General features: G+C 37.9%; 3 protein-coding genes across 6 annotated transcripts; all 3 read left to right on the top strand.

Moving 5' to 3' along the window:
• The first annotated feature begins 21,180 nt into the window (after window positions 1–21,180).
• rb1cc1 (RB1-inducible coiled-coil 1) lies at window positions 21,181–35,715 on the top strand. Of its 3 annotated transcripts, none has more exons than XM_053329767.1 (23): window positions 21,181–21,266; window positions 22,524–22,656; window positions 22,748–22,874; window positions 23,264–23,434; window positions 23,674–23,876; window positions 24,119–24,533; window positions 24,634–24,804; window positions 24,891–25,075; window positions 25,253–25,439; window positions 26,622–26,703; window positions 26,837–26,901; window positions 27,011–27,114; window positions 27,756–27,882; window positions 28,338–30,265; window positions 30,456–30,642; window positions 31,242–31,350; window positions 31,619–31,919; window positions 33,112–33,163; window positions 33,267–33,314; window positions 33,767–33,825; window positions 34,045–34,172; window positions 34,490–34,560; window positions 34,826–35,715. In XM_053329767.1, exons 2-23 carry the CDS (start codon window positions 22,586–22,588, stop codon window positions 34,901–34,903), a joined length of 4,869 nt encoding a protein of 1,622 aa, XP_053185742.1. In that variant the 5' UTR covers window positions 21,181–21,266; window positions 22,524–22,585; the 3' UTR covers window positions 34,904–35,715. The 3 variants fall into 3 exon arrangements, with proteins under 3 accessions (XP_053185742.1, XP_053185741.1, XP_053185743.1); XM_053329766.1 differs by having other exon boundaries at window positions 21,187–21,504; XM_053329768.1 differs by lacking the exon at window positions 33,267–33,314 and having other exon boundaries at window positions 21,193–21,504.
• Window positions 35,716–42,684: 6,969 nt separating this feature from the next.
• st18 (ST18 C2H2C-type zinc finger transcription factor) lies at window positions 42,685–81,605 on the top strand. Its single transcript, XM_053329918.1, is given in 23 exon segments — window positions 42,685–42,774; window positions 43,742–43,916; window positions 61,430–61,545; window positions 64,022–64,073; window positions 64,901–64,931; window positions 65,175–65,362; window positions 69,116–69,829; window positions 70,557–70,691; window positions 71,564–71,654; window positions 71,750–71,842; window positions 72,384–72,592; window positions 72,912–73,111; window positions 75,577–75,822; window positions 77,005–77,117; window positions 77,765–77,827; window positions 78,160–78,228; window positions 78,453–78,515; window positions 78,934–79,014; window positions 80,367–80,588; window positions 80,757–80,842; window positions 80,981–81,084; window positions 81,183–81,329; window positions 81,465–81,605. Coding segments are annotated over 23 exon segments (3,429 nt in total).
• Window positions 81,606–88,078: 6,473 nt separating this feature from the next.
• On the top strand, window positions 88,079–103,909 carry pcmtd1 (protein-L-isoaspartate (D-aspartate) O-methyltransferase domain containing 1). Of its 2 annotated transcripts, none has more exons than XM_053329912.1 (6): window positions 88,079–88,301; window positions 95,430–95,894; window positions 96,066–96,168; window positions 97,087–97,258; window positions 100,614–100,737; window positions 101,096–103,909. In XM_053329912.1, the coding sequence occupies exons 2-6, from the start codon at window positions 95,588–95,590 to the stop codon at window positions 101,467–101,469; spliced, it is 1,080 nt and encodes a 359-aa protein (XP_053185887.1). In that variant the 5' UTR covers window positions 88,079–88,301; window positions 95,430–95,587; the 3' UTR covers window positions 101,470–103,909. The 2 variants fall into 2 exon arrangements, with proteins under 2 accessions (XP_053185887.1, XP_053185888.1); XM_053329913.1 differs by lacking the exon at window positions 88,079–88,301 and adding an exon at window positions 88,514–88,594.
• The last annotated feature ends 2,796 nt before the right edge of the window (window positions 103,910–106,705 follow it).

Here is a 106,705-nt window from a genome sequence, read left to right on the forward strand (position 1 = left end):
GCATGCCACTGCCTACCCATCCACCAGCAGATTTGCACTGTACTCAGCCACCGACTGAGATGTATCACCAGAGCTCTCACACTGTAAAAGTATAACAATTCACTTCCCCATCTCCCTGACTGAAAGAGGACAGGTCCTCAGGGCTGCTGACACAAGGGGCTGATGCTAAACGACCTGTGTCTCTCCTGACGGTGAAAAACTGAGATTTCAGTCAAATGGCCCTTTCCCAACGTGACATCTGACAATCCATGAGGGTAAGTGTGGCCAAAGGATTTGTTTTCAAAGTGGACCACTAATCATGCCCAAGCTCTCACTCGCCAGCACACTAAAAAGGTAGGGTCCTATTTACTAAAAGCCCTGTTGGCATGAAGAGACCACAGGAAGATTTGTTTTATAGTGTAAACAGACAAAATGTAGCTTTGAATTAGCTTGGGCCTACATTAGCGGCCAATTTTTATTCAGGCCAAAGACAGATTTCATACCACATTCTGACACAACAAAAGATACCTTTTTTTTAAGCTGAAGGTCTCTTGACGCCGAATATGTGAAAAGTCACTATTTAGTAGTGTGAATATCTTCACAGAGGGCTTACACAACCATTAGTAATGTGAGTTATCTCTCAGTCTAAACATAGTTTTTGTGCAAGAACTTTCAACTGGACTAATAACACAGGGTCCTGCAACTCTACAGCACAGTGCTACTGAGAAACCAATACGCTGAGGAAATGCATGTCTTATAAATGTCATGTGTACAAATACTTTGCCTTAATACAGCAGCAGGGTGCAGCAACTCTAGATACCAATTGGTCCAATTTAACAACAGAGTGGGTCCAGGTGGACAGTGGGCCCTGGGATGTACTATGTGGCAGCACAAGTGTCATAATTTGTGCTTTTTATCTGTACAGTACTTTTTTTGTAGTTTCTTAGTAGCCAGTAGTTCTGTCCAGTGTGCAAACACAAAACCAAGAGAGAGCTCATCTTCTGAGAGCAGTGCCAGGCTGCTGAACAGTGCACTTTTCACGCCAGACTCCTCAATGAGGAAAATCTCATCATCCAAACCAGAGAAGCTGCACTAACATAGCCCTGAGCAAGACTCTCAATGGCTGATATCAAATGGGCACTGCAGAGTGTCCGTTCAAACAGAGGACAACACAGTCACTCCGTTTACAGCACTGCCTCAAATTGGAAACACTGCAGTTTTTAAAAAAAAGGGTCAAATAGTGTTCGTCAAACACTGTAGCATTCTGGTAACCTTTCTCTTCCAAATCTCCATAGTAACATAGCTCTTCAGTGGCAGGCTATTATGAATATGACTCTTGTGAATGACTTTTTCAGATTGTATTCACATTTGGCTTCTGATTTTTGATGTTGCCCTCTTATGTTCTGATGTTTCGCAGCCTACTGTAATTTTGGCTGAACCCTGAGATAATTGTGCCGTCTTTGTGCCAGAGGCTCCACTTTTTTTTAAACCGAGGGCACCTCCTAACACCCTTTTTCATGAGTTATGCATATATATATAAAATACTGCAGCACCAAAGTCATTAAGCTCTCTCTCAGACTCAAAAAACGACAAAGAGATATTAACTATTTTGCCTCTCGAACAGTTAGAAAATGAATGTGTAGCATACAATGACAAACCCTAAAAATCACATGGGTAAAATGCACTAATATTATTATTTTTGATCACTATAAGCCATTATTTGCTTGAAAAGTACAGAAAAATGTTTTCATCCTTTTAATGTTCCACAGTTGTAAAGTGGAATCTCTTTAATCATGCAGTTATCAGTTGTGGGCAGCATCTGGTCTCTGCACCACTAACAATAGGGTCCAATAAATCTTTAATGTTAAAGCCATGGTTGAAAAATCACAGCAAGGAGAAAAAAAAAACAAATTCAGATATAAAGAGTGGAAGTTCAGCCACATAGTGCCACAGGAAGTACATCTTAACATATCTGAGCTGTGCTAATAGGGGCCATTGTGAAAGCTATTCAGTTGTTGCATCCAAAATGGGACTATGATTGTATTCCTGGAGGGGTTGTAGTACATGCAGTTCACATACCCCACCACATGACATGAGTCCTGGGTCATAGCCAGGGGGATTCAGCAGTGCAACAACTTTAGGTTATTCCAGTCAGGGAAAGCAGGAAACGGGGGTATAAACAGTAATGGGGGTCACATTACACTTCCTCTCTAGTGATTCCCAGAGAATAAAACATCTCCACACAACAAATCCTTCTCAGAGTTTTGTTATGATTCACAAAACTAGTGACCAAAATATCACAGTTTGATCCAGACTTAAGCTGAGTAACAGATGCTACAATTCAGATTCAAACTTATACTTATACTCTATTGAAACCAACTGTGCAATCAAGCATTTTAACAAAATAAGACATCTATTTCCCCACAATCAGCTAAAAAATAAACTAAAAAACAAGCACCTGGCATGTTGCCCGAGTTAAATCCTTTGAAGACAGTGAACACAAGGCCAGAGGACATGTCGAAACACCATCAAAACAGTGACATCTACAAAAGGAATGTCGGACCTGGGTGATAACACTCAGCTGACACATGTTAAACAAGCTGTACTGACATGAGGGCTAACCTCAGAAAAGCTATGGTGACACAATTAAACTATTTTTAGTTCAGTGAAGAAAAAAAACTGAGAAGTAACATAATGCATACAGGAAGGATATTGTAATTACAGCCAAGTGTGAATGCAAATACCATACTGCTGCATCTAGCCTTACACATCTAGCCTTAACTACTATAGTACAAATGCACCACATGATTCTACCCTTGGAGGTGGCTAAATCAAGAAGAAAAGCACTGAAGAACTGATTTTCTCCTCACTAAAACAATTTTATTTGACAAGTTAAAGAAGATGAGACCTTTATGAGGGGAATTTACACTCAGTCAGGCTGTGGTGGTGGTAGTAATACTGCCAGCTTAGGAACAACAAAGCTCCTCAACCCTTTGCTCAACAGAATCCATTCAAACAACAGAGCAGTGACTTACATGAATAACGCCACCAGCCATTGTCAAGCTTTTGGAAATAAACAAACTCAAGGCATGTCCTTGAAGATTGACTGACACAGAAACACTGACATGCCCCAGCACTATTAAGGGAATTACAATGAATTTCCACAGCCATGCATCCTTTAAATAGTCTGCGTGTTCTCAATTACAAAGCTCTCCAGAAGAAGGAGTATCTGACTTCTAACCCCAAAGCTATAACTCAAATAGTGTATGATGTGATACTACAGCATTGCAGCCTTACATAGGCCACTGCTTTTATCTGTCATTTTTCACTACAGTAAAGAAAATGTGCTCCCTGAGGGCTAGAAAGTACAATATTTGTCTTAAGAGAAAAGGACAACACACCGTTCTTTCCTAAAGAACAAGATCACTGCTTAACAGATCAGCACTTTTAAAATGGTGCTACATAAAAAATGCTTCTGCGGTCTAGGTAGATTCTTTGCCACAATTCGGTATTAATCCCCAATTAAATGAGATCTGAAACTTCCCAGTTAAAATTTCCAGAGACAAACTGGTCTCAGATAACCATTTCTATTATAAGGACACTTCATTCTTCACCATGATCCTCTGTCCATCCCCAACCTGGATGAGGCCAGAATCTTCCCACAGTTAGTCACGGGACTGCTGGCAGGCTGAGGGGACTTGGAGGCATATGCGCCTTTCCATCTGTTGCTCACTCACTGCTTTCCAAACCCCTTCCTCTGTCAGCAGCCATCTGCTTCCAGCCCTACCCCACTGGCAGGAAACATGAGCACTTCCACCATAGGATATGGTTGATGCACACATTGAAAAAAAGGAAAATTAAATTGAATCTCAGCCTTAAAACAAAACAAGATGTTAAAATGTGAATTAGAAATATCACAAAACAATACAACCTCAGATATACAGATGCAATTAATCATCATTTTCATTATTGATTAATCTACTTATCTAAAATCTAATTATTTTCTGGATTAACCATTTAAAAAAGATCAATAGGATGTTAAAAAATAGAAAAAATGCCCATTACTATTTCCTCAAGCCAAAAGTGACATCTTCAAATAGCTTGTTAAGCATGACAAATGCTACAGAACCCAAAGATATTCAGTTTATAATAATTCAAGACAAAGGAGATAAGCAAATTTTCACAATTGAGATGCTGTGAAAAAGGGAATGTTTTTGCTTAAAAACGTTGATCATCAACATATCTGCCAATTACTTTTCTGTAAGTCAACTACAAGATTAATCAATGAATCATTTTAGCTCTGTTTACATAAAAGGGGTGTGCATTTTTAATGTACATTGTACATTAAAAGAGTACTTGACCAATTTATTGTGAACACAGATTGTTGGACTCGTTGGATGGTTTAAAAAAAAAGTAAGATCAATGTAGCAGAACCAGAGATACTGTGTTGTTTATTCCATGCAGTCTTCTTCCCTTTCAAAGCCTGCCGCCTACATTACCCACAATCCAACTCAACCACCCACAGTTTGATCGGAAATTCTCATGTGTTGTGTTATGCTATTAGCAGATAATGTAGCCTCAAGCAGAAATAGGTAGTGGGCAGAGGTCCGGTAACCTCACTCCTTTCCAATTCTACATCCTCCAGTTCTTTTTTTAAATGTTCAAACATGTCGTCTTCAACCAAAGCTGTCGATCTCTCTTTGCACAGCTCCCTTTGAAACTACAAAAGGCTTCATACAACGTTTTTCACATATGTATCAATGCTACCCAGGCACACTTTCATGTGTAAAATTGGTGGAGTTTCCCTTTAATACAGCATGCCGTCTCATTACCATGTGCTAGTTGATGTCACATAACTTGAAATTTAATTGGAAAAGTCACATCTTTCAAATTCCCTATATATATTTGCAGCACAAAAAATATAAATCATATAATGTCTCCATATGTCCCTGGAAAATCTGATTTTCCAGCTTTTCTTTGATCTAATTCTAATGACGCTGCTTTATGCTGAACAACCAACGAGTGGAACAAACATTTACCACGCTTATTCTCTCATCATTTAATGAAAGCCATTCAAAATGAACTGAGCTTAGAAATTCAATGGCTCTCTCTTTAATAAAACGTTAGACCAGAACTACTCCACGCTGCCCATTAAGAGTGTCAGAATATGAAAGAGGGAAAAAAACAACCCTCCACTTTCTGTTCCTAAGAGAAAAGCATGGGTATACATAGCATAGAATATATATATAGTATTCCTTTAAAAAAAAAAAATTAAAAAGCCCTGACCAGCTCACCCTCACCCCTCCACAAGAAAAAAATTAGCTGTCCATCAATGGGAGAGAGCAAGCCTTTGTTCAATGGTACAATGGAGGACATTCTGCTGTTGAGGATAGCGTCACATTCAATAAGCCAATGCTATGGTGCTGCAGCAGAGAGAGGACAGCAGGGCCGATGTAGAAGTGGCACTCTGACCCTGCAGACCTCCCAGGCTGAGCCTCTGTTTACAGCTCACCAGTTCAGCTCATCTCTGCTGACCTGTGGTCAAGAGTCGGGTGCAGTGTCATAGTGCGTTTCAATGGGAGGGAATGTAATAAGCGTTCTGAGGCTGCAGAGAACAGAAACTGTATAGGCTGATCCCAAAACAGGGAGCCTTTTGAGAGTGAGGCATGCGCAAACCTTGTTATCTGGTGTGCATCTGTCAGAGGGAAGTCTGTTACTACTACACTCCCGAGAATAAACCTGTGACGTAAACCTGATGTGAAGTGTTTTTTCAACATAGCTCTCAAGGATTAAACATGGCCAAAGCTTGATACTTGCCATGCACAATACAGGGGTGCTTGAAATGCTACAGAGGATTTGAAAGTGAATGGGAAATCAAAAGAAGCTTACTCTTGATCAATCTCCGCTTGGGGAGACTGACATGGGAGCTTCATACGCATCTCAGGTGTTCTGATTAATCCATGTTACATCACATCAACAGGCCTAACTGGAAGCTTGACAGTAGTGCTGTGGACCTTTGAGATACATGAGCTGCACAGCAAAGGAGCTCTCTGGACCTACAGTTACTGGATCAATAGTTTCTTAAACACAGATGCAACCAAAGTGAAATGTAGTGTGAAGTGTAGTTCTCTTTATTTTAAGAAATATTCACTGGTACTGCAGCAAAATGCACCCCAGTTAAGGGACAAATTGAGCATTGTAGGTCCAATAGCCTCAGACACATGACAGTGTGGTACACATCATCCCCTCTCCCCCATCCATGTTTATTAAAAAAACTAGAAATGCCAGAATTAAATGTTTTACAATTGATTACAAATTACAAAGTATACACTTATAAAAAATATGCTTATTAACATTCTTGCCAATATTTTAAAAGACAATAATACTAATGTTGCTTTAAGTGTAGAGCAAAAGCCAGGAGGTTATAGCTTAGCTTAACATAAAGACGGGAAGGAGACGGCTAGTCTGGCTTTGTCCAGGGATCAAAAGAAAAAAATCAAAAAAATCAAATTTGATGAATCCATAGATAAATAAATATGTACAGTAAAAAGGACAAATCTTACATTGCATACATTGCATGTTGTAACCACACCTAGGCGAACAAAAGCCGAGAGTAGTGATTTCCTAGAGGGTTTAGCTTTCTATTTGTGAACAGATTAAGCAAACAATATATTGTGCAAATTGCAGATTTAGATGAGTAAACAAATGTTTCAGTTTTGAGAGAGCCAGGCTAGTTGTTAACTCCTGCTTCCAGCCTTTAAATTAAGATAGGCTAATCTGTCTTTAGCTCAAAACTCTCAGATATGATTGTGATATTAATCTTCTGATCAAACTCTCTGCAAGAACGTGCACAAGGACATTTCCTTAAATGTCAAATTATTCCTTAAGGTCAATAATAAACCTAGTTAAATCAAGACATGCTTACAAGTGACTAAGAGCAAGTATATTAAAAGATAAAGATTATTGTAAATGTGTGACATGTTACATTTTTGTGAATTTGAAGTTACATTTTGGCTGTCATACATAATATTTGACCACTTCATTGGTTTGAACAGCACCCCAAAAGATATTAACACTCATTGTAACAAAGCCAGAGGTGCTTTTAGTTGACTTTGTAACATCTGGAAATCCAAGAAATACAGCCTCAAAACTAAGATCAGCAACATTCATGTCAAAGCCCTCCTTCTGTATAGCTCTGAGTGCTGGGGAGTAACAAAAAATAACATGAGAAAGGTCAATGTTTTCCACAATAGCTGCTTATGTAACATTTGCAATATCTACTGGCCTAAGAAGATTTCGCATGAGGAAGTGCATAGGCAGATAGGCACTGGCAGCATGAATATGTCCCTTGACATGAAGAAACGCAGGTTACAAATGCTCAGTCATGTCCTGAGGATGCCCCATGAAAAGATACCTGAAGTCCTAAGATGGATCCCAATTGAAGAGAAGCATATCAAAAATCACCTGGCAAAAGGACAGTAATGATGGGCTGGGAAGAGATGGGTCTCCCATGGGACGAAGTACAGGCCAAAGCACGAGACAGGGCTCAGTGGCAGCATATAACTGCAGCCTTATGTCCCAGCAGAGATGAAGAGAATAAGTAAGTAAGTTATTGGTTTGTAGTGTACATGCTCATATATTGTAGGTCTTGTGGTTGTGGAATTAAATAACTTCCTGCTCGCAAAATGCTAGAAATGTTAGAAATTCAAACATGAATGCGTCTGAATAATAGGAAAATACTGGTAATTACTGTCTATTTTTAAAGATACTAATCTCCAGTTGTCCACTCTTTCCAAATGACTCGTTACATAGGAAAAAAAGGGACAGGGTTGGGCCTATTCCATGCTTCACAGATGTATGTATGGGAGACTTTATTTAGGCTAGACTACAACTAGTAAATACTTACTGAGCTACTCTAAACAACAGCATTCCACATTAACAGCAATTTACATTGACATACTGTGTAAGAGACGCAGCTGGTGGTATTGACCGACATTTCTAACTCTGTAACAGTTTCTAATCCATATTTACAGATACGGTTTTGAAATATAATGAGCACATTGTGAAGATTCCACTTGCCAGAACTAGGAGCAGCATTTTCCTGACACAGATGGCCCGAAGTGACAACTGTAAGCCAAGTTCATCAAATCAAATTCCAACCCCCAAACCACACACTCACACACACCTCAAACTCAGTGCCCTCTGTAGACCCAGTCTGTTGTTTCATGTTTAATGAATAATTCTTAATCATGTCCATATTTGTCACTATGATTATTTCAACAAAAAAAGCAGTACTATACATATTTTTTTGCCACAACATGATACCATATGGTCAATGAAAATAGTCTTAATTAAGATATTTCAGTCTTTCACATCTCAGCAGCCATGAGGAAATTAATCCTGCTTCAGCAGCAATGAAAAAGATGCATTATCATCATGCTTGCTTGTGAGATGAGCACTCGGCAATTGACTACAAGAGAGATGCAACGTGTACCAGGGAGATGCTTAGGTGCCACACAATGCCAACAGAGAGCTCTGGGGATTCAATCTGTGTGCTTTTTGTATCTCTCCGTGTCGTCCCTATTGCTGTTTAAGCACACAACGTCCCATTGTGCAGAATTTATTAGTCTTTTCTTGAAATCCCAAGCACCCCTCTGAGTATCCGTGGATTTGACTGCTGTTGCTCTGACATTGGGCTGTCAGTTGGATGTCAGCATGAGCTTTTGCAGCTTTAAGAAAAATTGTTATTGCTCAAAGTAGAAGATAACATTACAAAAATGTAACATCATAATACCTGGCTCAAGGATATGGCCAAAATACACACACAGGTCAATGTCCTGAAATCATAACCTGCTGTTGACAAAGTACAATGCCACCTTGAGGCTAAAATCACAGAAAAAGAGTCAAACCTTCAGTCCATAACATCACTGAACTTGGGAATTCTTATCCTTTTGTACTTCACATACCTGCTTATATCAACACATCTCTTTTGACTTCCTACAAAACAACTAAAAACTAGGTAGATAGGATAGGAATAAAAATTAGGGTAGCAATCCGAACTCCCTTTGTAAAAAAGAACCAAACTATTCCCACGACATTGTCTTGTTAATGGAACACTCTTCCACATTGAAATTAATAGCTAAAAATACACTGGAAATCACATTACAGATACCGGCTCAGCAGCTGTCTCCATATCTATGTTATGGACTTTACTCTCCTTACAAATCTGCACTCATACATGTATATCCGTACCAATCAACTACCTGAACAAACCATGCACCAAATGTAGTCCAGGTGGTAAATAATAATATCATCACATGAAAACCAACTTCCTGTCATAGCTCCTCATCCAGTTTTGAGTCAGTAAAAGCCACATTTAGAAATAATATTTTCCTCTGAATAAATTAATCTTTCTGCTTTTCCAAACAATAAATTATGTAGCAAGGGCATGGTATCCAATGCCTTGCCAGATGTTTGGTATTCATTAGATTAGCTTAGCAATCTGAACTCAACTCTTGTGTATCAAGTACACTGTAATTTCCTGCTTAGGCAACCTTTAAGGACAAACAATATTTTTAACCATGATGAATGTGATTTCTAATAATTATGCCTACATTTAAAAGGGCAAGAAACCTTTTGGTGCAACCATGCATTGCACATTGTGCCTTAATCACAACACTTGTAATGTAGATGCCTTACTGTTGCTATTTCCCTTATTCTCTCCTTGACAACGTGTGACTCAGACGCATACTGTTTATAAGTTTAACTTGCTATCTGTTCACCACTGCTGTGGTGCAATCCTCCACTGGATTAGACTTTATTGGCTGGCAGCTGAACACTCCACTGCAACAAACTTCACATTTCTGCTGTATCATCAATGTTACATCACAGAGAGGTTTCAAGATGCCCACTAGGCAAGAGGCTAGGCCAGTTTAATTGATGTGATGATGAAGACTGGAATATCAAGAGAATTGTCTTTGATTTGCTTGTATAAGCATCCAGGAAGGTAATGTAAGTTAATGAAAGTCAATCTGTTGGTCAGGGTATCTTACTAGTTTCAATTAACTATGGAATATTATGCATCACTGGTCACAGCTACAAAGCGTCCACATGAAAGATGAAACCTAGTCCTAGACTCATTCCCAGATTAAGGACAAAGGTCTACTGACAAAGGCATTGGAAAAACATTCAGGCCAAATCTTTGATCAGGAAATTGTACCTTTCAGACTAGTTTGATTGATAAAGCACAGGTTCGCCACACCAGCGACCACCACCTAATCCCGAGGAAGTCATTTTCAACATTCTCAATAATCCTGGTCATATGTCACTGACTTTAGGTCACTTATCCAAGACTCTTGGATTAGTGGTAAAAGCTTCAAGACTTTAACAGCGAATCCTCTTGGCCAACCACTTAGTACTTCTCTATATTTTGGCACTGCCGTTTGGCTTGCACATTTCCCGGCCGGGTCATTCTCACAGCTTATCCTGAATTACATGCTCGTTTAATTGAAGAGCTTCAGTAATCCTGTATTCAGCCAAGTTTTGGTTTTTTTAATAAAAAAAGGGAAAGAAAAGAGAAAAACAAGACATCACTTCTTGTAATGTGCTATTTGAAATTGTAATTATGAATTGACCCACAGAAACCAAACAACGTCCAGAATATCAATCGCTGTGAAAGGAATAATGTGAAGCAAAAAACACACACACACACAAACCAGCATGTGTGACTCGATCATATGAAGGCCTTATTAATCAACACAACAACCAGGAAACCTTAGTAACGATGAGAATTCATTTTGTAAAGGCTGTCATTTCTATTCACCCTTTCTTCAGCATTTTCAGCTAAATGCATGAGCCACTGGTTCCTTAGCAACAGACTCTGCAATGATGCAAGATTGAAGAGGAACGGATCTGCAGTTCCACAGTGCAGGTGAAGGCAAGTTGGCCAATGTCTCCTGTTACAGCTCTTCAAAGCCTCTTGAAGTTACAGTTATTAAAGCAACTGCATCTCATTTAACAGCATGAAAAACCACCAAAATGTACATCAAAGCTAATAGTTTCATGAGGGACACCAAAAATATGCCTTTTGACATACAGTGTATGCCTTTACACAGGATCTAAGAAGGATCAATTGAACAAAAGTCTAGACACGTAAAAGCAAAGCACACTTTAAACTCTTGACAATGTGCTTAATAGATACATTTCTGAGCCTGTTTTGCTGTTTAGTAGCATATTCTCCTCTGCGGTTCAATATTTTTCCAGTTTAACATTTAGTATCAGCCTGCAGGTGTGGACACAATGCATCATAGTTTTGTTTCTATTCCCCATGATACTTGACCAAATATATAGACAATGTTATATCATATGTAGCCTCAAACATCAAAAATAAGCACCCATTTAGCATGCAGGGTTTCAAAATAAGAAAGCAATGGTTTCTTTCTTATATTCTTAAGAGAAAGAGTGGTAGCCTAAATAGGGCTTTTTAGGACATCTTTGCAATTGTACCTCTTACTGTGCTCTATCTGACAATGTCCATGCACTAGTTGCCTGGATATGAATCTATTTAGAGGTCACATTTAGTCTCTAAAACACAAAATTTGCACTACAGGGATTGGATTTTCTAAATGAAGTAGGTACAACACCTTGACAGAGTGGATCTTGCCATAAAAGTAGGTTGAACGTCACAAAATGACACCAAGAAGGCAACTAAATCTACAACATCTAACAGTGCAAACATCTTAACGGTGGAGTTCTCCTCTGGGTCAAGTGTTTGCTTATTCTTTAAGAAGAATAAACAAACTATTTGATTCAGAAGTGATTTGAGAATGAGCTGAGCAATAACCTTTATGTTTTTAAAAAGGCACATCTAAGAGATAACTCATAAAAGGTTCCAGTGTTGTCCTATCAAGATACAAAATAAAGACATGCCTTCATTGAGAAAATTATGTAACAATCCTACGACATCAGAGGAAAAAAGAAAAACTGCTGGTTGAACTGAGACACCACAGGCCCACCAGTTGATGGTTTATGTTCCTGCTGATCTGTCCCACCATAACAGTCTGATCCCACCTTAAGTTTTGTTGAAAACCATTAGCACATGTTGTGGGATGTGAATCCAGGTACATATCAAAGCAGGCAAACCAGCAAAAGCAAGAAGTACCAAAGTACCCTGCCTGCGGTGTCTTTGACAGGTAACATCAAACATCTTGATGTATGATCAGTGTTCAAGGCATATACTGATTTTTCCTTGATTGTTCCCAGGATTAATCCCAGAACACTCAGGTCTACTCATAACAATGGGTATTTGTATTACTAATATTTGTATTACGATGTTAAAGCAAACATTACCAGTCATTTGCATGTCCCTATTTTCCTTATGTGGTTATTTTGTCAGCATTCAATAACATATCCCATAAGTCTTTGCTGTTGGCATGCCCTCCAAACTTCTTCTAATGTTCCAATGTAAAATGCATTTTTAAAAAAACTATTGCATCTGTTGGTATACGTTAAATGACTGTTCTGAGAGCTGTTTTTATAATCAACTGCATGTAGATTCCTTCAACTTGACAATAAGAAATGCAAACAATTGTAGATAATGCTACCAAAGTTAGGATTGGAACCAGTGGTGACATTCCTACAATCCTTATGGAGACTAGTGACAGCTGATTTTGATGGACAGTATACTCGCTACCTTGTCACACAGCCACCGATTAGATACATGGATGGAGGAGTAGCAGGAAAAAAACATATAAGAAAGCACTACCATCATTTAAGACGCTCACATCTGACAGTGCATCATATAGTTGAATTTGACAAGCTTGTGTGGATGCCTGGTTTACAGTCTCGGTCATCCTTCCTTGCACGGGTAGTAACACTGGATTTGATTTTCAGTGTGAGAGTGTGCTTCTGCATTGTTCAGGGTAATCATTAGTTTCATGTAACACGTGATTTCACATTTGGCAGCCTTGTATTACTGATAATGGTTGGAATTAAAGAAAAAAAATCTCAGGATGGAGGTCAGACCTAACAGTGGACACGTTGAGAAAACAGTGTCCTCTTTAGCAAATCCCATTAAGCAGCAGAACCAATTTTTTTGGAGAGAGCTATAAGGCTGCCTCTTGTGAGTGCAACTGAACATTTTATTGTTGTAACACTGCAGTACATGGGGGCAATTCAATACTAGAACAGGGACTATGAGATCGGCTACGCCCCCAACCTCAAAGTGTGATTGTTGACACTGTTATGCGCCCACAGTGTGCATAAATGGAGGAGAAGGAGACCCCCCTCTAAAAACACACACATCAACCCCCTTTCCCTCAGCCCTAAATGAATGAGAGGCACGGTGGCACCAAACGATAGTGAAAACACAGTATGACCCCCCACTACTCACCTTCAATGGAGATTACATGCTCTCGGATCTGGTTCTGCAGGGCCAGGTCATCAATGCGCTCGATCAGGTCGTAGATTGCGTAAATGTTCGGATGGACAGACTCGAACCGGTGAATCTCTGCCCTGATGGCCGCTGAGTTGGACAAAACAAACTGCGAGCCCGCTGGGCCGGGTTGGGCAGCCTGCCCCGAAACAGTCCCCGAACCGAACTGACCAGCCCCTGAGCTTGCAGACGATCCGGATCCGAACTGGGACGGGATGGATTGGGGCACTGGGACGGGAACAGGCGCCGGGACCGTTCCTGGGGTGGGCATGGCTGGCTGAGACTGCTGCGAGATACCGGACACTGGGACGCTCGACTGGAAATTCATCTCGGCTTTTCAGGAGCGACTAACTCTTCTTTTTTTTTCTTTTTTTTACAACGGCAACACAAATATGCAGTCTAGAAATTGGGATTCAAGCGATGCGAACAAAGAAGTCCGCGCGAACTGATGGTGTGGAAAACGATCGGCGCAGAAGCATCAATAGTTGGTCGCCAATTGCAACAAAACGCGGCTTTTGTTCATATTATTAAAACTTGACTGTGATTCATTTTCCGTTATTGGCCAGATCTGTCCAGGGCCCTTTTTTCTCTCTGTGGCTTACAAACCCGCAATGCCTACCACTTGGACACTCCTATATGGGCTACACCGCTGTTGTGGTCAAAGCCGTTTCCTTAGTTGCTCTGTTTGAAGGAGACAATGGGCTCGGCTTCAGCAAGGCGCCCTGGTCCACTGCCTTGAATGCGTTGTTTCTGCTGCTGAAATGAAATAGCGTTTAGTCCTCTTTGGTCCAAGTGGTCCCTGCCCAGCGCCCTCCTCCGCATGCTGAAACGTCACCCATCACGTAATTGTACTTGAGATGGGGGAGGGTGTGATTGGATTTGGTGGAGGAGGGTGGGGGGAGAAATGGCAACGTGCACATCATTATAATAACCTACCTGACAGTTATGCAACTGTAAAAAAAAAAAAAAAAAAATGTAATTGCCTGCCGCAAGATACACATGTAGATACTGCAATTATACGGGGAGTAGCATTTTGTTGTGTGGTGTTATTGTCTCGTAGGGTATTGTGGCTCATGTTGTAGGCCCACACATCCACACTTTCACGAGTACACAGTGCAATATCTCATTGTGAATTTAAAATAAAGCATGTTTATTTTCCGATTTAGATATATAAAACATATTTCTAAAACATATTTCTAAACCACATTTGGCAAAAACAAACCAGCAAGATATATTTTTGCTGGAGGTTCTGTGGACCTATCTATTGGACATACACATGCACACATTTCTATTAGTAAAAAAAAAAAGAAAAAGTAGTCGTGAAAATCCCACTAAAGGTAAACCTCAAAAAGGTAGGCTATAGGCCTATAGGGCACCTTGCACGTCAGTCGAAGAAATAGGCTGCACAATTTAGTCATTAGGCCAGCTTTCTCCACATCATTAATGCTTGATCAAACGTCACTGCATATCTAAAAGGTCTTACCTCAAAAGAAGTGATGTGATACTATAGTAAACCTTTCCTCACTGAAGAGGCAGCGACAGAGCCACCTGTTGGTTTGAATGCGCATTACAACAACAGCTGTTCAAGGCCAGATTCGGCTGTTGGTGCAGCAGTTGTGGCACATACTGGTCTGAGACAAGTAAACATGAATGTCATCTGTGTCAGGTGTATCATGTATAAACATATGGCACAGTTTAAAGAATGGGTTTACAGTTTCTCCAGTTTGTCTTTAACAGTCAAAGAGATTTTCCTCACTGTAATCATTCCTACTGTTCATACTGTTCCCCTTCAAATGTGCTTTCATCATAAATTTCCCTCTTTGTGTTTCCTCAGTGTTTCTCTAATCATAGATAGATAGATAGATAGATAGATAGATAGATAGATAGATAGATAGATGGTATACTATAAACATTAGACATTGTACAAAGTTGGTTACGTTTTAAAAGTGCAATGAGGCAGGAGTAGAATAGGAATAAAATATGTAAATGTTCCATGAGCAAAGTTATTAAAAGAGCAAAACAGGGTACAGTTTGGTTGAAACAGAAACTATAAAGCTGAGAGCTCAGAGATGTCTCTATTAGATAGAGGTATGTGTTGTAGAGTGTTATTGCTTTGGGCAGGTGTATCGTACCTTGTGACAGTGAATCTAAACCAGTCACAACACACAATGGGAGCTGCTGCAACAGGCTGCCACCCAGCACGGCACCATCTCGATGTCAAGGATGAATTTAAATGCACATAGATGTATGAAATTAAGACAATTCTTATCTTGGCAATTAAAATAACTATTTGTCACATTTTGCAGAAACATTATATTCTACAAAAGATGGCGTGGGAGTCTGTTTTTTCTTTCCTATGTTTATCTAATTGTGTTTATCCAATTCATTATGTAACTAAACCAGTTGTGAGAGCAGAGATGATAATGCACATCAATGAGCAGCTGCATCATGACACAAAACTGTCTACTCTTTGATACAGCAGCATCCTGCCTGAACAATTACAAATTCAGGAGCAGGAACAAGCTGCTGTTTTGAACACCATGATCATTATTCATGATTGTCATAGTGAAAGATGTTTTGCTAGGTAAACAACTTCCTTCATGATCGTGTCTATATATATTGTGCTTCCTGATGAAAGAGATGTAATTTCTGCATGTTTGAGGTTTGCAAAATATACATTTCTGGACACCTATAAGCTTTCAGAATTTGAAGACGCAGGCACTACTGTTTACGTAACAATGAACCACTTCTCCAACATACTGCACGTCACGTTTTGTGTGTGTTATTTTCAGCCGTCTGCCACCATCTGTTGACCGAATCTGGAACTTTCCCTTCCAAACACATTGTTATGCTCATCATGTTGCACTCCATTTTAGTGTAAACAACATTTATGGACACAGGGATTGTGTAATCTGGCTGTAAGGATTTAATTTCATGACAATGTTACATTTATGATTTATTTGCATATTGGTGCCTGCCCTGCTTGTAGGTGAGTTCTTCAGACAAATAAGAAGCAGTGGGGAGCCAAAAATTAAATTTGGTAGATCTGAAAAACGTTACTATCTGAAACTTGTCAGCTTTTCTCTGGTTTCAAAGTTCTGTCCAATTATAATAATTTATAATTATTTACCATTATAACACTCTGGTTCATTTAGTATGTATTTACACACGATAATATTGGCACTGTTATTATGGGCAGCACAGGAGTTTCCTCTAGGGCTTTCATTCTTGGCACATGGCTGACCTAACACATTTTAATAACAGTAAGTGTTCAACATGGCACATACACTCTGTATCATGTATGAGGCAATATTGATTTCTCATCAAATTATATATCTGAAATGATTGAAAGAGAATTTACTAATATCAATTAAGTCCCTCAATATTATGGTCATTATCTAGTTTTATTTATGCAAATGTACAAATAAACACTAATTGAAAGAAGGAAAGGATATTCTGTTTTTAATTCAACAATTATTTTCCTAAATTGTTTGATAAGTTAAAAAATGAGTTTCTCAGAACTGCATGATAGCCTCACCAAGTTAAGTGTTTCATCTCACAGCTGAGAAATCAAGCCTCTGGCTCCAAATGATCTGCAAGAATGTCAAAAAGCTGCCCCCGGACACTATAAGTTGCCATGAATACTAGAGCAGCTGAGTTTTATTTACACCCAGAGAAAGAAATCTGGGAGAGCAATATTTATGAAACCTGTTTGAATTATTGATTCTCATTTTCACTTGCAGAGATGAGGATCGAAGCCAAATGTTTCAGCTGCATTTCCCTTGTCTTAATGACTTCTTGTGGCCAAAAACCTTCATGAGAATCTTTGCAAAGTCCCCACTGTATAGCCATTTCACATGAAGGATATCTGTTTTGCTGAAGACAAAATGGAGCCAGTCTCAAATCAATGCATATTTATCCATCAACCACAGATGACCTCGTGAAAACACCTTCTGGAGATGCATCACAAACACTGAATGAAATGAGGCTGCATAGTAATTGATTAGATCATATAGCCATAGTTTCACATAATGCACAGCTGAGCGATGAAAGAAAGAGCTTTCATGCTTTCACATTCTGCCAAATTCAGGGAAGAGTTCATATACTTTCAATTTTACATTAATTGGTGAATTGGTCACTTAAAACACATACATATAAGCTCTTTAGCTCAGTGGTAAGCAGTGATGTCGTGCCAGCTGACCAGAAAATATGGGCAAAACATTATGTGATACATTTATGGCAGAGAGTGAAGTCATGAGATATTCCTGGCTCCCTTAGTTCCCTCTTTCTCTATGTGTCATTTGCCAGTAAAATTGTGGAAATGGAAGATTTCAAAATCTCATACTTGGGATTTTTTGAAAACTTTAACATGCCAGCTACTATATATAAATAAAATAAATATTAAAATAATAATAATAATATGGTTTGATTATTTTGCATGTCAATTCTTTCATACAGTTGTTTTTCTTGTACTGGTCAATCTTAATCTCTATGAGACATCCTGTTTATTTGACAAAGAGGAAGAGCAAATTAACTTACCTATGTAATAGGCGGGTAATTGGTCAGCACCAACTCATTGGAGTTTGTACAGAGCTTTATTTGTAGCTTGAAGTCCCCCTCCACTAAAAAATGTGTTTTGTTCATTGTTACTTCACTTGAATATTTGACCTTCACCATGCAGAGTTCAGATGCTGTTTTCACATTCAGCTACATAAGATGGAAATTGTCTCTATGCTTACTGAAAATCTGAGTTTAAGGTATAGCTACGGGTGTGACATCACAACTAGTTTTGATGCCAATTCTAGTCCAGTACGCAGTTTACACAGGACTGATGTGAACACCTGACATGTTTTATCTATTTGTCTCAATGAAATAACTGCCTGACAAACTAAATCAAACTGATGAAATATGTCGGAGTAATGTTAATCTCATCCCTTTAATGAAGTATAATGTACTATAGGGTATGCTCAGTCTTCAAGATGCTGCAGTTTTATGTATTCTTAAGCCTCGGATTAAGCAGAAAAGAAGAGTTAGTTCATTTATAAGAGGAAAAGACACATTATTTAGTTAATCATTTTATGTTAAATAATAAATTCATACATACATTGAAGTGGTTTGTTTTCCAGGGACATCAGGTAAATAAAACCCATTTGTCACTGATGCTGGGTTTGGTGATAATGCTTAAGTGTGCTCAAAGGAAATTTTCATTTAAGTTTAAAATAAAAAAGATATAATAAGGCTACCTGAAAATATTACAAAAATTAAATGAGAGAAAATATGGAATTGGTCGTCAGTAAAGGACAAAAATACATTTCTCAGTGTAAAAACTTGATTAAGTTGCACACTCAAGAGGCGGCATCATTTCATGAGCAAACTGAACTAATTGCATGACTTTGTATTAATTCTTTTCATTCCTCTGTGGCATCCAGACACTGTCAGTTAGTCTAAGGATGTAACCAGTGCAGCACTGGAAGACACTGGCCTTCCTATCTTCTGAGAGGGTTAGTTAGTTAGAAGTGATCTCACTGACTGCTTTCTGTTTCTACTGTTAAGGTTAAAATGATCAAATTATTTCAGACACACAGAATAAAACTCAAAAGAAGAAGGTGCAAAGGAATTGATTTGCTATTATAATAATTATTGTTAACTGTAACAGCGCCACTCAATATTGTCAAATTCTACCTTAAGGATACAAATATTTTATAATAGTGCAGGGATAATACGTATAAAATAGGTATTGTGCCCATTAGTGCGTCCAAGTCTCAGAATTGTCACATATTGATGTTTTTTGAAAACCAGCCCAGTTGTCAGTTGAGCACTAAATCAAATACAGATAACAGTATTCCAATCTGTTTGTTGCAATTTGCATAACAGCTGGTTATATTTGGGAATGTCAGAATCATAATAGGAATTTAAAATTAAGGTCTGTGGGTTCGAAAAATGCTTGGCCACACAAGATATATTTGAACAATGGGCGTACATGTGAAAGTCACTGAAATCATTTTGAATCATTCCCATATGGAAATTCTCTCTTGATTTGCACCAACAAGACTTGATAGGAGGGTCAATGAACAGTCTATACCTACAAATGTGAGGATTTAAGTCTTGAAATTCTGGTCAAATAACTTATTTTTATTTAAAATGTTGCGTTGTGTCGAGATAACATAAGTGCAGACATACATTTTAAGGACTACAGTTAACCTCCTGTACAGAGGCCACTGGTGAGTGTAACTGATCTGTTAGGCACCATAAAATATTTTAGATATTTTAGTCACAACAATTTTGGTTTAAGTGATGTATGATGCTGCAAAGGGTGCAGAAGAGGGGAAAAAAGGAAACAACAATTTGTCTCCATTGCCATCTTTGGGTGAAATAAATTATGGTGATATAGTGACCTCTAGGGGAAGTTTGGCTTCATAAACCGTAACCTTCATTAAAGGATGAGCACAGCTAAATTACATTATATCAATCAATACACAGAACAGAAACAGAAACAGTACCCTTGTTGTTCTGTGTAATCCACAAACATGCCTATCAACAGTTTTTAGTATATCTACCATCAGCTGACAGTTTAATAACCCTATTTTTGTTGCTTTTATAATTTGTATTATACAAATTCATTCACATTTTAGTGAAGGTTAGTCATATTGTATTGCATTAAGCATAACCTCAGTCAGTCAAATTATGTAGAACAGGTTTATCAATATTAATAAATAATGTATATAGATAATATTTAAGGTCCATACCATATCCCAGAAGCATACACTAAGTAAAATGGGATGAATGGCAGCAACTCATGCCCATTGATGAAAGTCAAGACATTCTAAAAAAGAAAAGAAAAAAAAGGATAAAGGAAGGTGTTGATTATTTTGGTTTTATGTCCCTTCCCTTATAGTGTTTTGGATTGCCCGCTGCACAAGAAAATGAAAATCTTTTTTGGCATAGAGCACAGTGCATTTCTTCAGCTTTAACGCCTTAGCTTGTAATTAATGTCCACATTGGAATTTGTGCACATGAAAAGTTGTCTATGTAATAAACTCCAAAACTACCTCCTCTCTGCAGCAAAGGAGCCTCATCTACACACTGCAGCCTGACATTAACCACACCCCTTCTCATGTTGCAGCAAAACACTCAACGGCGTTTTTTTCCTGTTATTTTCCCAGAATACACCTTTAAAAATACAGTGACGAACGCACATACCGATGGGAAATTAGACACTATTATGAGATCCTAAGCTTCTGAACATAGTGAAAGAGGTGCACATTTTTATTTAATTGACTATACTGATCCCATAAGTAGTATAGAACCCCCCCCCCCCATAAATAAAATAAATAAATAAATACATAAATACAATGAAATTATTTAAATATATTGATTAAAGAGAATAACTTTACAGATTAAAAAAAAATGATTTAAATAGAGATTATCTTCTCATTTTTACTTATCAAAGGATATATTTCATGCTGGATGTTATTATGACGTGTCAAGAGAATAACTAAATAAACAAATAATACATAATTTAAATACATTCAAGCATAAACATACAACATAAAAAAATAAGGGCATAAAAGCAGCAACCAGCAAAGTACAAAAATGAGTATATAAATTCAGCATAAAGTGCAAGGCACTGAACTCTCAAAAATGTCAAATGCAGAATTTATGAGCGGCTTGCAAAACAACATGCTAAATTGTCCTTTAGTTGGATCGCTGCTGGTCGGATCGTTTTGAACCTCACACCAGCAGATGACAACAACAAAACAGAGCGAAGGCTGAGAGGCTGTTAGCGGAGTTAGCTAATTTACCTGAGATAAACAACTGGTGGTTCACTCCGTTTCTTACACCATCTCGAGTGAAGGTTGCCGAATTAGAAATACATTTTACAGCTGTGTGGTTAATATGTACAACTAAACATGGCTGTCAGTTATTCTAGTCCAGTTTAGTCCAGCTAACGGTGGCTAAGTGGCTTGCTAGGCTAGCTCTATGTATGCCAAGCTAAAACAGGTTAGCTAGCTAGCTTTGTTGCTAGCTTGTTAGCTAGCCAACTCGCCCAGGCGAGGTGGAGACCAAGAGCAGGGAGATGCGAGCAAAGTGAGGTAAGACCAACGAAATCAGTTATTTAATTAATCCAGCGTGGAACATTGTCCTTATACCAATACAAGTCTAAACAGGTACTCTTAGATAAGTTGGCTAATCTTATTATGTTTGCCAAATTAATCGACGTTAGAAATGGCTATCTAGCGCTAGCCTGACAGCTGTGTTAGCTAATAGCCAGTTAGCACCGTCAGCGGGTTATTATTGACTAGCAGTTGCTGGTAGCCTCTTCTTTGGCACTGAAACCATGACTAACCGGAGGCCTCGAGGTTAATAGGGACAGTTACATGTTTGCAGCCCTAAAAACAACACACTTGTACTCCGGTATCCTTGAATAGTATAAGGCCCCGAGATGTCCAAGCCTTTATTAATGTTAATTCACGTAGCTAACTAACATTCACACAGTCTGTGAAGCAACTTTGCTGGTATGGCGTTTACACTGTAACGTCAACAACAGTCAGCTGTTAGCGGGTTGTTAGCACTAACTCTATTGGGTTATACATTTTAAGTTGTTGTCAAATGAGCTTTCACTCCTTCAAAAAGAAAGTAACGTAAGAGCAAAGTGTCCTCTTTGTGAGGCCGCTTTGAAAGATTGACTTTATCCTACAGTACTCCACTAATAGAAGACAATTGTATTAGGTGGCCTCTTGTTTGTCAAAAACTTGACAGTAGCCAGAAACCAACGACTGGTGACTCAGCTACTTAGATCATTATTCGGCAGACAAGAAAATGCAAAGGCCGTTCAAAGTAAGGTGGAGGGTAAGATACGTTGGCTTCCTGTGAAAACCTATGATATAAATATTTTTATTAAAAAAAAAAATCCTTTCCCATAGTAGGTGCCTGTGTTGTAGCAAGACAACACCTTACACACAATAGGTGTCAGTCAATTAGCCATATTGCTTTGTGCTTTCAGTAAATGGCATCATGTCTCACCAGAACTCATTTAAGGAAGATATAATACTATGTAAAAGCTGACATTATCAGTTATTGTATGTTGACATTTGATTGTGTTTTTTTGCAGGGTGGCCTTGAATGACTAAATGAGCAAGATAGCTAAGTGCGAAGAACTCTGGGAGATTCAACATGAAGTTGTATGTGTTCCAGGTCAACAATGGCAGCACGTTGACATTTGACACTGATCTGGCTGTCCAAACGTAAGAAACTGGCATTGTAGTATTATTAGACAAAAATAGTGCTTAGTACATTTTTCTATTTTTATCTAAATATTTTTGTCCTTTGTTTCAGTGTACTGGAGCTTAAACATGCCATCCAAGCCAAATATAAGATTGCAATTCAACATCAAGTCCTTGTTGTCAATGGAGGGGAATGTATGGCTGCGGAGAGGCGAGTCTGCAGCTACAGTGCTGGCACTGTAAGTATATACAATTTGTTAGGGTGTTTCTAAACCTGTAGTTTGTTTGTTCTCGTCCAAAACAGTGGATTAGTTGGCAAACATGCTACTTTTTCCCCTTGGTTCAGTTGCATTTCGCACTGATAAAACTTAAAGGAAAACAAAATGCAGTTGTAGTTGGATCAGATCAAGGTTGGATCATGTTTCCACCACAAATTGTTTTAGTCCACACCCAAGTATGATTGCTGTGTTCAGCTCTACTCAAACTAGTCATACCAAGGGGGAAACAAACCAGACTCAAGTTTAACCAGACTAAACAACACAGGTTTGAAACCACCTTTTTTGTCTTGAAGGTAAACAGGTTTTATATGTAACGTCCCAATCATTGATGTCTTTTTGTTGACCTTTAGGAAACCAACCCCATATTCCTGTTCAACAAAGAGATGATCTTGTGTGACCGGGATCCAACGATCCCCAAAACCACCTTCTCGATTGAGAGTGAGATCCAGGTTAAAGTGGAGGAGTCACTACTGATGCCAGCTGTCTTTCACACCGTTGCCTCGCGAACACAACTTGCTCTGGTAATTTTTATAGAAAGCCTCCTTTAACTGGGACAGTCAGACTTAAGCAATGTGTTTGGACAGTTTTCCTGTTATTGTGCATTAACCTTTTGAAATTAACACCTTTTTTCAAAATAATGTACATCAATATTAAGTCTAATAGGTGTAATATAAAATCATTCTAAATAACCCATTAACTATGGAATGCCTCAGACTTGTCCTGACTGTTTTTTTTGTTTTGTTTTTTTGTGCGTCTCCAGGAAATGTTTGAAGTTGCCAAGAAACTTTGCTCTTTCTGTGAACGTTTGGTTCATGATGAACACCTCCAACACCAAGGCTGGGCTGCTATCATGGCTAATCTGGATGACTGCACTTTGTCCTATCAGAAGTTGCTCATGAAATTTGACACTGCATACTTAAATTATCAACATGACTTGGAAGAAATTAAGGTGAAACTTACAAAGTAAGTGTCACCACTTAGACAATATTTTGCTAACAATTTTGAACTTAAGTTACAAAGTGCTGTATGTTTATTCATGTCTGCATATAGCATTTGCTGATGTAACATTAATTTAAAGTAACATAATAATCTTAGCTCAGTTACTCTGAAGTAATAGTAAAGAAATGTAAGTAATGATATATTTCTGAAAAAAAAGAAATTGCATCGAACTTGGTGTCTTGATGCATCTTTTCTTGTTACTGCAGGTTGGGGACAGCAGTTTCTGTAATGGCCAGGATACCCTTGCTGGAATGTTTGACCAGACATAGTTACAGAGAGAGCATGGAGAAGTCCAGCTCAACCCCAGAAAAGGATTCAGATGGGACAGAAGAAGAAAAATCCACTGACTCTGTGCGCTGTGCTACTGATGCAAAAAGACCTTCCAAGTTAGCAACATCCTTCTCTGCTTCGGGGACAGCCACTTGTGAGCCGACTGGTGACCAGGAAACAAATGAAATGACTGACAGTGGTGGGCTGAGGGCTGCCCTACTAGATGATGACACTCCAGAGCTAGCCAACCCGTCCTTTTTCAATGTCACACTATTAGACTGGATCAATGTGCAAGATAGACCCAACGATGTGGAATCAGTAGTGAGGAAATGCTTTGATTCCATCACCAGGGTGAGTCGAATAGACCTTTTTTTGAAATATAATTTTGAATGTGTAGTCTGATTGTGGTGGAGAAAATCATGGAAGTCTGAACAGAAGTGTTTTCTTTCAGCTTGACCCACGGATCATTCAACCCTTCCTGGCAGATTGTCGTGACACAATTGCCAAGCTAGATAATCAAAACATGAAAGCCATCAAAGGGCTTGAGGACAGGTTGTATGCTCTAGACCAAATGATTGCGAGCTGTAAGAAGTTGGTGAATGAACAAAAAGAACTTGCTCAAGTACGTAAAGTAAAAAATAAATGCTTTTAAATTACTTTCTATATCTTCTCATTTTCAAGGTTGGTACTTACATGTATCTCTTACAGGGATTTTTGGCCAATCAGAAGCGGGCTGAAAACCTGAAAGATACATCTGTTCTGCCTGATCTGTGTCTGAGTCACACCAACCAGCTGATGATCATGCTGAACAACCACAGGAAGCTGCTAGACATTAAAAAGAAGTGCACCACTGCCAAACAAGAACTTGCAAACAACCTTCAAGTCCGACTCAAGTAAAACTGAAAACCACATCTTTGTGTATATTTAATGCCTGTTATTCTTGAACCATAACTCACTGCTTTCTGTCATGATTTCCATCTGTTTTATGGAACGTTGGCTTACTGGTTTTCAAAATACTAAAGTCAAAAGAAACATGTTAGTAACTTAAACTGTAATGGCTTTTGCTTTAGATGGTGCTGCTATGTGATGCTTCATGCAGACCAGGATGGAGAGAAGCTTCAGGCTCTGCTCAGACTTCTGATGGAGCTAATTGAAAGAGTGAGGGTGGTGGATGCCCTCAGTACAGTGCCCCAGATGTACTGCTTGGCGGTGGTGGAAGTCGTCAGGAGAAAAATGTTTATGCGCCACTACAGAGAGGTTAGTGTTAAATGTTATTATTGGACACAAATTATGCATTCAGGCATCGTGATACAAACAGGCAGGTTCTCTTGCTTCACTGAGTCTGTGGCTTTTGGGCGTGTTTTTTGCGCTGAACACATAATTTACATATTTAGCTGTAATTAAGCTGTTGTTCTCTGGCTTCGCCACTATGATAGAGAGAGAATTATGTTCACTGGTGCTTGACAATCAGGTTCATCACTAAATATTTGTTTTGTTTAGATTTTTTGAGTGAATACTTGCTTGCTCTTTTCACCTTGCGATTTATGTAAAACTCCTGAAACAGTTGAAAATGATAATATTGTAAGAGGCACGCGAGCTGGTAGTTTAACTGGCATTGTTTCCTGTATCCGGACTAGAATTGCAACTTGTCTAGATGGCGTTTGATGTGGCACATCCTATTTTGTAGGCTCATGAAGTACTAGGAGTGTACCACAGTGTAATTTGGGATATATAGTTTCGATATATGCTGCTGCTCATATCACATTGGTATAGCCAAATACATTTTTAGTAATTAATAATTATATATTTACACACACACACACACACGTATATGTTAACAAAGTGGACAAAATATTAGGAACACCTTTCAATATAAAGCACCCCAGCGCACCACCCACTACGACCCCAATAATAAATGTGAAGTAGAATTATGGCCTCTCTGACAATGTCAACAAAAACTGAAAATGTGTAACCTTCATAAAACTAGAATTTATGTCCGAGCTATTATATTGGATTACATTAGATTGTACAGGTGTACTTAATGAAGTGGCTGTTGAGTGTATTATGCTTCAGCTGATAATGACTCTTTTCCCTTTGTATCACTGTGCGTAAATGCACTGTGAGTATGGGAAATAGTTGGAAACTAACAATGCACTAATTTTGCTCATATTTGTCATCTCTTTAATGAAGCTGATTTTGTTCTGTGATCATAGTTGATGCAACAGGAAGCTACTCCTGCTTTATTTATTTCTGTTTTTCTTAAACTCCATCTTAACATATTTCCTCCCTAGAGCCTGACTTATTTCTCATGAATAATGGGAACAACAAGCCATTGATTATACAGTTTTGGACATGGATATAACTAAATTTCCATTTTTTGACATGAGAAAGACATTCATTATTTTGTTGTTGTAAAATCTTCACTTTTAATCTTTTCAGTGGGCTTATGCACTTGTGAAAGATGGCAAACAACTCTACGAGGCGGAGAAGTTCAAAAGGGAAACCTTTGGGAAACTCTTCAGTAGGTGTCTTTTGAAAACCATTAGCTCATGACATTTGAGTTATTACTGTAGAGCGCAGTGCTCGCTTCGAAATCACACATCAATTCCAATTAAGATCAGCGCTTTGACATCTGTTAACTTTTTCTTTTTCAGGGAAGTCATTCCTCAGAAATCGTTTGTTTAGAGGACTTGATTCGTGGCCTCCAACATCATTTTGTGTAAGTTTGAATTTTCGAGAATTTTGAGTTGGTGAAATGATGTCTGGTAACATTTTCACAGTATTTTACAGGGTCTATTCTCTTTTGCTCTCTTCATTATTGTTCATAGACACGGAAGCCCCGAAGGTTTGACGATGAACTTCCAGACATCTCGCTTGATGACCTGCAGTACTTGAAATCTTGTTGTCCTGTAGAGGTGCAGCCTTTCCTTATGTAAGTCAACAGTTGTGGCTACTGAAATAGTTTTAGGTATAAGTGTGGCCGCTATTTAACATTACCAGAAATGTCCTAGGATATGGCCAAAAAAACAGATACAAAGTTACATTTCCTGATTCATAGAGGTAAATGAGACTTCAGGCTAATTTGTGGTTGATCACTCAACACTTTTGGTAAGGGTTGCTCAACAGAAATGAAAGAGTTGCACTATGTTTTCAATTTACTCTTTGGCAAAAGATTTCAGTCATCTCCATGGTAACCAGATACTATCTTCCAGCCAGCTTTTTTAGGTCCATTATATCATCCCAACTGGGACTAATTTAACAAGGATCTAAAGTTAAACACCAAAATATCAAAAAGGAAGTTCAGTGAAAACTACAATCCGCATAGCGATGTCAATAACATTACCCAATTATATTGTTCTACAAAATATGACGGCGTACATATCCTTACAGGGTACTGTATGTGAGATATACAGACTGTTGTTTGTTTGTTTTTTATATGTTATAAACTTATTGTCCGGCTGTTATCTCTTAATATCAGTGAGTTGCATACCTCTGCCCCAGACTGCTTGCACTAAAAGAAAACCACAACATAACTGAGCATTCTATCTTTGTTTTTATTTTGGTATTTTTTAGGGTTCCTACAGTGTGTGACTTCGAGCCCTTGAATCACCATGTAGCGAAGCTTCAGCAGCTTGTCAAGGCTGCACAGAGTGTGGATGAGATGTCTCAAACTATAACCGACCTGCTAAGTGAACAAAGGGTAATGATGCCTTCACACAATGCGTTAAAAACCAAATGCAAATAAAAGTTATCTCAGTCAGCTTTCTCTTCCTCTCTGTCTACAGAACTTATGCTGCACCAAAATTCAGTGATGCCTTTGCTGTTCTGTTTTTTTTGCAGTTTGCTAGTTTATGTTTACAAGTGAAATGTGGAAAATAGAGAAATGTTATCTTTACATTTTTCTGACAATTTTGGGGAAAAAAGTTAGTGGGAAGTATGGCTCATAACTTTTAAACTTACTGTAGTTGCAATGATGGCTTCAAAGTATACATTTCAAGCTATTTTTCAATATTAAATGTATTTGATAATAGGCTTGTTCAAATTACATTCTTAGTATGATTTGCTAATAAATGTTATGATTAAACACAAATCACCTTTTTGAATTACCTATATGCATATTCTCTCAACTAGTCTTCATGTGTTCTGTCTTTCAAGGTATCCTACAGTCAGAGCACCCAGAGATCAACTCCACTGACCCCACAATCCACAGAAAGCCCACCTGGGACCAGCACATCGATGTCCTCCAAAACCCCCTCCTCTCTTAACCTTCAAGGGCCCAGCTGCCAGCCCCTACATGTTCCCGTCCCAGCTCCTTTAGAGGACTTATCTCCAGACAGCATTGATGCACAGACTTTTGACTTTGAAACCATTGGCCATCCAAACATGGATCCAGTCCTGCAGCAGGGCTCCCTTGACCTGGATTCTCTAGCAGAGAGTCCAGAATCTGACTTCATGTCTGCCGTCAATGAGTTTGTGATTGAAGAGAACCTGATCTCTCCAAACCCCATCAGTGACCCTATTAGTCCTGAAATGATGGTGGAGTCACTGTATTCTTCTGTCATCAATGCTATTGACAACAAGCGCATGCATGATACCACAGTGTTGGAGAGGGAGAACTCTCGGATCACTGTTCTCAAACAAGTTATTGAAAAATACCGATTTGCTGCAGAAGAATCCCATTCTAACTTAAGAAGTGTAAAGGATGATCTGCATCACTTACGAGGTCTAGTATTAAAAGAACAACATGACTTTGGCTTTGTCCTGAGGAATTTGACCACAGAAGTTCACAACATTGTGGACAACATCTGCCAGACCCATGAACTGGAGTTAAAGGAGCAGCATCAAAGTGAACTTCTCTCCCTCCGGCAAGAGCTTGAGAAGCAGGTCCACACACTAACAGAGGAAAACCAAGTAAACCAGGATATTGTCAGGAACGTGCAGCGTGCCATGCTGGAGCTGGAGGGACTTATGGAGCGCAAAGAGAAAGAACTTACTCAGCTCGAGAGCGAGAAAGAGCGATGGCTTGAGACGGAGAGCAGCCAGACAGAGAGGATGAAAAACCTGGAGCAGAAGATTAGTGATCAAGCCGAAGAGCTCAAGACTCTCTCAACTTCAAGAGACTCTTTGACCAGCCAGCTTGAGAATCTGCATTTTGAGATTGAACGTGGCCAGCAGAAGATCCGGCAGGAGTTGGAGGTTGTTGAGCAGTCACATTTGAAGGACCTGGAAGATAGACTGAAGCAGGAACACAAGACAGAACTGGAGACTCTTACCAAGAATAACCAGGAGGCTCTGGAACATCTGGATGCTGAAAGTAGGGCCAAGTTAAGCGAGGCAGCTGACGACCATACCACCACTCTTAAAGAAAAGGACAAACAAATCAAGGACATAGAGGCTCGTCTTACTGAGCTTGCAGAACTTCGCTGCAAGCTTGAGGTGGAGTTAGCCCTCAAAGAGTCAGAGACAGAAGAGGTGAGGCTCTTATTTGAGGAGGCCAAGATGCAGCAGACTGAGACTATAAAGTCCCAGGTAGAGGCTGAGACTAAAGTCCTTCGCCAAGAGCTGACAGATATCAAAAAACAGCTTCAGGTGAAAAATGAGGAGTATGAAGTGGACCTAGCAGAGCTGAGGACTCTCATGAGGATCGAGAAGGACAATTGCATCTCAGAGCTGGTGGACAGACACGAGGAGGAGACTATCTCGTTGCGCAGCGAGCTCTCCTCCGTGCAGCAGCAAGCCCAGGACTCTGTCAGGAGCCATGATGAGGAGTTACAGAAACTCCAGCAGGAATTAGAAAAGCAAGTGTCTGCTCAAAGTGAAGAAAAGGAAAAGCATTTGAAGAGTTTCCAAGAATTGGAGCAAGAGTTGAGGACTGTTATCAGTAATTTGCAGGCAGAAAATGACCTGCTCTCCAAAAAACTAGAGCAGGACAGACAAGCACTTGAGAAAGAAGAGGCCTTTAAGGTTGCATCACCAGATGCCTTTAAAGAGTTAGAGCAGGAAAAAGAGGAGATGGAAAAAAGACTGTCAGACAAAATTAGAGAACTTGAGAGTAAGCTTGAAGACAGACAATCCTCAAAAAGGTAAATATTTGCTCACAATAGCAGAAATCTGGTTATTGTGTTGTACTTGAAAGATTGTATTTGATTGTTGGCCTTTATAATAGTCTTTTGTACTGAACTAATCGACTGTTATTCATCTGTTTTGGTATGTTTGTATGTCCAGGTTACATGATTCCTTTGTCAGACTTTAATTGTACTTTGTATTTTTCAGTGATGCGGGGTTGTCACTACACGCTGACAGCCGTGCAGATGCCGGAGCACCTCTGTCTCTAGACTCAGCACTACAAGAGCGCCTGCAGCAGGAGAGGGCCTCCCTGCAGATCCAGATGGATCTCCTGGAGCAGAGGAAGAATGAGGAGATACAGAATATCAAGACATCACTAATCGCAGAGCAGCAGGTTTGTATTTAGGCTGGAAAAACACTGTCACACAAGTTTGATTGGTAATTAAACTTTTATCTCATTTCCTTGTAAGACCTAGTAATGGCAAAGTAACATGTTATTTTTACAGCGTGCCTGGAACTTTATCAGCCCCTCATATCTAACTGCACTGCACTGTCACATACTGCTATTGACTTTGTTCACAATTTGATGTGTGGCTGCATTGGGTGCATTGCGATCCACTTTACTCAGGCAACATTTTGACATTTGTGAGCTCAGTACAGTGATTTCTTTACACCAAGTGGTAGCAAACAGACAGCAGATTTTTTTTCTTTATGGACTTCTCACTTACTGCTGTCCAGGCAAAACTTTGAATTATTTTTGAACTTTTAATGCACCCTTTGCTGTTACTATTCATGAAATACCATTTGAGCTCGCATTATTCTGTTTCATTTTTTGTCACCAGGTAAAATGAATGAATAAAACATCGGTTATAGTCCAAATACAAAAAATAGAACATTTATTAAAACCTTCCAAATTATTTGCACTGTGATTTAGATCAAATAGCTATTAAGCTATTTCCACTCCTAAAAGGTCATTTTTCTTGTGTTCTACAGACTAACTTCAACACTGTTCTAACCCGAGAGAAGCTGAAGAAGGAGCAGATCATCAACGAGCTTACAGAGAAGTTGCGGAAAGTTACCCAACAGCAGGAGAAGGACAAAGGTGAGTGAGAGCGCTCTGAGTGGAGGGTTATGATATCATCAGGTCTAATAGAAGAGGTTGTTGGCACAAATTGCATTTTTAAACTTTTGTTCATGTTAAGATAGCAGTAACCTTAACATGAGCATAGAAATTAAATCATTTACTTGGTCACAGTCATCTTTCTCTCTACTGCTTGCTGCAGTATTTTATGAATAACCATTCTTTGATTTTATATTGTTATAGTTTGCCATGTTGTGCAGTGTTACTTATCTGTATTAACTTGGTGCAGCTTTGATAGAGACCCTCTCTGAGGACCGGGCTAGTGTCATGCAGGAGAAGAAACATTTGGAAGAAGAGCTCAACCGCCTGCGCAGCACTGCTCTGGTTTCCTCTGCCTTCTTCACTCCCAACCCCTCGGCTCAGGAGGTCACAGAAGCTGGAGCAGCAGCAGCAACAGCCAGAGGTCTTGCTGTCGCTGGACCCTCTTCCTCTGAGCCCCTGGCTGAAACTGACAGATTAGCCTCTGTGGCAGCCATTAGAGATGATGAACATGTCGACTCGGCAGTGGAAGCTAGTATGGTGACAGTCCAGTAAGCATCTGCTCTCCAATAAACATGTGTTCATAACAGTTTGAGATGCATTGTAGTAATTATCTCATCTGATATAGTTTGAAGTTCCAACTATAGCTATTTGTCTAGATAAGTTTGAAATTATTTCCTACCTGTTTATCCATAATGATGTTTACATAGCAACCAGAAAACCTTGTTGCTTGGCACCATAGTTACTGGGAGTAGTCAGGATAAGGCAGGAAACTGGTGAAATCCTCTACATGCACTTAACTGTCTTAACTTGATTCCTTCAAAACCTGTGCTAACGTGAATTTGGCCAGTCAGTGTGTTTCTCCCAACTCCACACCTTCCTTTTTAACCAAGGTTGGTTAATTATAAGTGTCCTAAATGTTGCATAAAAAACCTGTTGAGTAATATGACATGGTGCAGTCTGAAAACGTTCTTATAGGTCAGAGTGGTTTGACAGCACACCTGGAGGACAATACACTGTATGCTTTGTGCAGTTAAAGGTGAAAACCACTGAATTACACTTCGTTGTGATAAAAAGGGTATAATGCATCATCTGTCAATCTGTCTGCCAAAAGGGAATAATTTCAAAAGATTGCAACAGACATTTTAATCCATCAGAAGTTAATCATGTATTTTCTTCTGGATTACAGGTATTTTATTATGTTGTAACTGGGATATAATTTTTATATTATTCAGATAGAATCTTTTTTTCTTGTCTTTTTTCATTTCCAAAAATAAGTTGGGCTTTTGGTTTGCCAAAAGACATTGTAGCAAACTATTTTATATGACAAGAAAAGAAATAAATATAAAACTGGGTTTTGTATGGTCATATACATATGGTCACACAGCAAATTTAAAACAAACCTTAAGATGGTTGCATTTATACATGGTGTATAGAACATTTTGTCATGATGATATGAAATTGGTCACCAGTCAGTAACAGAAACTTCTGCGTTATTGAGGGATTTCAAAAGACTGTGACATTGTGTAAAATAGCCAAAAGCAGATGGACAGAGAGGACATTTGGCATTTGGAGGCAGGCTAGGATCAGACAGTGTAAGTCTTCCATTCATTACTATTGACATTAAGAATTGTAAAGTATTTTCAGGATTCAGAATTACAGATTTATCTGCCTATTTTTTCACCCTTTATATAATACATATAGTTCTGGTGGACATTTCTGAATTCTGCTCTTTTTTTGCAGTGATAACGTCTTGATGTCAGAAGAGAAACAGCGGATACTATTACTTGAGAGGGTAAATACAAATAATATATCTGTCACACTGTATCCGATAGCAATCACAGAAACTATGATTTTTTTTGTTTGTGTCTATTTAATCAATCTAATGTATGTTTCAGACTTTACACATGAAGGAAGAAGAAAACAAGCGCCTCAGTCAAAGACTGGTCAGTTAATGATCATCACTATAGGCTATGTAGCATATGTGCCAGTAGGTGGCACTAGCATCAAAGACTAGAATCCTGACACAGGAGGCCAAAGAGTTCAGTGAAGAAAATAATTTTTTAGGGAGATTGCTATTTGAATATGCAAACTAAATTTTTGTGAAATTTCATGCTTGAAACATAAACATATGTACTGTTTAAGTGTAAAAATATATTTTTGTTGTTGAAAAGTTCTTAATCATCCTTTACATTGCATCATCTGCAAGCAAACAACTGAAATTAGATTGTAGTATAATGCTGTCAGTAGAGTAAAAGTACTCATTCTAATTACAAGCTTGTTTCTAGCAAATTTTTAATCAGACATATGTTAAGTCCTTTAGGAAGTCATCCTTTGCCAGTATTGTTAACCCCTCTCTGTAACATGTGTAACATTGCCCTAATCCTTTTCTTTGTAGATGTCTCAAAGCATGTCGTCCGTGTCGTCACGGCATTCAGACAAAATCGCCATCAGAGAGTAAGTGAATAAATAATAACGCTGGGCCTTCACATGTCCCTGCTGATTTGATTTTTAGCAGTTTTTGTTTTTAGCTAAAACCCTGACCGTCATGAAATGCAGTATAATTATTCATATTATTAAATAATTACCATTAATGTGTTGCCTTTTTGTTAGCAGTTTACAAAATCCAGTGTCATCATCCCTTTGTTTCTGTGTCGTCTCTTTTTTATATTTCAGTTTCCAGGTAGGCGATTTGGTTCTAATCATCCTGGATGAAAGGCATGACAACTACGTGCTGTTCACAGTCGGTCCCACCCTCTACTTCCTCCACTCAGAGTCTCTCACTGCACTGGACCTCAAACCAGGTCAGCTTCACTTGTACTTTTTGTTACCATGATTATAGCTGTAGTGTTGGCGTTCATTTAGTGGTGCACTAATAGAATAAAGAGGTATCAGTGATTGTTGCTAAAATACCTTTTGTGTCTCAGGAATTAATCAATTTATAACAAGGACTGAATGTATGTGTTCAAAAATACATTGTGTCACAGGCTTTAATATTTGAGTTTGCCTATAATTTAATTAGCATACAATTAACTTTATATATGATACACAGACATTTATTAATGGTTAACTATTTGATTATTGAGTATGTTTAATGAGTTTGTTCCTTTTTGTTTTTTAGCATCAGGGACCTCAAGGCGGCCATGGGTGCTTGGAAAGGTGATGGAGAAAGAGTATTGCCAGGCAAAAAAAGTAAGTAGTTAATCAAAAGTTCTGTCATTTTTTTCTATTCATGTTTTCATTGATATTTAAGAATCAATATTGTAACAGAGAATAAGTGTGATCCTGGAGTCTCTTTTCTATTTTTTGTGCCAATTTCCACTTTGGGGTTGGATTTCATTTTGATGGCTAGACTTGATCCTTGTCAGTAATGCTGTTACATTCATGTATTTATTCAGTTTTAATCTTCTTTGCTGTCTCACAAAGCTGTCTCCTCTTGTCTCTTTTCCTTCACCAGGCCCAGAACAGGTTCAAGGTTCCTTTAGGAACCAAGTTCTACAGAGTGAAAGCTGTTCCATGGAACAGAAAAGTATAATAGCCAAGTAATGAGCTAAAATGTATATTTATATTGCTTAATTTTTGAACAGAAACTTCACAGCATAATTCATAACTTGAAAATTGAAAGAACTTAAAAATGGAAAGATCGCCATCATGCAATTTTGAGTTTTAGTTTAAAAACCCACCTGCTACCACATTTTTGTTTTCTTTTAAACCCAGATTGTTATTGTGGACCAAATGCTATTAACCTTATTAGGGCATTGCCCTATACACTGTGGCATTCTGCCATTTGACCTGTGTGTAAAATTGATCAAAATTTGGATGTTAAATATTAGTTCTCATTATCAGCATTTGTCCTTTTGTGGAAAATACTGTCATTATCAACATAATTAAATAAAAATATACATTTATTATAAATGTTTATGGAGGAATGTTCATGGCATGCATATTGATATATTTTCTTTGATTTACTTATCCAGATAAATGTTGTAGTTGGAAATGTAGTTAATGCCGTTTGTTACTCACAAAACAGTATGGCCCTCTGTCAATACTGAAATGTACATTATGGCTGACTGATGGAAACAGTCGTCTTTGCAATCCTTGAAATGCACTTTCAAAAACAATGCTTTTGTTGATTTGAAAAGGGAAGTAATTGAGCTGTCAGAACTAAGTAATATATCAGCACAAACTTCTCACTATCATAGAATATTGATATGTAGAAAGAATACTTGTGACTGTGTTTCGTTATTGGAAGACATTGTACATTACCCATCAAATCACACATGTAACAATAAATGACTGTATTGTAAAAGATAGAGTTTTGAAACAATAAAGGATTGATCCCAAACATATTCTACTGTTTTTGTGATAATGGACAATTACTGGAAACTGTTGAGTAATTATAGTTGACGATAAGAAATATAAATTACATTGAATCCTCCCTTATCATGTTTTTATCATGAATAAAAACAGATGTATGTATTTTTAAAATAATAATAAAACAGGGTTTATAGAGTAAATAGCCTGTAATGACGCTTTTAATATTTTTGCGGGGATTTGAGAGTCAACATGGAATAGCACACCATAGTGTATTCATTTGATTTAGCATTTCTGCTTTTGTGGAAACATTAATGTTGGCACACTTCTGCAGGAAACAGACTTCAAAAAGGCTTCAAATCGGGGCCCAAGAACGATGCGGCCCTCATGGAGAAGGAAGCCCACCAACATCACTTTCCCAGTTCACAGCGGGGAGCATAGCAGCTCTCCGCCGAGCACTCTCTACCATGTGGGTCTAGGGGTGTTTTAACAATGTTTAGCTCTATTTTCTCCATTTAGCATAAGCCTGTTGTCACATTTGGATGGCTCCTTCATAAATTGATGGTGTGATTCCTACAATTTCGGGACAGGCCTGAATGACAAAATATGCAACACAACATTCGATACCGAGGTGGCTGGCAAGCACCAACCATGTGCACTGGACAGGCTCTTAGTGTAAATGTTTACAACCCCCCACTGAGCTCAGTGCTGCTGGGAGTCACTCTCATCAGGCTGAATGGGATTTAACGTTGCCATGTGTAGTCTCTTGCTAGTTCCATCATTAAAACTGCCTCTGACTTGCTGTCAAACTTCTTTCTGTAACACTTAACTACTTATCTTCAGTGCCGTATCATAAATTGGACTGTTGTTAAGCAGTGTGCATAGCGATTTTACAATGTGGTGTGCCTCTGTATTTATTTATTTATTTTTTTAATATTTATTTCAACAGGGATTTATCATTTAATTCAACAAGAAAAGCAGCAACAATGTAATTAAAAACGTTACATGTTATAAAGCGTCTGTTAATGCTGTCAGAATGAAAAATAATAGTTTTTCTTTATATAGCACACATCAAAACTAGAGATTACACAGTGCTTTACAAGGAAATAAGAAAACAATTAACACAAAGTGAAAATAATAAGCTGTAAAAATTTAAATCACATCATATACAAATACCGGTATACATGTTTCACACGTATTACGCAATATATACATACATACATGCATATACCAGACTATATTAAAAACAACACAAACACATACCGAAAATGATTAAAGAAATTTCAAAAAGCCTTTCGATACACAATATGTTTTTAGAGGGGATTTCAAATAGGATTTTTCAAGTCCGGGTTAGTTAGTTATGTTCTTGTAGATTTGAGGTCCCCTGACAGTACAGTTTTATATACAGTTATATATAACTTGTTCTAATGGACATCCAGAAAATCACAGTCCAACCAAAAAGTGTCCCCTGCAATTCTCATGTAGACAGCTGATAGTGCCCAGGAGGATAAGATGTCATATTCCTTTTGAACAAATATTTCTACTTTATATCAACGCCAGGTCTGTTGAATCTGTGGGAAAAAAATCACGAGGAAAAAACCAAAAAATAAACAAACCATACTGACCTTCTGAACAATATAACGGTAAACATGTATTTTCCCTTATCGCTACCATGTAAAAAAGTTAAAAAGAAATGAACTTTTTTATGTATGACAGCTTAAATGAATCACAAATACACTGTCCTTATACAATTGTATAAGGACAGGTATGTTAATGCAGCTTTAAATGGCATCAGCTGAGACTCAAAGACACATTATAATGGCTTTTCTTTGCATGTCAGTATGCTGGAGGCACTAAATTAAGATTTAGATGAGTAAATGTGAAATATCAAAATGATGTCAGAGACGATCCACAAAGAATGTCATACAGTCTCAGATCTTGCCCTTTGTCACTGATATCTTCTGTATTTGAAGATAATACATAAGTTGTATTTGATTTTCCAATATCTTTGACACTGTACTAGATAGATGGAGCCGCAAATAAACAAGCATTATTTGTAGAGCAAATATATGCATGAACTTCAAATGATGGATAAATGAAAATAAATAGGAAAGCCTTAACATAACATTTATATTTTTGAAATCTAAATGGAACGAGTGTGTTGAAGAAGAGCCAAGAGGCATTAAGGCTGAAACTGCAAACCAAGGAGTAAATCGACTTAATGCCATCACATTTCCACCCTATTCATGCCTAAGAAAAGGGTTAGGGAAAGAGATTAGGTTATATATCTGCTGTCAGGGACTGAAGAGACCAAGTAGAGAACTTCACCTAAACAGAATGATGATCAAACAGACATGCTTTAACAGACATGCTTCATAATCTCATCCGTTATTGTCCCCTCTCTGCCTTGACTACAGGTTCAGTAGAAAATCTTAGACAGGGGCAGATTAAATGTGTGATGAAATGTCTGAGAAATATGTGAGAATGCGCAATATAAGGACGGTTGATTTTCTACCCACATGACGAACATAATCACTATTAGTAACACATATCCATATAAATATGATAATTCAAAATTTAAACACATTTACTGGGTTCATATTGGAAATCATCACCATCTGATGGCATAGTTTTATGGATAATTACCGCCATAGAGATAATGCAGCATATGAAAGGAGAGCTTTGAGGCTTCTCCACTCACTGGGAGGAGAGTGCGTAGGTTTAGTTGTGCATCTGAGCTGTACCCAAAAGGCAAATATGTGGAAAGTTTGGTGACAAGCATCCAGGAGTGTGGTTAACAAGATTGCATCTGGTGAGCAGAAAGTGTAGGATATAGCTTAACTATGTATTTAAAGGGCAAATTATTTTCACATTAAGTTCAATGCCATCAGTAATCCTTCCAAATATAGATAGAACTATTTCATTTTCAGGAGAAAATAATTATTCAAATACCCTATAGTGCAAATCCCATTAATTTAGTGCATGACACAGTTTTTGATTTCCTACCACACAACAAAATGGAAAAGAATCCAGTAAACATTAAAATCTGTTGTCTTATTTTGGTAATCTGGCTGCTTACTGACAAGTAAATAATCAATACAAATAGTTCTGAAGTGTCTGAAAATAGACAGGCGATTTAAACTGTAACTAACAGCCATGCATTTTCCAGCTGCAGTGCAGTGTTGAGGAAATGACACCAGCTTTGATGGGTTGTATAGCTTTTGAGATGAGCCTCTTTATGCCGCTTGCAGTTCCATTATGGCTTTGTTCGAAAGCTTGTTTACCTGCTGATAACATACACTGGTGGATTCAGGAGCACCGATCCAAAATCTGCTGCCAAAGTCACTCAAGTCTCATTGTACTGCAGGAAGGGAAGAATGAAATGTTTATGCGGAGGGGAATGCAAATGCTAAATGTGAAATCAAACTATGGGACCAATAAGGGATCAGAATAACTTTGCCAGGTTTTATTTTTAGCCCAGTTGCAATGCTAGCTTTGTGGAACACTCTCCAGTTTAGCCTCTGTGCATCTGTGTGCTTAGGTTTGCTCAGAGGAGAAATGCTGTTCCAATTTGACAAAAATGTTAAAACTGTAGGGTTTTTTTTTTTTTTTTTTTTTTAGATGAGATGAGGGGAACATAATGTAATTCAATCATGTAGCATATTAGTTTAATTGAACTGAAATAACCTACCTGGTTCAAGATTAAAAAACCTGAATATGGTGCTGTTTGACTGTGATTATACTTCATATCAAATAACCAGCAGATCAAAAACTGTTCCTCAAATCCCATCGTTGTACATCACTTGAATATTTTTGGATTTCACTGTTAGAAAAGCTATGGTCTCAGGTCAAAGGAATAGCCCCTTGGTTTGCATATTAAAGAGGATTTGCTAGACCTCTGTTAGCCATGCGTCCCCATGCAGGCAGGTCTCCAGGGGGCCAGCAGGGCCCCACAGACGGGCAACTAGGGGGCCAGGTGACCCTGTCTCTGAGGTTAGCAGGAAACACTAAAGAGGGATGGGCAGGGAGCTGAGGAGCCACTGAGTGCGAGTGTGCAAGGCTGGTGATGGCAGCTGTCAATGGTTTGGAAGGAGAAGCAGACAGATTGTGCGTTCTGTTGGTGCAGCCAGTTCGCCACCTGGCAGGCTTTTCCTTGTTAGAACTTCTTGCTGTTTCTGTTCTCATCAGAGAAATGTTTTTCCTCTTATCCTCTGTGTTCAGGGGAAAGTTAAATTTGTCAAAATGTTTAAAGATGTTTAGTGAAATGCAATTGTTTAAAGTGTGCTCTGTGCAATGTAGAGAATTGATGTAGCTACTGTTTGTGATGAAATTAAGTGAAAAGGCTATTCTTATGAGTGTAACCCTTGATTTGGCTGATGAACAACATAATTAAAATGAATTAAATTTACTACATACAGGATTTAAGAATGCAGAGGATATGCCTTGTGGGAGAAAGGAGTGTTGACCTTTCGCTACATTATTTAGCTGTGTTCTTTGAAAATGAGAGTATGTTTTAAGGGGTAGGATTTGCTTATAAAAAATAATCTGTAACTTTAAAATCCCATCATAGCCATAAACACTGCTCCATGTTGTTCACTTGTTAAGAAAAATGCAAACGTAAACCATGAACAGCTTAAAAGTACATTTAAAAATCAAATTTGGCAGTCAGTCCTTGTTCCAACAGGATTAAAAAAAGTCTTTCATTTGATATAAATATATGCAAAGAGAGTGGTGTGGTGATCTGGGTGCCAGAGGTGGCGCTTTACTCTGGATATTCTGGCTTGGGCCTGTAAGGGACATAAATTAACATGAATTAACACATGCATGCAATAAGAAAATAATTAATTCAAGTTATCAGTCACCTCTTCCATTCCAGGAATCTGATTGACAAGATAAAGTAATGTGCAAACTGCTTTTCAAAGCTAACAGCCTGGAGCACCCCTCCTATTAGTTAGTCATTCCCTCAGTATCACACCCGGAATCTGTCATTTCACAATTTTCTCCTATAATGCATATGTGCCGCTCTCACCACTCCACTACAGCAACTGCCATCTAACAAGTTGACACAGAGAATGATACAATTCACGTCCAGTATTCAGTTCCATATACAGCAAGCATCTGAGGCAGACGGGTCAAGAATATGGTACATTCTGTTCTCTCTCAAAATTGCTTTTCTAGGACTCTGGAGACGCTAGATAAAGCTCCTATGATATCCTCCAAACACCTAAGATGAGTTTTTAGTATTTAAAACACCCAGTGGAAGTGGAAAGTTTTTATATTAATGAAAATATGTATTATCTTCCCTTTCTGAAGATTAATACCTTTCTTCTTTTCATTAATCTTATGGTGATTCTTGATAGTATAAATGAAGTTTTATTTAACCTTTATTAAGTTGAGATACTTTGTCTCTTGGGCAAAGTGGCAGTTAACACATAATCACATACTTTAAAAAAAATCTAGTCAAAACATTTACAACATTCATAGCACAGTTAGACCTGAGAGGCATGGAAGAGAAAGCTTGACTATTTAAACATGCTTCATCATACATGTTTTCCATATGATATTTGAAAGTGGCATGAATAAAGTTCATCTTGTAAATTATTCCCAACATAGGGTGCAGGGTATGAAAATACAGCATTGTCAGTAGAAATACTCAAATCGCACTGCTATAGCATATATGTGCAATATTGGGAAACCCTGGGTTTGTGTGTGTTTTTAATAAATACACTCAGACATTCTCAGAAAATACTAAAATGTTGCAATTTGAACAGATCAGTCAAACCATGTAAAGATTGGTCTATACTTGACATACAAGTTACTTTGGCACTCAGAAATAGATAACTAGATATGTTCCACTGCTAAAATATTCTTCATTATATACTTTTGAATATGACATTTAAATGCCTGATATAAAAACAGTGAGGTTTATCTTGTAAATTATTCCAAACCTGGGCTGCATGGTATGAAAATGCAGGGTCTCGATGCTATAACAAATATGTGCAATATTGGGAAATCCTGGGGTTGTGTGTTTTTTAATGAACCTAAATGTTGTAATGTAATGTAATGTAACAGAGACACCATGTCAAGTTTGTTAATCTTTTAACATGTTGTCTGTTGCTTAAGCTAACGTTGCCTGGTGTTAAAGTTGATTCCAGCAGGTTGTTTTATCTGAAAGACTTGACTTTTTTAATTTAAAGTTTGATTTTGGGCAACTGACTTTTTTCCTGTTTGTCAGTTTGTTTTTTAAACCAATTTAAAGCTGGTTTATTTACAGTAATACTTGAGTTGGCAAAGGTCAGCTCAAGTTAAAATGAGCTAGAAGTAAGCAGCTACTCAGAACGTTAGCTAGGTTGTAAAATGAGTAATAAAGTTTCAGTAAGTAAGATTTTCATTTAAGTAGGATAAAGAGTTAAATGTTGTGTTTTTAAAATAGTTTAGTGTGTTTTGGGTGACTACTTATGAATACTTGAGTGATTTTGATTGTTCCATTGTTTTGTTTGATATGTTTCATCATGATGGGGATATTTTACTCTCAAGAAGTAGTAGTAGTAGTTACTATTAAATTATGTTGTAGGCTAGTATTCTTTTGAGCAGTATTAGTTAGTCAAATGTGCCAGTGTGTTTATGAAGTATGACCAAAGAAGCTGAAGTAAAGCAAGTTGTAAACCAAAAAAAACACACTGGTCCAAATTGGGTTGAAAGAAAAAAAATATATCTCCAGAGGAAGATAGTGTGCACAAAAGTTGTTCTGTTGCCTGTGAGTGTGGTGTCAGTCGGTCCCAGTCCCTGTGGCCCTCACCGTGCACTGTCCAAGCCTGACGGGAAACTGACTGCAGCTCAGGACATGGCCTCGTTTGTTCACGGTCCCCCCTCTCTGAAAAGAGTTATGCTGTCTGTTTTGAATGGACAGCGTTTTTCTTTGTGTGCTCGATCAAAACAGAGGGCAAAGTTAGTCAGCAAGTTGCATAGCTTCTGCATTCTGATTCTTCAAGCCTCTTTTGTATGAAGTTTAGCACAATGTTTTACTCTGTATTTGACCTGAATGGCATGCTGGAGGTAGGAACATTTTTACCAACTACAAAATAGAAAGAGGTAGATTGTAATTTTGCCATAAGATATTACTCATTCATGTTTTTACTGTAGAACTAAACAACTAAAATGGTCATATGGGGTTAAAAACTCAGCTATAATACACAAAATGACAGAGTGCAGTGTTGCTGAAATATTTATATGCTTTTATCTGATCTATTTCCTAACCACAAGGTATTTGCCTGTGAATCCCTGGCACTTTTGATATTACCTGAAGGCAAATGGTATATAGATTTATACAAGTTATTTACAACAACAGCCAAGCCATTCCTCTGGAAACTAGGCTGCAGATCAAAGGATTGTTTTGATCTCTACTTAGCATATTTGTTTAACCTAGCCAGTGATTCTGAAAAGTGCACAAGCTTTTCGGTGATATGCAGAGCACCCTTTATCCGTCTTTTTCTTCTGTTAGCTCTGGATTTAAGTACTTTCTGTATTTAGGAGACAACTGGATTTGCCAGCTTTTGAAATTTAGTTGCCCACTGCTAGCAGTCTTGGCACTCAGAAATAGATAACTAGGTATGTTCCACTGCTAATCCTGATCGGCCTTGTAATAGTATTTGCGGACTGTACAGCACTCAATTAGGGCATAATGTGCTATTTTTATTTCCTTTAAGTTGGATTAAATGTGAAAACATGTTTGTTTTTTTTCAGTTTCCATCTACTGTTTACTGTGTGGGTACTTTGCAAAGTATTGTTTTATACTGTTTCAATCACTGCCGTTCTCTCCACACAGGACTGCAAAATGTCAGGAGAAAAACAATGTCCAAGCACTCTCTAAAAAAGATGCCAGGGCAATCAGGAAATTTTCTGGAATGCTTAAGAGAATGCATATGCACACAATGCCCTAATTCTCTCTTACTTTGGGTTTGGGAAAGATGAGCCCAGGTTTATTGAGAGCCAAAAAAGGGGGCAGATGGCTCACAAGAGGGATAAACCTGGGAAGTCATGCTGTAAATGTGTTTTACAGAAAACAATGAAAGGAGCGGACAAAGCGATTGTGGCAAAGTCCTTTGGAAAATGGAAAAGCAGCTCTCTAAGGTCCAGGACCATGGAGAAGCCGGATGAGCCGTCCGAGGAGAGTAAGGAGGAGAACCTATCCAACTGCACCTGTGAAGCCCCCCCACTCGGCAAGATACCAGTTGGTAAAAGTACCTTATTTTCTTATTTCAAGTTCATTCATACTGCTGCGGCTTTTAGCTTATTTTTCTTGTGGCAATTTTAATTATTACTATGGTGACTTGTTTTTTTTCTCGTTTGACTCTGTGGCCTGCCATATCCGGTGAACAAACAAACCACATTGTTGGGCAGGAGAATTCCTTTTGAGGGAAAGTGTGTCTCCGATGATATGATGTTGCCAGAAAAAGACAAAGCAAAAAATAGCAAACACAAAAACAGTCACAGGTGCATGGGAAAAAGAGAGAACCGAGTGAATGGTCACTGCGGTCCCCAGGAGGTCTTTCAGTGTTAGCCAGTGCGGTGGGTGGACTTCTGACAAGGACGTTGGTTAGCAGCCAGGTGGAGTGTGTAACTGAGAATGCTCCTGTTTATTCTTTTCAGATGCTAATGTGGCTCCTATGTGACTTTAATGCGGCAAAACTTTTTCTTGGACTTTAACATTTTTATTGTTTCAATTGCTGTTCTTGTATCACAGTAGCGGGATGATTCAAAGGCTTCACACTCTCTTATATGAGTTTGGGACTGTGCCAGGGATAGAAATATATATTAACCATGCTGTATGTAAGGAAACATTTAGACCGGTGGAATATTTTCAGTGCAAACAGGTACAAATATGTGTATCTGTCATTAACAAGACAGTAAAAAAATTAAATAGTCTTAAGTATGATTATGAGACATGTTGTCTACAATTACAAATTATAATGTTTTTCTGGATGGCCAGAGGAGCCAGTTTTATTGGTTCAGTGACAGTAACAAAAAAAAGGCTTTCAATCTACCATTTGTGTGTCTATTTCATGCAGCACTTATCTTATTTGCAGCTTACTATGTTCCATATATTCTATTTTTAATGTACTGACATTGGGTTTTAGACAATCTGAAATTAAAGACTAAATGAGGGCCCAGTTTGGAACAAATGCACCCCTATGTGGACAAAGTAAGAACAGTGGGGTATTTGGATGAAAAAAACAGGCCATACAGTCCTTGCCATGCCTTTGTCTCTCTTTACTGCTATGTTATGTAACTTGTTAGTATAACAGGTTATCAACATTGCAGTAAACATATTCTTAAATATATCTTAAGCTTTCATTAGTGGTTCATGAGCCAGCCTAATGTCTAATTCAGTAGCACAAAAGAGCGATATGGCCTCACACTGTGGGTCTTTCCATACCTTGTAATGTACAATCTGTAAATAGCTTCAAAGGCTTTGCATCTGCCATCTGCACTTCTAGGAACTCTTCTGCATAACCATTAAAACAAGCTGTCTCAGAGGACATCATTCGTATTTCAGCCTCAACCCTGAATTACTGTGTGTTCATTATAATTATAAGGGAGGAGTGTTGCCAGGCTAGCCTGCAGAATGCCAGGTGCACACTTCCATAATCTACCATTTTAAACAACTCAGAGCATTAACAACAGTATCTACATGCTATTCAGCCATTAGTTCACTTTGGCTTTCATGCTCAAACTCGCATCAGTCATCCAAACATTTTGTATGCTGCAACAGACATACAGGAAGAAGAAGTGCAATACTTTGTAGTGTTCCATTTTCCTAAGCCTGCTTAGGTTATGTGACTGAGCCATGCCGCTGTGTGAAATTTTATCCCGATACTGGCACTGTATCCTTGTGAGGGAGTCTTGTAAAATAGGTTTACTTAGCGCCTTTGCTGGCATTTTCCGAAGATAGCAAATGCACAAACACTGTCCATGATCGGATTAACTGTTCAACAAAATGATGTAACTCTTTGTCTTTCTTGTGTGGCATAGGTTTCTCTGCTTAAGTTTAGTGGTCAGCCAGAAGAGAATAGCAACATTTGAAATCCAGTCATATCATTATAATCCATATATTAAAACTATAATAGATGACAGCCTCGGTTAATCATCCTCGTCCTATACATGTGAGATGTGACTGCCCAGAGTGAATTATTCATCCTGCCCTAAACTGCACAAACACAATTCTTCATAAACACAAGTCCTAATTTGTAAGGCATTTCATTTTGAACTTTGCCTGATGTTCCTCTCCGGTGTTGAGGCACAGGATTCAAATTGCATGTGATAAGTGTGAAAGATTTTTAAGCATCCATATACAGTATAAAGTACGCTATGCCAAGTACACAGAGAACATGAATTTGCACCTGAGGACATATAGCTATACATTCGATGTCACAAGGTGTGTCAAGACAAAATGTTAATTACACAATTTATGACAGAAATCAGTTGAAATATCTCCATGGATCTTGCTTATTTACATTTTAATTACTACTATTACTTATTCTTATTTTTTGGATGTGACCATAGCAAGCCCAATTCCTCCCCTACACTAGAAAGAAGCAAAATGACTGTTTTCCACTGGAGGTTTAGATGCTTGTTTATCACTTTTAAATACCATCATCTTTGCTGAAATCCCCTCTCAAAAGAACCTTTCACTTGCTGGAATAAATTCAAATTAAAATTTAAATCCCTCTTTGCATTTCTTCAGCCTTTTTTAAAATAGCTGCCTCCTTTTAGAAAGCTGTTTATGTAGTGATCTGCTCATAATCCAGTTTGTTTCTCAACAGCGAAAAACACAGAAATCGTATTATCACTATCTTGGAGAGATGATGCGAGAAATCAGGAAGTATAAATGTCTGGATCTGTAGAAGTTTTCAAAGTTATGAAGCTGAGGAATGTGGCAAAAGCCTTTCAATAAAGTAGTCTGAACACTGCAATTTGACTTGCAAATACACAGAAATATAAGGTACATTGTGCTGTGAGAACTCAACATTTCAACAACCTTTTGCAAAGCTAATGTAGGGATTCATCATTCAACAAATACATCGCATTATTGTGTTTTTCAGACGTGTAGACAGTATTTCTCATATACTGTAGATAGGTGGCTCATCATAAATGTTGATGTGTGTGACATACAACGATTGAAGTGAAAATTGGAAGATTAACCCTTGGCAATGTAGCTGACAAGTCATGCAGATCTCTGTAAACAGCTCTTTCTAATCTTAGGAGGTGCTCACCTTCCAATACAGCAAGAAAAACAATATCTAATCAGAAATGTAACAAATATAAACAGAAACAGCAGCCATTTACATGCAATGCCTTTTGATAACAATCCATTTCAGATGTAAAATGACGCAGAAGAGGCCATAGGGAAATTTAATTTGCTCAAGCTAGATTGGATTTATTGTTTGGAAACAAATTATAATTGTGTCTCCAGAAAGTTAACCAAGATCTAAACAAAAGGAAATCAATGACCCACCCCCATTAATCACTCAAAGCCAGCTACTTGTGCTGAAGAAACTTACTTCATAATCAATTTCTTTGTTTTGCTGAAAGGGCATTTGCATTTTAGTTCATGTCAGCAAGCTTCCTGTATCTGGCGCAATCAAAAATTGCAAGCCATCCACATTAATGGAGTTTTTTTTTCTTTTTATTCAAGTGCATATCTCTGAATACTCAAGATGATTTTAGCTTATTATGCAGACTGCCCTACAAATATTTTAAAGACAGAAAAAAAAAAAGATTACCATAGAGTGGCAGACTTAACTTTTTTAAATACATCTCTTGCTTCCAGTGTCATTTTGCCGCCTTGCTACAGGCTATATCATCTAAAACATTTTTCTTTTAGTCTTAACAACTAGCGATCACCAGCCAATAACTACTCCTTAAGCAATTGAGTACCCACGGGACTTCCGAGACCAGACAGAAATGCCTCCTGTTAGTTGTGTCTAGACATACTATTACGGCCACCAAGGTCATTATCAAAGCACGCATTATACACACCTGTTACCATTGTTTAGATGCTCGTTTTTGGCTGAACATCCAAGCCCCTATCTGGCCATTTATAGGCGTGTCTGGTTCATTGTCTGCCTGCCTGAGTAGAAAAGATGGGCAGAGTCCCCCAGAGACGCCCAGATCTGGACCTAACCTCTCAATGACACAACACAATGAGTTCATGGCCTATGAACTACAAAAGCCACACATCGACTGACCAGTCAGGCATTGATTTCTGAAATGTAAGCAATCAGATGCCCATCATTACTGATAAAGTGAATAAATTAGACCTGCAGTTATATATTGATTGACATTTTTTCTGGATCCACGTGGTTTTAGGAATTAATCCATGTTCACAACACACAATTGGAATTTTTATGTCACCTATACTTATTATAAAACTGGATCTTTAGCCCTTTTATTAGCTTATGAGGACTACCTGAATGTGTTTACCCTGCGAGAGGAGGATTCAGTGAGTTTGGACAACAAACTCAAATATAACCAGGGCCTTAGTTACAAAGGCGGCAGTTCAAGGCAGAGATAGAAAACATCCTATATTTGTCCATAAAACATTTGAAATGTTATTGAAGTGTCTTCAAAGGACACTGAATAAACATATTGTAAGGTTGCCCACAGTCACACACAAATCACCCCAAAGGGGATTGCTGGGAAGTAATCTAATCATTTCTTTTAACTGAGACACAGTGACATGCAGTGTAGATAATGATCCCCATGAAAAATGTACTGTATTTTCAAAAGAATATTCCCTGTCTGCTGACATTAACATAAAGATAGTTCTACATCCTGGAGCCATATCAACAACATGCACTTATGTTTGGTTCCTCATATTTGCATATGCAAATACATTTTTTAAAATTTAATTCAGTCCTTTTATGTGACTTTCTGTGATGAACAAGCAGCATCAAGTGGTTGAACAATGAGGGTTCAGTACCACCAAGGAGATGCATTTGTGTCATTTTAGACCAAGCTTAAAGCATTATAGCTGAAATTAACCACAGTTTAATATAGATTTTTACACGTCTATCATATTCTATGGCACAGTGTGAATATGTATTGTTGTTTGGGTGTACAGGCTGCCATGTGAAATTAGTCGCGTTGCTTTGTTGAAATTACGGGGTGCGGTGTTGAGTGAGGGGGTTTGTTGAAGTTATACTGCTGACATTTTGATCCTGCAGTGCATTAGAAGAATTCAGTTAAACATATTTGTGTAGGTTTCACAGGAGGAAGGTATAGTGCTCAAAACAACAGGGTGCTGTGACACTTCACTTTGCTTACATAATTTGCAGCAGAATGCAAAAAGCTTTTAGACACAGATGTGACCCATTGTAATACCTTTCTAAATGCAATCAAACACTTTCTACAAATATGAGCAGGACTTTTTAAATGTGAACCCTTGTTTGACATGTAATTTTGTCCAACCCACTCCTCTTTCATTTCTCCATCAGCTCTCGCCAGTTATGCCCACATTTTCAGTTGATGAAAGCTTGACAAAACACTAGTTTATGTTTTATGCTGGCTCTGAATGAGGTTGTGTTTTTTTACAGATTTGAACAGATGTTAGGGCCAAAAGAAAATGTTGCATTTTGTAATGGCAGTGTTGCATAGTCCTAAATATGTTGCTCTCTCACAATTTGTCACAAGATTGCTTTACATGAGCTGATTCTTTTTGTGAATCCGTCTTTCAAGCAATAGTCATGTCTAGTTCAGAACATGAAATAATCCTCCCTACAACAAGCTTGCTGTGTCCTCGCAGCGAGATTGTCTGCATCAGCAAACAAAGAAGGAACATGTTATTTGATAAGATGCTTAGATAGATGATTCTTTACTTTCATATGTTTGTGCGATTATCAGACGACAATGGTGAAAGAGGGGAAAACGGAGCAGGTCTACCCTCTTTGTATGTCTTTTTCACAGTGTACCATGAATTGGCTCTTGAAGACTGTTAGAAATTAGACTTTCAAATGAGGCATTAAACAAGGTGATGATCAACTGCCAAACCTTAAGTAATGATATTCTCCATCCTCAAGTCTCCAGCCTTGCATAACCAAATGCACAAATCACAGAAAAGAAGAACTGAAAATACATTATTATTACATATTGTGTTCACACGTCAGTCCCTGGGGATTGGGGGGGACATCACCGAGAGATAAGCATGTTTGGGTGGCCCCTACCATCAGCTGGGGAAGGGTTACGCTTGAATCTTGAGGGGGGGCCCCCTCATGGGTATCACTTATTTTAAATCCTGAGCCACACCATCCCACCCCCCTCTTTTGCCCCTCTCGCCCCAGGCTCCACCCAGAAGTGTGGTTGCCTTTGTCATTGTAATCTGGCCCTGTTTGCTAAACGCTTCCACTGTTTACTCTCTGCTATGGGGGCTTGTATGAACAGGAGTCAGCAGGACGCAGGGTGACATCACTTTGGCTGGGGGGTGTTTGAAAAGCTGCATTTGTGATTTCTCGGGGCCCCTTTCTTCTTTTATTCTTCCCTGTCTCTATCCAGGCCTGTCGAACGCATGAGCTAACTCAGGAGGCTAACATGGCCTACAGGGAGGAATTACACCTAATTACTTGAATAACTGCTAGGCAGCAGCCTTCCGTAGTCACCAAAAATCATTTCCAGGTCTCTGCCTTTTACTGATAGCTAGACTTCTTGTGACAGAAAAACGTTGGATAAAGCTTTTACATTCAAATGGTCCAGGAGAAATGAAACAGACTGACAGGTACAAACATTAAAAGGGGGGAAATCAAATTAACAGACAAGGATTTCATATCATCTATTTTTGTTGTTGCCGTAGCGATAAAGTCGCAGACATTGAAACTGGTCTGTTGAGCCATTGTTATCATCCCTGGCCATCTGCTGCTGAGGAGTGACATTCCCTCTCATTTGCATGATGAGTGATGTATGAGGAGGTTGGGGGGGCATATGCCCTGGTCTTATGACAAAGCAAGTGAAAGTTTAAAAAAAACAGCACACAGAATAAGGATCGATAGAGGAATAGGGCTGGTTGAAATAGTTAAAAAAGGAATAAATCACCTGTGAGTGTGTGTGTGTGTGTGTGTGCACAAGTGTGTGTTTGCATGCATGTATGTTGCAGCTCCTCAAAGCGCACACGAATCTGTGGTGTCTGTGCGAGTGTACACGCGCATGAGTAGAGGCTAGTGCGCGCATCTGCCTTCTTGTGTGCCTGTTTGTGTGTTTTGATGTGGGAGTAGAGCGAGGAGGGGGGTTGGTGGCTGTTGATGTGCAAATGTGCATCATGTTGAAGGGCTGTGAATGGGGAGGTGTGACGTAAAAAGGGACCCGAACGCAGGTGCTTATCTCGAGGCTGTCAAAGGCACAGTATGTCATATTCCTGGGGACTACCTTTCAAAGCCACAGCACCAGCTCAGCTATCAAGAGACTGGGAGAAAATCAAACTTTTTGGATCACAGCACTAGGTTGGTGTCAAAGTTCTTTTTATTTAATATACTGTCAGTTTGGTCAGCATTTATCATCAGTGATGCTCTGTATCGCATATGTGAACGACAAGCCTTTTAGCTCATGCTGTTAGATGCTGTCATCTGAAATCTGAAACAGGAGCTGAAATGTACAAGTGTTAGAAACTTATCTAGATTTACACATAGATGTATTCAACTGCTAAACTTATATTCTGTGGATTTCACATCATTATGGGAAATAGAATTATGCTGTGTCAGGGCGTTTTTAGAAAATATTCCACTGATAATGATGAACATTGTTTGCTAGATATAAATCAGTGTTGTTAAAATCTTTACTGGAAAGCGAGCACAGCTTCTGTCCAGGTTTCAGTTTGAGAGGAGATTAAACGGCTCAAACTGTTTTTTGAGAGGCATGACCTATTTTTGATCATCCAGATAGCATAAGATACTGTCTACCTAGATTAAATTCACAGCATTTGTGTGGAGTATAAGCTTGTCTTAGAAGAACACATGTTCGTATTGTGTGCAGAGACAAAGCATTGTCAGGTTGCCTGTGGCTTTGACAGTGACAGCTGTACATACAAGACCACTGAGCCTAATGCACTTAAACATTGACTCCGTGTTCCAATAACATATTTGAACAGTCAGTGAAGTATTTTATTGCATCCTGTTTTGGCTTTCTGTAATTTGCATGGTAGTCTGGTAAAGTTTGAAAACTATACGCTAATGTTGAATGTAGTGTGACAGTAAAACTGTCTACAAATCAGAATTTGTGTTATACAAATATATACAAATTTAGCAGGGCCAAGGCATTACAGTCTTTTTGGAAATGTTATAATTATTTGCATTGTAACCGTGGTAAAGTTTGAAAACTATATGCTAATGCTGCATGTAGTATGATAGTAACATTGTCTACAAGTAAACTTTTGTTTTATATGTGGTTAAGCCTTAGCTTTCAACATATACTGAGGGGCCAAGGCACTCGACAGTCTCCAGAGCAACTATTGATTTAGGAGGACGTATGCTGGTTAGAAAAGTTCATCATTTACTAGTAACTTGTGGCACACTAACAGCTCAGAATCTGCTCGAATGACTCATGATCATTATTAAACTAAACTGAGGTTTCTTCTTTTTTGTTTTTCAAATGAGGTCAGATTTAGGATAGTGGTTGAACTTATATTCCTCTTGATATTATGACACCTGCAATGTAGATTTTATTCTTTGGCTTTTTGATTCTGTGAACTGAAATGGAAAATAAACAATACAGGTTAGCGTCTAAAATATTTCTGTATGTGTTATATCTGTCATTTATGTCAAATGTCTGCTTTACAGAAGCATTATAATCAGTGAATTGGGTATTAAGTCATTTTTAAATATGGAGAATTTCAGTGAAAAACTTCACTAGTGGAATAAATTGAAATGCAAGTTGTCATTCTGCTTGTTAGCCACAAAAGACACAAGATTAAACAGCTTTGTATAACAGTGAAGCCACTGAAAAGTTTGGTAAATTATTTAGAGGTTATAACATATGAAGACAGGAAAGACAGGAGAAGTTAATGAGATTATAAAGTTACACCTCTACCTTGTTTTTATCACAAAAGCAGCACAAGCAATGGCAGGGCTGTGTGGTAAAACAGTGATAAGTAAGAGGCATTATTCCTCTCTGTCCCCCACCCTCCTCTTCAAAGCACAGGGATGTTAGTTGCTACACAACACATTAATGTAACCTCTGTTCGCCTCCAGAACTGTCCATGGTAGCTGCTGTCCAACAGTGATGACCAAAACTAGCTTCATAAACTTAGTCAAATAGTTCTAATACACGCTAAACTTGTCTGATGGAGAAAAAAAGGTTTTATCTAGCAAAGCAATACAGATAAAGTTATTCATAATTAAGGATCTTCTGATTTCTAATAGCTCGTACTAATTCTACATTAAACGTAGATGAAAGTTGCCGTCGGGTACACACAATGTAAACGCCAAAATCGCATGAAAAACCCCAGCCTGCATGTCAGTCTAGCACACATTGTGTTACCTGTTTTCCCCCTAAACTTCAGTTAGTTAATCCAGGGAAATGAATTATGTGGATTTAATTCAACAAGGTCTCAGAAATGATCCATCTGCTGTTGAGCAGCTGGTGAAAGGATAAATGTAATTAATTACTTAACTTTTGAACAGTATTCCAGAAAAACAGTACTGCTTGTGTGTCCTTCTGGAAAAAAAATGTCAAGCAACAGTGTGAATAATTCCTTTCAAATTTCATTTTTTCTTCTATTAGTATTCAAAACCATTTAAATAGTTCATGCAGCCTATAAAATAGTTTAAATTGGTCTTGTGTAAATGTATAATCTATGTAGTGTCAGGAATTTGTTTCAGTATCTATATGTTACTTTGAAATAATATTAGTTTTGGCACATACATTTGAATTGAATTTTGTAATAGAAATAAGTTATAATTCCAGATACCAGTAATCATCATTATATTAAATAAACAGGCTTTAAATGTATTTTAATTTTTCTGGATATTCTTTTATGATTGGAATGATTCTATTGAAACTGATTCTGGGCAAAAAATAAAACCATGGTATTTTATGATGATTATACATGTGTTTCTTTAAATCCTAATAGTGTCATGTACAATGTCATTTTTTCTGGCTTGTTACTGCTATACAGCAAAATGATCTAAAAATGTTAACAAGGTTGAATCAGATGGGATTTTACTAAAAAAGATAATAAAGCACAACAGAAAAGCCCATTTAGTGAATAGTTATATTTGCTTGACAGGGCAAGACTATGAAATGTTCCCAATTAATATTACATGGGATTTTTTTCCGCCTTTCTTTTTTCTAAATATATTTCAGAATTTACCTTGATTGTAATGTACCTCATTGGCTCTGGTTTTGTTTGTTGGCCTAACTATAAAGGATCTGCTTATACCCTTGTGGGTTGGGAAGAATTAGGATTTATGAATTTATTTCCTCTGTTGTATTGTTTAAACAGCTTTGGTTTAGTTTTGATCCCTTCCTCTTGCCTTTGAGGCTGTTCCACGGTGTCAGCTGTTGACTGATAGTAAGAGAACTGCCTCACAGTGTGAATGAAAGAAAACTAGCGGTTGGTAAACACTGATAAGGGATAAATAGAAAGCGGTCAGGCAGAGATAGTTCTGTGGGAGCCCAGATTGTGTGCGGTCTGTTAAAATGAGATTCTGAGCCTGTCCTTTTTATTCTTCCTCCCCTCCCCTCCCCTCCCCTGTGCGGCGTTTGTCTGGAAAATCTCCAGTGACCCGGCTCGGCAGTCCCAGGCTGCAGTATTCTCTTTTTGTATTAGTTTTGTTTTCTAACAAGGGTCAAGTTGGCCAATAGACACATCCCTGATGCTTATAGACAGCTGTCATGACTTCAAGTACTTACAATAGTTACATTTACACGGATTCATGGTTCTGTACCAACAAGCAAAGCGGCAAGAGATTTGTTAAAAAAACACATTTGTGCACGATTTTGAAAACAACCAGTTTTTTCTATACATCACATATCATCATATATTTTACCCCCATTATTATATAAAAAGCTGATTAGAGGCAGTTCTGAACTATGAGATGAATCCATGCATTCATTCTCACATTACACATATGTGGTCCTAATATCATCATCAAGTCAAGGCTACATGTTTATACGGTCATGTTATATTAATTACAGTCACATAATTACACATTTATACTCTCTTCACCACAGACCCTGAGGAATATAAATCTCATTTCTCAATTAAAAACACTCTAAATGACTGTTTTATTCAATTTTTTTAGAAGCAGTCTGTTCTTTCCAGCAGTCATTGATTTTTTTTTTCTGGGGAGAATCTATCTTTTTATGTGATTAAAAAGACCTTCAGAGGTCTTACCTTGAGGATCACCATGTGGTGTATTTACACAGAAAATAATTCAGCCCATTGTAGCCCAGCAGCTAATGAGATTGGTTGTTAAGTGAATGACACAAAGGCTACAAAAAAAAAAAAAAAGCTTAGCGTTTCGGGAGAATATCACAGTGTCCACAGTGCACACACACACACCAAACACACTCTCAGCAGCGAGACTCTGGACTACCCTGTACCCCACCTCGATATCCTTCTGCTTCGTCTCCTCCCCGATGTCACTATGAGATGCAAAACAAAGGCTAAAAGGGGCATGGTAAGTCGAGCTCGCGATTCTGCCCTGTCGGACATGTTAACATGAGTGCATTTAGATGAGGGAGACAAGTGATTCTGTTTGTCTGTTTAAGGATGTGCTGTGCTGTAAGCCTCTGGCTCAGATAAGTAGATTCATGGAAGGGTCAATAACAGTGATGCTTTTTTTATGTAACTCTAAGTAAGATCATCACATTTTACTCCACCATTCTTCACTTCTCAAATGCTACTAAAACTTTTCTTTCTCTAAGCCACTTTCTTGCCTTGAACTTCTTGTTAGTTTGTAGAAGAGCTATGACTTGGTTTTCTATTCACAAAAGGATTTGCGTGTGTATATTTGTATTAAGAGTGCAGGCTACTCAGAGACAGATTAATGTTGTTGATCCTTGAGTAAACCTTGACTCAGTGTTGTCCAAAGATCTATCTAAAAAGCATTGAGATGTATTATAGATAAAAACATGACAACACAAGAGAGGTTCTTGTTAAGCAACTAGACTCGGTTTGTATTGATTACTGAACTGTGGATACTCACTCAAAGCTGAATAGATGTTGTTTCGACACACAAACATGCGCATTTTGAGTACTGTGCAGTTAAAGTATCATGTACCTTTCCTCGGACTCCACTTTTTGATCTCTGAGTGGTAGCACTGGAGCATCGGTAGTGATTGCTGTAATACTAAAATTTAAGTGCATTAGCTATCATGCTCTACTGTCAGGCAGGAAAGTGGGTTAAAGTCCATCGTGTATATTAAACCCTGGACTTAAGTCAAATTTACATTTTGTTAAAGATTACTCCTTTTATTGATGCATATAATCATATTCATGGACCATCTGCTGATTTGGCAAGCATGGATCAAACTCACAAAACAGCCTTGCTAACCTTTTAAGTACAAAATAGTCTGGCTTAACTCTGCTATCCCAGAAGTGTGTATGTGTGTGTGTGAGTGTGAGAGATTGTATGGATATTGGATAATACTTAATTTAGATCCTCCAGGCTGCTCATGCCATATTTTATTTTATCATGATCGCTTTGGTAGCAGACCAGGGCTTGTGTTTGAACAACTGAGCAAATAATGTTTGTCTGACAATAAGCAAAGCAAAATCTTGGTATAAGGAATCTGATTAAACTCTTGACCATGGTGTCCAGCTCTGAGTTTATATCCGTCGCCATGGTTACGTGGATTTCACAGTGCAGTATTGCACACTTCCACCTGGCTGTGAACGGTGACGACTACACGGGCCTCACCTCTTGAGTGTAATAAAACACTGCTGAAGGATTTTTTTCTTGTTATTCTGATAAGTGATTTAGTTCTGAACTATTTCCCAGTGTGTGTTTCACAGAAATAGGAATTCACCATTGGGCATCCTTACTGCATGAAATACTTATGTTTGACTCATTCCAAACAAAGCTTACGCAGATTGAGAATTCATATGCCAGAGGTAAATCCGAGTTAACACGGATTTATACTGGCATGAGTTAAAGGACTAGAGTTTGTAATCCAGGTGGCCAAGGGATTTTACCATACAGTGGCAAAAATCACTTAAAACTCCCCCAACATCCTGAGCCACTGAGCTCAGTAAGCAGACAGATTGTTCAGAATTGATGACAGCACAACTATATCAGAGCTGGACTCTATGTTTGTGTGTGTGCATGTATGTGTAACCGCGTGTTTGTGTGTGTGTGTGTGTGTGTGTGTGTGTGTGTGTGTGTGTACGTATGCCCATGTTTGTGTGTGCGCATATGCGAACATGTTTGCTTCCTATATATACTCAATTAGTACCAAAGGGGCTGTTTAGAATAAGACCTTGACAGATTGGTATTATTTTCCTTTAACAGGGTAGGGGAGGTGTATTGGGAATACTGCTTTCAATCTGCATAAACATCAGTAGCATAAATAAAAAGAAAGCAACCTCCATTTAAATGGCTATTTGCTGATTAGTTAAGTGATCAAACTTGCTATAATATTGAAATAATTAATGTTTTACCGTGTATTTGGTATATGGTTTGATCACTGTACCCATTGTATAAAAGGAATACTATAGGAAAAACAAAGGTGCATCTCCATATGTGTATGGGTGAGTGTGCGTGAGTGAATGCGTGTGTCCGTGTGCACATGTGTGTGGAGGACAGAGGAGCAGAGATAGAGTGGAGTTGTTTAATGACAGGAACAGCTGACTCATTTAGAGAGAGCAGTGAAAGGTAATTAACCCTGGGAAAACTACAGCTGCCATGCGAGCTGTTCACTTCAGCGCAATCTGATTAGGAATCACTGCTCGAGTCCCTGACTCCTTTCAGACACTGTGTGTTCAAGGTAAACTTTTCCCTTTGCCCCGGAGAACCCTGGAGCACTGGAGACCTGCCTTTTGTGACAGGGGATTAGCTGGAACGGTTACTACGTTTCTCCAAATTGCGGACCACCTGGTGCAACCTCCTCCATGAAAGGGCCTCCTTAGGCAGGAACAATGAGCAGGATTACTCTGCTCATTGTTACACCAGGGCTGGAACTTCTTTTTCCCCAAACACCTGTCCCCAAATTAGACAGGTTTGAAAAACCATGTTCACGACAGAATTCAAAGATTAAAACTAACATGAGAGTGGTTTGGCAGACTGGAGACTTGCCAATGGATGAATTGTCTGCCGCTCTATTTATTATGCTATTGATGCATAGTGTAGTGCAAGGAGATACTAATTTTATTTGTCTCAATATTTTGGTGTTCTTAATTGGATTGAAATTCACAAATAAAATAGCATATCATCTAGCCCCCTTTCATACAATGAGGGAACTAAGAGCACCAGAAATTTGGTCAAAAACAGAAATTGGCTCTTTGATGTCAGAAGAAACAATCTGGACTTGGTGCCTCTGTGTGGTCCGGCTCCAGATGAACTCAATTTAGAGGGAAGGCTTTGGGATGACTTTGGAAAGCGATTACAAGATTCATAAATCACCTCGGCAAAGGTGTCACCATCTGACTCTTTTATGGGACTCTTGCTAACTCCGTCCAATAACAAGTTTCCCCTGTAGTTATGCCATCATAACAAATCATTGAAGCGATAGCGGCTAGCCAGGCTCCTAATTGTCTGTTAAGAATTCTGTGAGCTGTGTTCTTTTATTGAAGCATCTCTGTCTTGGAGAAGTGATAAGATGCCAATACGCTCCTCTATAAAAGTACTCTTTGGCAAAAGGCACAAACACTTTGCTTGGCCGTCAGGGTAGCTGTGAGGCTGTTATATCTGAAATCGCAGTTGACTTCAAGATTTTTGACTGTGTCTGCTTGAATCCAGAACCTTCATCAGATGGAGGAATGCTCATAAATTGCGCACAGAATAATTTTATTGCAGCTATAGTATATATTTTCCTTTTATTTGAAAGGGCGTATACATACACGGCACATGTAAAAGTCGCCCTCTTTTTCTTTCGCTTTGATCTAGCTTCATATTAAAAGCACTCAAAGTGGCAAATTTATACAAAATTGTTTGTTATCTTATGATGCAACTAAAATTTCCAGTGTGGTTAAGTGTTGATTAGGATAATATAAACAATGATTAAGGATCGTGGAAAAAAGACATCATTGTAGGTCAAGCTTTAAACATAAATTAGACATTATGGAGCTCTTTTTCCCCTCCCCCCTATCCTAAAATATATCTCGGCTATTATTCTGATGTCCAGCTGGTATTTAGGCACAGGCCGTCTGATGGCTCCCTGGCCACCTCACAAAGAAGACAAAAAAATAAAAGTTGTTTATCTAAATACTCTCTGAACAGAAGTTGATTTTAATCTCTCAGCAGAGTTTAATTTACTCACCACGAATCCATTTGCATGTCAATGAATAAAGGCAAAAGCAATTGCCTGCTTTCAGTATACGGTTTTACCTGCTTCCCACAGAATAGGTGTGAGCAGGTGTATTTCTGCCAGCTCACCTTTAGACTTTATGTTTAGCTGACTCTCTACACAGTGGATAGTTATGCTGTTTAAACCTCTAAACCTCAAACCTATAGGGTAAATATAAATCGAGATCAACTCTATATATCCTCAGACATTCATTACAAGGAAATATGAAAGTAAAAAGTGCTATCTCTAGCCGTTTGCTCTTTATTATACATAAACAGAAAACACTTAGCATGTAAAATTAATGTGAAAATTATTCCCGGGGTAAACTATAAACACAGAAGTTACCCCGCACATTTACCCTTTTTTTCTCCTTCCCCTAGATCAGAGTGTAATTGCCAGTAATCAGGTCTGTTTGCTGCTGATAAAACCACTCTGAATGCGAGGAACCCTCTTTGTGTGATGACTCAATTATGCCAGAAGTGGCTCATCAAACCTGGCCCATCAGCTGCTTTAATAAATAAGGAGGAAAACTTGCTGCAGGCGCATTATAATTCCATTCATTCCATAATTAAATCCATTCCAGTTTTAACCCTTCACTCAGTGTGCTTCTGGAAGAGGAAACAAAAACAAGGAGGGGGGGTGTGTGTGGGGGGGGGTGTACACACCAGACAGTGACCTTGCACAGAGCACCCATCCGTTCCCTATAATTCAAAATGATACTGTTGAAGAAAGGTTAAGAGAAAAAGGCTTGTGGAGAAAGGGGATGTGAATCAGTTAAGACGTGGCTCCTGTTTTTTATGTATGCATTGTTTCCACACACAGCTTTAGACAGTAATTATATTAAAAGAGTAATCTAATCATAACAGTTGGTTGGTTGAGTGTGCAGCACTGACATTTTGAAATCTTATTTTGTGTAATCTCATTTGCCTCTATCATCTCGCCTGTACCCCACTATCTAAAGGAAATGTAAATAATGTAATTAATTTTATGGTCTCCAGAATCTTACTTTGCTACTCGGGCCTGCTTTATTGGTTTCAAGATGAGGTATCAGCCCAGTTCCACAGAGTTTTTTTTACTCCATCACAATAATGTCTGTGTTAATTACGTGAGAGCGTCCCAAGTGCACGGATAAGCTGGGAACAAGGGGACACAAAGACTCAAGGTCAGTGATGAATATCCACAGCAGCTGCACGGTATTAATAAGGCATTATATGAAAATAATAATAATAATAGCATCACTTACAACAAAATGTGAGAGTGTGGTTAGAGTACTGTCAGGAGCGTCAGGGTATTTTATAGATATTTCCTCTCCACCATCTCAGCTTGGATTCAGCCTTGTGATAATGGTACGAGGCAATGGTTATTCATGATTGTTGGACTGGGAAGGGTCTCTCTCTTTCTCCCCCAGTCACAGCCCATTCTCTCCTCTGTGGTGGGAATGCTAGCAGATGGGGTTAGGGGGGAATGGGTTGGGCTCAAGGACAGCTAGCAGCCAGATTAACACATAGAAAATCTCATAGACCCTCAGCATCAGGCTGCCTCCTTTCCCCCCTGAGAAATCTGCCCTAGATGCGGGGAAACAGTCCTCTGAGAAGCATTATTTGTGTTGGACTTGGGGTGTATGTATGTGTGTGTATAAGGGGGGTGGGGTGCATAAATATGATTCAGCAGATGACGAACCAGCTCAAATAGTAGTGAGTCTTTTTTCATATGCTAATGAACCTGAGTGAATACCCAGCCCTCCCCCCTATCCTTTTTCCCTCAGTTTTGTTTTTCTGGGGAAACGCTCTGTGAGCTATAATTAAGAAGATGGTGTTTTTTGTTTTTTCTTTTTTTTCTCAAAGCTAACAGAAATAAATAATTCCATAATAAGATCTGTGAAGTGAAGAGGCTTAATGTACTCATTGTGTTCATCCTTGTTTTCCCTCTTGGATGTTTTGTATTAATTAGAAGCAAGCAATTTGATCTCTGTCAAGCAATCAATTGGCATCGTGTTTCTTATTCCATGTGAGGTATTAATAAGCTCTTTCTACCTTTTTTTGACTGCATGCTCACATCCATGTCTGTAGATTATAAAACATTAATAGCAAACAAGGATTAAAGCCATAGATTTAATATTTTTACAATACTATTCATATCATGTCCAATTTATATATATATGTATATATGTATGTATATATATATATATATATATATTTGTGTGTGTGTGTGTGTGTGTGTATGTGCAGTACATATATGTGTGGGTTTTCTGTTACAGAGAATGAATTACACGATCACCTCCTGAGAGATAACACGTGTGAAAGCATCAACCAGGGTGGAGAGTTTGGATCTGGCATCTTATCCTACACAGCGCTCGGAAAACAACAATCAAAGGTAAACATAACGGCGCAGAGGTTAAACTCTAAATACAAAGTGAAAAGTAACTTTTGTCGGGGACAAAAAGTCTCTGGGGATAAATGATTGTGTAACAGTGTTTTGGATAAGTAGCAGGCTAAGTGGTGCAGTGTCACCGCTCTTTTGACCACAGTGATCACAAACTGAGATTAGTTTTACTTATGGAGAGCTGTGGGTGGCTAGCAGATAATATACTCTTTAAAAGGTATTGCTGAGTCTGCTTTTCTAAAGTGATCATTGCCTTTAGTTGTCAGGTTGCCTCTTCTGGATTTTAACCTGATAAAACTTTATTTGGAGCTCTAATAGAAAGTTTAGAGAGATAGTTATTTTGCTAAAGGGCCATACCAGGGTTTAAAGTCGTTGTGAATGAAACATCAAACGAATGTAAGTCAGTGACTGCTGGAAGGTCAGAAACACATTCAATGTAAGATTTAGTGCAATATGCTTTGGGAAATGCTCAGCAATGATGTAAAGTCAATAAGTATTGTAATAAAATACACAAAAACATTGGTATCATCCTTTAATGTGCTGGTCTTATTGCGTGTGAAAAGCGACGCTCCAATAATCGCAACTGTCTAACATGTTTTACATGATTGCAATTGCAAAGAAACAAAATTTAAATGGAAGCATGCGTTACAACAACACACAGGACACACCCAATGTTTAGTTAAAAAACCTAAAAAATCATTGAAAAATACTTTTTTCTTAGACAAATGGGCTTTGTTTTGTATTTACACTGTTATTCAGTAAGTTATTATGCTGGAATAAGGCCTTTGTTAAGTTAAAGCCATTCATCTATAACAGATACTATAATGATCTCTTTAAAAAAAGATCAAGAGAATAACATACCATAGTAATGAAAGGATGAATTATATTAAGTTCTCAACCAGACTGTGTAGGGAATGTCCAGTAAAATCTCCCATTTGACGCTGAACGTATCTATTTGTTCTGCTTTTGTAAACACTCAGCGTAACATGTTTTTTTTTTTATGCTGTTGCCATGCCAGGAGTACCTGTTAGTCCACCACGGATACCTACCAAGGCTTTCCTCGTTGTCTTGTTTCTTGTCACTCTTTGTCATTGGCATTAAATGTAGCCTCTGCTCAGTGAAAATCACTGCCACCAGTAGATTTGGTCATTATTATGCACATGTGATGCCCTTTAAGAGCAGCGCTGGCAAAAGAAAGGTTTCATTTTGCTTGTCTGACTCAAACTTATATGTGAAACTGGATACGCAGCTCGTGATGAAAAAAAATTGTGTCTTCCTAGTTTGCTTTTATTGGCTGATAATATTATTGAGGATTTCCACCGATTACACATTCTGTTTGGGTGATGCTGATATGTGTAGTATTTTTTTAAAATAACTAAACTGTATCATTCTGTTATTTTTTACAAATATAGCTTTCTTAAGTATAACAATTTAATGATGAAATACTGTTTTTAAAACATTTATGTATTTATGTGGTGAGGGACACATCTAAAATGTCAAATAAAGAAAGAAAAACATCCTGGTAATAAACGTGTGTGAGTCAGTGGTGATATTTAGGTACACTGATAACATCATTTGAACTTTGATTAATGTCCATGTTACAATCTCGGGTTGCAGGATGTAAGAGCAACATTTTGCCTTCAGAACAACAAATTTATACAAAATGTTGAAGCATGTCTGTGTGGAAAAGTGTTACAAACTAATGAGGTACATTCATTTTTACAGAATGTAATCTATAGTGTTCGGGAGTTGTTTGTCTCAATAGGCTGTAGTAATCAAAAGTAATGAACCTATTATGAGCAGGACCTCTGAGGGCCCGGCGTGGCATTAAGAGTGTGGCACATAAAAGGTTTATTAAAGGAAATTAAGGTCCATCACTGCCACACCTGCTCCCCTATTATAAATGTATGACAGGTCAGTGCCTTCAATCACAACAGCAAACGAGAGAGAGGAGTCATGTTTCCCATTACCAGGGAAAAGTAACAGCATATCCTATGACTCACAGATTTCACTGGCCTGTGACCACTATACACCACCATCAGCCTGGAATAATTATGTTTAATAGGTTTTATTTGGGACCCACAAGCAACAGCCAGCGAGAGTGGATAGATTTTAGCAACTATTTTTGTCTAAACACACACTGCGAGGTGCTGTCTGTACTTTAATGTCATTATTTAGTGTCATTACATTTTTACTCACCATTGAAACTTTTTTTCCCCCCTCCCTAACATCATACTTTGTTTGCATATTACTAGATTTTCAGTTGCTGTTTGTGATGTTGTAGTGAACACACATTTATTTTAATGCTCACTGGCTCTGGGCTACTACAAGGTTATCAGGCAAAACAATAGTCTGTTTAGTGTTAAGGCCTTTCTCCACTTCAAATAAAAGAAATAAATTAAAACACATATGTAAATAACCTTTATGTACTGCTGTACTACTATGTGTTGGTTGTTTTTTTTTACAGATGGATTCTGACGGTGAGGACCAAACCGTGAAAACATGTACCAGCAGCACAGGCAAGTATAGCTTTCAGTTTTAGTTTGCTTTTAACAGCACACACATGCACGCTCAAACACACATATTCCACTTATCGCCATGGGTTAGGGGTATCGGTTCAACAATCCAACTTTATAACTGTCATTTTTATGTATTATCTTACTGGTCTGAAGAGCACTGCACTGCTATTTCATTATTCAGAGGGGAATAACTTCATTAAATTGAAACACTGGCTCAAATTAGTTAAGGAGTGTGTATATATTGTGTGATTGAAAACCTCTAGACTGGATATGTCATTATGCAAGTGTTCAGGGCCTCTGAGGCCTGCCTGCTCACGCTGGAGCTATTACTACATCTGGGGAAATTCATGAAAAGTGTTATTATTGGTTGTGCTTCATAGGAGTAGGGGTAGAACTTGTGAATGAGATTCACGCAAGCCTCTGGGAAAATTGATTTACCCTTTTAGATCATGTTGTCAGCGCTGTCAAAGGATGAGCTACAGTTGGACTCCCAGAGAATAAGCAGACAGAATGAAAAGCTTTTCAAATCAATGAAGAGACCACTTGTCCATCCTTATGCTGATTATACTGGATGGCATTGTAAAAAAAGAATAAAATCTATAGTAAAAGGCTGGATAAAGCTGTTTTAGCCCAGGTAGTATCAAACCCTAAAACATTATCTACAAAACAAATATTTACAGAACATTGTAAAATTTCATAAGCAATTGTCCAAAAGTGGTGAGTCGCCTTGAACCTTTGATGAAGAATATGTCGACAGATGCTGTGCTACTGTAGTGGAAATGTAAACATGACTTTTTATCTGCTCTTTCTTGGCCTTTATTTCACAGGGCTAGCCGACTGCAGCACTGAGAACCAAAGGTAAAAATTTCACGTTATAAACAGCTTTTTCATCTTCATGCCAAAAAGGAAATATTTTCCTCCTAGATCACAGCTGTGGTTCATTAAAAGGGTTTTAACTTTATAATGTATTAAAAACAAGTCTAGCTTTTGTCTCAACCCCCAAATTTTATGAGTTGGACTATTCAAACTGTGAGTCCAAGCAGCCACTGAGGCCTCTGCTGACCCTGCTGCGCTTTTTGTCCGTTCTCCTCTTCTCTACAGCCCATATGGGTCCATGGCTAGGAAGAGGAGTGCACAGGAAGGGGTGCAGGGCGCCCCCGTCAACAAGAGAAAGTCCCTGCTGATGAAGCCCCGCCACTACAGCCCCAGCGAGGCATGTGAAGAGGAGAGTGAGGACCTGGCACTGCCACAGGACAAAGACGAGCTGAGGAACATTGACACTCCAGCAGGTAAACAGATGTCCTGTTGTTTTGTCTGTTTTGATGAACAATTGACGCTGAATTTTAAAATCCCATCTGTTGCATTCATATTTCCCTCCCTCTGCCATCAGCCAGCAGCCGCAGTCATTGTGCAGTGGAAGTGAAAGACTACACTGCTGGGTCCACATTAGTTGTGTCTCACGTCCACAAATTGAAGTTTTGACAGCTGATCTGCCATGATATTTTTGGCGTGGCTTTACCCTCTTTTGATGAGGCCAGATTTCAGACCCCTCATCTGTCCTTTTTCAATAGCCAGTCCAAACCCATTGATTCCATACAATGAAAAACTGAATGGGGGAGTGCACCAGTTCACTTTGATTTAAATTAAACTTCCTCCATTCTTTTAAATAGATTTTTATTGAAGTTGCCTATTGTGGAAAACAAATGAGTTGTCAGCATTGTTTGGCAAGATTGGCTGGTGTTCCACTGTTTTATTTTTTACTCAACCGCAAACCATTTCATCAACAACAGTTAAAAATGTTTATTTTCACTTATGCCACTGTCCTTTTCAGGAACAGAAATGTTTTCTTTTTTTCTAATGAATTGAATTTTGTGCATTTTGGCAACAATGCTCGTGGTGTACATGTGCATTCTCGTCCACTATAATCTGCACTGATTTGGTATATTTTTAACAATGTAACTAAGCAACAAACGTAATTGTCCCTTTCAAAAGCTTTTGTTAGGCCCTCTAACACAGTCTAATACATAATTAGGCATAATGTCTACAGCTCATTATAGTACACATGTGTGTAGTTAAATGGACCAGGAGAGTAGCTCACTGAATTGTGTGGATTCATTCGAAATGGAATTTATTTGTTTCCTAGGTTCATATTACATTACAATTATCTAAGTAATTCACTGAGCATCATCAGGTTTCCTTTGTTGTTGTGTATTTTAGAGACTTTATCTTTTTATCATCCAACACTGATTGACTGTTTTTTCCTTATTTCAACCTCATATTCAGCGGACTGTAACTTTAAAACAAAACAAAATACTGCCAGAATAAAAACAGCGACGTCTGAAGAGTGTCAAATAAACACGTATATTGATAAACATTTTCAGAACATATATCGCTGTCATTGTCAGATTTAGGGGCTATTTTCTGTTGAATAATTTTTTTTGGAAAAGTATACCGGAGGCTGTAAGAATTTTTTTGCAGTGGGAAGCTGGTCATATCTGCATTTTAACAAAAAGGGAGAAAAATAAGCCTCTCGTTTGGTCGAGCCACACTGCGTTCAACTCCAGCCAACTGCAGTCCTGCTGCAGAGTGCTGGTAATGGCTATTCTGGAGTACAAACTGTTCACCTGTTCCAACACACAAACCACCGGAGGGATCCAAGTTTTTTTCCTCCATCTCTTTCCTTTTTTCACTGCACTTCTGTGTCTGTGTGTGTGACTGTGTGTGTGCGACTGTGTGTGTGCGTGTGTGTGTGTATGTGTGTGTGTTTATGCGACGTGTGTGTGTGTGTATATGTCTGTGTGCTTGTCTGACTGTATGCGGCTGTGTCAGGCCTGGGAGTCCATCTGGATGAAAAACAAAACTCTTGTTGCTTGCCTCATAAATGTAAATACGTGTAACTGGCTTTAGTTTTTCATTCAACAGGATTTGTCTTTAACCATCCCTTTTCAAATATTTTTACAGCAAGGAACTGACAGTAACACATTATAATGTTGCCTTACTAAAACACATATAAAAATGTATAAAAATGTCAAATCAGACTCATATGTTTGCAAAGACAATTTGCCTATTTATTAGTGCCACATTATTTTTTTGATAGATTTTAAAGCTCTTTTGGTGAGGATTAATTTTTTGTGCTGTACCCATTAATAAGTCGTAGCTGTCTGATAATGCCTGTATCTGTATCATCCTCAACAGTGTGATCTGATTCTCACAATCCATCTCTATCTATCTTCTCAACCTATCGAATCCCACTTTTGGGTTTGGTCTGTGATGTCCAGCCACTTAAGAGGATAGAAACCTACAGTACAGCCTACTGAAAGTAAAAAAGCCTCACAGCCCAAAGAACCTTAATGCAGCATAAGTTTGAATGGTTTGGGAGGATCAAGAGAGATTTATTGAATCAATCCAGATGATAGCTTCCCATTGTTAATCACTGACCATGACCTAATATAATCAGCGGTGTTAATAAAGTGTTGTTTCGGATGCATTTTGTGGGATAACCATAACCCTCTTTGTCTGTTCAGTGCATAAAGCTTCACACGATCTTGTGGCTTTCTGTACATGTGACCAGGATTTCTGCTGAGAGATAGACAGCTAAAGGGCAATGCAAATTAAATTATTAAGAGCGCTCAGCAGAATAAGCTGCAGAAAAAAGATTATGTGAAATTAGTGTAAAATTTAAGATGAAAAGTACATATAGTATCTATTTTATAAATCTGTAATAATGGAATTACATTTATCATACAGTTTATGGCATCTTATCACACCCGTGAGGAATTTTTAAAAGCCAAAGGCCCAAAATGTAAGAAATAGAAATTATTTTCCAAAACAAATATATAACATTATAATATATTATTGGAAACATGCATCTTATTTGCTAAAACCTCCTATTAAATAATCTATTAACCATCTCTTTCAGCCGTAGGTTTTTAACATTTTAGACTAAAATAATAAGTGTTCCGATTTTCCAGGACCTGTCAAAAAATAGTTGAGCAAGACCCACATAAATAATTACTTAGAAGGCTGTAGAAGTAAAAAGAAAAGAAAATGTTTGACTATTTTTTGTCTGAAACACTGAAAAGCATCCTGTTTTAGGACAAATGTTAGACAAATTCATTTTATCAGTCATGTTTACTGTCAATACCTCTGCTTTTTTTTTATACAACCATGCTATTAATCAGTTTTCAAACATACTACAAAGAAACAGCAATTCAATTAAAAATGACATATTCTAATTAAAATGTACCTAATTAGTTGTATTTTGCAGCTATTTTGGTTCATGTTCACAAACCAAGCCCGTTATTTCTGTAAGAACAGTTGGCTGTTGTACCCTTATAATTTTTTTCTATAACAATTATTGTTGTTTTTTTTGAATGAGGTGTACATTTGGCTTCTCCTAAACCAAGTTCTGCCACGCAGACAGCAGCAGCAGCTCAGAGATTTCTCTTTTCATCTCTGTGTTTTTGATTTCCTCCATCTGTGTTTTCAGGAATCCTCTTCACTTTCCTTGTTCTCATCCCTAGAAACAATAATTATGTGTTTTTAAATCGTTTTTGCACATATGACAACATGTTGCTGCTTAGCTTGCACTTAAAATACACATAACTAACTGACTACGGTACTATAAAATCCCTCCATAATCTTGTCCTAAATCTATGTTGTTGACCAATTGGAGACAGACAGGAAGGAAAAAACAATTGTGTTCCTCATCTTCGGGTTTCATGTTCAACAAGCAGAAAGAAGGGTCACATATGTTATCTAAAATAGTCTTTAGATATTGCTTTGAAATCTTGCAACCTTGTGATTATCCGTTCTATTGCAGCATGTGTTCTTAAAATCCTCTAGATGGTTATAAAAACATGTTTTTCTCAAGATAATATTCAGAGAAAAGTAACATAAAATCTAAAACCTTAAATGGATTTGCAAAAGATTACCAAGGATATACAATTCTTATTCTGTATGTGACTGAGGGGTCACAAAAAAACATGCTTGGTTAAATTGTTAAAGCACATGAAATAATGAGTGTTTTCTTGTTGTTTTAGATGGAAACTTAAATGCAGTCAATGGAATGGCCAACAGAAATGGCTGCCGAGACGCAGCGGCAAAGTCAAACGATTCGCTCGGATGGTCTGAAGTTACATCGAATGGCTCTCCACAGTGTGAAGTCGACACACCCGAACCTCTGATGGATGAAGATGAAGAGGAACTCCTTAACAACGAAGAAGAAGACCAAAGTCAAGACAGGATGAGCGGTACACCATCACCACAGAGTCCGTACAGAGACATGAGGGAAGCTGAATGGGAGCCTCTGTCTTTGTCTGCTAAGGTGAACGGCTCCAACTGCAGCCCCTCCGGAGCCTCTGAAGACCTTTCAGGCAAGAATGGCCATGTGAAAGAAGAGCCTCACATAGGACTTGGTGGTCCAATGGGTAGAGGAAACATTTTTCAGGCTGAGGCACTGAGATACAGGCCGCTCCCAACAGAGGAGGACAGCGAAGGGGAGTCAGAGATGGAGAGGCCACCTCGGCTGGACGGCTGGGCACTGGGCCTCCATGAGAGAGGCCTCGAAATGAGCCGAGGCAGAGTGAACTTCAGCCTGTTAGAGCAGGCCATAGCTCTGCAGACAGAGCAAAGACAAGTCCTACACCATGCCTACAGAGAGATGGACCGGTTCCTCATGGAGCAGATGACCAATGAAAGAAGGCACCATAGAATGATAGACATGGACAGCAGACTCAACTATCACGGAGGAAAAGGTAACAATAAAGAGAGAAACTATCATATAAAATAAGGTTCATCTAAAGATCAGTATAGCACTTAATAGATTCCACAAATGTACATTCATCCAGCAGAAATCAGACCAATTGTGATTTAGATGATTGGGTGCTCAAAAAACATTAAAAGGAATAAAAGAAGCAGACTCAGGGCGGGGGAATCAGAGGGTGGAAATCCTCTTAAATTCTAAAAACATTTTGGCAACAAGTGAAGTAATAAATTAACAGACTAAAATAAAGAAGAACAAAATTTTCTGATGGAATTGCTACTACTCAGAATATTGGATTTTGATAGGAATCAACTGGATATTTAACCATGACCATAAGTCTTAAATCCTCCTAAAGTACCTCTCATGTTTCCCTCTGATTCTTCAAATGACTGCAGCTAAATGTGTAATCCTAGATGTAATCTTTCGATGGATGGGCATTAAGAAGTGAATGCTCTGTGTTGAACTGCAGCCTTAACTAAAATGACAGATTAATAGATGCATTTTGTTTAAAAAAAAAAGTCTCTGGCTTTGCATGATATTTCAGTCTGTTGACCTATGTACAAGATGTATACAGGACATTACAAGTGCATTAGATGTTTCAATTTCCACTTATTCCTGCATTTCTTAATAAAATCCACAAACTGTATATAAAGTGATAGAAAGGCTGCACTAATGCTTGTATTAATTCAGTGAAAAATCTTGTGTCGCCGTGTTTACAGATTCTCCACGGACAGATAAGAAGGATATAAAGTGTCCAACTCCTGGCTGCGATGGCACTGGTCATGTGACCGGCCTGTACCCACATCACAGGAGTTTGTCTGGATGTCCTCATAAAGTCAGAGTTCCTCCAGAGAGTAAGTCGCACAGGCAGTTCTTTGTGTCTAAACAGTATATTAAACTGTATAATGGACGATTCCTACGTGTAAAAATGGGCAGTTATAGGATTTTCAATCAACCACAGTAATTGGAATCCTCTTAGCACCGACCCAAAGACAGGAAAGACTTGCTTATACGTTTAGTTCAATTCAAAGATGTGCATGAAACTTTTCAAATACACTTAAAGGATTTTCTCTCTGTCTTTCTCTCTTTCTCGTAATGTGTGAATATTGAATTCTTTTTTTTTTTCCACATTGGCGATTGTTAAGTCATTTCAATATAACTCAACAAACATTCAACATTAAACAGTAATGTTACAAAAGGAACAGAAAAAGTAATTAACTTTTTCAAAAAAGCGCATGCTCTTAGACTGGAGGCAGTATTTGCAAATCAAAGGGCTAGCTAACGCAGTATTCAAAAATAAATAGACAACTCCAACAAACTAATTGGAGAATATGTACAGAAAGGAAGTTTCTAAGGATACAGAGCGGACCTTTAACGACGCGTTTGTTTTGAAGAATATAATCAGCTGTCTTGTTACGCTCCTCTTTGCACTAAGCTATTTACATTTCAGCCACATTACAGCATTCCTCACAATGAGAAAAGCCGTTTGCTTTTTTCTCCTGTTTCTGTCTCTTTAGGATCTTTTCTCTATAGGCTCTAATGTACCAACCAGTTACATAAATCATCATTTAATTTATGAAAATTTGTATTTGTTTCTTTGCCAAAATTCTCTCTCTATCTCTCTCTCTATATATATATGTATTTACCATCTTATAATCTGTCAGTTTGATTATGTCTTATATATTTGTATTTCTGAGCTCCTCTCTCTGTGTCCTCATCTCCTCAGTCCTGGCCATGCATGAGAACGTCCTCAAGTGCCCTACACCTGGGTGCACAGGAAGAGGCCATGTCAACAGCAACCGTAGCACCCACCGGAGGTATATGCATCGGTAGAAAGCCATTAGAAATCTGCACCCTGTTCATAGATGAATTACAGTATTAGGCTAATGTGTTTGATTTCCTCTCCTTCCAGTCTCTCAGGCTGCCCCATCGCTGCTGCAGTGAAAGTGTCCAAACCTCAGGACGAGAGCCTGAAATGCAGACAAACACCTGATCGCTCACCGAGGTACAGTGCCAGATAACCTTAGGGATTTCCACTACTATCAAGTGTGGTTGCATTTGCAGAAAAAATAATTACTACAAGCATCCAAAAATCCTATGTAGCTCTGTAGTGGACTAGAGTCCTAAAAGCGTAACTGAGGTTATGCAAAAAAGTGATAAACACTATTATTGTTGAGGAGACTGTGGGATATTTTTATTCACTGATTCCAAAAGAACACACAGTCTATTTCAAGCTCTCCAAGCAGACATAAGCAATGGTTGCTGGTCCTGTGAGTTCCTCTCTATTAGAGATGATAAAAGAGCAGAACTCTTTGTTCCCTGTGGATATATCATGGGCAGGGTGCCCACTCCTACTATATTAATTAGTCTGGCAACCTGGCTGTGGATCTACAACACACATCAGATCCCAGACTATGTGTACAAAAGCACTGGCATCCCTCAGTGCTTCTAAAACAATGTCTATACTTAAGTCTTTTATATGAACTTGTTGGGCATGTTATTTCACAAGTTCTACACAATAAAGCCTCAATTTTGTCTTCTCACAGAAACATCGGCTTGATAAAGAAGTTCGAGATGAACCAGTTAAACTACAGGCTCTCTCATCCAGTAGCAGCCTTGCAAACGAGCCTCACAAAAGACATGGACAAGTACAGCAGAATCCGCTTTGATTACGCTAGCTTTGATGCACAGGTCTTTGGGAAACAGCCTCTGATGGGGACCAACCAGGACCAGGAAATCGCACATTTCCCTGATTGTAAGTTTCATACATTTTATTTTGCTCAAAGAAATGTATTTGTTTGCAAGTTAACATTTTAAGGAAGGTGAGGCAATGTGGCAAACCAATTTTATGTAATGTATTTTTATTAAGTATGGAGCCTATCAGTCCACAACCTTCATCATCACATTTATAATTTAAAACAAAATAGTTTTTACATCTATCTTTTTGCATGAATTGCTGTTGTTAAAACAGACAAAATGATGAACTTGCAACTTGTTTGCTGCGTATGAGTAACTTTTGTTAAAACACCTGGTGTCTCAGTAACTAAATTATTCGCTAATTATTTGTCTTTTAGCACCTCAGCAGTATCCTGGCTTCCTTGGTGCTCCAGGTGGCCGCTTGCCCACCTCCGGTCAGCACAGCCCACCGAGTCAATTCAAAAAAGAAGACGGTCTCCAAGCTGCCGCAGCGACCGCCGCCATCCTTAACCTCTCCACTCGCTACCGGAAGAACATGGAGGCTGTCACTGGCCGGCCCTTGGCAACCTCCACAAAGGTAATCAAATTAGACCACTTGGAAAGGTATTTAATGTGGTCATTTTAAAGGAACTCTGATTTGTGTATAAAAAGGGAAGACATCAAAAGACTGAATTTGGCAAAGGGAGCCTGTCGTTCTGGTGGCAGAAAAACAAGGTTTCCACTCCATAAAGCTTTAATGTACACAAATGAAAATTTGTGTAATCACATCAAAAGAAGAAATACAATCAGCCTTCTTTCCCAATTACAACTACGCTTTTTTATTTTTTTTACATTTGTTATTGTATTTTGTGTCGATGGGAGGGAGGACAGCAGAATGGTAAGAGTGGAGGTGGCGAAGGTGTATGAGTTTAAATACTTAGGATTCAGCTGTTCAAAGTAACAGGGAGATGTACGAAAAAGAGGTGAAGAGGAGAGTGCAGGCAGTGTGGAGTGGGTGGAGGAGAGTGTCAGGAGCAATATTTGACAAAAGGATACCAGCGAGACAGATGATGAAAAGACAGGAGGCGGAGCTGGAGGTGGCAGAGTTGAAGATGCTGAGACTTGCGTCGGGAGTGACGAGGATGGACAGGATTAGGATGAGTATTTTCCCAGGACAGTTTGGAGACAAAGTGAGAGAGGCAAGATTGAGGTGGTTTGGACATGTGTGGAGGAGGGATGCTGGTTGTATTGTGAGAAAGAAGCTGACCAGGGAAGAGGAAAAGACAAAAAGAGGAAGGCCAAAAAGGAGGCTTATGGATAAGATGAGGGAAGACATGCAGGTGGTTGGTGCAACAGAGGAAGATGCAGAGGACAGGAAGAGATGGAAATGGATGATCCGCTGTGGCGACCCCTAACAGGAGCAGCCGAAAGAAAAGGAAAAAGAAATGTGTTTTATTTTGACATCAGCTGGCATGTAAAAACCCTGAACTGTTGTCTGAAACTGCATCTTGCGCGCTGCAGATGGCAGAGGATATTTTGCTTAGTTATATGATCCAGCATAGGCTGTGTGTCTACACCAGATAGTCTTTAAAAGCATTTTCATGGATTAAGCCAAGCAGTTAAAGGAGTTAACATCTGAAAAGTTTAATTCACACAAAATGTGCAGATCCAAAATCTTTTTCTGCTGTTATTACGTGGCACCGTGTTCAACTTAAACTCTGTGATTAACATTGATCACATTCTGTGGGTTACATACGTGCTCACTGTACTGTAGATGATTCAAGGTTTCCACACCTACACAGCACAGATCCTTGTCTCCCAGCTTGTTGAGCTGAGAATGTGGCCCTGTACCAGGTACCAGCCCACTGAATGAATAAAACAGTGTTAGCAAGTTAATCATCTGTTCTCATTTACAGCTTAGTTGTCTTGAGATGTACAAAATAAAGAGCAGCTTTCAAGTCTGAAAAAAGGGGGACCATATTTAGAGTGTTATATGTCGTTCGGTGCTCATATGCATATGTATATTACATTTTGAAATATCACACGCAACACACGCGTAAAAAAAAGCTGGCCTTTAAAGTGTGAATATAAGCTGATTTGACTTATTTAACAACGTGAGATGCTTAAGTGACATCATTATCTAATCAATAATATAAAAAGAAAGATTTAAGTTGTCAGATTTGTTTTTTAGTTGAGGCTAAAATTAAAATTAATCACTAAAAGTCTTGTACATCCTTTAGTTTAACACTGGTGTTATTCTGATTAGGTACACACGTCACCAAATGGCCAGATAATTAAAGTGGACAGCCACATCCAATGTTCATGAAAATGATCCCCTTTAATTAATTTGAAAGGCTCCCCTTGGTTCCAAAAAAAATAATAATGATGTATAGGGTTTAATGAAACATATGCATTGAATAATTGGTTTCATTTATGGAAAAGGATTTCAGCATTTAATGAGGTAAAACTTTTAATACCATAAAACAGCCATAAGTCATCACGCTATTGCGTTTCAGCGGAAAAAACGACAAACACATCTGTCAGCGAGGAAACTTATGCCACATTAAGCTTTTTAATTTTTGCTATAATAATGATGACCTAAAACCAGCACCCCCCTCCCCAGCTGCCATCTTGGTTGTGTGTCCTAGAAAATAGATGACACAGCTGTCACTGGAAAACTACACACCAGTGATTATTTTTTTTTTGTATTCAGCAGAATTAACGCTGGCTTAGTTTGGTACTTTGTCTGGTGTGAGATAACCACTGTATGTATTATTTAAATACATTGTTTGTTTTGCGGTGAATTTCAAGTCATTTTTCATGTTTACAGAGAAACGTTGTTAGGTTCCAGTTTACCATATCGCTGCTGTCATAATAATGGAGCGTCGGTCTGTTTTACTTACATTCCTTCCAGTGTAATTAGAAATAGCTTCTATTTATTTTTATACTTTGACTGATTATTATTATTATTTTTTTTTTTAACGTGTAACTGCAGTGATATCTACTGTATTTGTTGTTATAGCATATATTAATTATGAGGATCAAACTTATTTGCTTTTATAGGACATGCTCATAGAAGTCGATGAAAATGGCACCCTGGACTTGAGTATGAAGAAGTGTAAGGATAACGTGAAGGCCCACACAAAAACACCTTCGGATGACCCCATGTCTCCCCCTGAGTCCACTGTGGCCAAAGGCGGCAGCGTGCTCATCAGCCCCGCCTTCTACCATCCGCTGTGTGAGAGAGACAGCTGGGAGAGCCCCATCCCTGTTAACTTCAGCAAAGCACACATTTTACAGGACAAAGAGGTAAACCCCCACCCCACACACACACATACACACACACAACACACACAACACACACAGCAATAACACAATAACTGCCACTTTAGATGCAATCTAAAAATGTCAGATATGCATTAAGAGCGTGACAAATGAGTGGTGTAAGATGAGAATTTAAAGGGTCAAAAGCTGCACAGTGTCTGGTGTCACCAAACAAAGACATTTGAGCTACACAAAGTGCAACTAAAACAATGAGATTCAGCAGCAGAGTCATAAGATAATTAAAAAACAAGACAGAGATTACATTTCCTTTTAAGAGTATCATAGTTAACATTTTGATTTTTTTTATTTATTCACTTTGTTGTTTACTTTTATTTTCTTTGTTTCCTCTTTAAATCAACACGTGTGTTTAAACTCAACATAATAAATAAACTCAGAACTTTGTCTTTGTTTTCCTGTAATTAGTACCAGATTACATTAAACTATCTCTGGAAACCTTCTAGGATTAGAATTATCAGAAAATTCCTGAAACATTAACATTTCATTTCCAAACATGAAGGTCTTAATTTAAGTGGAGAAATTCTACATCCGCTATTTATATATTTATATAAAAATGCTCTAATTTAGTCAAAACATACAGAAATCAGCCTTTAAAAAGTTTTTCATTGTAAATGTAAAATCCCTCCAAATTTCCAAAAGAAATTGAATAATACTTTTTTTTTTTTACATTTTATAAAACAAAGCAGTTTCTCCAGTCAGATCTGTCAATCTCTAATTTGTATCAAATATATTTACACAGATGACTACTGTTAATCTGGTCTCACAGCACATTAACACAACACATTAAAGGATTTCTTTTTATTTCCCAGGTGGTATTTATTTGTAGTTGATATCAGTAGTCGTCACATTTGACCTGTTTTCATACGAGATCCGGTGATTACAGAATCTTGTCTGTAGGAGGAAAAAAGGAAATCCATATGTCATGGCTATACATCCTAAATACTATGTGGATTAAGTATGACTTTAAATGGATGTATGGTTTACTCCAGTATAAGTATCCTAAAGCATAATCTCTATGCTTTGCACTCTAACCCCTGCGCTTGTGGTTTAAGAGTATTATACAGGGTTTTTCATTAATTATTGACTTTTAGGTCATTGCATGTTGGGGTCAGGCTTGATGTTTTGGATGTGTTTTCACTTTTTCCTCAGCCGGAGGATTTTGATCAGGTCTCCTTGGAGGACCAGCACTACCAAGGAGACGCTAGCATGAAGAGCTCCAAAGCCAAGCTGCTATTACGAGACTCAAAGAAGGAGCTTTTGAGGTATGATTTGCCAAAGTAAGGATCAAACATCTCAAGGCATCTTTATTCATTCAACTGTGTATAATGTGAGCTTTCGTTTGAAAATGCTATTTGACAGATGGTCAGTGTTAATAATAATAAGTGTAATACCAGGCCTTAACTTTGTTTAAATAGGACAGTATGATATAAGTGAGTCAAATCACACTGAAACTGCCCCTTTTCTATCCCATTCTGCAAGACATATCACATATCATTGTAACCGGTATGTCTACAGGTTCATGTGGAGAAGAAATGTATCTATTTGAAAGTGAGTTTCCTCCCTGTACTGTATGTCCTGTACAAAGCTTACAACTCTTGACTCTTGTAGTTAGAGTGCATGCTCTGCTGGGTCTTCTCTTGAGAATCACGCCACGAGAAAAGTAGGATCCTCTAGTTTCTACAGCGCAGTACCCCCTCAGATTTCCTCAGTGACATTCAGAGACATTATTAAACTGAAATTTATGCTATAAATTAAATTTCTACTAAATTTCCCCGCTGTACTAACTCTTTTTTTTCTCTTTAATGCCCATGAAAAGGTTCTCAGTGTAAGAGAAAGATTCAGTTCAAGCTTGGCAAGTCTGTGGGAAGTAGAGTAATCTGTGTATTAAATGCTTTGTGTTCTCCCGCAGCTGTCCGACCCCAGGCTGTGACGGCAGTGGCCATGTGACGGGGAATTATGCATCACATCGGAGGTACTGTAATTAATTACACTCTCATTAGCACCAGCCAGCAGATATACAGACAAGGGAAACAGTGCTGATTGCTTAATTATGTTGATTATTACACTTGAAAAATTGTCATATAGCTTGTAGAGTTAGATTTCATATCATATGTCTTTTTTTTCCCTCTTTTTTTTTTTACATTTGTAACATGAAAAAGCTTTCTCACACACACAGAGGAAGTGGAATTGTGTTTTCAAATAATGTTCATATAAATATGCATTGAGACATTGTATTAAGATTATTTAATTCAGCTGTGATCAAAGAGTGCATTAAAATGACTGTTAGCTCTTTATCCTCTCTAGTGTGTCTGGATGTCCCCTGGCTGACAAAACACTCAAATCACTGATGGCAGCCAACTCTCAGGAACTAAAGTATGTGTTTTGAAAACTGTTATTGTTGCTAGAGGATTTTTCATATGAAACTAGGCAGCTTGTTTTTGCTTCAGCTTGAGTCAATGCTTTCCTTTTCATATTTCTACTACACTATTCTATATACTGAACATGAAGTTGTTGATAAAACTTTCAACGTATATGTCTATTGCTCGCAGTCTTTTGCTGTAAAAAGCACCTGGTCTCCTGTGTCTCTCAACCTGCAGGTGCCCAACACCTGGTTGTGATGGATCTGGACACGTGACTGGGAACTATGCTTCGCACAGAAGGTAGAAGAGAGAGAGAGAGAGAAAAAAAAAGCACAACATTGCAACTGAGCATGAAATACATTTGTCAGATGCATGACATTCAAACAGATGGTGAAAGTCTCACTTTATGCTGCAAACATGCTGCACTTTTTGATTTCTTGTTTTTTATTGATTTATTTGGCTGCCTTTTCATCTATCTGTGTTTCAAAGCATTTATTTATTTTAAAATCCAAATTTAGATGTTTAACTGTTTTCTGTTTGACTTATCAGTGCACTTTTAGTACGACTTTACAACAGCAGAACATACTAATGCAGAGTACAACCTCCACAATAAATACACGACTGAAACTTTATAGCAGCATGTAACAGTTCAGCTTTTGTTTTAACGGTTGGATAGTATTTATTCATGTTAACCAACCCTGTTTTTAAACATTTCTAGCTTGTCAGGATGTCCACGTGCCAGAAAGGGAGGTTTGAAGCTCACACCAAACAAGGATGAAAAAGATGAGCAAGAGCTTAAGTAAGATTTTTTTTTTTCTCTCATCCCATGCTGTCATGTTTTTTGGTTCGAAAAATAAAACAATGAAAAATATTGTGACAATGCGTCATGCATTTCTGCCCGGGGGCATTATACCTGCAGGCCATTAAGTTAAACAAAGAAAATAATACTTCTCTTGTTGTAACATTAGTGAATTACTTTCTAAGGATTAGCAGCATGTTTTTGTGGGATTTTTCAGGGTTTTGTATTTTTTCCTATTTTCTGAATGGGAGATCTGGCTTATCACTCTTCACTGAGTGCTTTCTTCATAATTATAGTATATTAAGAAAATGTTGATTTGCCCTCTCCGATGGCATTGCACTCATTTGCTGTTTAATCATTGCACTCTCTGTTGTCTGTGAAAGTGTTATTGAAAAAAAAATAATGTAATTGATTTGCCGTTTAAATCCAAAGTCAGATATATGAGCCTTTGTTTACTTATACATCTGGACACTGATTTTTTCTTTTTAATTACTAATGCAAGGGCATGAGCTTAGGAATTAGACTGGAATATACCTCATACACATTAAGAGAGAAAGGGAGCGAGAGGGGGAGGGTAGCAAATGCCCCTAGATTATTGTAAATAGTGGGCCATATGGCATCCCTCCATTGTCCTGGTGCCTTGCATCAAGCTACCTACCTGTGGTAGATAAGTAAGTAATGGGACTGGTGTTGTTTTGTCCTCTAAGTGCTGATGTGCTGTAGAGTAACAAAATGCTGAAACAGGCTTTTTGCAGCAGCACTCTACAGTACGTGTGCCATTTGTATCATCTCAGGTGACCTTTCACCTTTATCAATAAGGGAAAGGGTTAGCCACCTCCAAATTACATTCTTTCGCATGAGGGGATACATGACAATTATCTGTAATTCATGTCACTCCATTACTGACCTGCAGAAAACAGGCCTGGAAATGCAACTGACAAACTCTTAATGATATTCAGCTTATGTTTGTGAGCACAAATATCAGTCACCTCGAAATGTACAGTACGCACTGAACACAGCGTTCACTCTAAGTGAAGTTTTAGTGGATTAGTAACTTATAGTTGATGCGATTATTTGAGTCCATTTCTAGTTTTGGTGACTTCATTTTTAATCAGCATTTGGTTGGATTAATCAACTTAATGGTTAACAAATCTTCCGGTCTAGTTATTGAATTTTTTTTTTAATGATCTTTTTTTTTAATGATTTGGTGTCAGTGTTAAAAATATATTTTTTGTCGTTTAACAACAGTGTTGATATTTTTTGTGCTGTTAAATGTCTCTAGCAAGTTACTGTATATTAAGGTGTACAAAATGCAAGTTTACAACACGCAGGACTGTTTGTTTCTCTGGTAGGTGTCCAGTATTTGGATGTGATGGACAGGGCCATATATCGGGGAAATACACATCCCACCGCAGTGCAGGCAGTTGTCCGCTCGCTGCCAAAAGACAGAAGGAGTCGTCCATCAATGGGCTGCCCTTTGCCTGGAAGGCCAATAAACAGGAACTGCCCCATTGTCCCTTGCCTGGCTGCAATGGCCTTGGACATGCCAATAATGTGTTTGCCACTCACAGAAGGTGAGGTCGCCTGTCCTCCATTTTATCTCTAAACAATACAGCTGGTCGACATGTTGCATCCTTACAATGGCACGTTCACTCTCATTCACAATCTCTATTGATGCTTAAGTTTGTCAGTTTTGTAATATTCTCCCACCTAAAATTGTCATTTATGACCCGGTGAACTAGCTTGTCGGGTTGCCCACTGAACGCACAGAGTATCAAGAAAAAGCACTCAGAAGAAGAGATGACTATCAAACTGAAAGCCAGCAGTGGTAAGCGACTCTGACAATGATGTGTGCTGTGAAACTACTTGAGTATTTTCAATCATATTTCATTTTCACTTATTTTTGGCAAAAATGTCGAGGTTTTCAGTTTGAATATGATAAATCTGATTATCTCCTTTAACTCAGGTGTTGAAAACAAAGAGGACATTCAACACTTGGATCATGAAATACACGAACTGAATGAATCCAACATGAAAATAGAAGCAGACATGATGCAACTCCAAACCCAGGTAAGTATTTACTCTGACGTGTTCATTTTGATGACAGTGGCTCGATACCTTTGGTCGCTCGATTTTTACTAGTTTTTTGTTTTTTTTTTACCCGAAAGCAGATCTCGTCTATGGAATGTAACCTGAAGACAATTGAAGAGGAGAACAAGATGATCGAACAGCACAATGACAGCCTTCTGAAGGAGCTTGCTCGCCTTAGCCAAGCCCTCATTAACAGTCTAACAGACATTCAGCTGCCTCAAATGGTACAGTAAGCTTTGACCAAAGACTCTTCTACCACTCATTATATCTTACTTGTCCTGGAAGAAATCTAATGTTCTATAAAATTGTCATTTTTGCTGTGCTCTTTTCACTAATAGTCAAACATGTTTTTGTTGCAGGGACCCATCAGTGAGCATAATTTTGAAGCCTATGTGAACACATTAACTGATATGTACAACAACTCGGAGCATGAATACTCCCCAGAGTGCAAGGCCCTCTTGGATAATATCAAACAGGCTATTAAGGGCATCCATGTTTAAGCTGTAGAGCTACCAAGAGGTTTCTTTGACTTGGGATAATGGCACTAGATAGCTCTATTTTACTGAAGAGTGCTGGCTTGGCTGCATGTATAAGACAAGGCTTTTGGAAATGTGTTTGGCATTTCCCGGTAAATACACTGCACTGAGAAAATTACCAGCCAGATTTGTAATGCTTTTACTGTTTCTGCATTCACTTGATATGTTTATCCTGGTGAGATTTTTACTCCTCTTGCACTTAATTATTTTGTATGGTTTGCTTGATTTTAATCTGTATGTGTTCATGTCATTCTTATATTACCGCTATTTATTATTATATTTGTTCATCAGTGTATTTATTTCCTCAATTTTTATTTATTTCTAGAATTGTAAATGCTTAATATTTGAAGAAAAAAATCTGTTGACTTTCTGCACATTGTAAATTACATAGAAGCACATTCCAATTTCATGGCATACTTTCGCCATCTAGTGTTGAAAAGCGTATATTATCAGACCATAAGTTGGATCTCCCTTGAAAGTAAAAACCTACCAAAACTACTAAGCATTAATATTTTTAACTAAGCATTGCTTTTGCTTTCTATTCTTTATTGGAAACTGAATGTATGGCAAGACAAAGTGAACACTGAGATCAAAAAAAAAGAAGAAAAATGCAATGCAACCGTACTGTACCTTTTTTTTCCCTCTTAACCAATAACAGCTGAATGCAACCAGGAGGTGACACTGAGCAAACATGCAATGTATCATTCAGTGAACTGAATGTTGGAATCTGTTTTGCATAGCGTGCCACAAGAAGAGTGCAACAAAAATCCACTTTGTCAAGATGTCTTTCTTTTTTCTTTTCTTTTTTTAAATATAGATATTAAACTGCCTTCTGTGCACACACTTTGGAGTGTGCATATAGTATGTGCCTAAATGTATATGAATCCATAAAAATATACGAGTACTATGTTTTGTGGTAGGACAGTATTATGTGGATGGTGTCTAATTTATTATACAGTACAATTATTTTCATAGGAGGAAATGTTCCTGATGACTGTTTATATACTGTTGTCTCAGTAGCTGTAATCTCAAAGTCAGGTTTTGAAAAAACATGACTGAGACTGAAGAGTCTGGTGTTTATTCTAACTTTTTGCTAGCATGGAGAGGTACAAAAAAAGGAAGGAGTGAATTAAAAACAAACTTCTACTCCTGTTTATCTTAAACTGCTTACAAGCCTTAACATTTCAACCAGTCTTACAGTTTGAATATTCTTGTAGAGCTTGGGGCAGATTCGAATAGTAGCTATTTCAAAACCGAGCGGACCATCACTACAACTTACATTTCAGTTTAATTCATTAAATTAAATTAAAAAAGAGAAGGAAAAAAAGAAATGAAAACATAGACAAATGATAGTTGTTGGCTAATCAGTTGTTTGTCTGCATCAATTGCACTTTTGTATTTAAATTATTTTGTATTTTTAGTTCACCACACTGCCCTTGACTTCAACAAAAAAGAGGGAAATGGGACAATGTAGTCATATCACCGTAATATATACATGTCACAATTTTACTTTAAGTTAATTTAAAAAAAGACAGGAATTCATTTGAGCAATACATTTTTCATTTCTGCAAAGAGAAGTCAAAGACATGTAGCCTGGCACATTTCGAATAAAAAATAAATGTAACAGCAAAAGAGCCAAATTACAGAAAAACGTATGACCCTATTTTATCCAAATACTCAAATATGTTTTAAAAGAATTTTAACCTTTTAAATTTGAATCACATTCTTTAAACTTAACAATCCTTTATTTATAATTTCTTATATTTAATTCCTACACCACACATTGTTTGCTCAGGAAGTTTTGTGAATAATATTTATTTTTCCCTATTAGTATTTGATGTTTTGTAATGTGAAATGCTTTTTTGTGGAACGATATTAGTATGATATGAAATTGTATTGTATTTTCTTTTCTTTTACATTAAAATGTAATGCTTTTTCAGTTGAAGTAGTTTGTAAATTGAAACTTCCTATTACTTTTACTATTTCATAATAAACAGATATGCGCTGTGTTGTACAGTTTGTGTATGGTAGAAATAAACTTTTCAAATGGTTGTGTGGTTTCTCAAAGCTTTTAATTCTGCTGACAATCAAATGTGTGATCTAGTTACTCCTGAAGTCGAAGCTATAAACTTTCCTTAGGCATCAGCATCACCTAGTGGTGAAAATTGGGCATTGCATTTGAAACAACAGGGAGTGGTCAATGGAGTCAAGATACTGTCAGTTAAAGCTACACAGTAACAGCTGTTAGGGGGCAAAAATCAGAATACAGGGTCGTCCAGGTTGCTTAGAGGGATTATGACTTTGACCATGCCAACATCCTAGGTTCTAGTCCAGCTTGGGACTTATTCCCCCATGTCTGTCTCTTGCGTCATGTCATCTCTAAGAGCAAACATTTACCCCAATACTACTTGAAGTGAATAAAATATAGTACACATTGAAATATTCTTGGGCACAGTTTTACATCTTTTGTTGTGAGGGATTAAAATTTAGATTTGATAACTTTATTAATATCCAGAGGGGGAAATGGCTTAGTTGCCGATGCACAGCGATGAGTAAAAACATCAAGTCGGAAAAATTAGACTAAGATTAACAAACACACTGACAGATATTCCAAGTGGATATTAGTTAGCTCAGAAGCCTGACCAGCCACTATTAAAACAATGGATTTAATACAATCAATCAATTAATTAATTTTAAAAGGCCAAATTTGATGCACCTGAAAACTATGCCAACAAAGAAGGCAGTACATGTAGATTTAAGCCTTGAAAATTAACAATTATAAAAATGATACATATTAAACTAAACCGTACAAGTGATGTCAAAAACACAACAACAACAACAACAACAACAACAACAACCCATAACTCAGGAAACAATCAAATCAACATATGACACTTGAGTGAGAAATAAAGGTCACTATGTAAGGTGCAGCTAAATCAATTTCTTGTGGAAGTAACAGTGCAGTAGTCAAAATGTGAAGCTGTTGGTTGACACCACAAAACTATTTCCTGTCATACAAGGTCCCTCCTTCCTGTGATATATGATGTGTTAATTTATGAGTGTTGGTGGTGAAGAGCAGATACATAAAATAGCTTAATGGAAACATGCCTGACCTGAGCTAACTCTGTTGAAGTTCAGTATGTCTGTTTACACTAATCTAATAATAAAGTAGCTAGGGTAAAACTGACAGTGTTACAAAGCCTGAAAAGTCTGAAAGTCTCTAATTTTGAGTACTTAGAGCATGGACATGGCAAACAGAGCAACCCACCCACCTATATGGACAGAAAATTGAGCAGCATCAACTAAATAAGTTTAAATTGGAATGAAGCTCTTTAACAACAAACCCAATCACTGTCCATACACTTGTTGTTAAGACTTAACAAAAAGTACGGAAGTAAAAAGGTTGTATTCAGTGTATTTATGATAAATCCTCTTTTAAAGTAAATCCCTCTTTACCTAGAGCCCTTATAGATCTGATCACAAAACTATAAAAGTCTATAAAAACAAACTCAAATTTATTAGAATTGCCCTTATCACAGGCAACAACTGGAAAGATGAACATCCTCCTTCAGCTGCTGGATGAAACAATGAATTAGCCTCATGTACACCAAATAAAAAGATAATATACAACTTAAAGGGAGAGTTTTAAAAGGCGTGGGTGGTTTTCTAACATTCCTGGAGAACATATCACTCTTTTTATATTCATTAAACTTTTAAACAAACTGTCATGTATGACACTAAACTGAAAAACAAGGGCTGTTATCTATTCCATCTCAACTATATTGTTTTATTCTTTTTTTAATAGTTAGTACTGTTTTTATTTATTCCCTTCTCTTTGAATAGATACATAGGTACAAATTAAGCGTCCGACCGAGAGGGATGGGTGGGCTCATGGAATGGGTCTGTGTGGGTAATGGGTGGTGGGCCACTAGTGGAGAGAGGTAGGTGGAGATGGGATGTGGGCTAATCTGACATCTATGTAATTATATTTTTATACATTGCTGCATTATTCAGCTCGAGCATTGTTATGTTCTAAAAGCCAAACCACAAACCAAAGATAATGCTGAAAAAAAAAATTGGTGCATACAAAATATATGGTTTGTTGAAAGTAATATGACAAGATTTCTTGGGGGCAAATCTGGTAATACTCAACAATCATACTTTGCGTGATGCTACAGGGTATTTTCACAGCAACGTATAGTTCATTGCACGGCAGGGAGCGACCACTGAGAACATTGGGGTCATGTCCTCAGTACAAGTGTACACACAGGTTACACATTATGTGCTCTGAAAGTTTATAGAGTTGCCACCTTTAAATATGATTAAAATTAGACAAAAAAGTTTTGATTAATCATCTAAATAACATCAAGGATCTTAGTCTGTCTCCAGTTGAATTGTATTGAGTAACTTTAACTATATCAAAAACTACAATTGAACAGTTCAATTAATATACTGAGATATGAAAATAATATAAAATTAAGAAAAAGTGTATAGACTATTTGGTGGCAAGTCAGATATTTCTACATAGGGTAGGTGCGGTTGTGCTTTTGACCCATGACCTCAGTATTTCAGGCCATGGTTTCATGTACTGAATTCTAGGCTAATGACAGGCCTTGGAGTGGAAATGCTGATCTTTAATTCATTAGTCATGCCTGTTATGGCTAAGAGACATGATTAATGTTCCTGGATGAGTATGTATAACAGAGACTTGAATGAACCCAAATTAAACAGACTGTCTCTTTGTGTATTCTGTACTCTAATAGTCTGTGGTCGTGCAAGTCAGGCTTGATACCTCAGTGTTACACAATAAAACCACCAACTGAGGAAGTAAACAACTTCTTCTCCTCAGCGGACAACCTGCAGATGAACAACACCTCAGGCTACACAAAGCTGTCACGTATTTTGCCACAAACGGCATGTAAAAAAAACAGAAAGTGAAATCAACACATTCCACTATGAATGCTGATGATTTGCTAAGCTTGCCAACCAGACCCTCTTATCTTCTAAAATAAAATTTCAGCTGCAGGAACCAACTCTTCATTGACTCATTCTCTTCTGTATAAAATACTAGTTAACTGTTGCTGCTACTAATGTGGGAAAAATTGATGGTAAATGTTCAGTTTAGTCCATCTGCATCACTAAAATATGACAAAATGAGCCCTGGTTTAAAAGTTTGTTAGTGTCTCGCATAAAATCTTCCCCCTAAAGTCAGGTAGGAATCTATAGTTCTGTCTGTCAGAAAGCAGAAGCAACGTTTCTTGGAGTCTAACCTACATGTGTTATTGGGGAAACTGTAACTACAGAACAATAAAAGGGCTGTGCCAGTGCAAGTTGACTAGCCCAGACCTGTGTGCATCTGCTGACTATGACTACTTCCTTATTAAACCTGTTGATCATCCATTCACACACTTAGATCAGTGTGGAAACCAGCAGCAGACTAAATGTAGGCCTTTCCTTTAGGGAACTGTGTGCAGTAACTAGGTGGGCTAAGAGCTTTCCAGGATCTTTCCAATTTTGTATTCTAAGCCTGAAAATCTCAGGCTCAAGAGGCTTTTCACAGTGAGACATCTATATGTTCCTCTTGAACTACTTCTTTCTGCACAATTCTTATCTATTAAATTAACGTGCACAAAGAAAAGTCAAATTAATGTCTTCTGTTGTACAGCTTCCAATACTGTCTTTGAATTGATATCATTTTCTCTTGTGTGTGGTGCACCTCTTTAGTAAAAAACAACAACCTTGTTTCAGCTTCTCAAATGTGAGGATTTGTTGTTTTTCTCAGATTTATAACATCATACAAACAAAATATATTTGACGTTTATCTCTGAGAACTCGTGATATCCTTTAGTCAGTATTGTTATTATCATTATCATTGTTATTAGTGTTATTATTATTATTATTTGACATTGTCAAGACTGAAAGATTCATCACTTAATTGAAAAAACAAAATAAAATAAAATATAGATCAGTCAATAATGAAAATAACTTTAGGCACCCATGCCAGACTTTTGACTTTTTCTTTAGTTTATAGTCTATTCCAAAATGAACTAATGAATACATTTTCAAATAAGAGACACATCTTGCTTCGTAAGTAGTTGTCACCATCATTTCAGTATCCATGAAAAACATCTGAACTTAGGTTTTGGTGGGCTTAATGGGTAAACTTACCCCAATAGTTGAAAACATTCGTTCGAAAATTAGAAAAGTAATCAAATATGATAAGTTACATTACTTTAATTAAGTTGACTAATTGAAACAGTTACATTACTACATTTTAACTTGGGTAACTAGCAGCCTGTAACATATTACATTCCCAAAGTAAAATAGATAGATAGATAGATAGATAGATAGATAGATAGATAGATAGATAGATCAGTGGGAGCAACAGTGCTTCCCTCTGTCGACAACGTTTTACAACCACGTGACCTGTGTTTACATCCACTGCTCAGCTGTTCTCCACTTCAACTCCTCCACGGCTCGTCGTTTCTTACTTTTACCATTTCACCCGACCAGCCGAGCCAGCCAGTTATATAGTGACTTAGTTAGTTAGTTAGCACAGTTAACTAGTCGGTGAGTCTCCTCTGAGTGAGACTGTTAACGCGTGAAAGTCACCGTCGCATTGCTCGGTGCACAAGGAGTGAGTTAATGCGACACGGCGCTGTGAGTATTCCTCATTTCTTTTGTAGCTAACTAAAATTTATTTTGTCTCTAAGTTAACCAGTGTGACTTTGCAGTGTGAAGGAAATATTAGTTAGTGTAATTCACTGTGACACAACAGGCCAGCTGCACTGTGTGTGTGTATGTGTGTGTGTATGTGTGTGTGTGTGTTTTCTAGCAGCTTACCTAACCTGCTTTGTCTCTGTTTGGATGATGGCGCACTCGGGCCCTTAAAAAGCTAACATTAGCCAGGAGGTTTGACTGCAACCCAGATGGCGTTGTTTCGACACAGGACGGTAACGCAAACACTTTGCATTGAATGTAAACGTATTGTCATTGCGACCAACGATTGCGCAATCAACGCATTTTTATTTTTAGGGGGCACCTCGTTTTTGATTTGGATGCGTTAAGACAAGCGAGCGTTTGGAGACTTTCTGTCACAAACATTGACCACATCAGGCGGAAGAGGCTCGGTGACATCAGTGTTGTTTTTGTTTTTGACCTTTTTTTCTGTGTGTGATTTGTTAGCGGCAGTTATTACATTTCAGCCTCTAATTAATAAACCGGTTTCGCCACTTGCTGCTAAAGATTGAGGTTAATCGCACTGCAGAGAGCTGGCCAGGAACTGCGTTGTGGTCGTCAAGTGGGAACAAAAGCTGGATGAAGGCACAAATATATCAACACACACACACTGTTCGTCGTTGTCAGTTTGTGTTAATGAGTGCTTTGGATCGTCTTGTTGTGTTTCTCACAGATGTGCACTGGTAGGATGAAGCAACAGCCGCGATTAATAACGCTTGACAACATTTCATGAAAACGGTGTTGTTGTTTTGCTCCATCGTCACACGCAGTGCGAAGAAAGTGTCGAGCCACCTGATTGGCTGTCGCCGTGTGGCAACTGCAACACGTGACCAGGATGAGAGCTGATTGGCTGCGTCAGATGTCAGTTTGGCGGATTGTAGGAACATCTGTGCACTGCATAGAAAAATAAAGACCTGTTAGAGGTGGAGGTTTGATCTGGCTTCAGCACATTTAAGATAAGATATTCCTCTATTAGTCTCACAATTGGGAAATTTACATCATGGCAGCAGCAAAGTCGACAGTAGAAATAGAAGAGTGCCAATAAAAAATAATGAAGAACAATAAATAATAAGTAAGTACAAAAGCAACAAAAACAATACTAGTAAAAATATAGTAAAATAATAGTCACATTATGTAGTGTGTGTATGTATATATATGTGTGTGTATATATATATAATATATATATATATATATATAGAGAGAGAGAGAGAGAGAGAAAGAGATATATAGATATAGATATATATAGATATATACTATAAATGATAAAACACATACAAAAATAAAATACAAATAAAATATGTATGCATACATTAAACATAAAATGCTGCCTATATAACTTTTCTTTTTTTTTTTTTAAATCGGTGCATATTGGACAACATAAATGCCAATAGCCTACTGATCTGTGCTAAGACAATATCGGGCGATAATGTTGGCAGATTGATATATTGATCTGGCTCTAGTGCTGAGTGATAATATACCAGAGTTTGATATTGTTATTGCACAGATTTAAAGTGAAAAAATGTGTATATATATACATATTGCACAGTTGAACTGAAGTAGTAGTATACCTGAAATACTAATATTGCACAGTCTCATCTACATTAAAAAGTGCAACGACACAAGCTGAAGTGGTGTACAACAGTGAAGATAAGATTTTTTTTTAAAGCATATAGAACCACAGAAATTAAACCCCACAACAATGTTATCAATTAATCTATTGAGTATCTTGCAATTAAGTCTATTAGGTAGGTCTAAAAAAAAACACCTCAAAGTAGTAAACTAGCCCAAGGTGATGCCTTCAAATTTCAAGCAATCCAAAATGTTAAAGCTATATCATTGACAGAACAGTCTCACCCCAAGTTTCATTTAGGAGCTGGTCTGGAGCTTTCAATCATAGTGAGGGATTTCTAGAGCTGCAACCATTAGTTGAAAATTCGTTTGACAGAAAATGAATCACCAACTATTTTGCCAATCAATGTCAGCTACTTCCAAGGTGCATGGAGAAGGAAAATAAGTCAAAGCTCCAACAACACTTTATTAGTAGACCAATGTGTTTCGGCTTGTGGCCTTGGATGACCCTAATGAAGGCCGCAAACCAAAACCAGTGGTCTACTAATAAAGTTCTCCTATACTACAAGTGTTTCTGGAGCTTTGACTTTCTTACCATAAAATGTCCAAATTCTCTGATTCCAGCTTCTCAAATGTGAATATTTTCTAATTTATGTTGTCTTCTATGATAGCTAACTGAATATTCTTGAGTTGTGTCCTGACTATCAGGTCAAGATGACATTTTAGGTTGCACCTTAGGGTTCCTGACATTTCATAAACCAAACATCTAATTAATGAATCGAGAAAATAGTCGATAATGAAAATAATCATTGATTGCAGCCCTACCTGTAGTCATGAATGTGTGGATGTTAACATTTCTGTATTTTTCAAAGAGTTTCAGTTTCAAGACAATTTTTTTAAACCAGCTCTCAAGGCATGATCCAGAACAGCTACTAAATGGACCTTTTTTGTCAACTTATGTTTCTACTATTCACCCAGAAAGTGATTAGATGCCCCCCCTTCCTCCAGCCCTTTAGTTAGTTTTATACAAAATTTAAATTATTGTTACTATTACTTTTTTAAAATTATTTATTTATTATAACCCTAACCCTAACCCTAACCCTTATTAACATTATTATCATTTTCTTTTTCTTTTTCTTTCTCTCTCTGTATTTTCCTTTATTTTCTTCTAATAGTGGGTGAGAAGGGATAATGGGTAACTATGGTTCGTTTAAAGAAGCCGTTCTGGCTTAGGCTAAACTTGTTGTCTTTCTCAACATACACTTTGTAAAACAAATGTATACTACCTCTCAACAAGATTAGTTGGGTACATTGTGTATGTGTCAACTATTGATGTATGTGTTGGAAAACCTAATAAAAAAGATTTATAAAAAAAAAAAACCCAAAAAAAACTTATGATTCTGAGGTCAAGAATGAACTCTCCAAAGATATATATTAAAAAAGTCAGAGATGTAAGAGCCCATTCAGTGGCATGCAAACAAACAGTGAAATTCGATGGCAGCTGCACTGGAGGCCAGCACAGCAGTAATGTGTTCTTTGCAGATGTGGTCAGAATGAAAGGGAAGCATACAAAGTCTGTGGAAAGACACAAACAGGACTTAGATTTGACTAAGTGGTACAAGTTCCGGGGAAGACAGATCTTGTCAAGTATTATCAAGTATTTCTGCTCATCCCAGAACTGCGTGACTCCTCTTCATAAATACACAAAGACAACAGGAACAAAAATTAGAGATGAAGTCTGGAGAAGAAGTATGTGAAACAGCTGCAGTTTCTGTTAAGTCTCGAAAAGAGTTTGAGTCTGAGCCTATTCCAGCACACATTGTTGGTGTCTATGGTTTGCTTGCCACAAGAAATACCTGGCCTGTCACATCTCTGGGCTTTAATTAACACAGAGTAAAGGAAAACAGTCCAGAGATGAAAATGAGATAAAAACACATTTTCCATGCCGTCTGAAAACACTATAAAATCTTTACCACTACTGAAGCAAAAACATATGTGTTTCTAGTTTGGCCTGAAGGTGGAGCCAAAGGTCAGGCTATGTTTAATCAAAATGAAAATGGTTTATCCTCTGGTGAGCCATGTTTGTCTTCCTTTTTTTCATTTAAGGGTGGTGTAAAATTTAATTATGGTGAGGGTATATGGGACTCCGGGAGTCCCCTGTTCAGGTGGCGATACCAGGGTCATGTCACAATATGGTGCTGTTACAATCCACTTAAATGATTATATTCAATGCCTGACACTTTATTTTGTCAGCTATAAGACATCAACAAATCAGCACGAGTGGAAAGGAAAACGTACCACATTCTTTTAAACCAGAAGTGGCAAAATAAATAGTTTGCATTTAGTGCATCAAAAGGGGATCAACAAAAAGGTGGCTTCCTGTCCAAATACAGCAACTATCTGCTCTCCAGAGTGTGTAATGAGCGATTATGTGTAAAAAGATTGACACTAGAGGAGTGGTCAGCACCTCATTAAAGTACTCCAAGGAGCATGAACATGTTTAGAAAGTTGTTGTTTTTTTGTTCAGATTTTGAGGTATATAAAGTAAAATTTGAAGTTGTGCTGTAGTCATGGCAACAGAAGGAAGGTCAGTGGGTGACCAATATAATTATAATTAATCTGCTGCATTTCCATAATATATCCACAACAGGTTTAATTGGAACTGGGTCTTTAGTTTTTTTCAGGTGTCTTCATATGAAATAAAGTGATGGACATGTTGAAAATATGACCTGCTGGTGGCACTAGATCAGACAATCATTGAATTCATTAGGACCAACGGACAAACTGACCAACCAGCGACTTTAGTAAAGATTTCTCAAAGTTAATGTTTATAATAGGAATCTTGTCTTGAAATCTTCTCTGAGTGTGGAGTAGAACTCTGTGCAGATCCTCTCACGTCGTTGTCTCTTTGCACAGAGGAAATACTCTGGTGTATATTCAGATACCTTGGTAGCGAAACAAGTGAACGTCTCTATGAAATTAGCATTTGTAAAAATGCATACACATGCATGTATGTTGCATTAATAATACATTTGACATCACATGGATTTTTCTTTAATTTATATCCCTCACAGCCACACTCATGAATTACACCCTCTGAAGTCTGTAATCTGTCCTTTCCTTCAATGTGAATTTTACATGGCTACATGTTTTTTGCTGTGGTGAATATAGGACAAAACCTTCACATACCTGCTTCAAGAAATGTAAATCCATAGGCAGGATTTGTCACTATGAAAAAATATGGAAATCATTCATCAAATATGTTTTCCTCATGGCGCTTGTATCTTGAAACACAAGTCAGTGTTTAAAAATTCTGCAATGACAAATTCACAAATGACTTGTCGAAAGTGTTTAGGGCTTTTTGATACAAAGCATCTTCATCATTTTATATTAGGCTAATAAAATGATGGGAAACTTAAGTTTACTTCATGCTGCTTGTTGATGCCATAAGCATGCGTGTCCTGCTGCCCTAGACAGGCCTTTGGTATTTAGTTACAGCAGTGGACTCGATCTGGTGTTACTGAAGGATCTGTTACATGTTTGGTCAGCCAGAATGGTTCAGCATGGTGTCTGTCTGGGTTATAGCAGCCGGTCATGACCCGAGTTGGCATCGACCCCATTCCATATATGCCAGGGTCAACACAGGACATCCCATGTGTTTACCAGATGACTGCAGTTTACATGGTCATGTTTTCCTAGTTTTAAATGTTATTAACTTGCTTTTCTTTTTTGTTTTGAATAAATGGGTGAGTAATGACCCCTCCTGTGGATTGTCATTGCTATGATTGTGCTGCAGTGCCCAGAAGCGATTTGCTTGTAGAATACGTCCCCTGACCCATTTTCCTGGATTTTCTTGGAACTGCAGGCAACTCAAATGCATTAGAGAAAGGGCAAAGGGTGAACAAAACAATACAAAATACACTGCTGTACTATCAGTGATGGTGAGTGAATGAATGATTCTCTTTGCCTGTGAGAAAGAACCAATGGAAAATTACCTTACTAGACCTCCCACTACAAAGTCACCTCTGAATTTAATCTTTATTAGCTGAGTCAGATGTGGAGATGCTGAGAAGGCGGAGAGGGAATTCAAGACTTGTCTCCTGCAGCCGTATCTTCAGATATACCCTTTCACCGAGTGGTAGCATGGAATATTTTTGTTATCAAAGCCTCTGTAAAAATTTAAAGACTTGTCTAGTGTTGTATGTGTTATATCTCTGATGCTGTGCTTTAGCTCAAAACTCACAAGGTAAATAACTTCCAGAGCACCAGAGACTGTGGATAATCGACTTTTTTTACCACAAACATTCAGCTCCAAAGCTTTTTGGCTTGTGACCCGTTAAAATGAAGCCATGTCAACGTGTGACCCCACATCACGGGTTATGGTTTTAGTGTGAACATGAGTTGTGAGCAGTTCAACCAGAGAGTGATTTATACCTTCTCAGGCTGTTGTCATTATAAGGATTTTTTACAGGCCAGAAGTGGTAAAAATATCCCGTACTTAACAAAAAACAGACAAGAATCAGAGAAAAGAAAAAAAGAAAAAAAATATTATGTAACAGAAATTCTTAGAAATCTGACGCCAACTTTGTGTCACCACAGACTTTCTCTGCAGGCATCAATATTGTTTCAGTATATCTGATAAAGTGTCCGCAGAGGAAAGTGCAACTTGAATAAAAATGAAAATTCTCCTTTTCACTGTCTTATCACTGGTATATTTGTTAATTTACAACTTTACAGTCTGTCAGATACACCTGATATAGCTCAGACATATAGGCAGTACATTATCCAACATTATTTTATATATATATATATATTTTTTTTTATGATATGAGTTACAGCATGTTTGGTTGAGATAGTGACTGAAAAAATCACTGAAGTCCATCTGTTCCTAAAATCATGTACAGTGCATTACAATGAGTCTGTGTGAACATGTGTTTCCATATCGTAGCACATTATGAAAACAGATATTTGTACATGTTCTGTCGGTCCTTTCATGTCAAAATGTCTGTGAACATGTCTGTGAAAATGGCAGATTATATATTGACTAAACAATAAGTACAATGTGTGTATATAGAGGTGGTAAGGGGCTAGATGGTTAATCTCTGTGGACCAGGATGACATGACATGCAGGCTGTATAGCTGTGTAATAATAAGACACCACAAATAATATTTTCAAATCCTTTTATTGGATTTTCTTAAAACACGACAGTTTGATGAATACAGTGTCTGAATAAATATTCATTGATCCTGTAACACACAAAGTTTTCATCCCGATGGGAATTCATTTGGAAAAACTTAAGTTGTTCAATTTTCATCAAAAGTGAATCCAATTTGTGTGAAGATTAGATAAATACATAAACCTAAATAATATAAATCTTTACCTTTTCATAAGCATCTTAAATCTGTGCTATACTTGTATGCTGCAGATGCTGTTTTCTCTCTCAGGCATATTGCCATAACGTGCTCATATATTTTTTTTAGGTCACTTGCTGCCTGGACATGACTGTTGTCTGAACTGACACTAGAGGAGTCACAGCGGCAGGATCCTTCAGCCGGCCGTTCATCTCCATGCCACACTGAGGAGAAATCACTCATCCTGAGTACGAGTTCTGCCCTTGTGTTTCTCTTCTCTTTTCGCCATGGGGGGAGCCGTGAGTGCTGGGGAGGACAATGATGACCTCATTGATAATCTGAAGGAGGCCCAGTACATTCGCACAGAAAAAGTTGAACAGGCTTTCCGGGCCATAGACCGCGGTGACTATTATCTGGATGGCTACCGGGACAGTGCCTACAAAGACTTGGCATGGAAGCACGGGAACATACACTTGTCTGCTCCGTGTATATACTCAGAGGTGATGGAGGCCCTAAAACTGCAGCCAGGATATTCTTTCCTCAATCTGGGCAGTGGAACTGGCTACCTGAGCACAATGGTTGGTCTTATCATAGGTAAGCATGTAGAGGAAATGCGCAGATGTTCAGTGAAGTCTGTGTAAACAAATTGACAACACAAGCACAGTGTATGCCTACATTGCAAATCAACTCCTGTCATATGTAACAAGCAGTTCGAGGACACGATCTGATGATTACGCCTATTGTGTTGTCTTTTTTTTTTTCAAGGTCCATTTGGAGTGAACCATGGAGTTGAGCTCCATAAGGATGTGGTTGAATATGCCAGAGAGAAACTGGATGACTTCATAAAGAATAGTGACAGCTTTGACAAGTGAGTACATGCAGCAAATGGAAAATAAGACTACAGAGTCCACAGTCAGGCTAACAGCTCTGTAAGGCTGTACTAATGGCCCATTCTTGTCATAGTGGGGTCTCTGTCTTGTGAATACCATAGTATTTATGTCAACATGCAAGCTGTAATTGGGATGCTCATGTTTTTCTGAAAGCTTCGATATGTCTGACTTGCAAGTGTCTGGAAACCAACAAACCATCCAAAAAAATAAGAATGCTTTACGTCAGCCAAAAACTGTTGTTAAGTTTGATTATACCTTACGCTATACAGTATATGTTCACCATGATAGTTTAGCAAGTTAATATGATCACACTTGCTAATTGGCACTAGATACAATGTGCAGATATTTGGTCATAATTCAATTCAGTTCAATTCAAACTTTAGGGATACAGCTCATGGGGGGTCCATATCAAGCATAAACCAAAGTATTAGAAAAATAGAAATTTTAGCATGATGATGGCTCTAGATGAAAGGTTAAAGCAACAACAAAGTTAATATAATGAATCCTGAAGGGAACAAGAACGACTGTACAAAATTTCATGGCAAGCCATCCAGTAGTTATTGGGATACTTCAGTCTGGACCAAAGTGGTGGACCCAAAACGGCCGCCCACCCACCCACTGACTTACCATTCATAGAGCCAATATGGCTTGAAGAATGGATGTGTTCAAACGTGAGCACTAGTGACAATTTTACCTGCCAGTTTGGCTCCTGTGCACCTCAAGACTTTGGCTTGCAAATTACATGTATTTGAATCTCTCTAATTCGACTCATTTCATTTGCATAATTCTCTCACAGCTTACAAATATGATAATGAGCTTGAAAGAGAGAAAGAAAAAAATGTTCTCCATGGCTGTTAAATATATTTTATCCACTGTACTTTTCACCTCCCCCACAGGTTTGAGTTCTGTGAACCCGTCTTTGTGGTGGGGAATTGTCTTGAAATCGCAACAGACAGTCACCAGTACGACCGCATTTACTGCGGTGCAGGAGTGCAGAAAGACCATGAAAATTACATGAAAGTACTCCTCAAAATTGGAGGCATTCTAGTGATGCCTATAGAGGATCAGGTAAGTGCTACAAGCCATCAGAATAACACAGAATCAACACATCACGATTGCTAGTCAAAATGCTATCACTTGAGGAAAACCCAACTTGACCTAAAAGATCAGTTATTCAGCTTTTGCATGCATTATTGAGCCACAACTGCCCCTGAATGTGAGCAACCATGTAAGGAGCACACACAGGCCTGTTAAAATACATGTATTATTTAAAATAGTGGATGTGTAAGTGTGGACAGACTGTGGTGCATGTAAGAGGGCATTCTGGATATTTTGGGAAGCTGGAGAAGAAAATGGTTGGCAGGAATCTTTTCTAATAAGGAGCCTGAAAATCCTGACAGATTCATGGACAGGGATTCGTGGATTTGGGGCAATTTAAGGCATTAAATTGAAACAGGAGCTAAAGTGGTGCAAAGCAAAGCTAGATTAGATGCTGCAACTGAAGTGGGTTCAACGAGTACATTATACTTAAAAGAAATCAAAGAAATGTTATACAGTATTTTTCAAGAAGGTAGAAGACATTAGCAAGAAGGAAAAACAGCCTACACACTTATGAATCATGGTAGCTTTGTATCTAAACAACACATAAGCACTACCACCCATAGTCACTCAGGTCCACACTAATACAAATCATTTTCACTCAATTTTTTTCTCTTTGTTGTGGCCTTTTATAAAACAGAAAAGAAAAAAAGCTTCTTAAAATTGCTTTCCAGAGTGGACAGAATTGAAATCTCACATTGTAGGTCATGAAAAGGGGAAAAAGTGCTGAAGAAACAGTTTGATGGAGAATCTTCAACAGCATGGTTAGACTTTGATTTGCAGAAGCAACATTAAGAAGCCAGCTTTGTCAAGTACAAATCTTTCCATCTTTTTGTATTTTTGTAGAACAAAACCATGATATATACAGATGGGTTTAAAATCAAATGAAAAACCAACATGAAGTGTCTTAGTATGGAGTGAGGCCACCACAAGCCTCCAGAACAGCTTCAGTGCTCCTTGCCAAGTCTGTGGGACTCTATTGGAGGGATGAACGCCATTCTTCCACAAGATATTCCCTCATTTATTTCTACAACCTTTTATTTAATCAGCTAATCTCATTGAGATCGAGATCCCTTTTGCAAGATAATCCTGAGTACAACAGCGAAAAACAAATAGAGCCAGACATAACAAAAGGACATAAAGCATCAGAGACAGCATCACTTAATAGATTTGAAGATTAAACTTAATATTATATCATTTAGTTTTCATGGAGATTGTGGTCGGGAACGTTGTCTTACACAATGGCCTAAAATCTTCCATGTGTTCAACTGGGTTGAGATCTGCTGACTGTAATGGTCTTAGCATTTTATTCACATCATTTTCATACTCACCCAACCATTTAGTGACCCCTGGTGAACAGAAGCATCTGCAATTGTGATTCTGCATGCAACATTTGTTTCTCCACTCTTTTACTCAGGTTTATCCTTTAATTTTTTCCCCATATGTGTTTTGTCACATGAGGTCACAAGGATGAAAGCTCAGGAATTAGTCAGTATTTCTGACTACTACTTTAAACATGTACAATTTGAACAGAAAGCTGCACTGTAAATATCTAACATTTATATTGCGGCTTTATCGGGAGAAAAAATAAATAATCCGAGAGATCTTGCACCATAACAACCAGCATCATTGTGTTGAATGAAGTACACATTAGTGATGGCTATGAATGGATGAACCTGGCATCTGGCCTTAAGGCATCTGTGTGCTGGTATTAATGGACCTGTTATGTGTCAGTTGAATTTCCCTCAAACCATCACACCTCCCCCATTAAGATATGCACTTACTTTATTACCATGCATGATGAGTGCATAGCCTCGTGTGGTGTAGTAGTGTTTTGATAGCTGTCATACTGTTGTTGGGTAATTACTTGTTGTAGCCTGAGCAGACCAGATATCTGTCATCTACTGAGCAGCACCTCTTGCATATCAAAGATCTCACACCAGCAAACGTTTTGATGATGTGACTGGTAGGGGTGTGTATACAGTACAAGTCAAATGAATAGGAAACTGTGTCCAAACCTTTTACTGGTACTGTATACTACAACTGTAATGGTTAATAGAAAATGTGATGATTGACAAAATTAATTGGAAACTGTTATGGTAATCAATTGATTGATTTTTCAAGCAAAAAAAAAGAAAAAGAAAATGTTATGGCTCCATCTTCTCATATGTGGGAATTCACTGCTTTTCTGTGTCTTTCATTATGGTTAAATAAGATGGATGGATGGATTTTAGACTGAAAAAACAAGACATTTAGAAGGCTTGAGCTTTGGGAAATTGTTATGGCCATTTTTCACAAAAACATTTTTTTAATATACTAAACAGTTCAAGTCAATAATTTGCAGGTTAATGAATACCATGCTTACCAGCTAACCCTTTAATATCTCTGGCAGTATTGGTCCATTGTGGGCAATGCTGCAAACTGAACTGAATCATCCAACTGAGCTGAACTGATTGGTGGCAGTGTTGTGTTTCATATGATTTTTGCATCGCTGTATAAAATCACTCTGATATTTAATTTTCTAGATTTGCCTGACCTAATTTTATCTGTTAACAATTTCTCAATTAATTTTCAATGATATGTGTAGTATCACAATTAAAGCTGCAATGATTATATAATTAATTAAAGTCAATGTAAATGTTTAAGTAATTTTTTTCTTACATTAAAGTGAATTGAATACTTTTGAGTGTTATGCTGTTTGAGGACATCACCTTGGGCTCTGGGACATTGTGATGTGCATTTTTCATATTTTTTATCTGAAGATAAATCAATAATACAAAATAATTAATATTGCAATTTTTTAGCATTTAAAAAGCAGTGTAGCTTATAGCCTTTAAAGCTTTGTGTTCACACATGGAGCAAGTAATAAAACATAAACTCCACATAAGAAATCCAGTTAGTGTTTCATACTGCTATGATGAAACAGCATATATGCAAATAGAAAGAGGTGAGTGGTTCTTCTCCAGGGGCAGAGTTTACGATCTACTGATCCTTATACATTTGCCAGGCATAATAAACACAAGGAATTTATTAGATGTGTGACTTTTATTAAATAAGCAGCTACTGTATGTATACAGAGATAATGTTTACACTTAATGCCTGGTATCTATAAAGAATCAACCCGGGTAAATCATCTCCACAAGAAAACTAACAATTAAATATACACACAACCAAGATGCACAATTGCCTATGGCAGACATGAGAAAACAGTGTGAAACTGTGCAGGTTTAGGTTTTGGCCCTTAGACCTGGCTCTCACTTGTTATACAGTAATTCATATTTTATAAGTGTTGAGTGTTGGATTCAGGTTTTGTCTCTTTATGCAGCTGACCCAGATAACCAGGACTGGTCAGTGCACATGGGAGAGCAAAAACATCTTGGCGGTGTCCTTTGCTCCCTTGGTCCAGCAGAGCAGAGCTGATGGAGAGAAGCCTGACGCTGTCCAGCTGCGTGAGTTTCTCCAGCTTCTGTTCTCAACCAAAAAATACAGAAAGAAAATCTGTCTTTGTGTTTTACTATTTCTAACTCCTCTTGAAGTGTAAAGCAGCAGGCAGTATTTCAAGTTGGACAGTATATTTAAAGTGAAATGATGAGACCATTCCTAAAGCAATATTTGCTTTGAGCTCTCCCAGTAGCTGCTTCATTGGGCCTGTTATTTCCTTCACTTGAAATACGGCGACAGAGTTTCCCTTTGATGGCCTTTCTTGTTTATGGTGACCTAGTTAAAGGACTGGTGCAGTTGTATGGATTATTCTTATTTTTGTAATGCATTGCCCTGAAGGTTTGTGTCATCTCTCTTTGTCCTCAGCCCCAGTGACTGTTCGGAGCCTTCAGGATCTGTCTCGGATCTACATACGCCGCACTCTCAGAAACCTGGCCAATGAGGACAGTCAGGGGAAAGGGATGGTGCAAAGAGTTCCCCAAAAGCGCAAACGCAGGCGCTGCCGACGGCGACGCATCAACACCTATGTTTTTGTAGGCAACCAGCTGATCCCCCAAATGGTGGAGAGTGAGGAGGAGGAGCACCCAGAGGAAGAACAAAAGGAAGTAGAGGAGGAGGAGGAAAGAGACATTGGCGACATTGAAATCCTCAAGCAAGTGAACGTGTTGAGAGACCAAATAATGGCTTTACCGCTGCCTGAGTCACTTAAAGCATATTTGCTGTATTACAGAGAGAAATGACTGATCCACTCAATATCCACTCTTAACGGGTGCAGCGTCTGCTGAAAATTGCTTTTTCTTCACCGTTTTCAGTACAAATGTAGCATTATTTCCATTAAATCTTGATGGCAAAACCGCACTGGAAAGAAACGTCATAGATAATATTGGATAATAATGTTATGATTGTCATGAGTTGTTTGTTTATGTTGTTTTCTTTTTATTTGTATATCAAAAAAACAGACGAAAAAAAAACACAAAAAAACTAAATGGAAATAGTTTCAGGAACCCGTTTTGAGATTCAGATTTTATCACAATGTCAGGATGTCTGCAGCAGTTTGCGGATGAAAAATTGTATAAAAACAAAGTTCTTACTATATTTGTTAAAATATGATCATGCTGAGATGAAAAGTTTTATTGCACCTTTTTTAGAAGCTTTAACTTGATATCAGTATCTGGCCATTTAATGATGCTGAAAAGAGCAAAAGACACTGAAAAGCAAATAAGGCCACATCCTCCCATTTTGAGATAAAGAGTAAGACATTCTTTCGTAATCATGAATGGGGGCCCTTATGTCATTACTCCTCTTGATATTTTGTTTTTAGGTCAACGTGTTTTGTACCTTCCTATTACAAGCGATCACTCAGAGACGAGGTTGTTTCATCATATTTTCTACCGGGCACCTTTTCATGTAACTTTTTCTACAGGGTGCTCATATTCTTGTGTTTTCTCACTTTGCGTATAGGTAGCCAACATCCTACTTGATAATGATGAAGTGTTGTAGGCATCCCTGGAACGACCATTTATCAGACCTCTCTTCTCTCCACGTTTCTCTTCTCTGTTGTGGATGCAAATATATTAGCTTAATGAATCATATCAGAGGACTAAAAAAAATGATGAAACTGATAACGGTGGTTCATATGTTCAGGAAACTGGTGAAAGAGGTGTTTATTAATAATGAGAACATGCATGAATATACTGTATATGTCTTGGGTGTCCTTGACTTCGCTTCACATCTTCTGGTTGGTCACTGGAGGTGATGTCCCAAGTGATCAAGTCTGGAAATGTAGTTTAAAAAAAAAAAAAAAAGAATATTAATCAGTTAGATGGCCTTGAGACAAATGTCAAATCCTGTATAGTACTGCTTTTTCTTATTGACAGCAATGCAAAATCAGAATCGCTGAGGATTTTGAAGCCTTTTGTATCCTGGACTGTGAGCACCTTATTCTGCAGTCCTCAAGTAAAAAAAAATCATAATAATAATAATAATAATAATAATAATAAAGGAGGTGCCATTTTTTTTGGCTTAATTTATATGGTGGACTGAGCTTGTAATGTAAATCCTGTTAAAGTACAATTTGCTTGCAGAACTTCCCTGATAGTGATGGCTTTTAAGTGCCGCCGTACCCCATCACATTAGGATTTCTGTGAGTTTTCTGGCACAGTAAATTCACCCAAACGATGGTATATTTCTACAAAACATTCCACAGTGAAACAAGAAAAAAGAAATTAAAAAAGAACATTACATCACTGATAGATGTCACAGTTTTTCGTTCATGCTTTACTGTCACGGACTTGAGGAATTTTCTTCATCTTACTTTGAATGCATAATTTTAGTATTTCCAAAAGCTGAGTTGAATGTTGTTGATATGAATTCTATTCAATATAAAAGTGATATATATGTGTTGTTATCATATGATTCTGCATACAGTTTAATTTGCATTTGGTTTGTTGTAGCACCCTCTTGCTGTACTGTAACGTCACACTGGGAACTCTGTACATCAAAACTCCACTGCTGTCTGTTAAATAGATAAGATATATTAGTGCTATAGGTCTTCATTTTGTTCTGGTGTAATGAAAAAATATTTTGTTTGAGAACGGGGCTGATTATTCTATTAGTAGTTTTTGTGTGTGAAGAGGTATCATTTATTTTCTGTAAGTTTATTTTTGTTTTTGATTTTTTTTTTACCTTTTATTGGAAATCTTTGCAAGTAAGCAATAATGGAATAATTTCTCAGCTCATAATTAACAGTAACAACATAGTCCCATTCGATTTGTGTAGTATCCATTAAAATTCACATGACCAATTAACCCATAACCCAAACATGCAGCAGTTTATATACTATTATCTAAAACTGTAATGGCTTTTTAGAGAGCACATTCAGTATTGAAAGCAGGGGACCTTAAACCTCAGCGCTCAGGTCACGCCTTGCACCAAAGTTAATGGGACTGCTGGGATTTCATTTAATGTGGACAGGATTCAGTTACAAACATGGCACCCGGTAAAAACCAAGTCATAACCGATTCTGCGCTCTCATATTAATTTGTTTATTAAGAGCCAAAACTATTCTGTTGCTGTTTATCAGGCCTGGGTTGACTTCTCATAGTGTGTGCAGTTCATTTTTGGAAATGTGTTGTTTCTCTGTAAATGTTTGGCACAAAAATAAAGGTCACAATCACATTATGCCTCGTCTAATCATTGTAACTGCTCTTTCTTTAATGTCTTATTTGTAAGATGGATTTCTTGTCCGTTTGTCCGACGTGGTCAAGGGAGTCAAATGAGTCATCATGGCCAGCAGATATGAAGGAGACAGTTGTAAATATGCCAGTCTGGCATTCTGCTGACATAATCTTCCTTTGTTTTTGTTTCTTTCACTTGGCTGTCTAGAGATCAGGAGAAATTATGTGATGAAGAAACCAAGCTGACCTCAAACATGAGACGTCACATTTACACAGCAGGCTCATCACCCACGTGTGTCACACTGCTTACAAACTTTTAAAGCTTGTGTCAATCCATGAAAAGACTTGGTAGATTAAATTACATTCTTTGTGATTATAATTAACTAATTAACTACAGTTACATCTTTCCTGCGGTGTAAACCACCAATCAGCTCTTGTAAATACAAAAAAAGAGAGTCTGTATTACAAATGTATATGCATGTATTTCTACCATTTTTTAGACCTTTAAATTATTTCAAAATAATATGTAATTTGCTCAAATTTAAAACTCCTTCAGGTGAGGATTTCACTCAACTTGAAGGAAGGGTTTGGCAATTTCTTTCCATAAAGGTAGGGGACTGTGTCTAATGAATGCTCTGTGTCTTTCACACTTCAAATGGCCAGGTAATAACATGTTTTAGGTTCAATTGAAGCCCAAACTGAGATAACTTTGAGGACATCATCAGGTTTTTAAAATATAAAGTTCCCTCAAGAACCACAGAGGACCTTGAACAGTTTTCACAGAGTTGTACTCCTTTTCACAAGTGAACCAAACCTCATGTGTGAAATTGAAAAGTAAAGCCCCTGTAACGATTGTGCTGATCTATCAGTGACACAGTTCCCTAGAGTTAGTGACAGGCTGTGTGAATGTGGTCAACAAAAAAAATGTACTCACATGTAACTTTGCTCATATGATCAGGCATAAGCAAACAGGATTGTATCTACACAAAAAACAAGTGCATGTGCAAATGAATCTATGTATAATACCCCTTCACATTTCAGCATCAGAGTTAATGTTTCCTTACCATAACAGCCTCTCAGGCCAGGAGCTCTGATGTCACAGTGAAAGTTCTAGTCGTAAGTTCAGGAGTTGAATGAAAAATTATATAAATAGAGGTTTTTGAGACGATTTAAAGTTATTTAAAGTTAAGTTTTGTCACCCAAATCCACAAACTGAAAAAAGCACCAAAACCTTACAGCAGCGAGCTTCAGAACAGCACATTACCAACAGGTGTCTGTACATTTATTGTGACAGTCTCATATTAATTTTAAACCAAAATTTTGGTCACACATTTGTAGTTAAGTAGTCTATCAATAAAATAAAATGTAAAAATAAGAGAAAAAAATATACTAGTCTGGTTTCATGCATGTCACAGTGTCTCTCACTCTGTGTGTGCACACGTGCCTATGAAAGAGAAAAGAGAGATAGAGGCTGTCTTACAAAATGTCCCTACCAAAGTTCAAACCAAACCACTCTTAATATTAATAATGCATTCCCACCATGCACTATGTGTATACTTGAATTATATTACTAATATTATACATTAAATAGTGATTTGATTAAATGGAAATTGTGTTTAAATACACTTAATTACAGCTTAATGTCTCTAAATAGCACCGTCAATTGCCCTGAAAGTTGTACTGTTTACATATAACACACAAGAAATTAGTCTGACTGTGAAAAATATCACAATTTCAGCAGAGAAATAATAACACATTTTTGAGTCCAGTCAAAAATAATTTTCATGTTCTCGCAGTACACCTGGACTCATCATGACGAGTGAACTGTAGATGAACAATAAAGCAGACCACAAGTGAGCCATGTTACAAAAGGTCTCATTTATTAATTTATTACACAGCATATTTGTTAATAAAACATCTGCAAAAAATAAAATAAACCTCACTCTCTAGATCCTGTGTTTATAAGGGTATGCGACCGAGATAATCTTAAAGCACAAAAGCCTCACTCAGACTTTCTTTGCATAGACTGCACCACCATTAGTCTCCCTCAGACACTCGTGTCAGCTTAACAAGCCCGCACAGTACGAAGCACTTTATTGACCCCATTTTAATTTGCTTCCCTCTAGAGTTTACTTACCCATGGGCCTCCTCTGTTTGGACTCTACTTCTAAAATGGAAGGTAAGAGCATGATTAATTGTGCTAATTGACCTGAACTTGAACTCTTTTCAAATATGTTTAGTCATCACTCTGCAGCATTTCATAAATTGTTCAGTACAGAGTAGTTAAAGGGGCATCTCAAACCTTTAGAGGCCATGATGCTACACATATTTCTATTTTCCTTGCGGTTTGTTTTCTCGTTGTCAATGAAAATCTTTTAATCATATTTACAAGCTGTCAAGTCAAAAAAGATAAAATATACCAAAAAATACACCATAGCTGATTTTTTTTTCTTTCTAAATTGGTCCATAGAGTAATAAACAATGAAGAGAGCACTAGGTTGCTATCTACCTACTTCTCTCTGGCACACATCAAATTAACAAATGCCCTAATCCCTACAAGTAATCCCTCAAGTAATCGCCATTATTCATAATTCTTCAGAGTTCATTTGAATGTCAATGTTTATTTACATAATCAAGTTTTGTAGGAAAAAAAAGCTATAAAACATCATGGAAGGCGTCTACTTTCCTAATCATGTTTATAGATCATGTGGTACTGTCAAATTATGTTAGAGTGGATGGTGAACCTGATTATCAAAGTGTCAATCTTCAGTCCATATAATAAACTCTACGCTTTCATACA

The sequence above is a fragment of the Scomber japonicus genome, chromosome 12 (genome assembly GCF_027409825.1).
Source record: "Scomber japonicus isolate fScoJap1 chromosome 12, fScoJap1.pri, whole genome shotgun sequence".
Lineage (NCBI taxonomy): Eukaryota > Metazoa > Chordata > Actinopteri > Scombriformes > Scombridae > Scomber > Scomber japonicus.

Bases quoted from the DNA above. Each gene is read 5' to 3' on its own strand.
- rb1cc1 (XM_053329767.1), top strand. From the start codon at position 22,586: ATGAAGTTGTATGTGTTCCAGGTCAACAATGGCAGCACGTTGACATTT. The intron at 26,902-27,010 runs GTAAGTTTGAAT...TATTGTTCATAG, and splicing joins GGCCTCCAACATCATTTTGT to ACACGGAAGCCCCGAAGGTT. The intron at 30,266-30,455 runs GTAAATATTTGC...TGTATTTTTCAG, and splicing joins GACAGACAATCCTCAAAAAG to TGATGCGGGGTTGTCACTAC.
- pcmtd1 (XM_053329912.1), top strand. From the start codon at position 95,588: ATGGGGGGAGCCGTGAGTGCTGGGGAGGACAATGATGACCTCATTGAT. The intron at 95,895-96,065 runs GTAAGCATGTAG...TTTTTTTTCAAG, and splicing joins AATGGTTGGTCTTATCATAG to GTCCATTTGGAGTGAACCAT. The intron at 97,259-100,613 runs GTAAGTGCTACA...CTCTTTATGCAG, and splicing joins TGATGCCTATAGAGGATCAG to CTGACCCAGATAACCAGGAC.